Source organism: Mustela erminea, chromosome 8, assembly GCF_009829155.1.
Source record: "Mustela erminea isolate mMusErm1 chromosome 8, mMusErm1.Pri, whole genome shotgun sequence".
Lineage (NCBI taxonomy): Eukaryota > Metazoa > Chordata > Mammalia > Carnivora > Mustelidae > Mustela > Mustela erminea.
In genome coordinates this window covers 41,388,977-41,533,155 of record NC_045621.1, presented here as the reverse complement: position 1 = coordinate 41,533,155, position 144,179 = coordinate 41,388,977, and the positions used below count along the sequence as shown (strand labels likewise).

Sequence of the window (144,179 nt, the reverse complement as noted above, 5' to 3'; positions counted from 1 at the left end):
AGCTGCTGGCGGTGTGGCTTCTCAGAGTCTGTTTCCTGTGAAGGGGGCCCCTTCTGCAGAGTCCTCTGTTGGTCCAAGCCCGAGCGGGAGCTTCATGCACCTGTGGGAGCAACTTGTTCTGGGATTTGCCTTGGGAGCCTGAGGCATGTTTACCGAATTTCCTGTCGAATAAATCTGCATCCTCTGAGGACCCAGTTAGACTTTAAAGAGAGACTTGATTTCTGAAGGCTTTCTCTTTAGCAAATAATCTGGAGCTCCCCCAGGAAGGTTTAAACAATAAATACATGTTAGATTGATATCCACTTCTAGCCTAAGAGCTTGCTACGGCCTGGGCATTGATGCAGCCACACCCCACACCATCTCTTTCATGTTTCTTTGGGATTTCGTTTGGGTGATGCCCGTGTGATGGGGAGACTGGGCACATTTAATTCTATAACGATATGAGATGGCCTGAAGCACTGGTGCTTACTGCCTGTGCCTTTCCTCCCTCTGCCTCTGAGGGGAGGGGTAAGAGCACAGGTAAGGAGAAGAAGGGGAGGAACTCTGCAAGAGAAAAGCCTGGTTTTCCATCATCCGGCTTCTTTGCTACCGAAAGGCCGTCCAAATTCACCTTGGTCTTCCAGCAAAGGAAAGTGGTGGAAATCCAAAGATGAGTGACTGGCCGTGGGAAGACTGACACGGACCTGGTCTAGGCTGCCGAGAGTGACAGGGATAGACTTAGTCTGTCCTGCAGACTGCAGATGCTGTCCAGCGTGAGCTGGGAGGTGGTAAGCAGATGGTGTCAGCCTCCCCAGTGCCCAGGAAAAGCTGTGTTCTCTTCTTCCTGGACATCAGCTAGATTGGACCTCCCAGATGCTTACGGTAGCAGGAGCCATGTACCTGAGAGGGGACTGATGGAACTCAGCAGAAATGCCCAACTCCACTTCTACTCCCAAGACTGGCCATAAAATGTCCCCTGCAGGATCAGCTCACTCTCTCTTTCTCTGAGGACCCATCCTCTGAGGACTCTGTAAGCCATGTGTTGTAAAAGGCAGCAACTCTACAGAAGAGCAAGCTAGGTCTCTGAGGAACACGTCAGGTAGATTTCCCTCATGTCATGGCCACTACTCCCAAAGAGTGAGCTGAAAGTAAACTTTGCTGCTGTGTTAGCCAAGAAGGTTCCAATGTTGTTCCAGACACCAGCAGGCTTCCCAGGCTGACAGCGCTGGCTGGGCTGTCTCTGAAGTCAAAAGACTGGACAAGCAGGACGGGGGTGAGACCCTTCCCTCACCTGGATTTGCATTTCCTCTTGGCCATGATTGTGGGTCATGGTAGTGTAGCTGCAGGCCCGTGGCAAGGAGAATGTCAACAAGGCTCTCGGATGTTATTTCAGATTATTTTCCTCCACATGCCTCCTTGTTCTTTTTTTTTTTTTTAAAGATTTTATTTATTTATTTGATAGAAAGAGATCACAAGTAGATGGAGAGGCAGGTAGAAAGAGAGAGAGAGAGAGAGAGATGGAAGCAGGCTCCCCGCTGAGCAGAGAGCCCGATGCAGGACTCGATCCCAGGACCCTGAGATCATGACCCGAGCTGAAGGCAGCGGCTTAACCCACTGAGCCAGCCAGGCGCCCTGCCTCCTTGTTCTTAAGAAAATTATATTCCTAGCTAAATGTCAAAGCAATCCATGCTCAATGTAGAATATGTGGGCCATCCATGGAATCATAAAGATGAAAATAAAGTTCATCCATGACTTCCTTATTCAGAGATAATAGCTGGCCCCAGTTTGAGTATTTTTTTCAGTTGTGTTGTGTATGTGTTAGATAATATATGTACATTTACATGTAACATCTCATTATATTCTGGTGTAAGCATTTTCTCCCATCATGAAAACACATGAAAGGATAATTTCACTGGGTGAATAACATTCCCTTAAAGGCTATTATTCCTTTTTTTTTTTTAATTGAAGCCCATTTTATTTATTTAAGCCTTCTTTCATTGCTGGGTATCTGGGTTGCTTATAATCCTCGTAAAAGCTAACTGTGCCACACATCTTTGTACATTTAATTTTTTAAATTTATTTTCAGTGTTCCAGAGTTCATTGTTTATGCACCACACCAATGTTCCATGTAATACGTGCCCTTCGTAATACCCACCACCAGGCTCACTCAACCTCCCACCCCTCTTCCCTCCAAAACCCTCAGTTTGTTTCTCAGAGTCCACAGTCTTTCATGGTTCATCTACCCTCCAATTTCCCCCATTCAGACCTGCTCTGTGGTCCCAGGATGTACCTGCAGGCTGGAATCTTAGGGGTGGAATTACCTGGAGGCAGAGTATGATGGTTCTAAGTCTTTTTGAACCTATGACTAAACTATTTTCTGCAAAAATGATGTGATTGACGCTCCTGAGGATGAGGGGAGCTTTTGTCACTCTCTTTAGAACTGATGATACTTTGGTCTAACTTTTTTCCTGTCATCTTGTTGAAGGGATGCCAATAGGAATAGAAACCTCATTCCGAACCACTGGCTCTTAATTTTGATGGGGGTGGTGGTGGTGGTGGTGGTGGTGGTAATAGGTTTGTTTAAGATCCTGGAGAAGCAGATGATCATCAGCTTCCCTGTATCCTCTCTCTCACTTCCCACCAGTGCACAATTCACTAGGGTTTTGAACCGATTAATGGGGGTGGGTAGGAACAGGCATAACCATGAAGACACTGGTGAGGAGTGATGGAAGCCGGCAGTGAGGATGGAGGGAGGGTGACATGTTCAAGTGAAGAGGGGGCAGAATGTCCAGGGCCTGGTGAGCACCTGGACAAGGTGAGGAAAAGGGGTGGATTACACTCTGGGGTTGAAACGTTCAAATTCATACAAGTTCCTTGTCAATGCTGAGCCTTGACCCTCACTGCCTCCTTGGTCCTATCCCCACAATAATTTTCCTTCTTCCTTCTCCCTCTCTCCTTTGGTGTTGATTCAGCATCTGCGAACCAGGCTCTGCATTACATGGTATGAATACAATTCCAGATACAGCCTCTGTCCTCCCCACCCCGTAGGAGATGGAGAAGATAAACAACAAACAAATAAATACTAAATAAAACTTCAACTGGTGGTAAAGTTTAATGAGGAAGGAAATAGGATGCCTGGGTAGAGAGTACCAAAGAATATATTAGCTATCTATTGCTGTGTAACAAATTACCCAAACTCAGCTGCTTTGGACAATAACCATCTGATATGTGAAGTGTGTGAATCAGGACTCTGGGAGCAGCTTAGCTGGGTGGTTCTGTCTAGTCAGGGGCTGTGATGAAGCATTCAGCAAGCTGTCACCCTGGGCTGAGATCCCATCTGAAGGCTCAACCGGGGCTAAGAGTTGATTCCCAGCCCCTGCCTGTGATGGCTGATAGACCTCAGATCTGCATGGCTTGTGGGAATGAGGGCCTTAGTTCTCTGCTAGATGTTGACTGAAGGCCCCCCACCCATAGTTACTCAGCATTTGGTCCTCTCCTCTACAGGGCAGCTCACTACATAGCTGCTGCCTCCCGCCAGGGGAGTGGTTGAGAGAGAGCATGAAAGAGATCAAGTGCATCCAGAATGAAAGCCACACTGTTCTGCTCACCTAATCTGGGATGCCGTGCTATCCCTTCTGCTGTAGTCTCTTCATTAGAAGTGAGCCTGTTATTCCAGTCCTCAGGCAAGGGGAGGAGAATCAAGCTCCATCTTTTGAAGGAAGGAATAGCAAAGAATTTGTGGATGTAAATTTTTTTAAGCTACTACGAGGAGGAATAGTGGGGGTTGGCATTACTTTACATAGGAAGACCCTCTAGGTTTTAAAACACACATTTCAAATATTATTAAGAGCTATATTGCAATAAATTTTTATTGGTCCCAAAACCCTTAGCTAAAAATCTTAAGACCAATTTGTTTCAGATTTCAGAATTTTTACATTTTAAAGAAGTAATGCACTGTGTGTGTCCTATATTACATAAAATCCTGTAGTGGGATCTGGGGGCTACAGCCTATAATTAAGGACATTAATATTTCTGCAGCAAAACCTCTGAATATTCATACCACGTTGGATAAATACAGTCTCTCAATAGCCTCATGCCAGTTAAGGTCAGATTTGTGGACAAATTTATGCTAAACATAGAAAGAACTTCTATTTATCAGAGGTTTTTGGATTTTGCAATTGTGGGTACAAGGTTGTAGACCTATAATGAATCTCCAATAGTTCGCCCATCTAAAATAAAGAGTAGCTACTTACTCTTTAAATTCTTCATTACCAGATACTGTGCAAACTTAGTGAAACGATTTTAAAAAAAAAATCCCAAGACCCCTTGCATATGGTGTACCATGGTGGAAGGGGCTTATTCTCCCCGGGATTGGAACCTTCCAGGTTAGGAGTGGAAAGCGAGAGTGCAGCCTTGCTGAGGTCTTTGTGCAGGAGCCCAAGATCTCTGGCCTTGATTTTGGGCGTTGTAGGGAACATTGAAGAATCTGGACCCCTGAGCTCAGAATAACGTCATCCGATCAAGGGTTTGCGGGAGAACCTCACAAGTGGACTTTGGAGAATGCTCTTTTCATTCTGTGTAAAATGTGCCACTGATGCTGCAGTGATATTTTTCCATCAGGAGGTCAGGGAGCTTAATAATGTTGGCCCCTGGGTCCAAACCAGATGACATTATGGATCTTAAAATGAGGCCATGAATTCATGGCTGAAACTCTAGCGTTGCTGTTTTGATGTCTGGATTTCTAAGGGAAAGAGAAACATCAGGTCTAAAAACCAGAGGGTTCCTGCTAGGATGGGGAGGAACCCTATTTGATTTAAAAAGTAAAACTAGGGGCGCCTGGGTGGCTCAGTGGGTTAAAGCCTCTGCCTTCAGCTCAGGTCATGATCCCAGGGTTCTGGGATCAAGCCCCGCATCGGGCTCTCTGCTTGGTGGGGACCCTGCTTCCTCTTCTCTCTGCCTGCCTCTCTGCCTACTTGTGATCTCTGTCTGTCAAATAAATAAATAAAATCTCTAAAAAGTAAAATTAAATTGAAAAACCCAAATAGTGAGTTGTTATTTTGAGGTTTCTACAGAATAAAAATTAAAGCTTCTGGTGCTTACGGGAAGTACCTGTCCTTCGAGGTTGCTCTGTGTGTATCTTGGGTCTGACCCGGGAGAGGGGTCAAGGGCAAAGCACTCTCAGAGGCGGGGAAGGGCAGGCAGACTGAGGAAAAGGTGAGAGAAGGGGAGTGAAGGAGTGCGAGGTTTGGGGGGAGCTGAAGGGTGGCAGAGAGATCCTTTAAGGATCCCACAAAGGTCATCTCTGAATCCCGCGGAGAGCTGGTGCCTCCGGGACAGCAGGAGGGAGCCAACCCTGAGCTGTGGCCAGCAGGCAGGTGACATTGGGCTCACGACTCTGTGTAGCACTTTGGTGCATATAGACCTATTCAACTCTATCGCGTAGGCTTTGTTACCCCCAAGCTACAGCTGAAGAACTTGAGCATCCAAACAATCGTGTAGCACGCCCGCTGAGGAAGGGGGAAACGGCGCGACTTGCACTGGGGTCTCGGTTGTGATGAAGCTCTGCGTGTATCTAAACACACGGACAAGAGGAACCGGGGGATGGAGAGGCCACGAAACCCCTCCCTCCTTTTCCTTTAGCCTCAGGAACATGTGGGTTTGGGGAGCAGAATTAAGAATTCTGTCCCAGACTTGCTAAGTTGGAGGAGTCTGGTGATATCCGCTGGTGCATTTGGAATGTCGTGTCCCGCTTCAGTTCCTAAGTTGAAACCCTCGCTTTCAAGGAGATGGTGTTAGAAGGTGGCCCCTGCTCTTAAAAAAGGGGCCCCACAGAGGTCCCACACCCTCCATTGTGAGGACACAGGGAGGAGGCACTGGCCACGAACAGGAAGCTGGTTCAAGGTTCAGCACCTTGTCCTGGGACTTCCAGCATCTGGGACTTTGGGGGATAAATGTCTTGTTTCCAAGCCATCCATCTGTGGTATTCTAAGAGGGAAGCCTACAGATGCAGGTTGATTTGGGGGCTTCATCAGCCCTTCGAAGGTGCAGGTGAGTGCTGAGGAGACTCTGCGGCAGGGGCGGGCGGGATCCGAAGACAGAGGCCTGGGCACGCAAGATTTAAAGGCTTTAAAGGCAGAGCAAGAAGACGCTGGTGTGACTGAAGGCAGAAGGAGAAAGTAGGGAAGAACACCGTGTTTAAGGTACAGGAAACCACCTCCTGTGTCCTCAGGAAGTGCGGCCATGGAAGGACTCTCCACTGTTCTGGAAGCCAGGTGTTGTTGTGAGGACCTGTGGAGGAGGGGAGGGGGTCGTAGGGAGTGGACCAACATGGGACAGGGAGGCAGGGGCCCAGGGCTGCATTCAGCTTTGACAGAGTGAGTGTGACCTCAGTTTTCCCCACTGCACAGTGGGGTGCTCTCCGGGGCAGGCGTGAAGACGAGGTGGTGTTTATGGAGCTGAGCCTGAGAGCACAGGTGGGAGAGAGTGGGGCTGGGAGAGGCCCGGGCTCTTAGGGGTTCTGGGAATTCCTCTGGCTTTCTCTGGCCTAACCTGCAGAAGGAGAATCTGCTTTGCGGAGCGGGCACCGCGGCTGGGCCACTGTGCTGAAAAGCCCACCTGTGGGGCACCCCTCTCTCCTTTCTTCTATGGCCTCGGTGGAGTCTGCAGTGCTGGGGCAGGAGTCTCCGTCCAGACCTTCCTGCTCCCCACTGGAGGGTGAGCCAGACTGAGGCCTGCTCTGCTAACTGGGCAGCCTTCCTTCTGTGTTCCCTTGGGGACACCTGACTGTGCCAGCATTTAGACTTCAGGCTAAAGCGGGTGTTTGACTGGCACCCTGACCTGAGAGGCTGGCAGTGGGCAGATCTGGGAAGCGGTGCCAAAGCTTCTGGGTGGCCCTTGAGCCTCACGTGGGCTGGTCATGAACAGGCTGGGCAGAAGGAGCCCAAGAGGAATACTTGGCCAGCCGTGAGAATAACAAGGCTGTTTCCTCTTGGGCCACTGTGTTCGAGTTTGGCCCCATCAGGGGGGAGCACCACGGAGAGCAGGCGAACAGCACTCCTGAAGGACCACAGCAACACACCCAAGAAACTCTGGAGCCGGGAGGAGCCAGTGCCCAAAGTGGGAGTCCTGTCCATACCTTGAGGGTTCATGGTGAGCCTCCCTCTGGCCCGGGGGCCTGCAAGAGGAGGTTTACTTAAAGATGGAAGGTGACGGGGTAGTGTTCTTGATTACTACAGTGAATACATGACACAGCAGTGTAAGGAGGTGACTCTGCCTCCCCAGATGTCACCAGCCACTGTGACACCCCATCCCCCAGCTAAGCTCCTGTTCTCTCCATGGTCGTGGGAGCCTCCAACTCTTCTGCTTGTAAAATGCTCTTCTTCCTCTTTCTTTCAACAGGTAAAGTGCTTCTTTTGGGGGTCAGGGGAAATGAAAACTTCCTGCATCTTGATGTTCTACCTCTTGATGTTTTTGAAATACCTGGCCTTTTGCCATTTTTGCTTTTAGCCTACAGGTTGTGCAAAGAAAGGTGCCCAAATGTTACAAGACTCTGATGGTCCCAGAGATGGTTTTGGGTGCAAGGTCATAAGTAGAATCTGGGGGCGCCTGGGTGGGTCAGTGGGTTAAGCCGCTGCCTTCTGCTCAGGTCATGATCTCAGGGTCCTGGGATAGAGTCCCGCATCGGGCTCTCTGCTCAGCAGGGAGCCTGCTTCCTCCTCTCTCTCTCTGCCTACTTGTGATCTCTGTCTGTCAAATAAATAAATAAAATCTAAAAAAAAAAAAAAAAAAGTAGACTCTGTTTCTCCCAACCAGACTAATCTTTAGTGCTTCCCCGCCCCGCCCTGGGCTCCATATTTGCCCATTTTGCCTTTGTGCGCCTGCCTCCCCTACCCCATATTCCTTTCTCTGGGACTTTCATCAGATGCTGATGTTGTAGCCATGCATTATTGTTCGGGAACACCCAGCCACCCCCAAGTTCACTCTTTTGGTTGAAAGTTGTGCTCCTAAAACAAGGGCACTTGAAAAAAAATTTCTATGTGCAAAATGATGCTTATCTATGTAACTACATTTATATCTCTGAAAATGTCCAAGCAAAGTAACTATACAGCTAAGAAAAGGGTAAGTTCCCCAGCTGAGTATGGCACAGCCATCGTAGGACAGCACTGGGGGAGCTGCTGAGGACAGGGCAGAACGCCAGAGCCTACAGGACCCACTCTCAAGTCTGCAAGCCCCATCCTCGAGTCTGCGCTGTTCCGTGTTGTTCGTGTTCAACAAGACCATGGTTCGCTGAGGAGGTGCTCGGCGTTTTCACGTGCCCTCCTAGGAACACTCCCAGCAAACGTGAGCCGAACATCACTGCTTTGTAGATGCTGCGTTGGTGCTGGAGGTCAGTGCTGGGGTCTGTCTGGCAGAGATTCGGGCTGTAGACACAGGGTCTGTTCTGACCCGAGATTCCATGACCACTCAAGACTCGTGCACGAAGTCCGTTTGTTCTCTCACCCGCCTCAGAGCGGGATTCCCTCAGTTCTTCCTGGACCCCTCTGCTCTTGTCCCAGTCTGGGTGGCAAAGCAGCTCTCTGTCCCATGAAACCATGCGATGTGTCTGGAGAGGTGGCCCAAGTTCACGGACAAAGATTTCCCTTCTTTCTTTCATTATTTTAAAAACATTTAAATAGGTAGTGCATAAACAGCATACACAACTCAGAAGATTCCAAAGCGGCCCCCTGACCCTAGTCCCAGGCCCTCTTCATCCTTGGTCCCTTCTCCCCGTGGTGATCACAGGGGATTGACTGATTTTGTCTCCCCTTCCACAGATCTCCATGCACGTGAGATCTGTCCTGCGCTGAGTATCTTTGCCTCTCGCCCTTTTGTACGCCCACAGCCGTGCATACTTTTCGACCAGCCCCCCCTGCTCTGATACGAACGCTTCCTCTCCGAGCTCATTCCCCATCAGAGCGTATTAGTCCACTTTCTTCTCATTTAAAGGCCCGCATAAATTCCTTCTTGTGTGCCCTGATATTTGAATTTTGCTTCTGTAAGGATATTTAGGTCGTTTTAAAATTTTTGTCACACAATTAACACTACAGTGAATGAGCACGGACGTGCACTGTTGCAGCACGTGGGTGTCTGTGTGGGATAAATGCCTGGAAATGAAGCTGTCCAAGGGCCTGAGAGTTTTAACCACTGACGGATCTTTCCCAATTGCTTCATGACGAGGCTGACCTCGTTTAACTCTCCACAGTGGCGTTCGAGTCAGGCTCCAAATTGTCCACATTCTAGTTCAAGTTTGTGCTCGTGGGCTGGAAGGAACGTAGCTGACCCCAGTGGTGGAACCTGGGGCAACTCACTTGCCCTTCATGGAGCTTGGTTTGTGTCGCCATGGAGAGGTCATACCACCGGTCCAAGTAGCGCCACAGCTTTGACAGAGACGTATAAGGCACTGGATGCCATGCCTCATCAGCTCCAGAGCATTTGGCATAGAACCTTAGCAACCATGGGGCTTCCGGGGGCATCTGCTCAAGGCCTGCTCAAGGTCATGACCCTGTGGGGTCATGAAGACCTTGAGCACCCTCAGAAGCAGCTATAAGGGGAGAAAATAGGTGGCCTTATATTTGAAAGGAGGTGTAGACATCATCGGTCACTCTGCCATGCCCCTTAGCAGCGTGGGCTTGAAACTGGCCAACAAAGGGCCAAGCTGGCAGGCATGTTTCCCCAGACACCCAGACACGTGGGGGCAGGGGGCGGGGTTGTTCATGCATCTAGCACATTTTTGGGAAATTGTTTTGCTGCCAGAAGACCCCAGCAGGAGCTGGGGACCATACGTTTCAAAATTTCATATTAGCCTTTTGGGGAAAAGGGTGAGTTGAAATCTAATTAAAATGTGATCTATAGAATGAAATTATTGTGGAGTGAGCTTTCTGCTTGGTTTCTTGCTGATTCCATCTTCGTGTTACCAAAAATTGCTTCTAAATGGCGTCATTTAAAAGAGTCACTGAAGGACTTCCAGAAGTCAGTATTTTTATATCCTAATTTTTTAATCCTAAAATGATACATAATTATAATGAAAGCTTCGATCCATGTAGAAGCCTGTTCTGTGTGAAATCCCTCAGTTGCTGGTTCACATCTCCAGCCTCGGGGACAGTTGGATTTTCCCCTTTGGGAGACTATTTTCTGTGCTGATTAAAAACTCTGTGTGTACACGTGTATTTTATGACACACAAAGAACCATTTTACAGACGGGAAACCCTCCTAACACACCGTTCTGTAGCTCGTTCTTTTTTCGAGAGAAGAAAAAGCTTGTTCTTTTTCGGTTTTTAATAGAGGCTGATAATGTTGGAAGAAAGGATGTGGCGTTTGCGCTCTCCAACCTACTGATCCTGCACGTACAGAGAGAGCTGCTCAAGTGTCCGTGGCATGTTCACAGCGTGGGGCATCCCAGCCATCCCCAGGAGAAGCGACCGAGCGACCAGAGGAATTGGGTCCTGGAGAACAGAGGGGCTCAGGGGGCATGATAGCCGTATTCAGATATCAGAAGGGTTGTAGTGGGAACAACCAGGGATCCATTCTGGTGGTCTCTAGAGGGTAAGACTGTAGGCAGGGCAGGAGAGTAGGGGAGAGGCTTCCAGAAGCAGAAACCAGCAAATCCTGAGCAGCATCCTCAGAGAGCTGGCTTTGAGGTAAACCATCTGAGTTCTACTCTTGACTCTTCTACCTAGCAGCTGAATAAAGTCTCTGGGCATGGTTTCCTCATCTGTAAAATGGAGCAGTGAGTCCTATTCTGTGCTGTTTCTGTGAAGACAGAATGAGATATTCTATGTAAAGCTCTCAAAATAGGGCCTGGAGCCCAGGGAGCCCATTATAAACACAGTGAACATGATGATACTTTTGGTGAGTGATCAGTGCACCCGGATGTCTCTGGACACGGTGACCACAGTACCTTTGCTTAACTGGGTAAGCCCGTGCCTATCCAGTGTGGCTTTAGAAAACCTGGCTTTTATCAGGTTTTGTTCTTCATGCTGGTTCTTACTTGTCCCTTCTGCTGCTCTCTTGGCAGATCATCATTCGTTGGACAGGCTGGCTTCCTTCAGGCTGGGTGGATTTATCCTGTCCTGCCCCCACCCCCAAACGTGAGCCCAGGCTTTCCTTAATCTCCCCCAGCACTGTGGGGAGCACACCCACCATAATATTTCATAATGTTCCCTCCATGTGGGGGAAAGCTTTGAGTTCCTGGACCTCCCACCCCCCAGCACTTGATGGTTGCCTGTCCGATGGTCATTGTTGCACCTATTTAGACTCGGGAAACCATCAGGAGAGCTCTGGGGGTTCACACCCTTTAAACTCTGGGACTTGCCTTCAAGTGCTGCCCTTTGCCCAGATCTTTTCTTCTTTGTCCTCCAGCCCAGGCAATGGTGTGCTGGTAGATCATCGTTCAAAAACATTAAAAAAAAAAAAAAGCTATGATTTATAGCATGTGCCAATTTCTGTGGTATAAATACTCCCACCATGGTCTATTTCGAGCTATCAAAAGTTTAACAACTAGCTCACACAATTCTTGCATATTTGGCGATCTGCTCAGGGGATACACTACTGAGCAAAGCCTGTGCCGTGTATCTCAAACTAAGTTGGTTCTGGGTGTGATATGGGGGTATCGGTAATGGGAAAATAACTAGCAATGAGCTCATTTAGCATGGCACAGGGTCTCTGCAGAAGTTCCTCTTGGTTTGGGTTTCAGAACTTGATTTTGGCCTGGCATTGGGATTTCTTTAATCCCCATTACTGTCCTTATGCATGCTGACCCCTCTTTTCCTATAGCTTAAGAATCCTCCTTTGAATGAAACTGAGGGCTCTAGCTTGGGCTTGTGTGATATGGCACCAGGGCCAGATTTCTAGAACAATCCATGCTATTTTGTTTTAAATAAATTAGGAGCTTTTTTTAAAAAAAAAATTTACAGAGAGAGCTTGAATGGCAGGAGAGGGAGATGGAGACAAGCAGACTTCCCACTGAGCAGAGAGCTCGACACAGGGCTTGATCTCACAACCTTGAGATCATGAACTGAAACCAAGAGTTGGACAGTTAACCGACTGAGCCACCTGGGTGCCCCAATCTGTGCTATTTTTATTTGCTGGTTATAAAAGAGAGAATCAGACCCCAGATGTTCATAAGATGTTCATAGGTATTTGGGATCTTCACGCAGGCTTCTTTTAAAAGTCCTGTCCATGCCCTAGTATCTTCAACCAATTCTTCCAAGAGTCCACATTAGCCATATTTCTGGGTGAATCAAACTTTCTTCTCTCCTGGTATTTTCAGCCTCCAGCAGAATAAACAGCAACCGCAGGAAACAGATATATCGGCAGCTTTGTGACCAAATAACATTCCCTTCCCTGTCAGTTGGGGAGAGCACTGCCAGCCTCCACAGCCCCCAGAAGGACACCAGATGCAAGGGAGTTTCCTTTCCTTGGCTGGTCTTTCAAGTAAAGTGGAGAATTCTTGGAGCGTGAGTCATCTGTCTTGACTCCAGACAAAATCCCGTGGCCAGGACCTCCTGGGGGAGCGGGAAGTGAGAACAAGACAGAGCATCTATGGTTCTGTGGGGTAGGAGAAGGGCCCCAGTCACTCCCACCTCCATGCCTCTGCCCACTGGTTTTCACAGGGACGCTATAGTCTTCAAAGTGAGGCTTATGGAGATGGGGCCACAGAAGCAGGAATGGAGAACCCACTGATAGATAGATAGATAGATAGATAGATAGAGCGAGCTTGCCCTGTCACCTTCACAGAGCCACTGGGCCAATCCAGAGGCCCCAGACAACACAATCTCCAAAAGGAAATGAAGAAATTCCTGCCCCGTTTCCCTGAATGCAAGTATTCGCTATTAGGTTAAAAAAAGGGTCCACATCAAAGATAAATCTTTATTCTGCATTGTAAGTAAATGATTACTCTTTGTGGTCATGAGACAGTAGCTGGGCTATTTTGATTTACAGCAAATATGTGATTTAAGATGTGAGTATGTATATTATCAAAGGAAGCTTTGCTTTGCCAAGGGATTCTTTACAGATAATTGCATAGTGTCTTTGAGTGTTTGATTCAACTATTTGGATGGCCAAAAATCTGCCATGTCAAAACCCCTGTCAACTGAGATCAAGCAGGAATAAAGGGAAAGGACTCCTGACTTGTTACCCTACCTGGGCTTGGATGACTTTGGGTTTGGGTGGTCTTCTGCCCTGGATGGATTTGGGTTTGGATGACCTTCCACCATGGATGGCATTGGGCTTGGGAGGCCTTCTACCCTAGATGGCCTTGGGTTTGGATGGCGTTCTGCTCTGGATGGCCTTGGGCTTCGGTGGCCTTTGTCCTGGATGCCCTTGGGTTTCGGTGGCCTTTGTCTTGGATGGCCTTGGGCTTGAATGACCTTCTGCTCTGGATGGCATTGCCAAGTTGAGTTCTCAGACCCCAGAGCCCAAGGGCATCTGTGCAGGCTTCTTTGTCACTGCAGTTTGGAAATGGTTCAGTGGCTTTCTTTACTGCAGACTCTTGGGCTCTAGTATGTGAACATTTGCTTCAAGGATCCCAGAGTGGGTCATGTTTCATGACCTTAGTGGATGGCAAATCTCTATGGACCCATATATACTCCTACTGAGCTGTCTGAGGAGAGGATTAGGCAAGAGCTCATGCACCAACCAGGCTTTCCAAACAGCTAGAGTTTCAGGCAGGAAATGTGTTTCTGCAAAGTATGCTCTTACTGAAATGGTGGGTAGCTCTCACCCATCTGCACAAGGCTTCCAAAGACGCTCTTGGTAGAGCCTGAAGACCTGGGAGGGCTGTGCTTATCCCAATGGCCCCACTTCTCACCCAGGCTCCTGCACACCCAGGGAGCTGGTCTGGACTTGGAGGGAACCTGGCACTCAGAGGACAGTGTCACTTTCAATGCCACATTATCCACCGCTACGACCCTTCCCTGAAGCAGACACCATGTCAACTTCCTCAGAAACCTGATGTGGTGTTAATCTGGAATCTGCCAAGCAAATAATGGCAGAATTTATGTTTTGCTATAAAAATAAACACTCTGTTACCTCAGAGGCTCCAGTGTGAATGTCCGGTGGTACACAGCAGGGAGACTGGGCCAACGATCAGTGAGCAGGTGTCTTGACCTAATCAGTTTATGAGAAGCAGGCTTTGCTGTTCTTCCCCATAAATATCCCCCATGGCCCACAGTCCTGGCCATCCTGGCTCTTGTGCTTCTGTGGGCCCTTCTTACAGGAGGCTGTGGAGCATGGCAAGAAATCTGATGGCCAACTGTGCTGTGTTTGTTTTAAAACAATCACCTAGGTTAGGATTGTTGAACATAAAATAAGCTTCACAAATTCATACATTGATCTTTCCTTTAGCAGTCTGCAAAGTCATCTTCAGAAGGTTATTTTGATGACCATAATCCCAGAACGAATTAAAACACGCTTCACCCAGGAGCCTCCAGAGTCAAAGGCTACCTGCACTTGTAATCCAAATGGGTTCTCAGAAGCAAGCATGAAATCAAATACTGGAAAATGTTATTTTAATGATGATTTTTTGCTCTCCAGGTCTCAGACTCCGGATGCATGTTGTTTACGGGCAGAATTCTCAATCTTTCTACCATCAATCTTCAGGTGAGTGTGTGTGTCTGTGAGTGTGTCTGTGTGTGTTCATCAAAGACAGCACAAAGCACGGCTTCTTTAGGGGATATAGCTTAAGGGCTTACATTTAATTATTTGGCTTGAAATTGACTTAAATACAAGTTCCTCTGTTGAATATGAGGGATGTTATACACTGTGCATTTCTGATTCAATATTGCAATCAAAAGACAAATCTTTTTTATGAAGATTTCCCTAAGAATCAGTGTAACCACCACATCACTGGGAAGGAAGCATCCCATCTCCCATCTGCTGACGTCCCGGAATATGGAAAGCACCGTGAGCAAGGATCATAGCAGGAAGGGGGGACCACTGCAGGCTGGGTCCTGACCCTTCTGTTCTTCGGCCTTGACTTCTCTGAGTGGTAGTTCCTGGTCTGTAAAACACAGATGGCTTGTACCTTACCTCGTGGTCTGAGGATTCCGTGACTTGCTCACTCAGGGAATGGCTGGGGACCAGGCACTGTCCTTAGCTCAGGGAAATAGGGCAGGTCAAGTGCCAGCACAGTGCCAGGGGGCGGGGGGTGAGGCTTTGAGAACATTCAATAGATACTGGCCTGCAGCCTTCCCCTGCTGCATCTCGGTTTCTTTTGCTGATATGACAGTGTTATAAGGAGGGGGCGAGGCTGCAGTTGCAGTCCAGGGAATGGCTACCATGAAAAGTTCCAGGTAAGGAACAGGTGTGTGGTTTCTGCCCTGAGGATCCTCATCTCGTGCCCTCCTGAGCACCAGGCTGGCGCTGGCGTCTCAGAGGCCACACGCACGCACTGGCCTCATAGCACCACGCACCATGCGGCTTCCTTCCTTCCTGGGGCTCGCTCTGTGGCCTGACCTCTACAAGAACCTCAGACACCCAATAGAGGTACAAGTCCCTGGATCTGCGCTGGCCAGGGCAGGCAGTGGCACCCCTCCCCATCTGCCCCCAGGCAAGAAAAGTCTGAGGTCAGAACTGATGGCTGTGGAGTCCTCTTGGATTTCCACAGTCCTTAATGAGTTTGGGAAAATACAAAGGTGGGCCTGTAAACATTTTAGGAGAGAGGCAGGGAGAGTTTAAACTATGGTACTAGGAATGTGGGAGGTGGGAGGCTGACCAGGGGTGGAGGGACCAGGAAGAGAGACGCAGAGGTCCAGAGACACCTGCCAGAGGTCAGGGCCTACTAGGACAGAACAGCCATAAACAAGACCCTGCAGAAGGGTCTAAGATGAAATTTCTAGGTCAGGGAGGCCTGACATGGAATGTGAGGCTATTGACCACTTTGTGGTGGGCACTTAAGCCTAGCATGCGGTGTTGCAGACTGGGCCAGAAGACTGGCAGAGGCTGGGGGCCTGATGGCCTCACTGTGGGGCAGCTGGGGGACAGGTGCAGGTGTGGGCTGGTTCAGCTGAAGCTGTGACATGCCTCCTTCCCCACATGTGCAAGAGAAGGACTACCCTGCAGGAGGAACATCTCTTGGTCCAAGAGGAAATACACCAGTTGGGGTGCTTTCCTTCTCTGGGCTCACAGATAATTTTGAATTTGATTGCAACAGGACAAGCTGCACACATAGAAAGAGTCCTCACATCGCCTTTTATAACATTACATTCTGTAATCAGAAGCTCGCGGTGTCTCACAGTATTGGGGTGGCTGACTGGATGTCCATGCTTAGTAGTCACGGTCTATTACACAGTCATTAAAACCAGTGGGCGTGAAGACCGTGGGCACCATGGGACATGTTCACGGCATAACATTAATGAAAAGCAGGGCCTAGAATCTTCCAAGCGGTCTGATGATGACTCAAAGCATTCAGCAGGGTTTTACTGAGCACCTACCTGTGCCCAGCAGGAGTGGGCTCCGGATCCTAACAGAGAAGCACTTGTTTGCTTTCAGAATGGGGTCCATTGGGAGTGACGGAGCAAACGGACACACAGTGAGAAACAATGGAACATTCTAAGTAGTCCAAAAGATAAATTTGCAATAACTTAAGTAAGTTCCATGGACTACGTGAGCAGGACATGATAGACAGAGAACAACAGAGAAGGGCAGGTTGAGGACGAAACAGGCTGGTCACCAGCTGGAAAGAATGCACGGAAGCTGCAGTGGCTGAGCCGGGGCTCAGGCTGGGGGCTGAGCACCTGCCTCCTGGGTTCAAACGCTGAATTCTCCACTTACCTGCTGTGGAACTCTGGGCAAATCTCTTAACCTCTTTGTGTCTCAGTTTCCTCATTTATAAACCAGCGATGCCAGCAGCACCTGCTCCTCGCGAGCTGTGAGGTCTGAACAGATTCATGTGTGTAGTCACGGTTAGCTATTGTCACTATCGTGTTGGTATTTTTTCTAGTCTTCATATTTTTGATAACATTAATATTGCATGGATGATGATAATATCTAAATGATGAATAAAGTAACTTTCGATGTGTTAGTCTGGGGCCTCCAAGAAGCAGATGCCAAGACTGTACGTGTGTGTTGTCTCTACACTCTACCCACGCATGCCCAGAGCGCAGCCACTGCCTTGGGGAGTCTGGTTACACTTAGCAAAGTCCACAAGTTGGTCAGTGGCAGACTGGGGACTCAAATCTGTGTTTGGCTGATTTAAATGATAATGACCTTAGTATTGGCTTTCATGACCTTGGGTCCAGAACCAAGTCTTTGATTTCTTAACCAAAAACGTGAGGAATCTCAGCCACATGCCAGCCTCGAACACGGCTCCCTACCTCCTGGCTTCATCCTATCCCCCATGGTGTCACCTGCTTCCTGTCCCAGGAAACAGACTCGAGACTGTGCTGGACCATGTCTTTGCGCATGTTCTTCTTTTGGCGTGACAGGCCTTGCCCAGACATATCTTAGGGGGGAATCTAATTAATTTCATCATGTTTGATATAAAGTACTGATACTGGCAAAGATATTCATAAACTCGTAATGTGTCACTACAATGAGGTGCATCAGAGACAACCTCGTTAACTAGTGTCATCAATCCAGAAAATACTTAGCATTTGTTAATAGACTAGATATTCCGAATGCCCCCAAATATTTCTTACAACTCATATTTGATAGGCCTCTTACAGAAACGGCCCCACATTTGACCACATTTCTGAAATTTTACATGATGTCACCAATAAAGATTCATGAAGCAGAAAGTTTCCTAAACGATCACCCTGAAAAAGCTAATGCTGTTCAACTACGCTCTGACAAAGACTAACTTACCTTTTTTTTAACTTTCTGATATAAAGTTGTTGACAAATTTGAAAGGCAATGAGAGTATACAGCCAAAAATATCTGGAGAAAGGTAAAAAGCATGTCAGGTTAATTAATAAAATAGTGTTATTCTGGATGGTGCGAAGCCTGTTGGTTAGCCAACAATTATAGTTTATTGTAATTTCTTTTCATGCAAAATAAATACTCCCTTTTGTATTGTAATTGCATATTCCTTTCATGAGAGGGCTTATATGTTGTATAAATAACCACCTGCCCCACATGACCTGGAGTCTCCCTTGTAGGAAGCCAGTGGCGAGGTACAAGAGGAAACTGCACCCTCCTTCCAAATCTTGCTCCCTCTGCTTCTCCAGTGACTCAGCTGAGAGCTGGCCCAGCCCTGCCCTGTGTAAAGGCCCTCACAGAAGCAGCTCCTCTGCGTTCTGCTCACAGCCTTGCCCTCTGGTTCTTGGGGTTCTTCAGCAGAGATCTTCAGCAGAGATCTGGCTGCTCCTCCCTCTGGGTTGACCTTTTCACGTCCAGGGGCCCAAGCACAAAATCTACCCCCAGAAGGATTCCTATTTCTCACACAAACCAACTCACGCCCATAGAGCCCGGGGTGGGGGATGGGAGTGGGGGCGGAGTTCCCCGCCGCACGTGGGTAGCTATACCTGACCCAACCAACCACATTGTGCCATCCACGCAATGACGGGGTGCTCATCAGAACTGGATGGCACTGGTGGTGTTCCCCAAACACCACCATTCAGACCAGAACTGCCCCAGAGCCTCCAGCGTCTTCCCACCTCCCAGAGGAATAAGCCCAAATCCTTAGCCTGATGTGCAAGGTCCTTCGCTATCTGTTTTCTTCCTGCTTTTGACTTTGACTCTCTCTTCCTTCAACTGACCCCTCTGCTGTCAACATTATTATTATTATTATTATTATTATTATTATTATTCAGCCAAATGGTTTTAGGCATTGTTCCTAATCAGTGTCATGAAAATTCTCTTGTCTGGTCACTTTACTCCCAACTGATCTCGGGCTTGACGCCTTGTCCAGAGAGACCTGCAGGGTTGTGCCTCCCACCCAAGGGTATGGAACAGGATGTCTGCTCCCTTCTTTTGGATGCTTTTAATCTTTCGTTATTCTCGTGACTAATTTGATGATGAATTCCAAGACTGTTGTGCTTAAATAACGTCCATAGCTTTTAAGAAAATCTATTTTATATCTTTAAGATTTTATTTATCTGAGAGACTGTGTGTGTGTGTGTGTGTGTGTGTGTGTGTGTGCACAAGTTGGGGGAGGAGCACAGGGAGAGGGAGAAGCAGGCTCCCCGATGAGCAGAGGGAGTCTGATGTGGGGCTCCATACCAGGACCCTGGGATCCTGACCTGAGCCGAAGGCAGATGCTTAACTGACTGAGCCACTCAGGCACCGCAAGAAAATCCATTTTATATCAAAGAGGAGAGAGTTTTCATGGATTGGTGAGGGTATCCACTTTTGCTAGCCATTAAATGAGAAGATTTACTAATCTGGCTTTTCAAACATCCATTGCAAACCTTTAGTATTTATTTCCAGTTCCTCACTAATGCATCTATGTATCTTCACATTGCCTTTGTTGAAGCAAGGAACTATGTATCTTAATCTACTGAAAACTCTTGGAAGAGGAAGTACAAAATAGAAGAGAATCTTCAGGTATATGATTTTCTTCTCTGTGTACTTGTACCAAATTGGATAGCTCTGCCCAGCATGGTTTCCACGGGTAAATCAGTCATTACCAATTAACCTTGTTATATATGGGAAGGGGAAAAACTACACACAAGCAATCACCACACTGGTACCATCTCAAGAGCCTTGGACATGAGCCACGATTGTTGACTTTCTCTCTGAAGGAGACGACCACTAGAGGTTTTGTTCATCCAGAGGAATAAACTGGCTAGTGTCTACACTACAAGAGTGTGAATTCAGAACCCTGTAGGGGAAGCCAGATGTTCTAACGCTCCTTCAGGGAATGGATGAGGGATGACCTGTGTGGACAAGTCTGGCCTGTGACTTGCTGAGTTGGGAATGAGACAGGATGTCAACGATGGCAAGCATACAGAGAGCAGGAAGGAAGAACAGTGAAGGAGTCAGGAAAGACACCAGGAGAAATGCTGAACAAGATAGTGAGATGTTGGCCTCAGTTTGCTTCGTTTGTGCCGACTCTCTGTGGTTGCAATGGAAATGACCAGAAGAGCAGCTCAGATGGCCTCAAGCAAACAGAACAAAACCAACCAAGTTCCATCGCCCCCACTTCCATGTCATCCTGTGAGGTCTGGGAGGATCAGGCTTTAGACCACTGGATCCAGTACTGAAACATCTCATCTGGACTCAAGGTCTACCTGCTTCCACCACCTTCGCTCTCATCACCCCATCTCAAGTTGGGCATGTATCAACTTCCATGCAGGATTCTGGTTGGTTCTGTAGAGTCCTGGGCCCCCTGGAGAGAAGGGGATAATGAATAATGATAGGCCAGACCAGGGTCACATGACGATCCTTGAAGGCAGGAGTGGGTGACGTTCCAAACAATACCAGAGCCAAGTAGAATGGAAGAGACACTGTTCCCCCCGGGGAAGGGATGCGGGGAGGTAACCTGTGTGCTCTACTTTACTGATACAAAGTATAGGTGAATGTAGCTTCTGTAGAACCAGCGCTGGCCGTTGGAACACCCTGAAGAACCCCAAGTTTGGGGCAGGGGGTGGGTGATATGTTTCAACACTGCTGGTGTGGTTCCAGTAAGAGAGGTATACTTCTGAGGAACTATCCAAGGACCCTACCTTATCTCTTGAGTATATAGCAGGTGAAAATGTGGATGTTTGTGCTATTGATCGTGGTGTGTTCTTATGACCGCAAAACAAATTTTGCTCAATAGACTAGATTAAATTTGGGGTCTTACATTTTTAAAAAGTGAAAATTGTTAAGCTTACATAATTGGTCAGCTGATAAAAGTGTTCTTGGGACAGTATCAACAAAGGAATGGAGATCATTAATGAGACACACAGTCTGCTCGTCCAGGGTCTGACTTTGGTACCTTCTGGGGACCTGGGATCAGTGAGGTAAAGAGGCACTTGGGGCACAATATTTAAGGAGGCACCCACTCTCATGTCCTTTCAAGTGTACGATCCACTCCTGAGAGTGATGCTTCCTTAAGTGTTTCCAACCAGAGTGACTCTCTCTTAAGGAGGCACTCACGCTCGGGTGCTGTCGCGGCACTGGCACTACGGAGAGTCAATGCCTCCTTAAATGTTGTGTCTTGAGCACCTGTCTGGCCCTGGGCTAGCCTGAGCCTGGGCAGGGCAGAGAGGCATACAGTGGGAACAGTGGATTCAGGGAGGCTCTTAGGCAATGCCAGTGTTTAAGTTGGATTGCTCAAGATTCTTGAACAGTCTAGAAAGGGAATCCAATTCAAATATTCAGGAACTTCAAGGCAAACATCACAGACCAAACCTCATCACCAGAGCAGAGAATGGGGTCCAATAACCAAGTTGGAATGGAAGTTGATGAGCAGGTAAATCTAGAAGCCAGAGGAGAGGCAAGAAACATCAAACCCCAGACAAGTGGATCAAAACATAGGCTGTCTTGAGGGTGGAGGTCTAGACCATCCTCACAATCATACATTGTATTTGGCATACAGTTCACCATGAGAATACAGAGTCATTTTTTTGGTAACAGTGTTACTGAGATATAATTCTTATAGCATATGATTCACTCATTTAAAGTGTACAGCTTAACATGTTTGTATATACACAGAGCTGTACAACCATCACCAAAACTTTAGGACATTTTTATCACTTCAGAAAGAAACCCCATGCTCTTTAGCTATTGCTCCCAGCCCTCTCCTTCCCTCCCTGCCCTAGGTAACCTCTAGCAAAATTAATTTTAAATGTTTGCATTATCGATCATTTGTCTTCAGTGTTTCATGATTACGAGCAATGCTCCATGGGTCACATTTCCCCTATAACCACGGTTACCTTCAGGGAAGCCTGTAAATGGATGCATCTGGGTCCTGCTGAGCACCTGCTGGCATGGGTGCACAGAGGAGAGCCTGGAGCAGACTTCTACTATAGGAAGGGAGTGTGTCCTAGAGTGATGTGAGATGTTTCCAGACCAGGGAGGAGGTATAATACCAGGGGGGAGGGGTTGAGGCAGTCAGATGAGAAGGACAAAAACACAAGAAAAGAGTCACATGGAGAGTCTTTAGTGGCCAAAGAATATTTTCAAGCCTGTGTGCCCCATTGTCAAATTAAGTTGATTATGTGGCCATGACATTGACGCTTTTCCACATAGTGCCCCCCAACCCCTGGCCCAACCATGCCAGTCTTCTGTAATTGCCATGGCACTCACTTATGGATGGTTGGAAAGGCACGTGTGTCTGTATGTGTGTCCACATGTGTGTGTCAGTGAGGAAAACACTGAGTTTCCTTTCAGAGTGGACATGGTGTCAGTGAGGACGGCGTGCACAGAGGCAAAGACCTGAGGGCTGAGGTGACTATGAGTACACGGGTGTCCTTCAAATCCAGTCTTGGCAGTGCTGTTGGGAACCAAGGGCTTCAATCCATGGTAATCAGATGTCCGTCAGCAGTCCTATCCCCTATGACCACTGCATCATGAATCTTTATGAATAAGTCACTTGCTTTAAAAGATGTTATTTCCAAAGAAGCATTTCCCAGGAGCGAGATCACTAATCCAAGTGAATTAAGACTTTCGGGACTTGTGAAATGTGAATGGTTTCCCCAAAGGGTTGTAGCACAGTGCAGGGACACCTGCCATCAATACACGTGCCTGTCTGGGCACATAGGCCCCAGACACTGCCAACGTACTGGCCCCAAGTCCCTCATGGCTGTTGTCTTCACGGATGGTCCAGTGACTGACACCAGGGCAGCCTTCGTTTCTAAGCCAGGGGATCTCCTCTTTAAGGATCTGCTATCTCACACAGGTTCTTCTCCCAAAAGAGCAAGGAGCAGAATTAAGATGACAAATTTGGATTTTGGGAGTTCTCACAGCTATACTTCTCAGAAACAATGAAACCCAGGAAAGAAATGTTTGGAAAGTGGGAAATACTTTGGGTGAGATTTTATTTTGAGGGTTGAAATAAAATGGCACTAAAATCAGAGGGCATCAGGGTTGATAGTGTACCTAAAAATGGCTTTCACCGTAGGAAATTTTATATAGTTTTAGAAGAAAGGAAAGAAATATTTCCACATATTTCAGCTTAACATCATTAACTAAGGAAATGAAGAATATCAAAGACATCTCTACACTTGACTTTATACTGTATCTTATGCTTCATAAGATTTTGAGATGGTAACTTTGTGATGGAACTTAATCACATACCACAGCTTATTTTATTTTATTTGCAAGAAAGTTCTTTGGAATGTAACAAATGCCTAAAGAATTACACTGTTCATAGAACTGTGCCAGGGACAGAAGAGATGTTCAAGAAATAATTAGTGAACGAGTAAATGAACGGATGATAGATATAACCCAACACCCAAACTATAATCACGTCTCAAGTCAAGGATGTGCTTTTAATTAGGTAGATTTGGTACTGATTTTTTTGGCTCTTAATGGAGATTTCTGAGGGTACATATTGTCTCTTTTCCTCAGTTAGAATTCTTCACTTTTTCTATAGCCCCATTCGATGGTCTTGACTTAAATAATGCCAGCAACAAACCTTGTCAAAGAGGTGAACGGACATCACCAATGCTTACATGTCTGCAATGAGACTTCCTTATTAATAAAGCCTATGTATAAATGCCAGGCAAACACATCTACTTTACTTTGTACTGTGTTATGACATGATCTTATGGTCATGTGCTGGGGCATAGATTCCTTTAGTAAATCCCCGTGTAGGTATCATGGATGTATTATAATTTCCATGCACAGACTAATGTCAATTACATAAGCGTTAAAGTCTTCAATTACCACACTAAATTATTTCTTCCTCTTTCAGGCAGATTTTTCTCATCTGGAGTTAATGTGGGTTTGCTCTCACATAAGCATCTGTGGAATGAGTCTGGACTTTGCTAAGCAGCGGTGGTTTGCAGGGGAGGAAAGGAAGAATAATGGCTAGTCGTTAGTTGTGGTGTGGGTGTTTGGCTGGGAAAAACCAGTGGGCTGAGCAACCATACCACCTCTGATTTGCAGGCATGGGCTGTGACCCCTCCAGTCTGGCCAAGAGGGAGTCACATGCATTCTGTGACTTCTTTGTTTACTCTCAGAGATTAACTATGAGTTGAAATGACTTCTTGGCCAAAATCTAGACTTAATTAAAAGTGGTTAATTCTAATTTTAGAACAGAGCTTGGAGCTTTCTGCTGGTCACTGCTCCAAAGTGGGGGAAGCTCAAGAGAAAAGAAGGGGAAGTTGCAAGATCAGCTCTTTCTGGCCACATCTGGGCATCCCGCCCGGAGATGGAGGCAGCAGCACCTGCTCTCGCTCAGGTTGGGAAGTCTGTGTAGTAGGGATAATACGAAAACTTGAGGTCATCCTCAGGCAAGAGGGAGAAGGGGAGAAGGCAAAACATTCCAAGTCTCCATATTTGAAACCAGATTTTAGTTGAAGTAATCATGATCTTGTAGGAAAATCTGGCCCTGGAAAGCCAGTCTTGGCTCCACGTTTATTTTAATGCAGTTTGGACTCAGATAATATTAAGCATCATTGAGTCTGTTGAATTTCATATGGTGGACAAAGCGTGCTAGAATAAAATGACTCCTAGGCCACTCAGTCTATCCATGAGTCAAGAAATCTTTGTTGAACGCCTTCCTGACAAGCAGGGCACTGAGCCCTGATGCAGTAGCCTGAAAACTTTGGGACCCACCAACCTGCACCATAGCCTCACACGACACCATCAACACAGTCACCATTAACACCACCAGCATCCTGTCCAGCTGCGTCCCCACCCCAGTGACATCCCTACCCAACACCATCACCAACACCATTCTCCTCTGGAGCTTCAGGCTTTGTTCATTTACTAACTTGATATTTGCACTCCAACTCCATGGGGTTAGATGGTATTGTCCCACTTGGCCTGATGGAGTTGGAGTCTCAGCATGCAGTCGTTACTGTAGGAGCCATGAGCTAGTGAGCGGAGGAGCTCTATGGATTTGGATTTTCCACTCCTTCCACGCTCAGGGTGCTGTGGGTGTGAGGGGAGACCGCATCAGAGCCACAATGAGAGCAAATGACCTCAGTGCCAGTGTGTGATGTTCATATCAGCGCTTGTGTGTTTTGAAACATGTGTCTATTTATTGCATTATTACATTTGTTACATCTCTGAAACCTATTTTGAACCTCTAATAATGCTTACAGAATAACAAGGACATATGAATAGGGTCAAATTTAAAAAACTGTTCAGTGACTATCTCAGTCCCTCCAAAAATGTTCAGTAAATGCAGTATCTGATAGCAGATTTCCAAATTAATCATTAACATGTGCTTGGAGACACAAGTTATTCCAGGGCTGTTGGCCAATGTGGGATCAGTTTCCTCTTGGGCACGGCACATCTAAAAAGCCCAACTGGAAAATGTCTGTATTCAAAATGGTCAAAGGGCTATTGGAAATGGATTTTTCTTTTCTTTTCTTTTTTTCTTTCTTTTTTTCTTTTAACAGCGGTTTCTATGTGGGTGTTCTCGTAACTGATTGAGTCACTGATTGACCGCCTCTTACATGTCAGGAGCCAGTTGGGGCTGTGGGTACAAGATGAATGACACTGAGGTCCTGCCTGTGATTCCATCCCCTCCAGGGAGAGAACCAGACACCCAAGGAGCATGTCGAGTCCCACGGCAGTCCCGTGAGAGCTGCATCTCAGACCTCCATGGAGACAGAGGAGAGGTACCTGGACCATAAACAGAGGACTGTTGGGAACTTTCCTAGTTAGCTCAGGCAACCATAACAAAACAGCATGGACTGGGCAGCTTAACCAACAGACATCTCTTTCTCAGAGTTCTGGAGCCTGGAAATCTGGGGTCAAGGTGCTGGCTAAATCCTTTCCTGGTGAGAGTTTGCTTCCTGGCTTATAGATGACCACCTTCTCCATGTGTGTTCCCAATGCTCTTCTTCAGTGTGTGCTCAAGGAGTGGGGAGGGCAGGGAAGAGAAGGAGGGAGAGGCCAAAGGCCCCACCTCCAAACACCATCACATGAGGGGTGAAGGGTCCAACAGAGACATTTTGGGAGGCCAGGAGCACTCAGCCCATAAGAGAACTACAGGAGGTTCAGCCTCTTTAGAGTAGAAAACATCTGTTTGCCTTGGATTTTCCTGGCCTTTGTGCTAAATGTCCCACATCCTGAGAACCTCCTTAGTCCCTAGAACACTGGCACAGATGGTTACCCTCGGTGGCACGGTTGAAAGGCTAGGCAATGGCCAAATTTTGGAGAGTTTTGGAAGTCCAGAGAAGGCATTTTGGAATTTACCCTGTGGGGAACTGGGATCTGCAGAAAGGTTGCAGGCAGAAATCCTGTGCTGTGTAGGGATGGGAAGAGTGACAGGATGCACTGGAGGTGACAGGAAGATCTCCTAGTAAGTATGGAGGGGGCAGAGGAGGGGATGGGGATGGTCACGTCAAGGGGACCTGGTGGTCAGAGGTGAGACCCTAGGGCAGGATGGCGCTGGGGTGCGGAGAACAGGTGTGCAGAGGGTTGATTAGACTGTGATCCTTGGAGTTTGGATCTGCTGTATTGAAGATACCTGTGTGACTCTCACACATTTGAGAGCCCAGCAGCCAACTGCCACTTTGACAGGCCTGCCTGGTTCTACTGCTCCTTTAGATCTGACCTGCCAGGAGCTGGAAAGATGGAGAACCGAGGCCAAAGAGCTGACAGCGTCTCCTGAGAGCCCATGGCAAGGTAGGTGTCGTGTGTGGGTGCAGCAGAAACAAAGAGTTTTCAACTGGCCCAAAAACTCAGATCAGAAAAAGTAGATATTAACATAACACTAACAGCTAATTCTTTAAGGCAACATTTTTCTAAGAGACTTTCTTCAGCTCCCAACTCCTGGAATGCATTTCCTTTCGTGAAGCTCAGATGTGTTGTGTGGGCAGGAGTTGGACAGGTTCTGGAAGGCATCAGGAGGAAAGGTTCAGCCCTAGTATGGCTGGGGAAAGCTCCTGGATGCATGGTCTCTGCACTCAGGGTGTGCGGGAATGACCTCACGGCCAGGAGCGCAGTCAGGTGTAAAGCTCTGTCCAGCCTTGTTGGGTCCACCCTCCATCCTGAGCCAAGCATGGGTCGCTGCTCAGCCACAATGGCAGAAATTCCAGGAGCGCTGCACGGGGTACCATGTGTATCACTTACCAGGAATGGAAGCAGGTAGATTTGCAACTGCGGAATTGAGGGGGAGAAGCAGATGGGAAGCCCCCAAATGTCACTTGAGAATAGATTCTGGGCAGGCAAAGATGACAGTGTCTGGGCTTCAGGGGGCAGATTTAAACGTTCCAGTCCCCTGTCTCTGTTGTCTTTTTGAAACCTGTCAACTGGTGGACTGCGCAGGACCTCGACCAACCAGGCAGTTGGGGCTCGAGGGGCTGTTCTGACTCTCGCCTGCCCCCAAACCTCTTGGCCACCACTCTTTCTCCACCAGTGACGCACAATTCACAGGTTGGGGCTGCAAAGGACATTTTTCTAATTCAAAGTAGCTTAGGTTTAAGTGGAGAGTGTTGGAACTTTCATGCAGCATCCGACATGCCCACCCTGGGCTTCAGGGAGTCTGCTGGGACATTCTGTTTCTCTTTGCTCATGTCAGCCTGAGTAACTCACCCCGGAGACGGGGTTTTCTCACCTGGTGGGGAAGGCCCAGGCCATCATCCCCTAGGTGACTCTGAGTTACGGAAAAGATGTGAACAAGAAGTAGAAATGATCAATCAGCTTGTTCAGGAGCGGGGTGACTGGATTGGGAAGGGGAGATGTTGTAGTCTCGGCTTTGATGTGCTGGCGGCTGAGCAGGACAGGGTAGCCTGGGAGGTGGATGAGATTGAAAGGACTCTGTTTGCCACTTGCTTGAGGTTTGGAGAGGGAAAGGGGGCTGTCAACGTGGACTCTCAAGTGAGCTGACGTGACCCATAACTGTAACATCTTCTAAGGGCAAGACTGCTGGGTTTGGGTCTCCCAGCCTGGTGAAGACCAGGGTGTAGAGCTGCTTGCTTATCGTCTCAACAGGGGTAACTCAGGCACATCTCACACCAACACATCTGCTGCTGCTAGCTCGGTCTGTCACTGCCCTCCCACACTTCAGACCTGCTCCTGCTTTATTTTTCTTGCTTCTCGATGAAAGGTCCCTGCATTCCTTGACTTTGTTAACTGCCTCTCAGCTACACACTTCCTTTTCTTCTCAAATGTATCTTTTTCCTCCTGCCCCAGGGCCTTTGCATGTAATGTTCTGTCTACTCGGGATGTTCTGGCCCTCACAACCACTTATTATGTCCAACTCCTGCTCAAAGGGACAGTCCCCGATGATGCGTGGGTCTCTCTGAAAGACCGCAACCAGGAGGGTACAAATAATTCAATTTCCTCATCACTGTTGCTGGCACGTTGTATGCATTTCTTGAAACAATGATTTAATGTTGGAATCAGCTGGAAAATTAAAAAAATTCTGATGCCTGTGTGCTTCCCCCAGAATTTTTGATTCAGTTGGTCTGAGGATGTGGTCTAGACATTCTTCCTTTCTTCTTCTCCTCCTCCTCCTTCTTCTTCTTCTTTTCGTTTGTTTTTGGTAAATCTCCCCAGTGGATTCTAACACACACCAAAGTTCAAGATTATAAAAACTCATATCCTTGGACCTACCTTGGATTTACAGAATCATCTTTGTGGGTGGGGTCCTGGGAATTTGCACTTTGAGACAACACCCAGGAAATTCTCATAAAACCTCAAATTTGAGGTGTGTATTGCAGGGAACTGTACCAGTGTGCTTGTGGAAGAGACCTTGGTGGATGGTGTGTGGGGAGAAGATGGGGGGCCGTTCGCCGGAGTCCCTAAGACCTGTACAGCAAGCATCTTGTACTTTGGCTACACATTACCACACTCAAGGCTGTTAAAATATTCAGGTATTTGGACCTCACCACCCTCCCCTCTACCCCTGAGACAGTCTTAATTGATCTTTGATCGCTGGTGGGGCCCCGATCTCTGCATTGTTTAAGAACTCTCCCTCTGATTCCCGTATAGCAGGGGCTTTGTTGGGTGGGCAGGAGACACCAAGCAGAAGAGTCTGGATTGGGTTGGGCTGCAGGCTGGGGGCTGGGCTCCCGGTGGGCTTGGCTTCTAAAAAGAGGCAGGATAAGCCAAGCTTTGGAGATCGTGGCTGAACCACCAGGTTCTAGGTCAGGGGAACATATTCATTTCTTAGAACTACTTGCCCACTTGCCACAAACTCTGGTTTAAAAGCAGAAATTTGTTTTCTCACTTTTCTGGAGCCAGAAATCCAAAGTCAAGGTGTGGCCGGGGTTGGTTCCTTCTGGAGGATCTAGGGGAGAGAACCGGCTCCAGACTTCTCTCGCTGCTTCTGAGGGCAGCTGCCAGTCCTTGGCGCTCCTTGGCTTGTGGACACATGGCTCGAACCTCTGCTCCTGTCTCCCAGGCCCTTCTTCTGAGCGACCTTGACTCTATGCCTCCAGTCTTGATTTCCTTTCTCCTATCAGCACACCTGATAGGAGATGGGCCTCATAAGTGAAGGCCCAGCCACCATCCAGTTTGGGCTCATCTTGAGATCCTTAACTTAATTACAACTACAAAAAGACACTATTTCCAAGTAAGGTCACATTCTCAGCTACTGGGAGCTCGACTTGGATGTGTCTTATTGGGGGACACAGTGCAATCTGATAGAGAGGGTAATGGACCTTGGAGTTCTCTACAAACGGCCATCTGTTGGATGAGAAATCCCCTGACCGGGGAAGCTCGCTCAGTGGTGCCTGCATGGGACTAGGTGCCTCCTCCTGCTTTAGAAACAGGGCCCATGAATGGGGCTGCCTAGGTGGCTCAGTCTGTTGAGCGTCTGCCTTTGGCTCAGGTCACGATCTCCGAGTCCTGGGATTGAGTTCCTCACTGGGCTCTCTGCTCATGGAGAGCCCAATTTTCCCTCTCCTTTCTGCTTGTGCTCTCTCTCTCCAATAAATACATAAAATCCTAAAGAAAAGAAAATGAAAAGAAAAGAAATGAAGGCTCATGAAGTCACACCGTGTGATGAGAGTTAATGACCATGGGGGAGAGATTGGACTTTCAGCTTTGAAATAAAAAACTTCAAGATTTTACACACACACACACACACACACACACACACTCATCTACACACACACACCCTGTCTGTTTAATGAAGGTGCGAGGTGGCTGACTACGTGGGTGGCTGACTACGTGGGTGGCTGGAATCCGGCCAGTTTCCCCACCCCCATGACTCAGTCCTGGGAGAAAATGCTCAGAGGGAGGTCGTTCTTGCTGCCTGTCTCACACTTGAGCTTTATTATTCTTATCATCATCTTTATGAATCTGGTTAGCATATCATACGAAAAACGCTGCACTCACACGAGTGACTTTGAACATCTATGAAAATCTGTACATTTTCAAGCTTTAAAGGAGGCTTAAAATACTTTGTGGACCGAAAGGGAGAGAGGGGAGGCACAGCTTGAGTGGGCGTGGCTCTACTCTACTTGGGGCGTGGCTGGCATTTTTATTTACAGTAAATTCTAGGAAGGCATTCCCTGGCCAAGCAAAACGCTGGATCTGGGCGTCCCAGGGTCAGAAACCATCCTGTAGCTCTCCTCTTCTGCTCTGTGACTCGTGAGGAGGCTGTGATGGGTCTGCAGAACCTTTGCCCACCCAGAATTGCTCTGACAATATTAGCACAGGAAATGGCCTGAATTTCAGGTGCTCTAAAAGAAAAATCCAGGGCGACACCCCCGCCCCCTCCACCCGAGAGCATTATGGTTTTGTTTAAACACCAAAACATGTTTCCCCCAATTTTGTTCAATGGGCTGAGGACCATCAATTTAGATAAAGTTAAAGGTTTTACAACCATTTCGTCAGAGGCTTTGGGCAGAGATGTGGACAGAGCTGCTCCATGAAGCAGCCACTGTCCTGAGCCCAGAGAATCCAGGGAATGATGTGGTCGTGTCATAAGATGCGCTAAAAATTTTAATTAATTAATTAATTAATTAATTAATTAATTTTTTAAAGATTTTATTTATTTATTTGACAGACAGAGATCACAAGTAGGCAGAGACACAGGCAGAGAGGAGACAGAGAGGAGGAAGCAGGCCCCCTGCCGAGCAGGGAGCCCAATGCGGGGCTCGATCCCAGGACCCTGTGATCATGACCTGAGCCGAAGGCAGAGGATTAACCCACTGAGGCACCCAGGCGCCCCCCCCCTTTTTTTTTTTTTTTTTAAGATTTTATTTATTTATTTTGCAGAGAGAGATAGCAAGAGAGGGAATACAAGCTGGAAGAGTGGGAGAAGGAGAAGCAGGCTTCCCTCTGGGCAGGAAGCCCGATGCAGGGCTCGATCCCAGAACCCTGGGATCATGACCTGAGCTGAAGGCAGACGCTTAAAGACTGAGCGACCCAGGCGTCCCTAAAAAAAGTTTTTAAAATGCAAGGATATGCAAAAGAGCTTTCCCTTCCAAACTTACTTTCCTGTGCACTTGTAGATAATGTGAATTTGATATATATGTTAAAAGTAAGGTTTTTTCCCCTTATTTTGAAAGTCATCTGCGTTGGTTGTGGGGCATATCAGCAGATCAGAAGATCAAAGAAATATAAGGAAGAAAATACAATCTGTAGAAATCTCGTCACCCGGGTCATAATGCCTGTTTCCCTGAGGAGCTGATTTCCAGGCCCTCCCTCGTAGGCCTGCTGCTCTGAGTTCCTGTGGGTGGATTTATCAGCTCCCACCGGGCTCCTCCGCTGACTCTTATCTTCGGCTCCCAGACCTTGCTCCCTTTTCTGCACCATCACGGTTGGTCATGCTGAGCACGGTGTCAGCCTGGAGCCCTTTCCTGCCAATTCCCACTGGACCAGACCTGTTTTCTTTGTGCGGTAGACAATTCTCATCCTAAGTTGTCAATTTCGATTTCTAAATGTAAATGTCATCAAAGGAATTTTATCTGGGATCGCTGACTACAGGGATGGTTGAAAGGGTGGATGTGGGATGTGGGCCAGGTGACATCACAGCTGGACAGCAGCCTCAGGAATTCGGGGCGGACCCTGGTCCTGGCGTCCACGCCTCGCCATGGCCAGCCCAGCCCCATGGGCCCCTTTCAGGCCATAAGCATGCCAATTACTCCCTGATTTCTGCAGAATGTATTTCGACTCCTGACGCACCTCAACAAAGCCCAGAGACTGCAGGAAACAAAAACAAAACCAAAGCCCGCCCACCGGCAGCCTGCTCCTCCGGCCTCGCCCCCCGACCCCGTAACCATATTGGCTGAATCACATCCGGAATGGAGGCGAAATCAAATCTGTTCTTTGGTTCTGCTGTTTGGGTAGAGACTTTCTCAAGGGGACAGGAAAGAAGTCTCTTACCCTCAGGGAATTCAAGGGAATGTTTCTTGGCAAATGAGTTTTTCAGATCAGCAGTTGGTTGAAAAGGAAATCGTTTAGTGGTCTGAAGGGAGATAATGGCTCCAGGGAGTCCTGCTTCTACGTAGCCCATAAGAAAACCTCTTCCATGGTAAGAAACCCAGAGGTCGGGATGTTGGGGATAGAGTGTGGGGGCACAGACTTTGAGGTCCCGTCTCTGGGGGCCCCTGTGCATGCCTCTCCTGGGCTCTGGGTTGGAGCCCCATCTGTCCCCGGGGTCTCTGGACAGCGGCAGGAGTGGCTCCAGCAGACCGTCCTTCGCCGTCATGCAGAGCTGTAGAAAATCCCCTGCTCTCTCTGGGTCTGCCTTGCCCCCCAATTGCAATAAAGTCCTCATAACACAGAACCCACTGTTTCAACCATTCTAGAGTGTCTAGTTCAGCAGCATTTAGATTATTCACAGTGTTGTCAACTGTCACCTCTATTTAGTCTTTAGTTCCAGAACATTTTTGTCACCCCAAATGGCAACTTCCCGCTTCCCTCCAGGCTCTGGCAACCACTGATCTGCTTTTCGTCTCTACGGGTTTGCTCTCATATAAATGGAGCCATATGGCAGGTGGGCTTCTGTGGCTGGCTCCTTTCATTCAGCGTCATGTTTTCAAGGTTCCTTCACGTTAGAGCATGTATCATTTCTTCTTATGGCCAGATAATATGCCATTGCATGGATAGGACAGATTTGTGTCCCTGGTTGTCTCTTTTAAAGAGCAAGGAAGGTCTTTCCCAAATCCTCCATCTCATTGACCAGACCTGCATCCGAGGCTAGGATCAAATCCAAAGATAGGCAGGGTGATGAGACTCTGGGTTCTCTTCCCCTTCATGTCTGGAGGAGGGCCCCTTCCCTGGGCTCTCTGAATAAACGGGAACTCTGCCGATGAGCATGGGGGTGGGGAAGGCTGTGGAGAGGCCGTCCACACTGCCTACCATGGCGTCCACCTCCTAAACTGTGACTTATTTCCCAGATTTACAGCCAGGCAAATGAAACAGGCAGTTAAATGGAAATCTGATGAGGTCCAATAAGACAGATATTTACCAAATGGGATATCATGTCTCCTCTTTGTGGACAAAATTTATAAGAGAGCGTTTTCTAAAACTAGGCTCTTGTCTAGGGTTAAGGTACAAAGGGATCACACGGAGGAAGAGAAACATGTGACAAGGTCACTTTGAAGAGAACTGCTGTATTTTATGAGTGTCTTCTACCTTCATGGCACCTGCCATCCTCTTGCTTTAAGTGGGGAGCTCACTCACAGTGATGGAAGCACATCCAAACCCTGTTCTGTGCAGCTGGAAGGATCTGATTCTTGGGGGTTTGGGCCAAGAAAGCCCAGGGAGTATGTGGCAGTAAGAGAGGCCGGCTGGGACTGATGGCAGGATAAGGGGGGAAGACATCATGTGTGACAGGGGTGGGCCATCCTGAAGAGAGAACTGTGTGAGTCACCCTGGTCCTATCTGAGAGGACACTCAGAAGGGTGCCAGCAGTGTGGTGAATGCCAGATGCCAGGGGCTGAGAGAAGAATGGACATAGAGGACTGTCCACAAGCCAGATGCGTCCACCTGGGTCATGGCCACTGCAGGAGGGAGAAGCCCACAGAGTCTGCTGCAGGTGTGGATGGATCCAGCAAAGGCAGAGTCACCCTCAATGCTTGAGGAATTCTGCATAGGGTAAGTCTTTTCTTGGCACACTTTACATTTTAGACATTCTTCTTTTTAAAGATTTACTCATTTATTTGAGAGACGGAAAGAGAGAGAAAGAAAGCACAAGCAGGGGAAGGGGCAGCAGGAGAAGCAGGGTCTCCCTCAGCCCAGAGCCTGACGCGGGGCTCAAACCCAGGACCCTGAGATCATCCTGAGATGAAGGCAGATGCTTCACTGACTGAGCCACTCAGCTGTCCTTTTGTTTTAAACATTCTAACCTGCAGAAGGTACTGTGATTTGTGGGTGACCCTGACTGGTCAACCCCCCCTTTAAATACTAATATTTCACTCATGTGTCTTTAGACCAAGTGTCTAATGGGATTTTTTTCTCCTCTCAGTGTCTCAATGTCCAACCAAATCTGGTGCATAAGTAGACGAGTTTGAGAGACATTTCGGAAGTGACTAAAGTGGTCCTCTCATTGTTACCAGTGAGGGCTGTTAACAGTGAGGAGGCAAAGGCCCAGAGAGCATGTGTGGCTGCCTCTTGTTCATGCAGCTCAGCAGTTCCTGGGCTCATGCAGGAACTGAGGCCTTCTGCTTCCCAACTGAGCACTCTCTTACTTCCCAAAATAACTGTGTAAGGGAAGTAAATATAATTAGCCTGTTGAGTAAAAATTATACCAACATGCATAATTGTGATCTTCTACTTGGGATATATATATATATAAAAAAAATCCGATGTGTTTTGTTATGGGGCGAGAGAACAGCAATCAGCCCATCCTCTTCTCTCGAAGATCAACTTATTTCTGCCATCTATTTCTCTAGGACATTGTCACATCCCTAGCAATGTGCCTGGCATATTGAAGGCATTACAAGGAATGCCTATTCTAAGACTGGATGAAGAATGACATGTTTAAAGTCATTTTCTTTAGCCTGTGAGGTTATTTGGTGTCTACAAAAGGATTCCATCATCAGAAATTTGGTTTTAAAGTTAATTTGTATTTTGTAACATCATCTTATCTTCCTACAAGAATATACTAAACTTGCGTATTCCTGAGTATTTTTATACCTAGCTATCTCGACATTTCAAAGGTTCAGATATAAGTGGAGGCTGACTCATCTTTGTAGTTAAATGACGCAGCGATACAAGGAGGAGGCTGAGTGCTGGCTGGGGCATGGCAGGCCAGTGAGCTGGTCTTAGACCCATGCTGGCTACTCACCTTCTCCTGGAGTCTAGGCCTGAGATATTGTTAGAGTGTGTGTGTGTGTGTGTGTGTGTGTGTGTGTGTGTTTGCGCATGTGCATGCAGGTTGTGCATGTGTGTAAATATGGGGTTATAAATATTATGGTTAATTTGGTTAATGTAGTGGGCAGAATAATGACCCCCAAAGATTTCATGTCCTAATTGCTGACCTATGAATGTGTTCCATTATATGGCAAAGGGAGATTTTGGGAACTGATGGAAATAGGGTTGCTAATTAGCTGACCTTAAAACAGGGAGATTTTCTTGGCTTAGCCCAATGGGCCCCAAAGTAACCACAGGGAGCCTTGAAAGTGGGAGGAGACAGGAAATGAGTCAGCATCTGAGAAGGTGTGACCATAGCAGCCGGACAGAGTGATGGGCACGAGGAGGACTTTACCACTACTGGCTGACCTTCAAGATGAAGCGGCTGCATGCCCGGGTACCAGGCAGCCTCAAGGGCACAGTTTCTTCCCCAGAGCGTCTACATGGAAAGCAGCCCTGAAGACACCTTGCTTTTAGCCCAGCAGGAGAGTATAGGACCACTAAGCTACAGAACCATACTATATTAAGTACATTTGTATGGGCTTAAGCCACTGCTTTTGTAGTGATTAGTTCCAGCAGCCATAGAAAATTAACAAATCAATTTAGCTGAGGCAGAGACACACATTTGAAGCTTACAAACTTAGGTGCTTGATTTGTGAAAGCCAAACAGCTCAAGCTGACTGTGTGCATTGAAGATGACAAGGCATGTCCAGAGGCTGGAAATCTCTGGAACAGAGCTGTATTTCATGCACTCCTGACCTGTAATCTTTGTTTTGGCTCTAGAGACGATAAGCCAGCCAGAATCCTCTTGTTAGGTTCATCAGAGCTTTCTCATCAATTAAAGAAAGTCAGAAGGAGTGTGAGTTAGAAATCTGAGACCCGTATCAATCATGACGTTGGTCTAAGTGGCATATTTCACTGCCGTGGACATTTGTAAAGATCAGGCTGTTGGCGTCTGATGGCTGTTGGAAGTGTAAATGATATTCTCCTTGCTTTAAGTGCAGCGTGGCGGTGAGTCCCTAATGGGGTGGGAGGTAGGGCAGCTCCGAAGCGCTTCCCTAATTTCATTCCCCGTCGCTCGCAATTGCAGCGAAAGGAGAGGAATCCGTCAAGGCCAGTTCCAGGGGGGATTCCCCAAGCAGCTGGCTTCCAAAGTCTGATGCAACTTTGATTGTTGAAGTTTGTACTCTGTGCAACACACACCAGAAATGATCTATTCTTCATTCAAGTTTTAAAAACTTCAATGCTTTTCCATTTTAGCTAAGGTTTTTATAACAAAGTATTCTTGATTTCCTGTTTTAATTCAATTACATGTTTTAAACATGCTTAGTTAGCTTTGAACTTTGAGTGGAGCTTGCCCGGAGAATATTCTGGGAGGCCAGTTTCTCACCCCAGGCTCTATGCATATGGACAGGGAAGCCACCTGTCAGCAAAAGGTTTTGCCCTCAGCAGATGGGGGTGGATTTTGTCAGCCTGCTCTTTTGGTTGCTTAGGAACTTGGAGCATTCAGTCAAATAAACACAGCTTCTCTCCTGGCCTTGCATTCATCATTCCTGATGCTGGGACCTGGGTGGGGAAGGCTGCTTCTAAGTCATGAAACTGTCCAAACAGGCTTTCTTACAAGTCACGAGATTCCAATAGAAAAGCAAATAAATTGTGTAATGACACACATATGTTCTCCCCTTAACATGAATCCCCATGACGAAATTTGATTCTCCCCCAGGCTGTGCTAATTTAAGAGATCTCACTGGGGATACTGGCAAGTGGTACTTGTTCCCTAGACACACAGAATTTCAGAAAAACCCAGTGGCTTTCCTGAGTCGAGTCAGGCTGTGACTGTAGCAGACCAGGTACTTCTCTTTAGGACCCGAGTGAAGGAGAGATGGCTGGATGCTATGGTGGGGTTCGGGCAGGGGTGTGTGCTCAGTTTTCTGGGTCACGTTCAGTGTTGGTGCCCATGGTGCTAGGCACTGTCCCATAGACGGAGGCAAGCCTGTCTCCTAGCTCAGAGTTTCCTGCAAGCAAGGACTCAGCGGGTGAGCAGGTGTGCAAGGCAGCAATGAGCACCACTGTAGATGAGACGTCTATAGGAGGGGATGGTCAGGAGGAAGCTGGGTGGCCATTTCCTGCATGGGACAGACCGGTGGTGGTAGGTGGGCATGTGTGAGGGCTGGGAGGGATCGGCTGTCTGCTCTGGCGCGTCAGATGTCCACATAATGGACATTTCAGAGCACCTGTCCTTGGTTCGTCAAAGGACAGGCAGGTGCCTTTTGTTGGCAGGTGCCATGTCTGCCCCTGGCACCCATCAAGGCATGCACAGATGTGACCAGATGCCTCTCGAACAGCTTCCTATCCTGCCTGGCTTGCCTTTCTCGACCAACTATCCCAGTGCCCATGTGATCATTCTAAAACGTGAGTCTAAATGTGTTCTCCGCACCATATGACCCTCTATGGCCTCATATAACCTCGGGGTAAGACTCAAACCCTGGGACCTTCTTGGCCTGGCCTGGCCTGTCTGCTCCGCCCTCCCTGCTTATCCAATGACTCCTCCATGCTCCAGCAAGTGCACAGGAATCACCGTAGAGACAATTCCAATAATGCCTGTGACAGCGATCGTTCATCTTCCTGAATGTTCCTCTGCTCTCAGCTCTGGACTAGGGCTTTTTTATGCATTAGCTCATTCAAGGCTTACTTCAGCTCTCTGAGGCCATTAGCATCAAGACCCCTGCTTTCCGGAGGAAGTGGGCATTTAGAGAAATTGAGTCACTTTCTCAGAGTCTCGCTGCCCCCAAGAGGCCACCAGAACTTGGTCCTAGGTCCATGTGGGGAGACCAGATTCTGTGCTTTTCACATCCTGATGCCTGTGGTTCTTAGAGCAGCAGCCTCAGCCCCACCTGGGTGTTTGTTAAGAATGTAAATTCTTGGGCTCCAACCCAGACCTCCTGGGTTGGAACCAGAAACTCTGGGGTAGAGTTCAGAGACTTGAGTGTTTTTAGGTCTTCCAAGAGACTCCAAGGGGAAAACTCCCACTGTCCTACACCGCAGTTATGCCCACATGCCATGCCACTGTGCTGGTGTGAGCTCTGGGCCTTTGCACATGCAAAGTCAAAAATCATCCTTCAGGACTTACCTCCTGAGCCCTGGAAGTCGTCTCTGACACCCTGACCCTTGAGGGCATCCCTTTCCATGCTACCAGAGGATGCTGTGTGTAACTTCCTAATAGGACACAGCACACTGTATCCTGGGGGCTGTTTTAGAAGTTCCCATAAGATCCTACCTTCCCGGAGGACAGGAATTCATTGTCCTTTTACTTCTTGAATATACACCACGGATATACATTTTTGAGCCATGACTATCAATATTAACATCAATTATTTATTGCTACAATGGTGCTCAGTAATAAACACTGAGAACACCTCAGTGGCATAGAACAATAAGCACTGAGTTTTTCTGAGTGTCTATAGGTCAGTGGGGCCATTCTGCTGACCTATACTGGGCTTACCTCAGAGGCTCTGCTGAACTTGGTTGGGCTCTTTCCACATCTGGAGCTCAGCGGGGATAGCCGGGATGATTTGGCTTTGCCACATGAGACCCCTCATCTCCCTCCAGTAGACTAGCCCGGACTTGTTACCATCACGATGGCATGGTTTTGAGAAAGAGAGACAGAATCCCACAGGCTCCTGTGAACAGTGCCACCCTTGACACAGCCTGTTAGCTGAAGCTGGCTGCAAATCCAGCCCAGATTCAAGGGCAGGTGAATAGACTCTGCTTCTTGATGGGAGGAGGGGCTGGCAAACCACCTTGCAGAGGACGTGGATACAGGGACCACAGCTTGTCATCTACAGTAAGTGTTCAAAATATGTAGGTTTGATTTTTGTTTTTGAATGAATGAATTTTCTCAATGTGCAGGGGAGATGATTATTAAGTGTTCTGAGGATGCTTTAAAAAATCAATTTCAGTTCTGATGCCATTAAATTGAAAATCCTTGCATATAGAAATATTTATAAATCTATCTTACTTAAGCGATTTTCAGCAAAGTAGAATTCCAGTAAACAATAGCAGAGGGATTGGAAAAGTCATTTGGAGTTTGTTGTATTCAAAACTGCTCTTTGCAAATGTCAGAACAATTTCAGAACTGGCTGTCTTGGAGATGGGGCTTGGGAATGGTGTTTGCAATATCTGGAAGAGGAGCAAGTGGATCTAACACTGGGGCATGGGCAGAGAGGGAGGGACCTGGAATTACTGGTCTTCTGAGCTCTTGGGAGGAGGGTCTGCTTGGCATCTGAGGATGTGTGGTAGTTGTTTCTTCATGTGGGGGCTTTGGCTAGGTAAGCAGCACAAATGCTAGTTCTGTGGGACTAATGGTGAACCCATTACTGCTAGGAGCTGTTAACCTCTGCTGGGTGGGGCAGCTGAATGGAGAGAACTTCATAAAAGTAGCGACTCATGGGAGTGGTACAGTGAGAATCATCCAGAACTAAAGCAGGGGGTTGTGTCCTAAACTCTTCTTATTGTCACTACACATGGGGCTTGCTTTGGTCACATAACTGCTCCAGTCTCCTCCACCAAACAACCTTATTCACATGAAGTCTGAGCCATGTAATTGTCTGCATTTCTTTCTTGCTCTAAGAGCAATAATTCATGCATTTGAATAAAGAGTAAATTAACAGCAGCCTCTTCCCTCCCAACAAAAACAAATAAAAAATCTTTCACATTGGAAAGCAACAAAACAAAGCGGATTTATAATTCTGGGTTGAGAAGAGCAATCTTAGTGTGACACCAAGGCTAAAATGACATGACTACATCAAACATAAAAGACCAAACCAAACTAAAATAAAACCATAACATTACAAAACTTCTGAATGGTAAGAGATGTTAAAAATTTAGAAGACCAATAAAACCTAAACAAAATATTTGAATCCTACCTGACAGGAAAAGTCAGTAAGAAAAGTAACAATCCAAAGAAAAATAGGTCAAGTCTGTAAAGAGGAAATTCACAGAAGAAAAAAAATGCAAATGGACAATAAACTTATGAAAAAAAAAGTCCAGTGTTTCTGATAACCAAATAAATGGTACATCTTAAAAAATGACCACTTTTTCCCTATACGGGGTGGAGGAAATAGGTTAGAGCTCCTTGGCATTTACACAAAAATGGGGACCCCCCAACGTGGTCCACAGTCAGCTCCCTGTGTACTTGTCTTAGTGTTCTTGGACACCGATTGCATATACTCAGTGGTGTGGCCAATGAGAAGACGGTTTTCGATTCCATCTATCAGGTGCCACAGTCAGACACATCTATGTCCAGTCACCCTCGGGCAGGCAGCCTCAAAGGTAATTAGTTTGGCTTCCCCTCTATCTGCCCTTTGCTTCCCACACTTCCTGCCATGTTGACAGCCCTGTTCCATGTGCCTCATCATTCTTGGCAGCAAAATCTACTTCCTGTCAATCTCAATTCCTGGTCTCTCTCAATTTCCAGGAGTCCCGGCTCCTTCTTCTGTCTTTATTACTTTAATTAGGCTTCAGTGACTGTGAGGCATGGTTAGCATGAGCAGGAGCACACAGGATGTGCCACTGAGCAGAGGGGAACTGCAGGATCGGGTGGGTTGGGAGACCCCCGGAGGACTTAGCCATAAGGTGGGATTCTGAGGACAAGACTGGAATGCCATGAGGAAGATGACAAATGGAGTGTTGACTGCCAGTGAGTGACAGAATAAATCCCATCTCTCATTCTGTCTGCCCTCTCTTGTGTCCCTCCAACTCAAAACAGGAACACCTTTGGTGACTGGAGCTTTTAGGAAGAGAGAAGGCCAGAGAGGGAACAATGATGTGTGTGAAGATACTACAGGCCCAACAGCCAAGGGTGTGAGGCCAGGGCTGCACTGGAAGGGCCATGCCTCTTCATTTGACTGGTCAGGTACAGATTAAGCACAACATGGGCAGTGCCCTCTGAAGAAGGTGAGAGTCCAGCCATAGTATGTCCCAAGTCTTGCTTGCCAGCTCTAGACTAGGAGCCATGCCCAGAGCAAGTCTAGCTGCTGGTAGGTTCTCCATTAAGTGTTTGTTGAATAAATGTATGGGTGGTTGCCACTGAGAATTCATAGCAGGAGTTGGCACAGATGCTGTTGGCGATGGTCCTCTCTATTATCCTTTAGCTCCTATAGTTCTGTGCAACCAGTAGACTTCCAACAGCTACCATCTGCTTCTCCTTGCCCACTCCGCCCACATGCTGGATGGGCTGGAAGTGCCGGGAAATGCCCACCGCACTCAAGCCCTGACTGAGGGAAGCTGGTGGAGAAATAACCAGGTACTTCCCCTCTGCATGGGACATGAAATAACTCCTGGTCATGATCCCAGCTGGCTTCCAGAGTTCCCAGAACATTAAGCCACAGTAGAAACTTATTTGACAACAAACCCCTTCCTGACTTTCTGCCCATCTCTCTCACTGCCCCCTTCCATACCTGTGTTTCCAGTTTCCCCCCAACATACTCCTTACACTAGAATGTATGTCACTAATTCTAGTTCTGGGGGAACCCGTCTATGATGTGTAGAGCCCATAGCCATTCTAGAGCCTGAAAGCCCTTCTTCAAGATAGCACAGTTGGGCAGTGAAGTCCAGGAGCTGGAGTTTCACAGACTGGAAGGCAAATCCCCTCTGACACTGGCTTATTTTCCCCACTAAGGGCCTCCCTAGGGATTGTCCTCACTTGCTGTTAACCAGACAATGCCACTTAGTGCAGGGACCACACAGAGAAAGAGCTTAATGAATGGGGGTGCTTCTATTTAGGTCCTCACTAGCAATAATTTAGAGTGGCAGAATATGCCATCCCTAGTGACATGAGAACAGGAAACTTGTTCATCTTATTACTTATTGTATTTCTTTAAAAAAAAAAAGATTTTATTTCTTTATTTTAGAGAGAAAGAGAGAGAACAATCACAGGGGTAGGGGCAAAGGAAGAGGGGAAGTGGACTCCCCTTCTTCTCCCAGTGTGGAGTCTGATGCAGGGCTTGATCCCCTGACTAGAGAGATCATGACCTGAGCCAAAGCCAAGAGTCAGACACCCAACCTACTGAGCCACCCAGCAGCCCCGAATCACACTGTTCTCTAAATAGTGTTTTCATATTCTGTATTTTGCTGTGTGTTCTAATGCTTTCCTGTCTGTAAGTTCTGCGTCATCAGTGTTCCCTAAAAACCATGATTTTCAGTGGCTCCTATCCATTCTTTGACCAGCTTTCATGCTGCAGAATGAATTCTGCAATGTGCGAAGCACTTCTATCAATTTTGTTAAAATTATATTTCTAGGCTTGTGGATACTTTAGCTCTGTCCCCTCATGAAGGTGTCAGCTTACAAGGAATATCACACACACATAGCGATAAGTCTTGGGAAGACAGAATTCTTAAATGGAGTTTGCTTGAGCTCTGGGCACCAGAGTCTGAACTAGCTGTTCTTGAGATCCTCCAAGGCTAGGAGACTATGTGTCAATGCCAGGTGGGTGTCCTTCACTGAGGCTGCCCACAATGACAACATTTTGTTGATGACAGGAGTTAAGAACCACAGATGGGTTTGGGTTTCGGTAACGTAACTAAGTACGATCATGAACAACAGCAAGGCCGACCCCATTTCTTCCTCACAAGAGGTGGTGACAGACCACCATAGCAAAGGGGATTGTCTCGGTGCTGTCTTCTCCTCTTTTCTGCTGATCCTCCTCCCTGCGCTTCTCATTGTTCCTGTCCCATACAGATTGTTCCTGTCCCATACAGATTGTACTAAGAACCCAGATCTTTTATTTCAAAGGCCTCCTTACAGTTAGTGGGGAGTAATTTTTGGCCTCAGCTCTCATGCAAAGAGCTCAAAGTTCATTTTAAGCAGAAACCGGTAGATTGCTTCCAGTCTGCTCTGCAAAGTGCTGGCTGCCTGCTTGACTGGTTTGCACCGAAGTAACTCTGTTTCGTCTGAGTCATCTTTGAGAGTGTGTCCATATGACAGTCAGTGAGTGCTCCTGGGCTGGGGCAGTGGAGGGCTTCATGTAATCTGTTCATTCCCTTTGGAAAGATGAGAGGAGTTTCTTGATTTGTGGTCCCAACTGAAAATGGATCCTTTGTGGAAATGGGCCATGGAGCATCCCAGGTGTTACCAGCTAACACTGCCCACGACCTGCAGCCTGGAGCTTGTGAAGGTGCCCCAGCACCCAGCCTGTCCTGTGTATGGAAAGGAACCAATACATTTTTCTTGAATGAATGTTTGATGTCCAAACATTTCACATCCAGGATTGTGTACGTCACCTTTATCTTGTCTCAAAACCTTCATTCAGTGCAACAGAGTAAGAACATCTCTCAAACCATTTCTCCATACTCAATAAATATTTAATGAACCTCTAATGTGTTCCAGGCTCTGTAAGGTGGTGGGAGTCCCTCCTTGTTCTCGGTTTTTCCATCTACCAAATGGGAAGAACAATATCAGCCTTTCGGGGCAGGGAGACTGTGTCCACTATGGTGCCTGGCTCACGGTAAGAGTCTTGCTGTGGGCCGTCTTAAATACTGGTCTGACTTGTGTGCACTATTTGATTCTGTGACCACACAGCGGTCCTTAGTGGTCCCCAATCCTGGTCATCCTCTACCCTGCCTTCAACCATGCATGTAATGCCACCCATCTGCCTGGCTGCTGGTTCTCCAGGGAATCTGGACTCTGATCTCATCTCTTCCATACTGAGAGGTCTATAGAAATTTGAAGAAATGGACCAACTTTCTCATGGGAGGAACTAGTGAGGACCAGCTCTGTCCATTACCTCCATTGGATTCATCCCCGCTGTATGGCAGGTGGAACACTGGGCAGCCAGGCCCTGCCTGCTTGTCAGAACTCCATTCACATTCAAGGCATCAGGTCACTAAGAGGTCCAGATTTGGGCCCACTGGGTGCAGGGACTGGCCAGTAGGTCCCAAACATTTACTGACTCATTCCACAAAGATTTACTGGGCACCCTCCATGTGGTTCTAAGCCTTGAGGATATAGGAGAATGGAGGAGACAAAAGCCTTGCCCTAATGGAGCTTGAAGGTGGAGACAGGCAATCATGAATACAACTGGTACATTCCAGAGATTCTTGTATGGGAGTGAGGGGGAAAAGAATAGAGCAAGGAAGGGGGATGGGAAATGTTGATGGGTGTGGAAGGGGAGGGATGATAGATGGTTAAGGAGAGCCAGAGAAAATCCGGGTGGACCAGAACGACATGCACAGTCGAGGATCCTGCGTGGGTGAGCACCCATGCTTGGGAGTGTGGGCTGCAGCAGATGGCCTTTGCGGTCACAGGCTCCCAGCTAGCCCAGACACTGAACCTTGCTGCTTCAGGCCCATGATTGTATGGTGCTTGGCGCTCTTGGGCATGTCATCCAGCTGTATTGTTGGTCCCTGTTGGTCCAAGGGGACCATCCTTGCTTATTGGGAGGCTGTGGCAAGGAAGCCCCTATCCAGAAGGCAGAGGTTGAGTTTTCGTAATTGAAGCCTGTTGTCCCAATGCTGCTGCTGAGGAGAAGACTGGGGCAGATCATGAAAGTCCAAATCTGTTCAAAGATGGACCTTCCAGGATGGACCATCTTATGCACCAACAAGTGGGAAGATTCAAAGGCATCGTCCAAACCTCATCTGGTCCCCTTTGTGCTCTGATAATGCCCTCACACGGTCTGGTTGAGACAAAGGGTGTCCCATTCTTGGCTCTAAGATCTGGCCTTGTAGAGACCGGTGTGGGTGTCCCTGGGCTGGTGCAGCCTCCCCATCCCAATGGCCATGGAGAAGCAGCTGGAGAGCAATGTGGGACACCTCAGATTTCCGGAGACATTGAGGTCAGCTCTCATGCCTGGTGGAAGGCCACTTGGGAGAGGCAATACATATGGGAGAGTCTTGGGAGAGGCAATGCATTATGGGAGAGTCCATAATGGCTCTCCTAGTCAGTTGCTTTTTTTGTGAAAATGTCTTTCCAACCTGCAGTTGGCGTTTGTGTTAGCGAAGACGAAGTTTAGGTGTCTATAACAGAGAAGACCTAAATCAAAAAGGCAGGGAAAAAGAGAAGTGTGTTACTCTGTCACAAAAAGCAGTTCAGAAACAGACAGTACAGCCTGAGTCTGGGGGCTCCCTAGGGCTTTGGGAGACACATACTCCTTCCAGTGCAGTGCTCTGAACCATCCTGGTGGCTCAGTTCTCTCCTTGGAGGGATGGCCAGGATCCGGAGGGAACCCATGCAATAGAAGGGACAGAATTCTGGGCAGCATGCCCTTGTGTGCACTGATTTGACTTTCCCTGAATCTCCCTTCAGAAGGCACCTGCCTTTGTCAACTGGAGAGAGAGAAAGCTTACCCTTTTCCAAGGCGGGGAGCTGGGGGCATGCTAAGGCAGCAAGGTGACTTTAGAGCCTGGTGCTCAGCTCCATTGCTTGCTTCCTGCTCACAGGGACCTGACCGGCTAAGTCATCCTGGGAACCTGCCCCTGCTGTGACATTGGGTCTTTGGTTGTCCTTTGAGGGCTGGCTCTCATTTTTAGCCAGAGCTCATGATCACTGGTGGAGCTTTGCCAGCGGTGACCCCTCTGGACTTCCAGGCTCTGTTCTTCGGGTCTGCTGCATGGGCTGGAGGCTCCTCTTCCATCCTGTCTGGTCTGCAAACACTTTTTGTCAAGTTAATAGTGGTTTCTGATGAGGAGAACGCACTAGATGTTGGGAGTCAACATGGAGCTGGGAAAAGCGGGCCAGAGCAGGGGATGAGAATTCTCTCTGACCTTGAGCACAGCCCCAAGCCTCCAAAAATTCTGCGCTGCCTTTTTCTTTCTCTGCTCTAGCGAGGCGCACAGGCCATCTGGTGGGCTGCTCCTTCCCCGACTCATGAGCTTTGGGAGAAGAGGACATTTCCTTTTCTTGTTTTTTTGTTTTGTTTTTTATTTTGTTTTTTTTTTAAAGTTGTTTTTTTTTTTTTTTTTTTTTATTGGACAGACAGAGATCACAAGTAGGCAGAGAGGCAGGTAGAGAGAGAGGAGGAAGCAGGCTCCCAAGGGATCCTGATGCTGGGCTCGATCCTAGGACCCCCGGACCATGACCTGAGCCGAAGGCAGAGGCTCTAACCCACTGAGCTACCAAGGAACCCCTTTTCTTGTTTTTATCTCAAGAGCCTAGCCCAGGGCCTGCGCAGTAAAGGTGCTCCCTATAGATTGCTGGATGGGGTTAAATGGCGTCGTATCCCCCAGGCCTCCCAAGTACAGTGTATGTACTTTTTTGTATGTCGTAGTTGGTCAATAAATGCTTTTCCTATTAAACTGATCGTCTGGACTCTTGTTGAAGTATCAGAGCCCAGTTGCTCCTTATCCACGTATCTCTGGTTAGGTTCCCCGAGAGCCTGAGAGAGAGAGAGATGTGCCTGCAGGAGGGGGACAGGGGAGCACACTTAGGGAGCGCTGGGAGTGGGCCTAGGTGGAAGGACAGCAGTAGCAGCTGAGGCCTCTGCTAACCCTATAGCAAACTCTGTGGCCGGGAGGGAACAGGCTGAGCCCTGAACTTGGCATCCACCATTCACTGGAGGCAGCTCCTTGTCCCTGAGGGCACTTGACATTGAGGGTCTCAGCGAGGGAGAGGGCATTGTATGGGGTGACTGGGGATCATCTAGGACGTCTGCAGCGAGGCGGCTGGAGAGGAAGGGGCGGGGAATGAGTCATACCCTCTTGCATGTCTGGTTAGTGCCGTTTCTGTTGTGGGTGCTGTCTGGTGGGCGTTAGCAAAGATCCGTGCCCTTCTCGTCCACTGCTGTGGGCCCATCCACCTACTTCTGTCCCAGCTGTCCTGTCTCTAGCCTTTCCGAGAGTCCCCAGCCTTGAAGTCTTGCACCCTCTGAGGTGGTCAGCCTCTGGCCACGGCCCAGGAGTCCACCAGATGATGATGCCGGAAGACCTTGCTACCCTTGTCTTCCATCTTTAGAAATGAATCTCTTGCATCCCTGGTTCCAAAGCCAATCATCTGAACAATTCATCCCTCCAGGTGTTCTTTTAAAAAAAGGGATTTGTGGCCAAAAAGATTTAGGAGATGATGAACACTCCAGTTTCTTCTTGGAGATAAAATTCTCATTACCGTGTTCATGATTCTGAGACGTCCTAACAGAGACATGTGAAATCCATCCGTTTCATAGCTTCTCTTCATAGAACTCTCTTTTTCTCTCTCTCAAGAAACCGATACACATTAAAAACCACTATTTTAATTAACCCCTAAACTCCAGATTTTAAAAATACACTTTATCTCCGGACAGGTTACCATATTCCACCTCGGATTTTTGCATGGATAAACTTACCCAGTATTTTCTTTAAGGACCAAGCCAGCTGAGAGAAATAAAAATTCTGGTTCGTGTACGAGGAGTAGGGGGGCCTTCGGTCAGAAGAGGAGAGCGAGCTGAGATAAATTTTATGCTGCTCGCCATGTTTTTCCCCTGGCCCTCGGCCCGTCCGTCACTCTTTGTTTATTAAAAGCTGGCTCTGCAGACGTTGACGCAGCAGTGGCAAGACGTCGAAAGGCTTCTCTGAGCCTGAGATTAGAGGCAGAATTTATGGCCGTGCGGGAAATTGCAGCCTGCAAAGCGGCGCAGTGAATTACAGTCGGGGCTGTTAATCGGGAGGATGTCTGTCCGGGATCACCGTGGAGACTGGCCGGAGGCTGCAGCCGGCTTGTCCTGTGCAAAACCTGGGAGCCCGAGCGACAGTTAGAATAGAGGCTCCTCCATCAAGTGTCAACGGGGGCCCAGGGCAGCAAATGTTCTGCTTACAAAGCCAGATCCTAGACCTCTTTCTGGCTTTTGCTTTGCGCTGATGAGCTGGTCTCTCCTGTAGAGTCTGACTCTTGGAATCACCACTGAAATTGCTTGCTGAACACAAGCTTTTCACATCGGTTATTATTTCTCTCTCTCTCTCTTTTTTTTTTTTTTTCTGAGAGAGAACATTCTAGACCCGAGGTTATGCTGGATGTATTTCATTAGTTTTGTTAATAGGAAAAGAAAATCTGTGTCTGCAGAAATAGGCAATGTTTCCAAATAGGGACTATAGCCAGGTCGCAGTTTTGTCTTTAAAGGGAGGGTGTATGTACCCTGGAAAGCATGGTGGGGAACAGAATCCTATGTCTTAGAAATGCACGTTTGAGACACGGATTGGACTTCCCATCCACATAGAGCAGAACTGTGCAAATAGTAAAGACAATGTATAAACAGCAAATGCCGAGTCACAAAGGCTCAAGGGTACATCCCAAATTGCATTTAATACTTAGATATATAGAGACATAATATGTAATAATATACAAAGAGATTTAGAGAGATGATATGTACTATATATTAAGATTTGTTTGATAGGTCTATGTAATACGTCGATGCAGATATAGATACAGGTAGATTTAGATAATCTATAAGCTTTGGTCAACAACACAACAACTTTTAAATAAATGTTTACTCTTTACAGTAAAACCTCAGGCTGTCGTTGCCATGGGGAAGGGGAGCTGTACGTGTTTGATGAAGAAACACACAGGAAATAACAGGGGCCTTTGTGCTGTTCAGGAGCATAGCACCTAATCTGGAAATTCTCTTCCTACTAAAATGCGTGCACACACACACGTACACCACCCACCCCACAAAGACACAAAGACGCAATGGACCTCCCATCTACTTCTGTCCCACACAGAGTTATGGGGGGCTTGCAAGAGCAGAGAGCTAGCCCCTCAGACTTGGCCTTTCCTCTTCCATTGAACACCCTGGGAGAAGAGTGAATTTCATTATTTTCCTGTACTGCACAGATCCATGCAGAGGCCTTTAGCAGGTAAAGAGTCCAAAGTTGGAGACGTACACGTGATGGCAGCTGAACTTAGATTGTGAACTAGCCGCTGAAAGAGAGAGAGCAAGACCAGGAGGGGGCTGTGATTTGTATTAAATTCTTGCTGCAAAGATGCCCAGAGAGCTATGGGTCATGTGAGGGAGCGTATCAGGACTTCAGAAGAGCTAGGGGAGGGACTAGGAGGAGGGTCCGCTTGACAGAAGCCTGGCAGGGGGGTTTCTTTGGTCAAGAGCTTGTCGTTGGTTGGGGACATCATCTCACTTAGACAAGACCTGTGGTATACGCCCTTCCGAACACACCAATCCTTCCTGCATTTTGTAAAGAGAGCTCCTCCAGGGGCTTAATTAATGATAATATCTATCTTTCATAGTGATATTTATCTTCTGTTGGGCCTTTACCAAGGGCCGCTGGGCTGAGCACAGAGTATCCTAGTGAATTCCCAAAACCCGGCACCCTTATTCCTGGTCTAGCTGAGAAACAAACACGGGACTGAGAGGAGTGATAAGCCCGCAGAGCTGGGATTTGAACTGGGAACAGAGATACGGGAGGATATCCTGATGGCAGTGCGGTGGAGAATCGTGTTCCCAGGACGGGTAGACCCAGGAATGAATATCCTGGAATGGAGCCTACACCAGTCTCCCTAGCTGGGTTTCCACGCATCACACCAAGTATGGTGTTCCACTTAACGTCTCATAGTGGTTGGTGACTGCGTTTTTAGAATTGCGCTGCTTCCAAAATATCAAGCAGGACAGTCAAGTGTGATGGTCCTGCGCTCTGGGGTCCAGCCAGACCAGACCCACTGTTCTGCCATGGCGAGTTCTTAGTAAAGTAATTTCCCAGCCGATATACAATGCTGGTCTCTGGCATGTTGCTGCAAGGGTTCTAACACACAACCCATTTACATGGCTCTGTTAATCCTACAGCAGGAACATTTGCATGCATAAATCCTCTAGACCGGCTCTGGAAGATTGGGGTTAGAGATCCCTGTGTGCCCAGCATATTCTTAGTCTCAAGGGCCCTATCTGCCTGTGCTTTCCCCGACATCGTGCCTGGCTCTATTTTTTTTGAAACTCTAGAGTAGATGAAGTGTCCTTGGCTCACTAGCCTGTTAGACCAGTGATGACCAGATTAGGCCTGGAACGTGCTTCTCCCGGGAAGTCATTCACCCGTGCATTTACACTTATGCCTCCCTGTTTTCCAATTCATTGTCAGCAAACTTGTCAAAATCTGATCACCTCAAAGGGAGGTGAAAATACCAAGCATTCCGGGAAGGGAATAAAAACATGAAATAAAACACACAAAATAAAACACACAAAAGCTAGTTGTGTGCACCAGTGACGCCAGGCTGCGTGCTTCCCGAGCCCCCCGCCCCCGGGGCCGGTCTTCCCTGCGTCATCCCTGCTGTTTGCCTGGATGTGTTCCCCAGGAGTCAGGTCTAGCACAGGCCTGTCGGGTGGTTTGTGCGGAGTGTTGCACAAAGCATCCAGCAAGCAGGACTGAATTATGAACAGAGGAAAGAAGTAGAACATGGACAGGGGTGGGGAGCAAGCCCACCGAGGGTCTGAAAGACAAATGGATACACACCCAGAAACGGGGAGATACCAGGAGAGGCACTGACATCCCACAGGGGTAATGATCTGCCTGGAGAGAATTTATCTAGAAAACTCTTCTCTGGGCTCTCGTATAATTCTGGGTTAAGTTACAACCACCATTCACACATGGAAACAGATGACATCAATGAGAAAAGCCTTCGGTTTGGATGGCGCTGTCCAGTTTGCACAGGGTTTCATAGGGATGATTATATCTGAGCTTCTCAAAAATGGTGATTCCCTTTTCAGGATGGGAAGCCAAGCGGAGGAGGGCTGAACCAGGAGTCCAAAGCCACCACCCCTTTAGCGGGTCTGTCGGGGGCAGCTGGGGCCAGAACACAGCCTCATATTGTTCTCACTTCCTGGGAAAATCGGGGCATCCCCAGGGTCTGCCTCCCCACCCTGACTTGCATGAGAATTGCAAGGCAGCATTTTTATTGAAAAGCTCTAATACCCTTTCTGGGAAGACCACTTTAAAGGGCTTGGTAAAAGCAAAATGGATGGGGGCGATTATATCTCTTTCTCTGTCCCAGACACCTGCTGGGTGGGTGTTGAGTCTGGGCTCAGTGCCTGGTGTCTGAGCGGCTTTTAGCCAGAGGGTGGAGGCTGGGAGCCCTTTCCAGGGGGCAGAGAGCACAGCTCAGCACCTTAGGGCAGCTTTGCTCCTGCTTCCTCTCAGTGGGCCAGGATTCCCCTGCAGGCAGAAAATGCACAACAAAGGGACCTGGGAGAGAGGCCTTGCCTTGTTGGTTTCACTGCTCCGGAAAAGCAACCCTGCTTTCCTCCTGTCCAGACCGTGACTACTGAAAGGGATTCTGTCCTGGGTCATTTCATTTGCATTTCGGGTTTATAAAAACTCCTCTCTTCCGTCTCTAGCATTTCCTCTTGTTTCTCCTGCAACGTCTTACTGGAGCAATTGACCCTGATGTTCATTTTCTTCTCTTTCTTTACCCTTTCCTCCTGTTCTTTCTGGGTTGTAATCTAGCCACTAGTTACTATGTTACAAAGTTACCCTGTAATGTGTGCATGAGGTAGAAAGTGCAAGTGTCCAGAAGCCTGTTTGTGAAAAGCAGGGGACATCTAAGTCTTGCGGAGGCAGTGGTTTATAAGACTCAAGGCCCCCCGCTGGGAAAAAGAACACAATGACTGGCCTGGGTGAATTTTATGAAAACATGTTTCTGGGTGTCTGCGTGAGCACACTGCTCGGACCCCCACCCCTAGCCGGCATCCCTGAGCCTGAGTCTTCACAGGGTCCCCCTGATGGGCAGAAGCCCCTTCCTGCCCCATGCCCCCTCATGACACCCCTCGTCCCCCTGTGACCTCTTCCCAGCACATTCATCCCGAAAAAGTCCGTGTGTGCACTAGGCGAATAGCAGTATCAGTTTGGACCAACTTTCAGCATTTTTAGGAGCTTATGATACGCAGCACACCCCTGCCCTCCTGCACTCCTGCACTCCTGCAATCTGCCTGTTTGCAGACTGGGCATCAGAGCCAGGACGCCGGTCTGGACCCCGTTATCCTCTGTGGGCTTGGAGGTGGGAGAGGAGGACCAGACATTTATTGGGGACGAACTGCTGTGAAGGGATGGGGAAGGGGATTTTTCAAGGGAAGCCCCAGACCATGTCCAATGCAGACCCTACAAAGTCCCTGACAGTCCCTGGTCCCAGTGTGACCGGTCCCTTAGGGCAGCCCCGTGTGGATGGAATCCAGCAAGCCCTTCTTCTCCGCTGTGCTTGGTCCCTGGCTGGGAGACCGGGATCATGGCACAAGCTATGACATCCTTATCCAGGGCTTGCGGGTAACAATGAGGTCTGAAGGCCCCAGGCAGCTAATGACCTTCTGTGGCTCCCCAGTTTCCTTATCTTTACGAACGTTTTCTCCTGTCTTGTGGAAAGATTAAATAATAATGATTGTAATGAGCTGAATCATGTCCCTGCCCTCCCCGCTCAGGCTCCCAGAGGCTTGATGTGATTGTATTTGGGGACAGAATCTCTAAAGAGGTAATTCGAATGAAGTGAGGTCATTGGAGTGGACCCCCATTCAATACGACTCATGTCCTCATCAGAAGAGACCAGGGGCGCCTGGGTGGCTCAGTGGGTTAAGCCTTTGCCTTCGGCTCAGGTCATGATCTCGGGGTCCTGGGATCAAGCCCCGCATCAGGCTCTCTGCTCAGCAGGGAGCCTGCTTCCTCCTCTCTCTCTGCCTGCCCCTCTGCCTGCTTGTGATCTCTGTCAAATAAATAAATAAAAATTCTTAAAAAAAAAAAAATAAAGAAGAGGAGACCAGGGCAAAGACACACCGAGGGAGGGTCTTGTGACCACGTGAGGTGGGCTCTATACACGGCCAACAGAGAGGCTCCAGAAGGAAGCAGCAATGCGGACACCTCGGTCTCAGGCCTCCAGCCTCCAGCACTGAGGGGAAACAAATGTCTACTATTTCAGCTGCTTGGTGTTGGGTATTTTGTTACGGCAGGGTCCCCAAACTAATGCAAGTGTGGATTTCACTAAGCTGTGCTTTTTGCAAAGATAGTCCTCCTCCCCGAACCAAGTGCCACCCCATTCTACAAGCTTATCAGGAACCACTGCCCCCATTGTTGTTCCTGTCCTGGGGAGTTAGGAGGGGGAGGTGTGAGGAGCTGTGAGCCCTAGACATGGACATGGTGGTTTTCTTCTTGTGTAAAGCAGAGGGAATAAGCCCATCCAATGAGGTTTTCTGCAGAGTGTTCTGATCTGTTACTAGTCACGCTATTCGTACCCTATTGTCAGGGTCATTGTCAATCATGACAATAGCAAGCATTTGGGTAGCACACTGTGGTGTCTGAGCTACTTTCTCATCTGTTATCTGCTCCTTACGCCACTCCCAAGGAGGTAGATAGTGTTGTGACCTGCCGTGGGTCCACCTCTCTGAGTTCAAGGACACAGGGCTGCCCAGAGGTCACTGGTGAGGAGGTTGGACGAGGGTCTTCTGACTTGGCCCTTTGCTGTGCCCTCACCCACACTAACAACTCCATGGACCCGACATCTGACCACGGCCTAACAAGGGCCCAGCCATTGAGGTGTTGGTGTGGCCAAGGCCTGGACTGCACAGGTCGGTCTGAAAGGGGGAAAGATAACAAGGGGAAAAAGGTGGCCTGCGTGGGGACAGGGTGTGGAGGGGCAACATGGGGTCTGTTCTGTCCCCCAGCTCAGTTTCACAGACCACACCTCAGCCCTGAGGGATAAAATAGCAGGTGCTGCTTCTCGGAGGCAGGAGAGAGCAGCTGAGGGGCAGGAGGAGACCAGGACCCTAGGACACTGTCCCAGGAGTCCTAGCAGAGAGGGGGGTTGGGGTGGTGGTGCTGAGACCTCAGGAGGGGCTGGGTGTCCTGAACCTGGGAGCTGACCAGCGTCAATGTTCTCACCTGGACCAGTCCGGTGCTAGAGCCTACAGGACGACGAGTGGGGTGGCCAGCAACAGCCCCAACACAGTAAACCCCCAGGGGCTGCGGGAACTAAGTGGGAAGTTTGGGGGACTTGGATCCTGCATTAGAAGAGGGGGAGCCTGTCAGCCTCGTTTTGCTGTCAGCCTGATTGCATTTCCGCTGCCTGACTGCTGGGGCCTTGGGATCAGGTTATGTTGTCAGCCAGATGCTCCGTGCTCCCAACGGGCAAGACAGGCTGTCAGAATAAGGGTCCTTGTAGCTGTCTTATTAACTGAGAGCATCTGAAAGTCACATACAAACCCTTTCCGCGGGGAATCTTGGGGAAGAGGTCGAGCCGCTCGCACTCCTGAGGGGCGTGGCCAGGCTTCTCAGGGAGTCGTGGCCCCCCTACAAGAGAGGAGAAGGAAATCCTCTCCCTCCTTCCCGGACCTCGTTCCAAATTGGGATCCTCTGTAGCCCAGCTCCTGTGGGATTACAGCAACCCCAGGATTATGCTCTTTTGTAGTTCATACTTTTTGCTCTGTTACGGGATATCATTTGAATAGACAGAGGATCAGAAGGAGAGAAGCTTCAAAGGAAGCAGAGGCCCAGGTCCCTCAGGGGCGATCACGTGCACAGTGTAATTAGCATTGTGAGATTCCGGTGGGGACTTCCTTCCTGTTAGAGTCCAGCTTCTGTCCTGCTCCTTCATCCTGCCTTCTTCCCCAGGCCTCTTCTCTGTCACCTGAAGGCCAGGGCGGGATACAATTTTAAGCTTTACCTCGAGTTCATTGAAACCCAGACCCGGGAGGGATGAGGAAATACACACGGGAAGATACACTGAGAACTGATAGAAAGGTGACTAAAAGGATTTATTTTTGTAAACTATGCAAGAAAATGTGCTGGATTTCCTTCTTCCTGCCCCCTTCCAGCCTGTCTGTGCTTCCCAGTCCTTCCCTCCATGCCCCTCTCCTTGGCTGCCCTCATCCCTGCACTGACATTCCCTCAGCTGCTCGTGCACCTCCCTGCTGCATATATACCCCCATATCTTCGCATGCACCCCCTCCTACACGCATACCCCCCCACTTTTGCACATGTACCCCATGCAGGCATACAGAGTTCCATGCCTTCATGCACACCCCCATGCCTTCACGTGCACCCACACACCTACAGTGCACCCCCAAGCCTTCAGTTGCACCCCGTGTCTGTACACACACCCCATGTCTGTACACACATCCCCATGTCTGCAGGGATGTCTTGGGAACTTTCTCCTGCTGATTGTTGGCCAGGTCCTAGGGCTCCTCAGCTAGTCAGTCCCTGGGAGGCAGCTTTACATCTTGATATAGTACTTATCACAGGCCTTGGGAAAGCTTACACATATTAACTCAACCCTTCATGGCCCTGTTAGTAAACTCATTTTACAGATGAGGAAATTGAGGCAGAGGGGTTCTATACCTTGCCAAAGATTACAGAGTTCAAACCCAGTTCAAACCCAAACAGTCCTGAGCTCAGAGCGCTTTGGTATGAATGAAACGAGTTGAAGTATAGACTGGCTTTTTGGACTAGGCCCAACAGGAGAAGGTGAGTCTCCTGGGAGCCCTGTGCTGTCCTTTCACTGATAGATGCTCTGTTGGGTTCTCAGAGAAATTCAATGAGACCTTGGAAAATTTGCTCTTTGAAGTGTATGTTGGGAGAGCTGGTTGATGGTGAGTGAGCAACTTGGCAACCTCATCAATGACCTCTCACCGACTAGTGTCTGCAACTGTTGTGAAGGTGTCCCAGGCTTGTGCACAGAGCTCAGAGTGTGTGAGGATCCTCATGGGAAGAACCGCAGTCTTATGGCTGGTCCAGAGCCTACCCAGTTCAAGAGTCCTGCCGACTGGAATGGGCCTTATCCATTCCCAAGAACAATTGTTGGGGGGCTTAAAAACCCAGCCAACGATTGTCTTCTATGTGTTAAGTTCTCCCAGACAGCTTCATCTCACTGTCTGCCTAGTGTGTGGTCTCTCATACTTCCCTTCCCTGGTTCTTTGGCTCCCTTCCACTGGGCTTCTCAACAGAATGTGCCCAGATTCCTTACCTCTTTCTTCTCAAAATGCTCTCCCCACTTGGCTGCTGTAATACTACACCTCTCGGTACATTGCTACATAGTACAAGATGTGTTTGCTGTGGAGATGGGGTGCTGAAACTGGAAGAGGATTTATGAGGCAGTGTGACCGAAGGGCACACTTCTGGTAGTTTTAAGCTGCATCAGTTAGGATTCTTGGTTAGAAGCAAACGAGATGAACTCTGGACATTTTAAACAACAAAAAAAAAGAATAATTCTTAGAAGGCTATAGAAGCTTATGGAACCAATGGAAGTCCAGAGGCCCAGGTGTGGGAAAGCAGGAGGAAACCAAAAAACATTGGAGGGTTCAGAACTGAGTAAGAGGAATAAAAGGAGACATAAGGAAAAATGAAAGTTAGAGAGTAATAGGTATGACAAAGTAGGACCAAAGAATAATTTTTTTTTTTTTTAAGAATGGGTAAAGCATGAACACATTTATTGTCAGAGAAAAAGAAATTGGCATGAAAAAGAAGGATTTCTCTGGACATAAAGTAATCAAGCTAGAAATAATAACAGAAAGATTCTGGGAAAACCTCAAGTATTTACAAATCAAGCCAAAAGCATCTAAATAATCATGAGTCAAAAAGGAAATCACAAGGTGTATTAGGAAATATTTTGAAATGAATGCAAATGAAGACACAAAATTTCAAGATTTATAGGATTCAGCTAAAGCAGTGCTTAGGGGGAAAATTAATAGCATTAAATTCTCGTATTAGAAGAAAGTTCTTAAATGAATAATCTATGCTTCCACTTAAAGAAATGTAAGAAATTGTAAAATAAGGTAAATTAACTCCCCAAATAACAGAAGACTAATAAAGACATAAGCAGAACTGGTAGAATTGAGAACAAAAAATTTAGAGAAAGACCAATGAAACCAATTCAGGGTTCTTTACAAGAGACAAGCTACAGAACTGGTATGTTTGTGTGTACATATGTGGGGGTGGGGAGGGGTCTGTGACTAAGTGATTAAGGAATATATAACGTAATATATTTTTTAAAGATTTTATTTATTTATTTGACAGACAGAAATCACAAGTAGGCAGAGAGAGAGGAGGAAGCAGGCTCCCCGCTTAGCAGAGAGCCCTATGCGGGGCTCGATCCCAGGACCCTGGGATCATGACCTGAGCCAAAGGCAGAGGCTTTAACCCTCTAACTTAGTATTTTTTGTGTGTGAAATAATAGGTGGGGTGGTCCATGGAGTAGAGCTGATGAAGAAAGTGGTGACATTTTGGTGTATTTTCTGGAAAAACTGGAGGAATAAGTATATTAGTTTCCTACTACTTCTATAACAAATTATAATAAACTTAGTGGGTTTAACAAGACAAATTTACTCTTATAATTTCTGGAGATGAGAAGTTTAAAACAGATCTTACTGGGCTAAAATCAAGGTGTCAGTGAGGCTCTGTTCCCTTTGGATGCTCTAGGGAAGAATCTGTATTCTAGATTTTCCAGCTTCTAGGGGCCACCCACAGACCTTGGCTCAGTGCTCCATGCCCCCTGCCCCACCTTCTAAGCCAGGAGTATAGAATCTTCTAATTTTTCTGTCTCTCCGATCCTTGCTTCCATCATCACATCTCTTTCTCTAACTCTGACCCTCTGACCTCCTTCTCATTAGAACCCTTATGATTATAATAATCCAGGATAATCTCCCCATCTCTGGTGCCTTAACATCCTCACAACTGCAAAGTCCCTTTTGCCATGTTAGGGAGTATATTCCTCATTTTAGGAATTAGGACTGGACAGTTTTGTGGGCTATCACTTTGCCCACCACAATACATAAGCAAGAACAAACAAAAGAATTGAGAAGAACACCCAGGTCCAGCCTCCCTGGAGACCATGAACAGCTTGTGGCCCAAATCTCCAATTTAGGACATTTAGGAAATGAGATAAAGGTATTAAGTTGGGGGGGACTGTGGCTTTAGAATAGGATATGACATTTTACTGGGAGTATGGCAGAAGGACAAGATACAGGGAATAGTAGTTTTAATAAAATGGTAATACCCCTGCTCAACAGTGGGATCCAGACAGCGTAAGCAGGGAAGGGAGAATGCTTACAGAGGGAGAGGAAATCAATGTCAAATTGTGGTAAAATGCACAATCCATGGCTTCAGGTATGAGAGACTCTATGATACATGGATATTAAGGACTCAAGAGAAGCATTCCTAATATGGAGGACTTCCTCTACTTCTATTCCAATAAAGAGCAAAAAAGCAGAATTTTCTGATATCCTACCTTTCTCCTAAAGGAATGCATTTAATCTACTCTTTGTACTCTTCAGAAGTCTCAGAATGAAGAGGGAGCCTGTCTTCTTCTTCTTTTTTTTTTTTTTTAAGATTTTATTCATTTATTTGGCAGACAGAGATCACAAGCAGGCAGAGAGGCAGGCAGAGAGAGAGAGAGAGAGGAGGAAGCAGGCTCCCTGCTGAGCAAAGAGCCCGATGTGGGGCTCGATCCCAGAACCCCAGGATCACGACCTGAGCTGAAGGCAGAGGCCCCAACCCACTGAGCCACCCAGGTGCCTCGGGAGCCTGTCTTCTAATGCAGTGATTTATCACAGCCAATCCTTGCACCTATTGCTTCTGACGATCAGATATGATCTTAGCACTCCAGTTTCTTAACAGAGACACTATTCGCCAGTGATCAAACAGACCCCTTTTGTTCTGCGTGTTATGAATACTAACTTTATCTAAAACGGATCTGTTTATTAATAGGCTACAGGATATTATTTAGAACCACAGAGGAGGACTCGGTGACTTTTAGCCGTGTGGGCAGAGTTACATGTTTAAGGAGCACGTGGTGCAGAGGGAAGAAAGCAGGATACTGGAATGCGCTTGGGGGGACATCAGAGAACGGTTCTTTGAAATTGATTTTACAAGTAAGGATTTCTTTTTTTTATTACTGTCTTCTTTCTTCTCCATTTTACATGTTGCAGAGTGGAGCTTGAGCTAGGATCCTGGCAATGCCATCTGATTGCTGGTGAACTTGGGTGGTTCTCGGCCTGGGTTTCCTTATCTATAAGACATAAATAGCAGAAGTCCCTACCTTAGTGTGTTAGTAAGAGGACAATTCAGATAATACTTGTAAGTCCCCTATAACAGTATCTGACACAAATGCATTTTTTAAAATAAAATAAAAACTCATCTTACAATGAGATGCACTGAAAAAAAAATTCATAAATACGACAGAAAATGCTTTGCATTGGTTCAGAACCAAGAGTAAATATACTTTTCCACTTTATGTAGATGAGAATTGATCCCTGGTCTTTATTAGAGTGTAATGTTCTTCACAGTTTTCTTGGTCTTGTCAGTGATAGTGAATTTATTTCCTCTCTATTTGCCTTGGATTTCAGAGTTGACCAATTTAAATAATCACCTCCTACTTTGCTAAAAATGGAAACTCCCTAACCTGAAAGCAAATAGCAAAGTTAATTAGGTTATTTAAATCTTCTAAGACTTGCAATCTAGATATTGTCAGGTCAAGATGAGGCATTTGGATTGGAGCAGGGCTGGCTGGTTGATGGGATGTCATAAGGACATGGCAGCCGCAACACTCTGACACCGTAAGTGATCCCTCAGAGATGGAGGAGGTCACCGAGTCAAACATCCATGACTGTCTAGCAACTACTGAATTGTGCACCAAGAGTGGTTGTGATGGGTCACCAGAAATTTCTCTAGAGACCAGAAAGTCCTCAGTCACAGCTCTCCTAACAGGCCTTGCCAAGCAGTCAAGGCCAATGTGTCAGCTTGCTAGAACCATGCGGACAGCAGTAGAATGGCCCCAGGTGTTTTTGAAGACGGCAGGGTTCAGGGGTCTTCCCCTCCATTATTTTTACGTTACTTGAATAAGCTATTCAACCTCTCTGCATCTCCATTCTTAATACCTGACACCCACCTGGAAGGTTTGCTGTGAAATGTCCTCGAGGGAGTACATCTTGCTTCACCAAGCATGCTTAGTATATAGTGGGCAGTCGGGGAATGTTCCCTTTCGTTCTTGTCCCCTTCCATTTCTGCCCCCAGCTTCCTGTCTTTGAAGCAGGAATAAGCCTAGTTGCTCCCCCAAGAATTCAGAAGCCATTGTATAAGAGTGAGAAGGCTGAGCTGTTTCTTTTCTAAAAGGTCATTATCTATAAGAAATTAGTCCCTGATAATGAGAGCCATCTCTTTCTCCTCTTGTCATGTGCGAGGGGCAGGAGATCTGGAAGGATGCCTGGCGGCCATCACTGTGGGTTGGTGGAGTCTCAGGATCCAACTATGGATGGCACCGTCAGGCTTTCTTACAAGGTCAGGGTAGCTACTTCCTCAAGAAAGACGAGGTACATTTCCATAACTCCAGGCATATTTGCAAATTTCCAGGAACTACAAGTCACTGTGCTTCCTCTCCCCTCAAGGGCCCTGAAGGACTATCCGTTCTCCCAGCTGAGTCCGTTGCACTGTCAGAGTGTGTGTGCATGGAGGTCCCAGCATCGGGTGACATCTGCTCTTGTCCTTTCTCCCCATGACCTTGCTTCTTTCTAGTTCCTGCTCAGTATTCCTGTTCTCTTGCTCACTTACTGGGCATCAGAAACCAGTTCTGGGTGCTTCTAGAGGGCATTTGTACACGTTCAAAGGAAGAGAGTCACTTGTTATGCTTAGAAAGCTTCAGTGGCAGGCATGAGGGGCTTTACCGGGTTTACTTCATGGCAGTTGTTTTGCCCTATTGGTGTCCCATTTAGTGGTGAAAACCAAAAGTGGAGGAAGATCCATTTAAGTAACTTCTGAGAAGCTCCTAGGTTCTTCTCTCCAGCCCCACTGTTCTGGGAATTCCAGTCCAGGTGCAGATCCAGCTGCCAGCTCCACTGAGGTCACATGTGCATCTGGAACTGAATTGGCCAGAACCAACCACTCAGTTTTAACTGCACGCCCCACCCTAATTTGCTTCTTCTCTTCCAGCTCCCCTTTGCTCAAGCCAAATTTAAGAGTTTTGCTGGATTCAAGACCTGCCTTCACCCCTCTTTCCATAAGCAACCGCTAGTTCTGAAATACACCCCCTATCGAAGCCCCTTGCCTCTCGCTGACTGCAAGAGCCCTGCAGGTTTTGTCCCCATCACCGCCTTCCCCCCTTCCTCTCCCACCCTGGCCTTTTGTCTGTTCTTCAGACACATCAAGCACCTCCCCTTCCTAGAAAGCTCTCTCTCCTGATTGGTCAGTGACTGGCTCCTTCTTGTGGTTCAAACCTCAGCTTAAATGTCAGTTCTGCAGGGGGCCACTGGGGCTATCAGATCAAAATCAGACGTCTCATTTCTCTCTATTACACTGCTTTGTTGCAATTCTCTGATTAGCCCTTATCTGACTCTGGCATTTTAAAAAATGTGTTTAGGGATACCTGGGTGGTTCAGTCGGTTAAGCACCTGCCTTCAGGTCAGGTCAAGATCCCAGGGTCCTGAGATCGACCCCTGCATTGGGCACCTTGTGCTCAGCCAGGAGCCTGCTTCTCGCTCTGACTGTTGCTCCCCCTGCTAGCGCGTTCTCTCTCTTTCTCTGACTAATAAAATGAAATCCAAAAAAAAAAAAAATGCGTTTATAAGCTTTGTTTCTGTCTTCCACCTCAGCCCTCCCTTTTGTTCTCTGCCTCAGGGGAAGAGGACCTTGTCTGTCTGGTTCATTATTAAATCCCCAGCAGTTAGATGAATGCTTGGCACATAGTTGGCACTCTGTAAACACTGGTTAAATGAATGAATAATTAGTGAGATCAGTCTATGCTCTCCCTTAACCATGTTTTTGGCTAATTCAGGATACCAGTAGGGACTCAGTTCTGGCAAGATCTTATAGGGAGGGTTTTCAACCTCAGTACAATGGACATTTGGGGCTGGATGATTCTTTGCTCTAGGGGTAGTCCTGTGCATTGTAGGGTACTTACCAGCATCTCTGAGCATTCCCCACTTGATGCCAGGAGCAAACTCCCCCACCTCAGGTTGTGACAACACAAAATGTCTCCAGACACTGCCACATGTCCCCGGGGAGGAGCAAAATCTCCCTTCTCTTTGGTGAGAACCATCGCCACTGGAGGGCCGTCTGCAGCTCCTCATAGTTAAAGACACGCATCTCAAAGTCAGGTCCCTAGACTAGCAGATGACCCTTTTGAGAAGTTGCTCTACCAGGAAGGCCGAGCTAGGCTGTGGGGCAGGCAGTCCCAACCCTGACCCCAGCCCCACCACTCACCTGTCAGTGAAGGGGCTTGGCTTCAAAGGCATGGGCTTCTTTATCTGGGAAAGGGGTTGACAGGCGAGGAGTGGACGCAAGCATGGAATAGGTGCGGGGGGTCCCACGGGGTAGAAGCTAGATTAGCGGCAGCCCTTCCACGGGGGAAACCCCTGCTGTCCTCAAATGGTTGCTCCCTTTACAAAGGTGTTTCCTGTGATGCAGACGTGCAGGCTGGGCAGAGAAAAGAGACTCGGGGGTCCCCCAGTGAGGCCCCCCGTGCACATCCGGCTGACACACTGGGTCTAATTCCCTGCCCCTTGGACTCACTCCTTCTCCAGTATCCACAAAGGCTGACTGTGCTCTGAGCAGCTGCAGCTGGTCAGGGCCTCGGGGAGGCTGTGGGAAGGGTCGTGGTCCCTGTCAGCCGGCAGCTGTGGGAAGTGGCCAAGCATCTCTCTCTTTCTCTCTTTCTAATCAGTGTTCGGGTCCCCAGCCAGCAGCTCAGCTCTTTGTAGAGAGTTGCATCTAAAGTCCTCTGTGAGGCCTAAAATACTTCTATCTAGCAAAGGGCCTTTGGGAAACGTCCGCCCTGATTGGAGGGTAGCTGCATGGATGGACAGGGCTCTCGGGAGACTCTCAAGTGGGAGAAAGAAAAGAGCCTGTTCAATCTTCTCTTAGCTTAAAAAAAATAAATAAATAAAGTCATGGCCTACCTAATTAATTAACTGAATTCTAAGGAGATGAGCAGAATTATTGTTAATTAATTTTAAATGAATGTAAATGTATTATGCCTAAAGTATTTGTGGTTCCTGCATTCCGTGGGGCCTGTGATTGGGGGGGGGCATGTGGGTGGAGGGGGGACATCCAGAGCAGAGGGCGGCCGGGCCTGGGGCTGGGGCAGTATCCATGCGTAGGGCTCTCCTCGGCCAAGTCTCCTGGGCGGGAGCGACGACTCAAGGATTCCATCAGAACTGATGTGTCAATAGGTTCAGGGTCTTAAGGGTGAGGATGTGGTGCCGTGAAAGCAGGCAGGGTAGAAGAATCAGTGGGGGTGACACTGAAGGGACTCAGTTCTGCCTGGGCTGTTCACAGACCCTCTCGTCTCTGCTCCCACATGTCTCTGCCTAGCGTCACCTGTTCTCACTGCAGAAGCGTCTTCTCCTTAAGGTAGGAAGACAGTGAGACCCCACCTCTTAGACCCTCCAGCCGGGCAACCCCAGGGGACAGGAATTGCTGTGGATGGTGTATGTACATCAACCTGGGACCCGGCGCTGGGGCTGGTCTCGTGATTGTTTCTGTGGTCCAAGGGCTGTGCCCTTCCTGCCACCCAGGGAGCTGGGTTCATTATGGGAAAAAACAGGGGAGAGTCGAAACGTGTCTGCAGCTCCATGTGGTGGCTCCCACGGCCCTGCGTGACTGCACGCCAACACACGGCTCGGCCTTCCACAACACAGTTCACTCAGAGGAAAGCGGGTTCAGCCAAGCTTTTGAATTGGTTTTGTGCAAACCTGAGAAAACGAGAGTAGTTGACTGAAAGTATGTGGAGATTTATGTTGTATTGACTCAGAATGAACACCTCTTAGAGACCCAGGAATGAGAGGCAGGAATGTGACCCCTCCGATGTCTCCCAGGGAAGATGCTCCAGGGAACCATGTCCCTGGCTTGTTCGGCTTCCCCTGTGATTCTCCGCTGCTGTTCCAGTGAGTGCCTTGAGGTAGGAAGAGGATGGCTCCAGTGTCTGACCTGGGTGACGTTTGCTCTAATATTGACTTTTCTATTGTCACTAAAAGGCTTTAAAAATGAGTGTACTGTCTCTTATGGTTTGAATCATCCCACCCGGAGTCCAAGATATGTCCAAGTCCTAATTCCTGTCCCTTGGAATGGGACCCGATTTGGAAGTAGGGTCACTGCACGTATAATTACTTAAGATGAGGTCATGCGGGAGGAGGATGGGCCCTTAATCCAAGTGTGTTAAACACACACACACACACACACACGTGTGAAGACTAACACACAAAGAAGACGGCCATGTGAAGCAGGAGCAGGAATTGGGATGAGGTTGCCATAAGCAAAGAATGCCCGGGGCCACCAGCAGGGAAGAAGCAAGGAAGGATCCTTCCCTGGAAACCTCAGAGAGAGTGAGAACCTGCTGACACCCTGATTTGGACTCCTGGCTTACCCATCCAGTCCCATAGCCCCATCCAAAGACTTGTTCCTGCTGGAGGAAGAAAGGAGGTGGTCAGGGTAGGGGCAGAAAAATACTTCCTTCTTCTCTTCTGGGTTCTCTGTATGGTCTAATAATCAAATGGATAGAAGACAGATTAGCAGGTGTCTGGGTGCTCAGTGGGTTAATCCTCTGCCTTCGGCTCAGGGCACGATCTCAGGGTCCTGGGATAGAGCCTCTCATCAGGCTCTCTGCGCAGCAGGGAGCCACTTCCTCCCCCTTTTCTCTGCCTGCCTCTCTGCCTACTTGTGATCTCTGTCAAATAAATAAATAAAATCCTTAAAAAGAGAGAGAGAGAGAGAGAGAGAGAGAGAGAGAGAGAGAGACAGGTTATCTGGAGAAAAAGGAACAAAAATTTAAGGTATGTTTGCCCTCTGTATTCATGGGAGGCCCCAGGAGAGCTGAGTGACTCCCCAAAGTGGCCCAAACCGTCATTGCCTAAAATACCATCTTTAGCTCAAGACCAAAGAAGATATGAGGGGTGATGGGGGAAAGCCCAATAAACAGGGGTAAGCTGTTGTGCAGATATAAGTCCTGTCTTCCTAGATTTCCTAGAGAGTGAGGCACCCCTTCTTCCTGGTGTAGCCGGGAGACGCACTGACCACTGGAGATTTTCTTATAAATGTTAAGTGTCTCTTACAAAAGGGTAACCTTCTATCCAATTTTCAGAGCTTCACTTATTTCTGCGGTTTCTGGGGAAAAAAAAAAAAAGCTTAAAAATAATTCCCATGCCAAAGAGACTCATTTTGGGGTGGCCAATTCTGTTGCCCTTGATAGGACTCAGGTACACGGCAAGAGGCTACAACAGTAAGTCAGGAGGCATGGATCAAGGGCTGAGTGAAGGCAGTTGGGGGCACAAGCAGAGAGGTGGGGTGTTCAGAGGGCCAGCATGTCAGACGTGGTGGGTGAGCAGGGCTGGTAGAGAAGAAGGAGTCTAGCATGGCTGGCTTGGGTATGTGGTCAATGGCCTTCTGTTACTGAATTGGGGAGACACACAGGAGGAGAAGGAGGAGGGGGGTTGCTGGGAAAGCTGGCAAGCTGCATAAAATTTATGCATTCTGGGAACACCCAGAATGGCTCTATGCTTCAATCTCTCTGAGAATGATTTCTGTCTTTCTGCAGCTGTACTCAAGCTACAGACTACTGACTCCTTCTCTGCTGACCCTGGGAGGCCCTGTGATGCCCTGTGATCATCTGCAGACCTCACAGGAGCAGGAGGTCCAGCACAACTCAAGATGGGCTGTAAAAGTCAGCGTGCAGGGGTTCTATGGCAGGAGAGCAAGAATCTGCTGTGTCCCTGGGACACCACGCAAGGGTAGGGGCAGGAGGCACAGAGCACCCAAGAAGGGGCGGCAGCAGGGGCTGTTCCTCCCAGTTTCACTTACCAGAATCCAAGCCCCAAGCTAAGAACTTCATCCGGATGGATTGGGAATTTACCTGACTCACCTGCCAAACACTGACTTTGTGCCAATTGACATGTTCCACATTAATTAGTCTTAATAACAAGTGTCCTACAGTGCTTGCAAGATAGTATGACTGGAATAGAGAGTATTTCCTTGTTCTGGGTAAGAGGTATTCTCGAATTCATCACTTAGTGAACAAAGGGGGATCCTCATAAGGGTGTCAACAAGGCCCTTGGAGCAGGACCCAGCAGGGAGGTAGCGCAGTTATGCAGTGAATTTTAAGTACATCTGAATCAATCAGACTCACTTAAATGGCTTCTAGCCCACATTTTCTAAAGTTTGTAACATAATCTTATAATCACAATGGTCTTCCTAAGTGCCACAGCCTTGTGGGTCGTTACAGTTGAATTGGGTTTTCCCCAAAGATGTTGAAGTCCTAATTCCCACTTTCGGCAAATAAAACCTTATTTTGAAATAAGGTTTTTGCAGATAATCAAATTAAAATGAGGTCATTTTGGAGGAAGGTGCTAATTCAATATGACTGGTGTCCTTAGTAAGAGGGAAATTTGGACACAGGGACCAGGAGGCATAGAGAGAGACCATGTGGGGGGGGTTGGGGGTGGGAGGAAGGCAGAGTGCTGTCCATCTATAAGCCAAGGAGAGAGGCTGGGGACAGCTCCTTCCTTCCTGGGCCTATGAAGGAACCAACCCTGCCTCTATCTTGATTTCAGACTTGTAGCCTCCAGAACAGCGAGACAGGCGATGCCTATTGTATGTGCCACCCACCTTTTTTGGTCATGCTTTGATACAGCACTCCTGGTGAATGGACACATGAGTTATCTCAAAATTAGAATTCCTAGAATCGATCTTTCCACTCTCTGTGCTAAAAAGCTGTAATGGCTGTTTGACTGAACTATCGGTGATACGTGAGTGAAAGGAAGCATGCATGTGTGCTGGAGTTTGCAGCCAGGGGCAAACTCCACTGCTGAGCAAACACTTCTGCTGAGCAAAGGTAGACAGGATGGTGAGAGATGCAAGGGAAGTTGCATTTTGGTCACAATCCATTGGGGTATGGCCATGCCAATCAGCCGTACTTGCTTCCCACAGCCTGGTGTCCTGGGGGCATCCTTCACAGGGAGCCTGCAAACAGCAATTTCTTACTCTAGCTGAGGACCAGAATCACCAGAGTGCTTGTCCCAGATCCAGAGGGTGGTTTGGAGACATGCACGTGAGCAGATACTCTGCAGGGAGTTGGCTATCCCGTGCAGGAACAGAGGCCGACGTTCCACAGGGAGTAAGGCACAACCTTGCTTCTGTCAGAGAAACAGCAGCTCTGAAGTAGTGAGCTCTGAGGAGGGCCTCCATCTGCTACAGGCTATTTCTGGAATCTTATGACTCTCTGTTAATTCATTTAATCATTAATTTGGTATTTCAGAAAACTGGCATGCTTCCCTTTTTTCTCCAATTATAAAACATTGCTATTCTCTGTGCATTCCTAAATTCTTTGCAGAGACAATTAACATTATTTATTTAACATAAATCTAGATGGCAGTGGAATTGATCAAACCTGTACGCCTGCTGTGTTTCATGAACCTTACTTCAGCGTAAAGTCATGAGAAACATCACGATGCTACCTTGAGAATAGTCATTTAATGAAGGGATGATATTCTCATGTCACATCTCCGTTTTCTCACTTTCTAAATAAAAGCCATGGTAACCAGGCTGTGTTTCTCTGGGCAAGATTACACTGAATTTATTAAGCAATACCCCCAAACTGATGTACATGTTGCAACAAGTGGAGAGCAATGGTTGAAAATTTAATAATGAATATTTTGGAACAAAATAAAGAAAAAGTTGAATCTAGATGGCAAAGTCCAAAATAGGAAAATTGTGTACAAGGTGCAGCATGATGCAGCAGAAGGTGACAGGAGTTAGGAGTAAAAAATTCAGGGCACCTGGGTTGCTCAGTTGGTTAAGCAACTGCCTTCGGCTCAGGACATGATCCTAGAGTCCCAGGATCAAGTCCCACATTGGGCCCTCTGCTCAGCAGGGAGTTGGCTTCTTCCTCTGCCCCTCGCCCCTCTCATGCTCTCTCTCTCTCTCTCAAATAAATAAAATCTTCAAAAAAAAAATTCAGGTTTGCATCCCAATTCCAGCCAAAATGCAAATTTATCTGATAATTATCTTATAGACATGGATGGGACTGGAAGAGATCATGCTGATTGAAATAAGTCAACCAGAGAGAGTCAAGTATCATATGGTTTCACTTACTTGTGGAGCATAAGGAATAACATGGAGGACATTGGGAGGTGGAGAGGAAAAGTGAGTTGGGGGAGACTGGAGGGGGAGACAAACCATGAGAAACTATGGATGCTGAGAAACAAACTTTGGGGTGGTGGGGGTGGGGTGAGCCTGGTGGTGGGTATTATGGAGGGCATATATTGCATGGAGCACTGGGTGTGGCACATAAACAATTAATTCTGGAACACCGAAAAGAAAAATAAAATAAAATAAAATAAAATGGAAAAAATGAGGAGAGTATGGATTAAATGAGAAAGTGATATTGTGTTGCATAATACTAGACTCAGATGTCTATATTAGACTTCATTTTCTTTTATTATTTCTAAGAAGCAGCAGCTCTTACAAGAATAGCACCAAGTTTGGGGACATACTGAGAGTAACCTTTCGTTAGACTTGTGTATTGCTAATCTTCCAGAAATATGATGATAATTGGCTGACACCTGGGCTTTCATTAACCAGTTTTGGTCTGTGGACCACCAGCATGACATGATGTAGGAGCTGGTAGGGGTGCAGAATCACTGGACCAGAACTGTGTTAGACTTCCAGTTGGATTATATGTCCATTAGTGCTGGGAAGTGCTGCCCTTGACTACTGAGGAGGGAAGAGTTTAGGGGGTGTTTTGTTGGCTTACAGAAACAGAAGTGTCCCTGAGAATATAATAAATACATATGTATATATGAGAATGTAATACAGTATAATGTATAACATAACATAACATAACATAACATAACACAACGCATCCTACCATTTCTAATTTGGTGAAATCCTCATCTTTTTAAAAAGCAAATGGATTCTTGAAAGTTGGCAGGATAGTGGCAGTGCAGTTTTAGATCTTCTTAAACCCCACACATAAACAGAATATCTGGATAGTAAAACCAAAGTGGATAGACAGCATTTACAACAAATTTAATTACAAGGTAGTTTTATAATCTCCAAATTTCAACCAGAGGGCACATATTACTAGTAGCTACAAGATCTAGGTATTATCAGAATCTGTGGGGGATGAAGTGTGTCCAGTGGACCTTAGACAAGAAGAATCCACAGAATAAGCCACATATATTCACTGGAAAGCATGGTGGGTCAATTTGAGAAGAGCAGGTTAAATCAGACTATCCCCTCTACCAATGTAATAGTGATAAATGTCTGAGCCATTGGTAGGGCTAGGCTAGTCTTTGTGGACACTTGGAACTGACTACCAGGAGCTCCTCTTCAGATAAGATCACCTATGTAGACTAGAAACTGCTGGAGAAGAACCAAACTGAGCAAGAGAAGGACCCAGGCAAGAAAGAGAAAGATCATTTAGATAAAAATGGGGAGAAAACAAAGTCTGAAAAATCTCAGAAAGGAAACCCCTATTACTATTAACACTCTAGAATAATGATTAAAAAATTGAGGATAAGTAAATTTTCACAAAGGTGAGCAACAGAAAAACATCAAGAATAAATTCCATATAAAGTTACCATAAGATAAAAAAAATTACAAAGCAGAATACCAACCTCATATACTTCTAAGAAGAAACTGAAAATAACAGATCAAAACTTTGACGTGCTTTTTCAAAATGGGCTCAAAGGTATTAAGGAAATGATATAATATATAAATGAGAAGAGCTCAGAAGGAGGTAATATACTTTAAGAGAGCCTGGGTGCTCAGTTGGTTGGACGACTGCCTTCGGCTCAGGTCATGATCCTAGAGTCCCAGGATCGAGTCCCATATTGGGTTCCCAGCTGCATGGGAAGTCTGCTTCTCCCTCTGACCTTCTCCTCGCTCATGTTCTCTCTCACTGTCTCTCTCTCAAATAAATAAATAAAAATCTTTAAAATAAAAAAAAAAAAGAAAGAGCTAGAAATAAGAGAGAACATTGTTTGGTTATGAAGAAAAATAAGAGCAATGAAATGAGCAGCAATGCCTTATGGGAAATGGAAAGTGAAGGGGGGAGATTTTTAGATAAAAAAGAAATGAGATGTTAATTAGACTTATGGTGGAGGTCACTTTTTAATATGTACACATATGGGATGATCGTGTTGTGTACCTGAAACTAATATAGTGTTCTATGTCCATTATATCTCTGAATGAAAAAAGAAAAAGAAATGAAGAAAACAAAAGTGTTAGAGAGAGTGTGGCCCATATTGAAGACAGGCAAAGAGGATCCAAACTACAGGAAACTGGAGTCTACGGAAAAGACGCTACAGCTTAGTCCAACAACGACACCCCTAGAAAAAAGCTTGAAATTTAAAAATACATATTTGAAACTATGTATTCAAAGGATCCGTGGATGCTGAAACTATCAATACAGAACAGCCAACACCAAACATTCTAACATAATTATTAGACTTGAAAGAGAAAGAAAAAAAAGGGAAAAGAAAAAGAAACTCTTTGGACCAACCAGGTGGGAGGATGTGATTTAACAGGGAAAGCAGAGTCTGCATTGTTAGACTTTTCTACCTTATTGCTTTGTGCCCGAAGAAAATGGGAGTGGAGTGTGTAATATGCTCCAGGGGAAAAAAAAAATGGAAAGACAGGATTCTATATCCAATACACTTGCATCAAGTATAAAGGGCCTGATGAGCTGTTATCAGCAGGAAAGACTTGGTGGCTACTGTTCCCATGAGCCCTTCCGAGGAAAGCAACTATGGAATGGTTTTCACATGACCAGAATGCCAGGTCATGGCACTGCTGGTGGAAATGAATCATCCACCTGCTTCAAGGACAAAGGCTAAGTGAAGTTTGAAAGGGAGAGTACACTGTGCAACATCATGAGTTCTGGCCGCTAAGATACAGTACAGCCTTTGGAAAGGGGAGGGATATTTTTTTCATTTCCAGCCATTCTTATTGGTGGTGTTACTGTGTTCTCAGCCATATGGATGAGGAGAGATAAAGCAGGTAATTATAGAGTATTCTGATTGTCATCCCCTGTGTTTTGAGAATGTGGATTCTTGGGGTTGGAAGATGGAATATGAAAGCATCATACAAAAGAAACTAAATAAAACCCCTGAGTCCTGAATTTGAATTTAACATGGCATGGACTCAAAAGGTGTTTCTTGGGGCGCCTCAGGAGGTGTTTCTCTGGGTGTCTCTTGGGGCTCAGTGGGTTGAAGCCTCTGCCTTGGGCTCAGGTCATAATCCCAGGGTCCTGGGATTGAGCCCCGCATTGGGCTCTCTGCTCAGCGGGGAACCTGAGGGGAACCTGCTTCCCTTCCTCTCTCTGCCTGCCTCTCTGCCTACTTGTGATCTCTGTCTGTCAAATAAATAAATAAAATCTTTAAAAAAAAGAAAAGAAAAAGCGGTGTTTCTTATGTGCGTGTGAGTATGCACGTGTACACGCGCTCTCCAGACTGTGAGACATTCTGCAGGTTGAGAGTCCTGAATTTCTCAGTAGATACACTTTAAGGAAGAGAGAGAATGGCAGGGAAGACTGTTGATTAAGAGACTTACCAAGTTTTCAAAAAAGGGTAAAACCTCAACGGTAGTGTCCCAGGATACACATCAGTTCATAAACTGGAAAAAAAATGTAAGAAAGTTTTTGCTACAGAAATGGGGGTACTGGTCACTTTTGGTGGGAGGGAGAGGGTGTGCCGCAGGGATGACAGGCCACCCATGGGGACCTGGGGGGTGACTGCCAAGCTCTATTTTCTGCCCTGGGCACTGGTTACAGGTCTATCACATAGTAAGTAGTTCACGAGCTCACACACTTGCTTAGTGTGGGTGTCTGTCTCTGAGCTATTCTACTGTGAATGGTAAAAGGTGAACACAAACAAATACAACAAACATTCCCTGAATGGTTAATCCTACTAAGAATCTCCCGTGTGTCAATCATCTCAGAGAGGCAGGTGCACTGTATGGGATACTGTCAAAACCAGTGTTTCCATTTTCCCCAAGCCTCTGCTTGTTAGGTGACCTTAGGCTTCTCCAAACATCAGCTTTATCGTGGGCGGAGTGCACGCAACATTACTAATCCATAATTCACGGGCATGCAGAGGCTCAAAGGAGAGAATAAGCGTGCACGTTCTTTGTAAATGAATGAACTGAATGAAACAAATGAAACAAAGGTTCTCATTATTGCTGGGAGAGTCAGGATGGTAAATCCCCACGGCAATTATTTTTCTGGCTGGTGTTGTCCTGGCTGGTATAGCCCCCCTCCCCCAAACCCTCTAATGAGTACCTGATCTATGGGCCAGCTACATTACCCGTCTTGGAAAAGGCCGGCTGAGCAGATATTTCATAATGAGGCTCTGCCTTGTTATAAACTTTGAGGGAGTAAACATTGATGAAAACGTGCATTTCCTGGTCTGCCACAACTCCTATTTGTAAATCATGCCATATTTATCCACTTCCATCTTTGTTTTAGGCCCTGATCAAGTACCTGAGTCCATCAGTGGGAAAAAAAAAATGTTTTTTTTTTTTTTCTCTGTTCTTGGGAACTTACATTTTAGCAAGGCCAGAGAGACAAACAATCTAGTAAGTAAGGAAAGGATATAGAGTATACTTGAAAGTAGTAAGGATTAGGGTAGGCAGGGAAAGTAGTTTAGGGACAAAGAGGATTAGGAGTGTGAAGGTGGGGCCAGAGGCTGCAATTTTGTCTTGAGTGAGCAGGTTGGCCTGATGGAAAAGGTGCCCTTTGAGTCAACACAAGAAGGAGGGGCAGGACTGAGCCAGATGTCTATTCTGGAGAGCCGCGTTGCAGGCCACGGGGACAACCAGTGTCAAGGCCCTGTGGCTGCTCCACACCAGGCTTGTCAGAAGGACAACAGGGAGGCCAGTGAGGCTGGCCTGAAGTGAGTATGGGGGAAACAGAAGGAGTCGAGGCCAAGAAGGGGACCGGATCACACAGGGCTGGCAAGGCTGTTGGAAAGACCCAAGGGCTTAACTTACCGCTGAGGAAAAAGTGGAGCCATGCCGCATGATGAACGGAGCAGGTACATGGCGGGGAGGAAAGGAGGAGGTCCTTTGGTTAAAGGACCCCCTGGATGCTGTAAGGAGAGCCCTGTGGGGGCCAGGGTGGAAGCGGGGAGGCAGTTACGAGGATCGAGATGGGGTTGGCAAGAGAGCAGGGCAGCTTGAGCTGGGATGGTTCTGGCTGAGCTGGGGCAGGGCTGGCAAGGGTTCCCTCTTCAGCAAATAAAGGCATCTGGAGAGGCTGGAGAGGCTGGGGGGTTGCTCCCTGGCAAGCATGTGTGGCCTTCACGCTTACAGGCTATGGGATTCCCTGCTCATCACTCCCAAGCGGGAGTGTGTTTCATCTCCCGATCTGATGGGTGCTGGCATTTGTGCTTGAGTCTGACTCCATGGATGGTCCTCCCACACCTCAGAGCAGCAGAAGCTCCTCTTCTTCGAGCAGCTCTGCCTTTCCCATCAGTGTCTCACTCCTTTTTCTCCTGGATTTTCCAGAAGACTGTGCCGGTCTTCTTTGGAGCCCTTTTGTTTGGTTAGTTTGCCGATTCCAGACTCGAGGCACACGCGCGTGTGCACATCGGTGATAAAGTCCTGTGTTATCTTGCCCCTCTAATTGTTACAAGCCCCAGCAAGATTGTTAGCTAATTAAAGAAGATCTTAATTACAGCCATGGACATTATAATTACACAGTAATCCTTCCTCAGCCCTAAACTCTTCCAATGTGAAAGACTAATACTTGTGGATTTACTTCAGATTTTTACATCCAGGTAAATCCTGAGCTAGTTTTGAAATAGCTAAAGTGGTCATGATGAGACCTTGGGCTCCTACCAGACCTCTGTGTTTGCTTGTCATTCCTCACATCACTTTCTCCCTGCTCACCGAGTCCCAAAGGAGTTCATCATTACTCTTCTCTCTGAGATGCATGGTAACATTCGGTGCTTATGCTTCGCCCTTCCCTTTCATTGCCTGCCAACTCAGTAATGTAATATTTTAAAAAATTATACATTTACTCAAGTTTGGATAAAGATGAAGTATGATTTCTAAACTCATGACTCAAATGAGTGGGTGGCGAAGGTGCTCCAAGCTGTCAGGATTCGAGTTTAGTTAAACGAAAACCTTGTCATTAAACATTAATTCAACTTAAAAAAAAAAAAAAAGGTTTGAGATTCATGAGCTACAGAGTTCCAAAGATGAGAAAGGTATAGGGAGAAGAGGGTGTCTCCCTTCTGACCTGCCCTCAGCACCCCTGGCTTCTCTGCCCAGAGGCACCTGCCAGCGTCACAATCTACAATGATTCCCCCGGGTATGAGGCACGCCATGCGCAGTGCTCGTGCGTAAGGGGAAAGCCCTCCGTCTGTCTGCCCAAGGTGAACGTGGCAATGTTGCTGGACATTTATTTGATGCCAAATGAAGGCATAATTCATAAAATAAAGAGGAAAAAAACCCCAGGAACTCACTAAGCCAGTTTCATGAGGCGTGCGACAAAGTTGCATCAATATTTATTTTATTCAGATCCCTGTTTTTTAAAGTTTTTCCTACCCATAGTTTAAGACACAGTAGACCAGGCTGAATGCAAACCTCAGTACCTTAGACATCTTTTCTCTCCCAAATGGTCTGGGAAATGTATCTTCACATTGATAATGAAAACAGGCTTATCCTGTTGCAGTGTTTGAACCCCACAGCTAATCTTCTGAATTCACTAATATTAACCCTTCCTTCTACACGAGGGAGCCGACTGAGCGTCGTGGGACCTGAACTTGGAACCCGAGGTCTTTGCCCTCTACCACAGCAGGTGGTCTAGGAGGTGGAGGGGATTTCCCTTCTGATGGAGAATTTTAGGACTATAACTGGGTTTTGGGAGGTCACAGGGCACAAACTTACTTTCCTTTAAAGCAAGAAGGCTCATTTCGACCCAGACTGATGGCTGAGGGAAGAGTAGCCATTTCAGGCATGGGGGCATTTTGCAAAGCGAGAGGCCTTGGTGGTTTTGTTCTGGAGGACCGTTTCCATTGCAAGTTTTCCCACTGTCTTCTGTTACTTATTTCTGGATTAACCTGGTCACAATCGGTCTTAGATGTTTGGAAAGTCCAGATGAGTGCCCAGCTCTCCAGTGAGCATGTTTATTGGCCCTGGGAAGTCTGTTCCTCGTGGTAAGAGAATGGAGGTAGACGAGAACGCCCCAAGGGGCTGTACTGGGCAGAAGCTGCAGACTTAACAGCTCAGCATCCTGCACACCTTGGGGCTTTTCCTGCACATGAGGCACGCTTCTATCTGCAAAGTTCAGGGAATTAAAATGAAGACATCAGCTTGGTGCACTTACAGCATCAAACCCTCCCCAGCGCATCTCCTGTCCCAACAGGGTCCTTCATGGATGGGGATCCAACCCAGAATCACACACTGCATCGTGTGGCTATGCCTTCTCGGTTTCCTTCATCCCTGTTCCTCCTCTTTCTCTGACCTTGACATTCTTGAAGAGTCCAAGCCTCTCATTTGTTTAGTGTCTCCCAATGTATGTTTGCCTTACATTCCCTCGTGGTTTGATTTGGGTCATACCGTTCTGACAGAAGTGTCCACAAAGGGACACTGTGTCTTCCCCGCACATCACATCAGGAGGCTCAGTGGATGGTGGTGTCAGTGTTGGGATGTTGGCTCTTGTACCACTGGGTTGAGATGATGGTTGTCAGGTTTCTCCACTGTATTTTTAAGTAAAATGTAGGACAGATTTCTTGATTAATAAGTAAGTCTTAAACATCCCTTAGGCAGATACTTTGAGACTGTGTAAATATTTTATTCCTTATCAGACTCTACCCCCCTCCAGATTTAACATTTGTTGATTTTTGCCTGAATCGATTATTATTATTTGATTGCCAAACAGCAGTTTTCCAATCCCATGATCTTTGGAATTTGTTACTTGGCATTCTACCATGAGGGAGAGCCTCTCTTTCTTTTTTACTGATTAATCAATTACTAATTAATATATATAATAGATTCATATTTTAGTCAAAGAGTTGTAATCCATTACTATCATTTTTAAAATTTTTTATTTACCTGAGAGAGAGAGAGATACAGAGAGTAACATGCACAAAAGCAGGAGGAGGGGCAGAGGGAGAGGGAGAAGGAGGCCCTGAGCTGAGCTGGGAGCCCAGCACAGGGCTCTATTCCAGTACCCTGGGCTCATGACCCGAGCCGAAGGCAGAGGCTTAACCAACTGAGCCACCCAGGGGTCCCTTTTACTCTCATTTTTTTTTTCTTTTGATGCTCAAATTGTCCCAGATTTGGCCAATGGGAGCCCCTTCAAAGCAACCCTGTGATCTTTCAATATGACCCCATCATTCCTTGAATACCTCCATGTTTTTTGGCACAATGACTTATCTTGCATTTCCCCTGCCGCCATCCTGGAGTCAGCTGTTCTTAGTGGATGGTCAGTAAGTTACAGGAAGAGGCATGTTAAAATCTCCCTCTATGATAGTGAGTATTTTTGTTTCTTTCTGTAGCTTAGTCCATTTTTTTCTATTTGTAAGGTCTGTTAATAGGAACATCTGCCTGGTACATTGTCTTACTTGTGGCTTTATATAGTAACCTTGTTTCCACTAATATTTTTTTGCCTTAAGTTTTAGTTATCTGTTATCAAATAAATATTCTTGTTTATTTTTTCTTTAATATTTCCTGATACATATTTTTCAATCTTTTACTTGCAATCTCTTTGTAAGCAGATATAGCGTGTGTCTTATAAAAAAAAGATAGTTGGATTAAAAAAGAAAATCCAATTTGATCTAAAAATACAATTTGATATATGTTTTAAAACTGACATATCCAGTCCCTTTAAAAAATTGTAGAAATTGATTTCTACAATTGGGGTATAAACCTGGATTTATTTCTAACATCTTCATTTTTACTTTTTATTTATTCTGATTTTTCTGTTTTTCCTCATTTCTTGCTTGCTTTGAATTTACCGTTAAGTGCTTGTTCCAGTTCATTGCTTCCCCTATGCTTATTTCCACTCTCTTTGTGTTTATTCTAGATATTAATTTTAACATGAATATCTACTCTCTAAAAATCTTGACCACTATAAGGGCACTAGAATAGTTTAACTCTAAGTATTCCGCTCCCCAATGACATATTATGCATTTTAGCTCTATCATTTTAAAAACATTTAATCCCCCAAGAAATTATTATTATTCATTCATTGTAGTCAGTTTTGTTTAGATTTGTCTGTATCTGTCAGTGTCTTTGCGCGTCTCTCTTCTTCATCTCACACCATCAATGTGCAATTACTTGCCTTTTGCCTGAAGTACATCCATTCTATTTTCCTCTAGTGAAGTTCTTTTGGTAGTAAACTTTCTCAGTTTTTCATTATCTGAAAATGACCTTATTTTGTCCTCATTCCTAAAAGCCATTTTTTTTCCTCCCACAGGATATAAAATTTTATTGGACTGTTATTTTCTCTCAGTATATTGAAGATATCATTCTACTGCCTTCCAGCTTTCTTAAAAAGTATTATTGCTGTTGAGAAATCATCTGTGTCCCCAGTTTGTCATCCTTTTGAAGGCAGTTGGCTTTTATTTCTTTGTCTGTGGTGTACTGAAAATGGCACTATTTGCTAGGTATGGATTTCTTTTTATCCAACCTGGCTTGGAATTCATTCAGCTATTATCTTTTCAATATTGTAAATATCTCTTATTTTTTCCCTATGGAACTGTGATTACCTGCATGTCAGTCTTTTTACTGCATCTTCCATGTTTCCTGACTTTTCTGATTCTTAGTATCTCCACACTAGAGATTTCTTCCAGTCCATCTTTTAGCCTGCTAATTCTCTCTTCACCTGTGTCTAATTGAATTTTTAATTTAAATTGTTGTACTTTTATTTACATAGGTTAATATTGTTTTCTAAATCTCTTTGTTCATATTTATAGTCTCTTACACCTAATTCAGATCTTTAATTTTCTTCTATTACCTTGAATTTATTAAACTACTGATTCCATCCACTATGTCAGGTGATTCAAGTGATGAAGTCCTTGCAGGTCCGACTCAGCTGGTTGAGGATTCTGCTTTCTTAGGGTCATGTTGCCTTGCTTCCTTTTGTATTTTGTGATTTTGGGGGGTAAGCTGTATTTGTTTTTAGGAGTTCTTTGAGATGTGGTTGATGGTGTGTGCACCAGAACAAACTTTTATTTGCTTCTGCAAATGTTTAATGGGATCAAGTCACCCTAACCTTGATTGTCAGGTTAAGACCTTTCACACCATGCAGGGTGTGTGACTTCAGACTTCAAACTATGTGAGGACTGGTTATTGCCGCAGATTTTCAGAGTAGAGGTTTTCCCTTCTTTACCCAGCACCAGTCTGGGAGACCTTTGGCGGGGGCAGTGACCTTTGGCGGAGGCAGCTTTATTGCTAGTCTCCCCATATACTTACTGGTCCCACTTTATATGGAGATTCCTATTCATTTCTTCACCTTAAGTAGTCCTGGGTTGTTTTTTGTTTTGTTTTGTTTTGTTTTTCCTTCTGTTCACCACATCCTCTGAGCCCACGGGAAGCAAGGTTCTAGTTTACCTTGATTTAACCAATGCCTTCCAAGCAAATGTTGGTTTTCATTTTCTGTTGTATTAGTTTTACAGGGTTGCTGTAACAAACTGCACAAATGCAATGGTTTAAAACAGTGAAAATTTATTCTCTCAAATTTCTGGAGGATAGAGGTTTGAAATCAAGTTGTTGGCAGGGCCATTCTCCCTCCGAGGAGCCTAGGAGAGAATATCTCCTTGCCTCTCCCCAGCTTCTGGAAGTTGCTGACAATCTTTGGTGTTCCCTGGTTGTGAAAACAGAACTCCCCTTTCCACTTTCCTCTTCACACAGTCATCCTCCCTCTGTGTCTTTGTCTTTCTGTGTCCAAATGTACCTTTTCTTATAAGAACACCTGCCCACTTTAATCCAGTATGACCACATCTTAATTTATGTCTGCAAAGAACTTGCAAATATGTTTGCATTCACAGATTCTGTGTGGGCATGAAATTTGGGAGGACACTCTTCAACCCAGTTTATCTGTCTGATACTTTTGCGGACCTATCAGTGCATTTTAAAAGATATTTAAATTACTTTATTCAGGACGTTTTGCTCCCTCCTTATGATTGGATTGATGATGGTGCCAATTCACCAGCCTCCTACTATTGTGGATGAAGTCAGGTGATAAACTCTTACAGTAGCTTAACATCCTTTCTCAAGAAAAAGCAGTCTTTGGGAGATCATTTTGGCCCCCATGATGGGGAGAGCTTCCTAACTGATGAGTCCATTAACAGGTGCTGTCCCAGCCCTTCTCTAGATGCCCTGTTTTCTGCCACCATGCACACCCTGTGAGCATCCTTTTTCACAGATCTTGTTGGTGACACTCACATATAAGTTCTCCAAGAACATGCAATGAGCAGTGCAGAAATGCCAAGAGGGAATGAGAAGAGTGAGGAAATTCAAGAGTAAAGGTGAGAGAGAAAGTGTAAAGCATAATGGCCAAGCAACAAGATAACAACCCTAACCACAGAGTTCACAATTACTAAGGATTTACCATGTGCCAGGCTGTAGTCTAGTAAACAGAGACAGAACAAAAAGCAAGTACCCAATCATTGAAAAGTGTTAAGCATCCCTGGAATAAACTGGAAATAGGGCACAGTTAATTCAGGTCTTCTTATGCAATGCTTTATGTGGTGAAGCATGCAAAGAACAGTCCTGTTTAGGCCCAGATCTACTGTGGCTGAAAGCTTTGGGAAACAAGAGGTCTTCTCTCTAACTTGAGTCCAACAATGAGAAGTTGCTCAAACTGAGTTGTCTCTAGAAAGACTGGAATCAAATAGCAATTATTGTAGACCCGTTATGTAGGAATGAGTCATTTATGTTATTTTCTACATTAAAAGATGAGGCCTCCCTAGAAAAATTATTTTAAAAAATAGAAAAGAGAACAAGAGCTACATAACATTAGAAACATTTTGCCAACATAAAAGACAGAAAAAAGATATTTCTGAGCCTATTTTGAACATGACTTTGTTACTACATTGAATCATCTCTTGTCTTAGTAAATGACTAATGCAATCTAGTTATGACTAATGGGAAAACTGTAGATGTAAGATATTTCAAAGAGCTAAAATGCTATGTTATATACAGTGGGAAACAAACATCTAATTTAGAATATGAACAGGTATAAAACTTTTAATTACCAAAAGTCAGTTTATGTTTATTCCACACAGCTCCTATATTTTTTAACTATTCCTCAATCAACCAGATCCACCTTCCCTGGGCCATTGTGCTCTCCTGGTTAAGGACTTGTAATAGTATTAAATGGATCAGAGGTTGTTGTTGATCCTGGCATCATTAATCCTCCTTCAAGTGTCTTCTATCAGGAGAACATGGAGATCGCAGCCAATGATCAGGGAAACTGATCCCATCCCAAGATCTGTGGCCTTTACCAACTCAGAACAATTGGTTGAATGGTTATTAATGGTGCAGTGAATAAAACTGCAGTGAAAGCGATCAAAACCATTTCATCACTGAGGATTTATATGGATACTTTTGGGTTTACATAGTGGTGGTGATGACAGTGGTGGTGCTGCTGCTGATGAATGGATGGATAGAGGTGGTAATGATGGTGGTGATGGTGATGATGGTGTTGGGTGATGGTAATGGTGGTGATGAATGGATGGATGGAGGTGGTAATGATGGTGGTGATGGTGATGATGGTGTTGGGTGATGGTAATGGTGGTGATGAATGGATGGATGGAGGTGGTAATGATGGTGGTGATGGTGATGATGGTGGTGGTGGTGGTGGTGGTGATGGTGGCAGTGGTGATGAGAGCAGTGGTATATGTGCATGACACAAGAAAGCAGCAGTCCCATGTGGAGTACAAGGGGGAGAACAAAGGGTTCCATCCTGAGTTCTCTTCTACATTTCTGGAAAAGATGAAGGAAATTGTAGGAGGGTTGTTTGTAATTTCAGCGTACTTTAATAGCTCTTTGCTGAAACCAGGCATAACCTCTGCTCATGACTTGGACAAAAAAGATGGGTGTTAAAAGAGTTACATTGATCTCGGATCTTGGAAAGGACATTTTGATGTGTCTATCTTCCCTTCAGATGATAGAATTTTTTATATCAAATCTTCATCTGGAAAAATCCACTTGGGTGAAGAAGATTTTGACAACTCAGTAGTAATCATCTCATTGCCAAGTTGAAGTGTTAGGAAGACAGGCTGTCTGTCTATTACCTCCACACTCTCACTGCAAACACCTATCATGGATAAGATTGAGTCCCTTCTGAAGAGCCAGATTCTACCTACACATCCTCAGCTTGCAGAATTGAGCACTCTTTTATTCACTGTCGCTGTTGGTTAGGTCCTTCAAAATGTCAGGCTTGGTAAGCCTCAGATCCATGACATTACTCTGGCAGGCACTTTCTTCATATATCCAAGAATAAGAAATCTATGCAGGACTTCTCAGTGGCAAGATAAGGCTGCCACTTAGGTAAAGTTGTCTAGATCACTCTTTTTTTTTTTTTTTTAGGACAGATCCGAAAATGTTTAGGATGTCTTTTTGCTTGAAACCTGACCCTTGGAGTGGAAGTCTTTGCTAAAATCATAACTGTCCTGACCTGATGTGCAGATTTTCACTGCTTGTCAGGTAACCAACAGTGTCCACTCTCTCAGGTTTATGAAAGGGAGAGAGAAATGATCACTGACAGCCTGCTTGATGGTTCATAGCACTCCTCACATTGATGGATACTATGACAATGAAGGCAACGGCAAGCCCAGTGTGTCTGCAGAGTCGAGTATAGGCAAAGAGAACTAACTCATGGAAGGTGAAAGATGTTGTCTCAGAAAGGAAGATATTGAGTTCTTGGTGCAGGAAGCTAAGGGGCACAGACCAAAGATGAAAAACATAGAGACAAGTGTCTTCCAACAATTCCCTCAAATCCTGTGCTTCCAATGAGAAGCCACAGTGGAAGATGAAAAACTTAATACACATGCAAGGAAATCATTAACTGGCCGAACAAGGGTCAGTCTACTGAGAATAGGAGTTTCCAAAAGGAAAAATCTGGAGAGCATCTTGCCAACCCAACATCACAAGTCTGTCCGGATGAGATTTCAAGGGGGATGCCCTGGGGCTTCTGAGGTGCCAGGCTCCTTATGATGGTTCTGGATTCATGATCAGAGTGAATAAAAGCATATTCTACCCAGCTAGTCAAACATATGAAGAATGTAATTTTTTGATAATTCTATATAGCATCAGGATTTTAGTTATTGTATGAATTCCAGGGCTTCTGATATTTGGATGTTCATTCAGGAAAAGAAATGAAAGCTTTTCTACAGTCAGGTCTGTAAAAGAGTGGGAAATGCAATTTATGCTCTCAAGAATAAATATCTATTTAAAAACAACACCTTAGAAAAAGAAGAAAATCTGTCCTTCCCCGTGTCCTGATTATGGACATTAAAAAAATTTAGAGTCTATCAAATTTAAAATGCTCCAGGTTATTAACCTAAAGTAGACTTGTAACCCTAGGCATTAAGGCAAAAGTGTGGTTACACAATTCTCATTGCTAGATACCACTTTTTCAGAAGACTGACATTTTGGTGGGTTTTAAATTCAGAGAAAAATTTATCTTGTGGATCTCCCTGAAAGGAACATTAAGCAAGTTAATGACTAACGTCTTTAAAAGTTTTACAGAAAATTAAGCAATGTTTTTCATGGAAATGTTTCTTAAAGGAATCTGAGAGAAAATCTGAGGAAACACACCCAAAGATGACCAGGTGCCTTTAATTCAAGTCAACAAATATTCCTTGAGAAGCTGCTAGATGCTGGGCACTGTGCCAGCTACCAAGACATAGCACCAAGTAATATATATGCTTCATTTTTGTAAAAACTTCAAATTCATATTATAATGTCTCAGAATTTATAGAAAAGGAACAAAACAAATCAGTGGTAACAAAAGTCTATTCACGGAGAGAAAATAAGTTAGACTAGAGTAGAAAATTCTGTAGAATGTTTATTTCCCTGTTCTTATTGATTTAAACTTTTGTTGATTTTAAATCTCTTCTTTACTTTTATGAAATTATAAATTTTTTTATCTAGGGGAAATTCATGATGGTTTCCATTGTGACTCTGTATTATGTTAAATAATTTTTTATCAAAGTAATATGTATACCTAAATGTGTACATAGTTTAAGAGGTACTGTGAGGCTGATGATGAAAGTGAAGTCTACTGTCCCTCTCTTCCTCACCCCCATGTCCCCTTCAGAAAGGTGATCAATTTCAGCAATTTTAGATGTCTTATTTTTCCCTGACCTTCCATATTTCTAAACAACAAGGATATACTGCTATTGCTTTTGATTAGTATCTAATGACTTTCCTCCAAAAAAAACGAGGCCAACTTGGCTTTCTTACACCACCCTCCTCTCCACTTCTCTCACCACATCCTTTCAACATGTAGTTGAAACAACATGGACAATTTCTCAGACCAGCATTCTCCATTTGTATCACCTTGATTATATTTTGGTAATATTTACATGATTCACAGTTGAAGCATATATCCTATGATATCATTTCTTTTCTTATGTAATTACCCCCCACCCCCCCGGAGTTAACAACAGCTTTGGTTTTTCTAGTTTCCTTGTTTGTCTTCAAACTCTGTCAGAACTCTGTATGGAGAAACATACTGATAACCTCTCAGGTCCATGTTGTTCCTGGTAGATTCTCTTCCCTCCATTTGTCATGCTTCTTATATGCAGTGTTTATTTCCCACCCTCCCTTGCTACACTGTTGATGTTCTGGACCTCTGTCTACCATCATCTTGGGAATACTTTCTTCTCTCTCCTACGATGGACTCTTGCTTTCTAGACCCTTCTCGTGTTTTGTGGATTGCACCTCTGTTTTGACAGAACACATCCTGAAGTGGTTTTCTAACAAAGAATCCTAGGAAATGAACCATGTTTGGACACCTGAAAATTTCTTTATTCTCTCCCCAAACCTGACTGACTTGGTATGAAATAGGTTCCCCTTAGAGGTTCTTTCTTTTCAATTCTAGAGCTACTCTTTTGAAACTGCATGCTGTTCATGGCCTGTTCTTTTGAAACTCCTTGTTCAAGGCCTGTATTTTCTCTCTGAACATTTTAGGAGCTTCTTTATTCCTGGACTCTAAATTTCCCAGTGGTGGGCTTTGGCATGGATCTATTTTTATCATTTGTGCTGAGAACTTGCAAAAAAAAAAAAAAAAAAAAAGCCTTCAATCTGGAAACTCAGATCTATTAGTCCTTGGAAAACTTATATTGATTTAAAAAAATAGTAGTTTTCTTTTCTTAACTTTCTTTCTTTCTTTTTTTTTTTTTAATCCCATACACAACAGTTGGACTACATAGGCTATTGTACCTCTTAGACTGAATCTCTAGTTTTCTTGTTTATTTTCTATTTCCTCTGTCTTTGTTGTTATCAACTCTCCAGGAGATTGTTTCAATTTTATTGCAACTGGTGAATTGACCATCTGGTGAAAAAGGAAGAGGAGCTATGGTGGGTTTGATCATTTAGAGGAATGGCGCCACCCTCTCCTGATATGGAGGCAACTCCAGGAGGAGCAGCTGGGAGGGTGAGTCCTCACCTCAGTTTGGGACATGTCAAGTAGGATATCCTGGCAGACATGAAGGTGGTCATGCAGAGAGGATGGCCAGGTAGGTGAGTCTAAGTTTTCAAGGAAGCTTAAGATAACTGTAAACTGCATATACTTAGAAAAATGGTATTGTAGAACACACTGTTTTACAACCTCCTTTTTTTTTTTTTTAACTTAACAGTATATTGTGAACTTATTTCTCCTCATTATTGGTTCTTTGAATTCAGTTGGGAATTTTTTGTTGTCGCCTGGGGAAATCTTGTATGTTTATGTGACGGACAGTTCCTCCTCTCCCCATTTCTAACCAGGGACTGTTTAATGCCATTTCTCTGTGGGTTTGGGGGCTTGGGTGACCAGAAAGCAGAGTATCTTGGCCTCCCAATCTGAGCTTTGATCAGGACAGGGCTTAGTTGGAGTGGGGAGGGGACAGTGTGGCTGTGCCAAATCTTCCGAATCAGTCCCCATATGCGGTGATCTCTGCAAGGTGGCTCAGCTGAGAGTGAGCAGGCGGGAGAGACAAAGTTGTTTTCAGAAAATGAACCAGAGAAGAACAGATGCCCCGTTTTGCTGTTGCCATCACTGTGTCTTCTCTGCATAACAGATTCCCGAAAGATATTTAAAATGTTTTAGGAATCATGTTTCATCAACATCTCTTGACGGTAGGTGGGTGGTAAGGAGGCGGCAAGGCAGCTTGTTCTGCGAAATGCTTTATTTCAAGTGAAGAGTGAAATCTGGACCCCAAGGGGAGGGTGTTGTCTAGACCAGGAGTTGTTCAAGTGGGTTCACGGCGAAGAAAAACACCAAAATGAGGGTCGCCATGATTCATTCATTCACTCAGCAAGCATCCACTGGGGTGTTCTCCATGCTGGCCTCTGTTTCAAGGGCTGTGAGAACAACACTGAGGAAGGTGGCAATTTGAGATTAAAAGATGTTCTGAAGGAAAAGAAACAGGTTATATTAGTAATGTTGATAGAGAAAAGAATCAAAGCCAAAAATATCAGGAACATACACAGGAACTGTGATGTATGAAAGGTACAGATCAGAGAAATAGTATTTGATGACCAAACAGGGAAGTAGAATATTTTCTCAAAATTTAATTTAGCTTTTTAAATAGGCAATAAACTTGTGGTTTAAATATCCAAATGATACAAAAAATTATGGTCTGAAGAGTCTTGTTGCCGATCCCGCAGAAACACCCATTTCTCTCTCACTTTGTGGGCACTTTGATTAATTTCCTACTTATTTTTCTAGTGTTTCTTTATGAACATTTAAGGATATGTGCATATATAGTATTACTTTCCCTCTTTCTTACATAAATGATGGCAGACTTCATATAACTGGCTTGTTACTTTTCTAAGCTGTGTAACAAATTACTGTGAACTTAGTGGCTTAACACAACACATTATCTCAGCATCTGTGGGTCAGGAACAAGGGTGTTGCTTAGCCAGTTCTCTGCACAGGGTGTCCAAGGTGGCAATCAGCATGTTGGCTGGGCTGTACTCTCATCACAGGCTCAACTAGAGAAAGATTTCCTTCCAACCTCCCTCAAGTCATTGGCTGACTTCCTCTTCTTGCTGCTCTGAATCATGGCACTTTGCTTCTCCAAATCCAGTAGAAGAATCTCTATTCACAGAAAGGGCCTCTCATAACTTCATTTAACTAGGTTAAGCTCTCCCAGAAAAAGCTCCCCTTTGATTAACTCAGAACCAATTGATTTGGATCTCAATTATACTTGTAAAACTCTTACCTTTTGCCATATTCTACTGGCTAAGAAGCAAGTCAGACTCTGTGCACTGAGGGGACTAGATTATATAAGAGTGTGGCTCATGAGAGATTACCTTAAGGCATATCTCCTGTACTAGGAGTTGGCAAGGTATGATCCCCAGACCAAATCCAGCCCGCTACCTGTATTTTTGTAAATAAAGTTTTATTGGAACACAGCCACACTCATTAGTCTACATATGGTCCATGACTGCTTTCTTGCTGATATGGCTGAGTTGAGTGATTATGACCAAGAGTACCTGTGGTCTACAAGCTTAAAATATTTACTGGCTGCCCTTTACAGAAAAACACTATGCCTCCTTCTGCACCATACTTTCCTCCTTACCCTTAAAAGCTGGTATATTTTTCTGAGTCAGTGTACACTGATCTTCACCCTTTCTTTATAGCCTTGTTGTCCCAGTGTTCCACTTGTATAGACATGTCACAGTTTACGTGTCCCGTCCATGACTGTGGTACACAGCATCTTCTGGCCTTTTGCTAGACACGATCTTGGAAGTCAGAAACTCAGAAATTCTGACTTAATCAAGTCAAATATATTCATTTCTCTTTTTATGATGCTTTCACTAAAGCTCTTTTTGGTATTAAAAGATTTATTTTTTTCTGACTAAAAAATGTAACATAAAATCATGCAAAGTTCAAAACATTAGAATAAAAATTGTGGGGCATTTATGGGAAGATACTTACCCCCAGTACCTTTTTCTCAGTCTCTGAATTCATCTCTCAACTGCCTTTCCCAAACTCAGCGGAGGCAGAGGCCACTAGGTGTAAGGCAGTCCTAAAGGCTGTGGAGGGCTGGAGGCTGAACCTCTCTAGGCAGAGCCCTGGGTTGAGGCTTGGGCTCAACAATGCCAGCTCATAGAGGCTCCTAGACCCCTTGGGAAGGGTGGAACCAACCAGTATGCTCCACCCTCAAGGACCCCTGGTCTCTCTGGCCCTGAGGGGCCTCAGGAAGCTGATCAGGTGAGCCCAGCGGCCCACCTCTGAGACTGAATTGGGCTGGGAGCTATTGCCCAGCTGCAGGCAGGAACCTGAGCACCCCATGTTGCACTGTAGGCTCACAGGAGCAGAGTGTACTGTTCCTCCAACCCCCAGGGGCAACCACCACTAAGGTGTCCCAGTAGCAAGCTAGGACTTGAGGATGAAGAGAGCTACAAATAAACAAGGAAGACAAACAAGGAATGCATGGATCCCAGAAGGCTGGGAGAGGAAGGAAAGAGCCATCAGCCAGCCAGAAAAAGTCCTGCTACAGAAGACAGATGGCAGCTTGACTAAAAACCAGGAAGAACACTTAAGAGATTCAATTATAGCTTGGACCAGAACTGAAGAATTATTTTTGAGTTAAAAAAAATTAAGTACCCATCTTCAAAGCAATGATGTCCTCCATTTAGACACAAATGAGTGGTTTGGAAGGTGAAGTGGAAGGCGTATCTCAAAACCCACAGAAACATGTAGAGATAAAAATGATAAGGGAAAGTAAAATAAGAACCTTGTATGCTTGACCCTTGACAGTTGATAAACAAATGATAGAATAACCTTGGAGGAGACCTATTGTCTGTGCAAATGCTGGAAAAAAACTCCCCACATTATAGAGGGCTGGTGTTCATACATGGAAACGGTCAGCAGAGTCCCAGGGAGGACTCATGGAAAGACATGATCACACACCTAGGCTGACAATATTGCTACCCTCCGGGGGTGAACAGAAAATCCCAGAAGCTTCTCAAAGGGACATGAAAGAAAATGGAACTGCTGCCAGATTTTTCACTTAAACCACTGGCAGGACAATGTCTATGAAGTCTTTCAGCATTGCCACAGTTAGGTCCTGGGCCTGCCTGGGCTCCCTCAGGCATGTGAGATTGGCTGCAGGTCACCCAAGGTATTCTGCGTCTGGGGGCTGACCAGCTAGCATCCGGGTTTCTTTGGTTCTTCTTGCTGCTCAAGGTCATGAAGATACTCCTACATTCTCTTAGTTTGTCTTCTAGAAATTTTTTAAACCTTTCACATGTATATCTATAATCCAACTAGACTTTGTTTTTGTCCAAGATGTAAATAGGAAGAAAGATCCATTTTTTAAAAATATAGATACTTAACTAGTCCTTTATTGAAAAGATCATCCTTTTTCCATCGCTTTGAAATGTAAACTTTCTCACAAATAAAAAGGCTTAGTGTAGTCTGTTTTTGAATTCCTTATTCTATTCTACTCATCTCTAGTCTTTGTGTCTTATTTTCCATAACATTATAATAAGGCTTAATATCTGGTAACTTAAATGCCAACTTTTTTTTTTTTTTAAAGTAGGGTCCATGTGGAGCCCAATGCAGGGCTTGAACTCTTGAACTCATGACCCTGAGATCAAGACCTGGGCTGAGATCAAGACTTGGACCCTTAACCTATTGAACCACCCAGGCACCCGATCAACTTTGTTCTTTAGATTGTCTTTGCTGCTCTTGGGCCTTTGCATGGCATAAAAATTATAGAAATATTTTTTTCAGTTTTCACAGAAAAAAAACTTTCTGGGATTTTTAATCAGAGTTATACTGAATGGATAGGTACATTTGGAAAGAATGTGCATCTCTCAATGTTGAGTCTTGCAATCCATGAAGATGATATATTTTTCACTTACTTTTATCTGTACTTTTTCTCAACTGTGTTCTGTGATTTTCTATGTAGAGGGCTTGTGGTCTCTTAATTTATTCATTAGGTATGTAATGTTTTTGATGCTTTCACAAACGGATTTATTATTCTGTCCAATATTTTACACCTTTTGTAATTGTTCCATAATTCTTGGATATTCTGTTCCATCTTTTTCATTCCTTCCTTTTTCTCTCTTCATTTCAGTTCTGGAAGTTTCCATTGACGTATCGTCTGGCTTACTGATTCCTTTCTTGGTCATGTCTAGTCTAGGGATGAGCCCATCGAAAACATTCTTCATTGTGTTTTTGATTTCTAGCATTTTCTTTGGATTCTATTATTAGAGTTGCCATCTCTCTGCTCTCGTTACCTATCTGCTCCTGCGTGTTGTTCTCTGTTTCCATGAAAACTCTTAGCATTTTAATCATAGTTATTTTAAGTTCCGATCTGATAATTCCATAATCTCTGCCCTATCAGAGATTGGTTCTGACGCACGCTTTGTCTCTTCCAACTGTATGTTTTGCTCTTTAGCACACCTTGTAATTTTTTTTGTTGGAAGCCTAACATTAGGCGTTAGGCAAGAGAAATAGAGGCCTTCAGTGTGGGGTTTCTGTTTATCTGGCTGGGTGACAGGCCATGTGTACAGTTTGCCACAGCTATGATGTCAGAGGCTAGACTTGTTTCTAGTGTCCTCATTTGTGTCTCCCTCTTGTCTTTGGGTTTTCCTAGAGACTCCTCAAATGGCATCTAAGGTTGGCAGTACCTTCAGTTTTAACCACCCCACCCCACCCCCCGCTTCTCACCCAGGAGCCCTGTAGATGTGGAGTGCAGTGGGGGAAGAGGGAGTATCCTGTGGTCCTGAGACCAGGTCTCAGTTTTTTAGTTGAGCATGAGTTGGACATTTATTTACCCTCTTCCAGGCCAGTGAGGTCCTGGTAATATCCAAGTTAGGCTCTGCTGAAACACTGTTCCTTAAGGGCAGCAGTTGAGGTGAACAGAATGCTCTGGGCGTACTTCAAAATGGAGATTTGTCCCTCTTCTTGCTGGGAGCAGGAGGGTTTCTTCCCAGGGAGAGCCTGGTACTTTTTGGAGGTAAGACTTGGAATAGGAAGGGGACCCCCTAAAACTGCCCCCACCAGTGCCGGAGTTTTGAACTCTCAAACTTGTCCCTGCTGAGCCGCCAGCGAGTCATCCATGACAGTTTAAATCAGTCCTACTGGTAATGGCTTTGCCGCCCACCATGTGTCTGCCCCCTGTGTCTCTGCTTTTCAAGGCAGCAGGTGGTCCTGTGACCTCGATTCTCTGCTGGATGTAAGAACTGTTGACTTCCAGTTTCTTCAGCTCTTTTTTCTTTTTGTGAGGATGAGAGTGAAGACTTCCAGGCTCTTTGTAATTTGGGCCAGAAACTGGAGGCTCTCTAGGCAAAAGGATAGGTGTGTGCGGCATGCACATTTCATCTGTGTTTGAATGGTCGACCTACCTTGGATTACCAGAATAAACTTGGCTCTGTCATGGTGTGTTATCCTATTTTTATATGGTAGAATTTGATCTGCTAATATTTCATTTAGGATTTTTGGTCTGTGAGCCTAGGGGAAATGGGCTGATAATTTTTCTTCCTTGTAATGTCCTTGCCAGATTTCCATATCAAACATATGGGTAATTTATGCTTTCTCCAGTTTTCTGGTATTTTGAGGGTGTATGATATTTTAGTTTTTCGAATAAAAAATGTATGTTTTATTGACTTGTCCATTGAATATATTTGTGTTTTAAATCATTACTTCTGATTTTAACCATTCCCCTGCTACACATTTTGAGCTTAATTTGTTGTTCTTACTTCTTGAAATAGATATTTAGAACACTTATTTTTTTAGTATATACATCTGGTGCTTCAGATGTCCCTGTAAGTATACCATAATATAGATCCCATAAATTTTGACATCATATTTTTATTGTAATTTACTTCAAACTATTTTCTAATTTCATTGAGGTTTCTTCGTGACATACAGGACATTTAGACATGAATGAATTGATTTCCAAATATTGGGGATTTCTTAGTCCTTTTTTTTTTTTTTTAAGATTTATTTATTTATTTATTTGACAGAGATCAGAAGTAGGCAGAGAGGCAGGCAGAGGGGAGGAAGCAGGCTCCCTGCCGAGCAGAGAGCCTGATGCAGGGAATCTATCCCAGGACCCTGAGATCATGACCTGAGCTGAAGGCAGAGGCTTTAAGCCCACTGAGCCACCCAGGCGCCCCTCCTAGTCCTTTTTTTTAAGAGAATTGGTTTCTGACTTAATTCAACTGTGGTCAGAGAACATGCTCTGAATAATTCCAAAACTGAAATTCATCAAAGCATGCCCATAGCCTAACATAGGGTCGATTTTGCTAAGTGTTTTAGATGGATGAATCTCAAAATATTTGGTCTCCAGACCCTTTTACATTCTTAAAAATTACTGAAGTCCCCAAAGAGCTTTTGTGAATATGGGTTATATATATATATTGATATTTACCATTCTAAAACCTGTGAAGCCTTCACATCTATTCATAATTTATTTAAAATGTATTTTTATAAAAAATTTCTCTCTCTTCAAAACCCAAAATATTCAGTGACAAAACTGACATTGTTTCCCATTTTTTCCCAAACCTCTTTGATGTCTGCTTTAATGAAAGACAGCTAGACTCTTCTACTGGCTCCTGCATTCAATCTGTGTCAATATGTTATTGTGATTAATGTGTGTGAAGAAAACTGATCTCCACACAAATACGCAATTGGAAAAGAGAGACATGCTGTACTTAGCCTTTTCAGACCATTGTGGTTATTGAATTCTTCACTAAAGCTCAGCAAATAGTAGTCCTGGGTTTCTGGGCAAGTCTTAACGCCTCCAAACAGATATTTGTTTACATTGACCTTGTTCTTCTCTGGGGGTGGGTTGGTGTACTCGGAGCTGCTTCTCCCTCTGCATTTTGGTTTTTCACATTTCCCTCCACCGATCTTCCCCACCTCCGCCCACCCCTTCCCTGCACTGGTTGCATTTCTCAGACCGCTTCCTTTATTTGCCTGCACTTCTCACTTTGCACTTGTGTAGGATACAAGGTCTTTGGAGCAGAGAAGGAGTCCTATTTGTCTTTATATTCTGACCCTGGACAAAATTTTAGCACATAGTAAACCTTCAACCAATGTCTCATGAGTGATGAAATACTTGAATAAACACAGTCGCTCATACAAATTGGCCATGTGGAACCTGTTTTGGGAATGGGTCTATTGTGCTTCAAGAAGAGGAAGGACGGGGCGCCTGGGTGGTTCAGTGGGTTAAAGCCTCTGCCTTCAGCTCAGGTCATGATCCCAGGGTCCTGGGATCGAGCCCCGCATCAGGCTCTCTGCTCAGCAGGGAGCCTGCTTCCCTTCCTCTCTCTCTGCCTGCCTCTCTGCCTACTTGTGATCTCTGTCTGTCAAATAAATAAATAAATTCTTTAAAAAAAAAAAAGAGGAAGGACGTGAACTACGGTTCATTGAGCACTTACTATGTATCAGAACATTTTCAAGACATCTTGCCTACAGGGATTTAATTGGATAAATGGAGAGGCTGGAGGCCATGTGGGGCTGGTGAAGAAGATGGCCAGGAGGCCTTGAAGTGATTAGCAGCACAGTGTTGGATCAAACTCAGCAACAGAGGGGCCACTGGATGGCTAAGTTCATTAAGTATCTGACTCTAGATCTCAGCTCAGGTCTTAATCTCAGGGTCCTGAGTTCAGGCCCCAGATGAGGTATGGAGCCTACTTTTAAAAAAAGCAACTCAGGGTACCTGGACATCTCAGTGGGTTAATCATCTGCCTTTGGCTCAGGTCATGATCCCAGGTCCTGGGATCTAGCCTCACGTTGGGCTCCCTACTCAGCAGGGGGCCTGCTTCTCCTTCTGTCCCTCCCCCTGCTCCTGCTCTCTCTCTCTCAAATAAATAAATAAAATCTTAAAATAAAAACAAAACCAAAAAAAAAACTAACTCAGCAATGGAGTCCCATCATAGCTTTTTAACCTACAGCCCACTCTTCTCCTCTAGGAAAACAGAGTTGTTTTTTATTTTGTTTTGTTTTGTTTTCTAGCTGCAAACTGTGAGCACATGAAGGAAAAGAGGATTGACATGTGTCTACCCACCATAATAAAGCACTTAGACCAGTCATTTGAATCTCATTACAACTACTGAATTCACCTCCTAGGGCTGCCAGAGCAAAGTACCACAACCCAGGTTGCTTAAACAGCTACTTGCTTGTCTTACAGATCTGGAAGCCAGAAGTTCAAGATCAGGGTATCAGCCAGGCTGGTTGCTCCAGAGAGTGTGAGGACAGCCTGTTCTTCCCAGCTCTTCCAGTGGTTTGCTGGAAATCTTTGGCATTCTTCACTGTAGAGAAGCATCGTCCCAGTTTCTGGTTCCTCTTCATATGGTGTGATCCCTGTGCGTTGTCTATCTTCAATGTTCACTTTCTTTTTTTTTATTTTTAAGTTTTTTTTTTAAGTTATTTATTCATGAGAGACAGAGAGACACAGAGAGAGAGAGAGAGAGAGAGAGAAGCAGATCATGACCTGAGTTGAAGGCAGATACTCAACCAACTGAGCCACCCAGGTGCCCCAATATTCCCCTTCCTATAAGAATACTAATCCTATTGCATTAGGAGTCTACCCAGTGTGACCTCCTTTTAAGTTAACTAATTCCACCTGCCATAACCCTTGTTCCAAATAAATTCACATTCTGAGGTACTGGGCGTTAGAACTTCAATATTTGAATTTTGTGGAAGAGGATATCACAATTCAGCCATTAACACCTATCAGGTACTCCATCTCCCATCCTTGCCTGTGTGTGCATGTGCGTGTATGTAAATTTTATTCATTTCCCTCTCATGTACAGCGGGGGACACTGGAAATCTGAGAAGAAAAATCCTCAACAGGGTCCCTGCCCTCAGAATGCTTGCATTTTATCCGGGGAAAGTAGACAATAAACCACTAACCAGATGAAAGATGATTTCATCTAGAAATTCATGTGTCCTAAAAAGAATAGAATAAGCTAATTGGAGTGGGTCTGGAGTGGGTGGTATTGTACTAATTTAGAGGGGTTGTTCTGCAGAGACAAGGAGATGAGGAAGTGAGGATCCAAGGGAAGAGTACTCCAGCAGGAGGCACTGCCCAGTCAAAGGCCCTGTGGTAGGACTGGCTCCACCTCTATAAGGCGGCGGCTGTGGTCAGATTTTGTAGGGTCCTAGGAGCCATGGCAGACTTTTGCATTTTATTGTATTTGCCCTGGAGTGGGCAGCCCCTGGAGGGTTTTAAGCAGGGCGTGCTGTGGTTTGTGATCAGGAATATTTTCTGAAGTGTCCTTGAGTGTCTTCTTACATAACAGAGACAGAAGCCAGCACACAGAAAGGTTGGAGGGCTTCTTTTAGGTCATAAGCTTTAGGGGCAGGCTTTGACTAAAATAGGCATCTCTAAATCCTCCCACTGTCAACCAGAAGGCAGAGATCTGCCTTCCTCCCCTCCTGGGGTTCTGGGAGGGAACTGAGTAATATATTCAAAGTCCTGAGTGCTTTCTATACACAGAGAACTAAGGCTGTATTATCCACATTCATTTCCCATCTAAAGCTTTCTGCCTGGAGGACAATGAATCTCCAACATAGACTTTCCTTCCCCACCCAGAATTGGCTTCCCGCAGATAAATGGGTCACACGTAGAAAACGGGTAGAAAAGCTCTTCCGAGTCATCAGATGCTGGTGCCTCAGAGTCTGCGGCTGCCACATCAGCAATCTGGAATCTTTGTGACGTGTGACTTTGAAAACATGTACCTTTTGTCCTGAACCACCGTTTAGCCTTCTCAACCTGCATCATGGGGTGACATGAAGACTCGCTAGCTTAGGGCTTACATGCACAGATGAAGAGACCTTACTGCGTGGGCTGGCTGTTGCTTTGTGCCTCGCTAAAGACATGGGCACCTGTCCTGGACATAGTTCTCGTGAGGGCATGGACACCAAAGCGGGGGCTCTGGCTAGTGTAAAGAGAAAACGTTCAAGTCCTGGAACCAAGCACACTGAGACCTGACAACATGCTTCTGTAGGAGGGAGAGTGTGTTCCCGTTGTCCTGTCCGTACCCCTAGCGTTTGCTGGGTACACCTGCCTCAGGTGTGGAAGAAGTCCAAAGTTCCTGATGACCCTCACCACCCCCAACTGAAAGAGAATAGGAGCCACACAGATAATTTTAAATGTTCTAATAGTCACATTAAAAAAAAAAAAAAAAACAAAGAAATGCAAAATTGATTTCAGTAATGTATTTAACCTATTATAATGAAAAGACCATTTCAATATATGATCAATGGAAACCATTATTAATGAGATAGTTTACATTCCTTTTCAACCATGTCTTTGGAATAAAGTGTGTATTTTACACTCACAGCATGCCCCACACCCATTTCGAGGGTCAAGAACCACACGTGGCTGGTGGTTTCTGGACGGCCAGTGAGCGAGCGAACTGTTTTGGTTCCTGTTGCCCTTTGAGTCTGAGCGCCCAAAAGAAAGGCTGAGTAGGAACTCGCGGGCATGATGTTGCTGTGTTCTCAGAAGATCGTCCTCCTCCTCGGGAGGTCCTCTCTTCCTACCACTCCAGTCTTGGGGCTCTGGTGAGGACTGCCAGCTAGGGTACCCACACAGCTGGTCTTGGGGATTGGTCCAGAGATGGGCGTGTAACCTCAGCTGCCCAGGGAGACTCCTTTCCTGCGGTTTTAAAAAACAGCAACTGGGGAGAAGCCTTTGTCTCGGCTGGTCAGGAGGTGGGAAGGCCACAAGTCTTCTGTAGGATAGAGTGCTCAGGCAGGGGTCTGGTTGATCTCTGTGGCCAGCCAACCAGAGAGAATGAGGCAGGCTCAGAGAGGAAACGGTGTGTGTGTGTGTGTGTGTGTGTGTGTGTGTGTGTGAGAGAGAGAGAGAGAGAGAAAGACAGAGAGACAGAGAGACAGAGAGACAGAGAGAGACATGGAAAGACAGAGACAGAAGAAAGGACAGAGCGGGGAAGAGAGAGAGAGAGACAAGAGGGGGACAAAGAGAGGGAGAGACACAGAGACTAGTGAGGGAGAGACGGAGACAGAAGTAGAGGGATGGAGAAACAGAGAGAGAGGGAGAGACACCGGGAAAGAGAGAGAGATGAGAGAGAGAGAGAGACAGAAAGAGAGACAGAGAGAGAGAATCACCTCAATGCAGGGTAGCAATTACTGGCCTCACTCTGTCCTTTGCATGGGTTTATGAGCTATTCATTCTCCTTTTCCACTTAAGTTATTTACAGTTGGTTTCTGTCCCTTGCAAATCTATACTTATTTTTTCAAAGTTCGACAAGATTAGACGGCTTGTGTGTCTGTTTGTCAGAGTTCTGCATAGTGAGGAGCACAACGCTCTCTCCAAAATCCCTAGCCTTCTGTCTAGAGCCGTGGGGCTCTGAGAAATAAACATAATTTTCACAGTGCATTGAAAACACAGTGTTAGTGGTGCCTGGTATTCAATTATCGTCTGCATTAAGAGAAAACGAACCTACTTAAAAATGACAAATGCATCTCGGGATTTGTCCACTCCATACCCTGTTTTCGGTGAGATGGAAGGTTCCTTATTACATCCCCAGCCCTTTCCTGAGCTGCGGCTGTCTTTTTAGCCAAATGGTAAGTGGTTTTGTGGAGTGTTTCTTTGCTTAATCAAGCCCTCTCTAAACTCAATGGTTTTGTGCTTGAGAGGATTTTGGCTTCTAACTTTTATTAAAAAGAAATAAACATGTCACTTTAAGTATAATGGTCGGAAGAGTAAGAACAAACCCCATTGTTTGCACCCTTCCTCTTGGATCCTTTTAACTCAGTCTTTTTTACAAGAGCTTCAAGTCAGCCTCCTGTTGATGTGATATTTTTGCTATAGAATTTCTCTTACCAGGAGGCAGTAAATTTTAAGTCAATACTCTTTTATACCCATCTAAGCAAGCTTAGCTACATAAACCTCCATTTTCCTTGTGCTATTGTATTCAAGGATCCAGAAAATCATATACGCAGGCCTCGGAAGATTGTGACCCAGTCTGCTCTCTGGAACTTCCAAATCCTATTTCACTGTTCAATTCTTCTTGCCTTGGATCATTTGAGAGCCTGGTTTCACCCCGAAGCCTGCTGCTTACATCACTTTATGAACTCAAGTGTTCAATAACCCAGTTTGCTTGGCAGGGGATCTGTGGGGAGGGCACCAGGCAGAATAAAACCAAGGGTATCAGCAACACACAAAAAAAATCAAAGCAGTGGTTTTTAGTGAGAATCTTCAGTGACATTTTAAAATCCCTGTGCCCGAGTCTATTTCTTCTTTGGTCCAGGATGAGCGTGCTCTCATGTTGGTCATATCATGACCATGAATACAGAGACTCCAGGTTTCCTGCTCCTGTCCCACAGTCACTGGATGGTGATGGGACATGGCCTTGTAGAACCTCCCAGAACGGTGGCAGATGCCAGCGCTCTCCTTGTAACTGCTGCTGACACAGTCTGAGATCACTGATTCTGATGCCACATCCCAGGGCCTCGGCTGCCCTGGAAGGGTAGAGGGAGCCTTAGCAGTACCCTCAGGCTCTCTGCTTTGGAGCTTTCCCATCCAACCCTGTCGGTGCTCAGCACAGATATCCCAAACACTGGGACTCAGTCTGCACAGGGAACCACCCTGTTTTCCCAATTCTATGATATTAAGTCAGTGCTTGGAAAAGCAGATGCTCCCAGAATCTCTCCCCCCAGGAAGATCCCAATTGAGGAGGGTCTTTCGAAGAACTTGGTAAGAGTCTTTGTCCGTCTATCCCAGGTTCATTCAGTGGCATCTGTTCATACCCTAGAAATGATCCCCAAACTGTCCTGTCATTGATGATGTAAGAAGCTGCTTCTGCCTCTGCACAGAGCTCTCTTTCCCATGGTGGGCACTGGGGGCTGGTGCTCAGACTGGGATCCTCAGGGAACTTGGAATCACGGAATCCCATGGAAGCACCTCAGCTTGCTTCAGCACAGATGCTGCACCACGAGTCCCTCCCCAGAGCTGGGCTCTCATCTCCTCTGCCTCTTCTTTCAGGTGAGAGGGCTTTCACATCGTTCACAGGAAGTCACATTCATGTTTGGACTTTTCAGATCACCAGGAACATCCCACTCAAGTGATTTTTCCTGTAATTTCTATCCTCTGCTCCCATTTTGCCCTCCAGAATCATAACAAATTAAAAGCATCTTGGAGATGACCATCTCATCCGCAGGCTGTCTGTTTTTAGCCCAGACATCCCAAATTTCTTCCATCAGTCCTCACTGACTGTTTCCACTCCCACTTGTCTCTGGGTAAATTATAGACAAGCCCAGGTTGCAAGTGCATCAGGCTCTTGTGAATACCCTGTGGGACTTGAGTGCTAAGTGTGGTCTGTCCTGCATGGAGTGGGACAAGGTCATCTGTCACCTTTTGCGTGGCTAACGCATCTGCCACGGGGTTAGTTTTGCATCATAGGAGCTTCTTGGAGCTTCTCTGCCAGGTCCATGGAGGAACCCAGTTGGCCTCTCAAGCCTTGCCTCCAAGTGTCCCTGTGGTTTCTGCACACTGGCTCTGAATTTGTTAGCACAGGATCCCCCCACCTCACCTGGCACTTCCCTCTACCACTGCTTCCTATCCTTTGTGCAGGAGAAGGCATGGAGCACAGCATCTTTTTCTGGATCTGTACAACCTTCTGTTGGGGTGCCTGGCTACCTGGGTGATGGAACTTCTGTTTAGAAAATGCCTGACCATTCTCACTGAACTGGGCTCCAGTCCTCCTTCTGGTTTTCTCTCTCACTTTCTCCTTTGCTGTTATAGTCCCTCATGGCAAACCCCAAACACTTACTCCCTTTTAATTTGCACAGCAGCTAGGCTTTTTTTTTTGGCTTTGTCCACTGCCCCCCCAAATGGGCTCTGGGCCCGTTTTCACACACCAGAGACTCATCATTGCCCTCTGTTGCACAATGGGGTGTCTCTTCCACATGAATACAATGGGGTATCCCTTTCGAGAGTTGCCCCCTCCCTTCCTCACCAATGTCTTCAAGAAGAGGTGGTAGATGTAGTTCCACCACTGTGTGCCTTATGTGCTTGATTCAGAGCCTCTAAGAGCCAGAAAGGCTGCATTTACCAGGATAGGTTTTGTTTCAAACCACAAGCGTTTCCTTCTATTGACATTGATAATGTAATCGACATGGGAGGTCCTGGAGGCATTTCGTCTTCTCCAAGGAAGTCTCTGGAACATTTTCAGGAGACTCATTGGTGAGAGAGGGACATTTGGCTCTTGTTGCTTCATAGGAACGATCATTTTTCGGGGAGCTTCTTTGCCATTTTTGCCCATGACCAGGAATGAAGTCCAAAGGACTTAATATTTACAGTTTTTGTTGAGGCTCCAGGAACGCTGTCTTGGGAGAATTAAATTCTCAATTGCTTAAGGACCGCTGTCATTTGAAATCATTCTTTTGGACTCTAGGGCTCAATCTTGGATTCTCCAGATTCCTTTAAAACAGCTTTTATTTGTGGTCTCCTCCATCTTCACTAGTGGATCCAACCAGTATTTTTGAGCACCTGCTATGAAGCAGGAAGTTGGAAATGTACCAGAACACAGCAGGGAATGGAACAGGGAGTCTTTGAGTTTATAACATCATGAGTTTATAACATGGTGGGGAATACAGACACCAGAGCAAGTTATTACAACTGTAATGAGAGTTACAGCATGGAAATTTCAAACTACAATGTTGGTTGTTCCATCTTAAGGAACATGATATATCCTCTCTCTGCAAGTAAATTTTCAAGTGTTCATCTAGGACTTCAATACGTCTCATGATTGTTATTTCTGGGTATTTCACATTTATTATTAGGATTGTGTATGGAATTTTCCTCATGTTACATTTTCAGCCAGGTTATTATTGGTGTAAAACAAAGCTATTGATTTTTATAGATTTATTCTGTAAACTGGATACTTTATTAAACTCTTTTATTATGTTTTAAAATTTGGTAATAGCTTTTCCACCGAAAGCAATTTTTGCTGACCTCTGGATGATGTTCTTTCCAGAACTGCCTTCCAATCATGTTAAGAGTAAAAAAAAAAAAAAAAATGTGTATTAAAAAACACTTCGAAGATAATCCTGTCTAGCTCCTTGGAGCAAACTCACTTCTTAGAGGACATTTTTTCTTGTTCATCAGAATCATGTCCTTCTCTTGACCCTTCGACCTTTTGAACATCCGGCCATCTCCCTCCTATCACACAGGGAGATCATTGTTTGCCCAAGACAGGTAGCTGCTTAAAGAGATCACGTGCATATGTGTTTACATCTTCAGTCTCTGGTAAAACGGACACTGGAGATTGGCAGGGTTTGATGAACATGGAGGTTAGCCTCATGGCACTTATCTGACCATGATTCATACCCCTTTTATGTGCGCAGCAGCCATGCTCCATCTTCTCCCTAACTCTCCATCTCTCTTCTGCTTCTCTGTACTTCCCCATTCATTGCCACCGGACTCGGGAGGTAGTTCTCTGTTTGTGGCCTCTGTTAAAATGTAAGCCTCATGGTGAGGGAGTCTGTCCGTTCACTTCTGTGTTCCCAGTGATTCAACCACACGTGCCCCTTTCTGGGCTGTGAGTGAACATGTGTGAGACGAATGAATTCAACTGCCCTGAGGACCAGCTCTGAGCCAGTTACGCAGGGGGTCCTAGGTGGAGATAGACTGGTGAGCAATCAGGGTTTTTCCTCTCAAGATGTGGAGTTAATGCTGCAAGTTCAGGGCCAGGAGGTGTGGTTTGGGGTGGGAGTTGGGGGGAGGATTTTATTTCCTTGTGGGGGTGGGGCATCCCTGCCTCTGCCTTAGGGATGGGTAGGAGCCAACATGGAGCCTGCTAGGGTGAGGATCCCAGGGCTCTTCCTGTGCTCAGTATGTCTGTCCCCAAATTATGTCCCTCATAGGATAAACATTGACTTCTAAATAAGTCTAAAAGAGTTCTTTCAATAAATTAAGATTTCCGAGATACTGGAAGGCATTGTGTCATAGTGTGGCATCCTGTTTCCTTTCTTCTTAGTGGCACACAAGATAATGGTTCAACATATAACTTTTTAGTATCTTAGATTGGATGAAATACATAACGCATCACCATAAAATAAATTCACAGATTTTATTGATCTCTTCCCTGGTTTTTTCTTCACATACCTCTCTACCCCATTCTAGAATATTTATCTAAGAAATAAGAGATCCATCCTAGGTCAAGTTCCAAAAATGTGGATGTCCTCATTTCACATCGCCTATTTTCATATCTAGGCTTATTTATTTGTCCTGATAGAAAATGCAGGGTTTGGGGATCAGAGACAGATGTCTATTTATTGGCCTGGCCCTCTTCATGCCAGGTGCCCAAGCTGCACCTCCCGCGGGGCAGTGTGGTGTGGTCCAGCTGTGCTGTATACGGACAGGGTCAGCGCCGCACACCAGGGACATGGGTGTTCAGAGTCTTGGAGATCATAGGAGCTGCTGGCAGAGCTGCTTCTCCTCCAACCCAGAAAGAAAGAAAGCTTCTGCTCTGGGATGTGAACCGGTGCTCTCTGCAGAGACAACAAGATCTCTTGGCTCCAGTATCCTTTCGGTTGTAAATACCTGTTGGCAGGGGAGAGAGAGGCCCCTTTGTCTTTAGCTTCCAATGTCTCCTTCCAATGTCACCCAGGCTGCCACCTCTCTGACCCCACAGAGACAGGAAAATAGTGGTCGTTTGCCAGCAATCCTACTATCTTCACTTCCACCAGTTTCCAAATAAAGGTCCTGCAGAGTGGAGGAAGGGGAACAGTTAAACTCGACCGCATGTTTGAGGCAGTAGGAGGAAGAAAGTCAAGGTCACCAAAGGTGACATAATGGGCTGGAGCTCTTTATTTGTTCAGAGAATTTTATTGCCACGCTGCCTGGGAGTAGGAATGAACACCTTGAAGGGACTGAGTCTAGACTAAACTATGGAGCCAGAATCAGGTGTGGAATATCTTGGACGCACCAGGAGGAGGAGGAGGAGGGAAGGCAGAAGTATAAAAAGAAACAAGATGGCAACAAGATGGCAACAAGATGGCAAGAGTCTCTGTACCAGGTATGTGAATGCTCCTCAGACAAAGAAAATCTTCAGCACAGATTGACCGAAGATCACAGAACAGGTGGTATTATTGGATTTCCTGTGGGAAACTGCTGAAGAGGCCAGGTTCTGTGTCCGCTATCCGTGAGTGTCCTAATGCCAGCCCATGAGGCCACAGGAGCCCAGAGAGAGGGAAACGTGGGCTGTGGGCACACTGAGACCTTGTGGTGGGGGCTCCAGAAGCCGCTAGCTATGGATCTAGGGTTTGGGTAAAGTGTAGCCAAATCTCCCAGAAGTAGAGGGCCCAGGCAATGTGTGGTTTGCATTTAATAAGTCAATTTTTTATAGAATTGTAAAAAAAAAGGGGGGGAGGGGCTGATTTGTTTCTTGCATTGGGGCACAATTTTTCTGGGTCCTATTTGTCAACAGACAGGGACAGCGAGTCAAGGTTACGGATGGGTTAGAGCCACTGGTCTTTTCCGTCTTCATGGACGCAGGTGATACCTCTGCATCCAGCCATCCTCCATGCTGATTCTAGTCCTAAGGCCAGGCAAGGGTCTCCAATCAAAAAAACAACTCAAGGCCTATTTTCTCTTAATAATGTCTCAGGAATGCTTCCTCTGTGGCTGAACTGCATATGCGTCTGATTCGCCTTTATTGATTCCCTCGTTCAGTCCCCCAGGAGGCATGAGGCATAAATGACCCATGTCCCAGTCCCCAGTGAGCTCACACCTGGAGAAGGAACGTACCATACTATAATACCACAGATCCACGTGAGATGCCAGTCCTCCCGGGCTGATGCGGGAGCTTCATCACAGAGGCACATGCAAAGCACAGGAGCACGTTAGAGAGCACAGTCTCTTCTGCCTGGATCTCGGCAAGGCTCCCATGGAAGTGCTGTAGGTAGACCTGGAAGAGCGGGCTGCACGATGTCTGTCAGAAGAAAAGGTGCAGGTTAGCGTTTCAGACCGGAGGAAAGCGTGAGGCAGGCCAGCAGTGCAAGAGCAAGGCGAGAGTTCACCTCAGGGTGGGAGACGGAGGGAACATGAGTGGCCATGTCGGAAAACAAGACTGCCCTCACTCTGATTTCTGCAGGATTTTATTATAAAGATTCAAAGAGTGATCTTAGGGCACCTGGGTAGCACAGTTGGTGAGGCATCTGCCTTTGGCTCAGGGGTCCTGGGATCGAGCCCCATGTCGGGCTCCATGTTCAGCAGGGACTCTGCTTCTCCCTCTCCCTCTGCTGCCCCCCACCCTGCTGCTCATGCTTGTTCTCGCTTGTTCTCTCTCGCAAATAAATAAATCAAATCCCCAAAAAGGAGATTAATAGCAGTGGTCTTTAGGCTTAGGACCAAGGAGTGCATAGCCCCACTGTTGACAAAGTGGCCCAGTGTGCGTGGTGGGGGCAGGGACCAAACCTCCTTTCCTCCATGGCACCTCCTGCATCTGGCACAGGGCAGGACACAGACTCAGTGTTCAATGAATATTTATTGAAGGAAAACAAGTGACTCCTCTAGTAATCTGATTTCACGTATTCAGTATTTCTAATATGTATGCTAGCCAAAGCAGCACCCTGGTACTATTTATGTTCTTGACTATGATGTAAGGATTCATTAGTGAGTCCCCTGGTGCATATGAGGTAGGTTTTCTGACTCTGGAGGTCACGGAATTTACACGTATCAGTGAATAGGCAGATGTGAGAAGAATCAATGAAATGTGCTGAGCACAACTTGAACATTGTCTAGTTACTGGATGGTTTTGTCGTTTGCATTTGTTTTATAGGGACAAAGACATTTCCTGAAAGCTTACCTAAAAGCTGGCATGTGAAATTTCTTACAGTTGAATGCATCCTTGAACTGAATTTGAGAATCAGTACATAATGGGTCCGTGGTCAGCTGTGTGCTGTTGCAATGCTGAGCATTCCCCCAGGCGCCCTGAAGGGCTGCTCTCGGGACCGTTGATGACCAGTGTTATTAGAGGCTATCTCCTTTAATGGCAGTTTCATAGGATCTATGCGCACCTCTCAATAGCGAAATCTCTGGGGAGAAGGAGGAGGAGCTGAGGGGTGAATCTGCTGGGGGTATTTCTAAGAGATACATCTGCATATATATATATATATATATATGTGATATATATAAAATCATATGTATGTACATATCATGGATAAGTGTAATAGACAGCCACCCACCTGCTGTGATTCCAGGAGACTATCTCCTACCCTCCCCTCAAAAAACAATTATATTCACTTTGCTTGGCAATTCTTTCCTGTGCTTAAACATTTTATTCTATAACCAAAGTTATGGTTTAAACTGTAAATGCCGAGGTGCCTGGGTGACTCAGTAGGTTAAAGCCTCTGCTTTCTGCTGAGGTCATGGTCCTGGGGTCCTGGGATCGAGCCCTGCATTGGGCTCTCTGCTCAGTGGGGAGCCTGCTTCCTTCTCTCTGCCTGCCTCTCTGCCTACTTGTGATCTCTGTCTGTCAAATAAATAAAATCTTAAAAAATAAATAAATAAATAAATAAAATGTAAATGCCTTCTGACCCAGTCATTTTACCCCAAGGCAAATGACAACAGTTGATATAGAAAGACATTCCTCGTGAGATAGTTTAAAATAGAAAAACATGCTAAGTATCTACATACCCACTAAGGAGAAAGAAATCATGGTGTATCAACACACTGTAATATAAGCAGCGATTTTAAGATGTTCTGAATAATTGAACGTGTAGGAATATTCATAACATCATCGCATATGACATAAAGCAGAAAATAACATGACATTGTGCTTATGGAGAGATTGAAAATGATGTTAATGTGTGCAAACATGCAGAGCTTGCTTGTTTTTTTTTTTTTTTTTAAGATTTTATTTATTTACTTGACAGAAAGAGAGAACACATGAGCAGGACAGAGGGAGAGGGGGAGGCAGGCTCCCTGCTGAGCTGGGAGCCAGATGTGGGGCTTGATCCCAGGATCCTGAGATCATGATCCAAGCTGAGGGAGACGCTTAGCCAACTGAGCCACCCAGGTGTCCCAAGTTTGCTTTTAAATTCACATCAAGATTGACTGTGAGACCAGTGGTGTCCTGGCCCCCAACTCCTTTGTGTCTGCTTCCCTGAGTAATTGGCAAGGCTTGTGAGTGGGGAATTTGGGGAAAGGGAAGACCAAGCTAAAATATTTGATGTTACTTTCCCAAAGACAGATGACAAAGTGCAAAAGAAATTCGGAAAAGAGGTACTTTTTTCCGTCCTCAAGGACTATGGCTTGAGGTCCTTGGTTGAGTGCAGCCTCAGGAGAACATGTTTCCATGTGGCCCTTGGAGGGTTTGGGGTATTTTAGGGACTCTCTGATGAGAGTAGTAGTGTCCTCCAAGGTGGCAGTGGCCACAGTGCTGAGGAAGGTCCTCAATGCCCTTGATATCACAAGACAGCCAGATTGAAAGAGCAAGGTTCTTCTCACATGCAAGAACCCAAAGTTAATTGGGGGTAGAATGGGAGAATGTGAGGCTAATGAGCCTCTAGTGACTGATTGTGTCCCCTCAAATCCATATGCAGAAGCCCTCATCCCCCATGTGAGGAGGCTTGGAGCTGGGGCCTTTATGAGGTACTTCAGTAGAGGTTGTGAGGATGGGGTCCCCATGGTGAGATTCGTGGTCCTAAAAGAAGAGACACGAAATCCTCCTCTTTCTATGAGGGCACTTACTAAGGAAAGGCCATGTAGGACACAGCCAGGAAGAGGGCTCCTGCCAAGAACCCCACCATGCTGGTCCCTTACCTCTGACTTGCCAGCCTCCCTAGTCTTGGTCTGTCACAGTAGCCGGAGTAAACTAAGGCATGAACCTGGAGGAGTCTTCTTACCTCCTGAGTGCTCACATAGAAGAGGCACCCGGATATTCGACACACCTTCTTAGAAAAATGGCTAAAAAAGAAATGCATCAATGTGTAAAGAATGATTATTTCTTCAGTGTGAGGCTACTGATCCTTCTTATTCTCTGCCTTATACTTTTTAATATTTTGTATGTTTTTGAAATAAGCACGTGTTCCTTTCATAATTGAGGTCTACATGAGTTCCTACCTGCAGGAGCTGTTGCCTGGTAGAGGTGTCCTTCTTGAAAGCCTGGAGATCCGTGTAGACAGAGGGGCCAGGCAGGAATTCTGCATATAGGACTCAGCAGGTGCCCAACAAATGCTTGTCAGATTGAATTAAAGTGAAGCTACAGAAGCTGAGGCCAGAGAGAATAAAAGCAAACGGCTGCTTCATAATTTGAGGAAGAATTGACTCACCTTCTTGCCCTCCAACAGTTTTCCTATGGCTGCTGTAACAAATTACACAAATTGAGTAGCTGAAAACAACACAGATTTACTCTTCTACTTCTGGAGGTGGGAAATTTAGAGTAGGTTGGCAGGGCTGTGTTCTTTCTGGAGGCTCTAGAGAAGAATTTATTTCCTTATCTTCCAGCTTGCAGGGCCACCTGCTTTCCTTGGCTCATGGACCCTTGCTCCATGGTCAAGGCCAGTGGTGGAGCATCTTCTTCAAATCTCCCTCCTTTTTGTCTCTCCCCTCTGTCACCTCTGCTTCTGTCCTCAGATTGCTTTCTCTGACTCTCTTGCCCCCCTCTTATAAGGACCCCTGTGATGGCATTGGGATGATCTCCCAACCGAAGGATCATCTCCCCATCTCAATATCCTTAATCTGATCACATCTGCAGAGTCTGTTGCCATGGGAGGTAACCTGGACACAAGGTTCTGGGGATTAGGAGTTGACATCCTGCCTACCATCCTCCCCTCATGTTGACCATAGGATGCTGCTACCCAGTTGGAAAAAATAACATGGTTATAGACAAAAATGTTTGTAGATGGGCTTGTCTTATCAACTGCAGAAACAGGCAATGATGACCATTCAAATATGTCCACAGTCTTGGAAAGAGATGTACTGGAGAGGTGGAGGAAACCGACCCATGATGAACACAATAAACAAGGTAATTAATTCCACTAGAAGACTCAATTTTTTGAGAGCCTTTGTTAGGAGAAGGAAAAAAAAAGTCCTGAGAGGAAAAATAACTAGTTCTCACTTGGGAACTTCTTTTTCTTTTTTTTTTTTTTTGTGATTTTGTTTATCTTAAATCAGAGCCAACAAAATGGGGACCTTGAGAGAATCCTAAACAATTTCTTATAAATAGAGCCTAGGAAGACAGTGGAAACGGGCTGTTTGCTGGTGTGTCCAGCCATACACCCCTCAAATTTTACATAGATTTCTGCGCAAACATGGATATTCACATGCAAATGGATTCATTCAACAGATGACTGCTTTTATGTGCCAAGAATTGTTTTAGGTTTGGTGGGGTACACAAGTGAGGGAGAGAGTCCTACCCCGTTTCCTGTGGCATGTGCACTCCAGCTGGGTGGACAGGCAGTAAACATTAAACTATGTTTAATTACCACTCGACTAATTAGCACTTCTGGATATTAAATTCCTGAAGGGGAGGGTAAGAAGGAAGGTGAGCAGTAGTGGGAATAATGCTAATTTACCAGGAACCATGTTCCTTGCAGTCGTTGCTAGAGATAATGACACAGATGAGAGGTAGGGACTGAGTGCTCCATCCCAGGCACACTTCTGTCTTGTTCACAGCGTCCCCCCAACCAGGGTGCTGAGACCTCAGGGGCATCATCTACTCCAGCCCCACCTTGTGATCCCCGAGGAGACAGGGCTGGGGACATTTGATGACTGTCTCATGAGTTCCCAGTATCTCTACATTCTCCTCTCCCATCTCAACCTTGATTTTTCCCACTGAAACCTAACTGTGGCCAAAGCAATATGAGAAGACATAGAAAACCTTTTTCTTTTCCTCTACAGAAACTAGATTCCCAGTGACATATTCTCTCAAAAGGAAGTTCAATCCTTGATTGTGAAGAAGAGTTATGTGATGATACTTGTGAAGCCTGTGCCTACAGCTTATATCAAAGTAGTAAAGACAACATACGTCACAGGGGGAAAGAGGCCACAACGTTCTAAGCATTAGTCCATATTTCAAAGAATTCCTACTTTCAGTGCTCATTGGATTCAAACAGGAAAAACTATCTGAGTTATTCAAAGTCCTAAAGGAACACCTAGGAATGATTGATGTAAACACTCCTCATCAGGGTTTCTAGCTTCAGTTCTCTGCTCTTATCAAACCAAACTCCTGGGTGCATTCCTGCACACTTTAAAGGTTGTGACGTTTGGTTTTAAAATCTCCAAAGTTCTTGGACTAAAATACTGATGAACTCAAGACATTTCAGTTTTTCCTTGTGACAGCATGGAGGGGGTAGTCTGTGTGTTTTCTAGAAGCTTGTTCTCAGCAGAAGGGTTTGGGCCCCTAACCAACCCTTGAGGTTCCAGCTGAAATGGCATTGGTGTCAACAGGGCGCAGGGTGGTTCTTGGCCCTGGATGCACTTTCAAAGCACCTGCAAGTGAGTGCTTTAAAAGCACAGCTGGCCCAACCCCCACAAACTGATCCTGCTTCTCCTGGAAACACAGGCATCTGCAGCTTCTGCAAACTCCTGCAGGGTTTTGCCTGCCTGGGGAGGCTGGGGGACCACCCAAGGAGAAGAAGCAACTTTTCAGGTAGATGACTGACTGACGGTCCTTTGTAAAATCAAAACAAGCTGGCACTGGAGAATCTCAGTGCAGGGCGGAAGGAAAAAAAACTGGTGTATCAATAAGGAAGTTAAATAAATAAATAAACAAGTAAATACATACATAAATAAAAATTCTGATGCCATATTCTTGTGGATTGAATTTGCTTGAGGGACAGGCTCACCAAATTTGCCAAGAAGACGCTACTGCTGGTTTCCTTGAGATTTGAGGAACTTATTGTTTGTTATTTGTGTCCTTAGGAGGTTTGCCCTGCCTTCTGGGTCTTTTTGCAGAAATACGCATGAGACTCTGTATCATCAGTCCCAAGGTAAAGCTGAGTCTTTCCCCTGCTCTCCAGCCCTCTCCCTCCCTCGGCCAAGAGGAGGTCTGCTGGTCGTTCAGCGGTGAGAGGAGGAGGCTTTCCCAGGTTGGCTTGCAGGGCGGGTGGGTAGAGAGTAGGAGGCAGGTGCCCTGAACGTCCAGGGAGCCTGCCCTGCATGTCCCTCTGTCCCTGCCCCACTGCCCCTTGCCCCTTGCTCTCCCTTCCTCCCTTTGTGGGGGGTAACTCCCTCCTCGGAGGCAGGGTGCCACCCACATGCAGTCCTCAGGGGAGACCAACCACCCACCCACTCCCAGGATCCCGAACAAAGGGCAGCTTCACTCCCCGAGGAGCGAGGAGCGTCTAGGCCAGATCTTCTGATAATAAACATTTCCCCTCTTCACACACACACACACACACACACACACACACACACCCACTCCCATTTCTGTGTCATCACTTGTGCCGCTGGCCATTCTCTCTCTCCCAGCCTTGTCCGGCTTCATCCACTCACCCATTCATCAAGTGCTTATCGAGACACATGCTGGGCGCTAGGCCTGTTCGCCCGCGGCATGTCCTAGCTCAGAGCTCAGGTCACGGACTTCCCCATGATCCCATGAACAAAGGCCAAACTGTGATGGGAGGAGGACTTCAAAGAGAAGTGTGGATCTTCTGGGGACTTCCACAGGGAAGGGGGCTAATGGCGGGGGTGGGGGCGGCTTCCTCCAGGAGAGCCCCGAGGGGTGGGCATTTCTCACAGTGGGGGCCTGGCCACTGTGATTGAGATGGATGGAGTACTGGGGTGTGTGTGTGTGTGTGTGTGTGTGAGAAAGGGAGTGTGAGACAGAGCAGGTGTGTGCGTGCATGGGGGTGTGCAATTATGCAAGTGGTAGGAGCTCACGTGAGTGCGGATCTGTGAGATCTGTGTGTGGGTGTGAGAGTATGCACGGGCAAGAGTGTGTATTTGTGGGTGCACAAGAGTATGTTTGAGGCTGTCTGAACATGTGTGTGCATGTGAACACACGTGTGTGAGTGTTTGAGGGTATGGGTGTGCACGTGTGAGTGTGCAACTGGATCCTATTGTAAGTGTGCCCTGAAAATGTGTGTGAGTGGGTGTGCATGCACATGTGTGGTTGTGGGGAGTGTGGGTGCATGTGTGTGTGCACATGTGAGAATGTGTTTGAGAGGGTGTGGGTGTGTGCAGGTATGGGTGTGTGAGAGCACTGCGAGGGCACATGTGGGTGTGAGGGAGAGTGGACACATGTGAGTGTGCACACAAAGAAATCTGAGTGTTTGTGGGTGTGGGGTGGGTGTGAGTGAGTGTGTGAGAGCGCTGTGAGTGTGCATCTGGATGTGCTGGCTGGCTGGGGGCAGGAGCAGCAGCAGGTGGCCAGGAAGTGGGGCCGGGTGGAAGCTAGGCTTGGGTGCAGGTGGTGGGAGGTCTCTGGTGGGGGATCTGTCTACCCGGGTCTTAGCAGAGTCTCCCTTTCTCACACCTTCACTTCCTGCCATAAGGGTCAAAGTGCAGACAGAAGGAACATGGTCCTTGGCATCGTCTGACCCCAGTCCTGATCCTGTCCCTTTGGGCTATGTGAACCTCATTCTCTGGCTTCAGTTTCTTGAGCCAAGAAGTGAGTTCCTGGTAGGCTCATGTGGGTGAACTGCAAGTGCTGGCCGGTGTCCCCTTCTCTGGCTGTACTTGCCGCCATGTCCCTGCGGGGCCCCACTGAGTCTCGCAGAGGCATTTCTGGCCACGCAGGGCACCTGCTCTGTGCTCCTCACTTTGGCCCTTGAGCTTGGCTCTACCTACTGGAGCATGTGACTTGAAGTCTCTTCACCTGCACGTGACCGTAATTTCCCTTCTCCTTCCCCACCTCTGTGGCCACACCTCATTTTGACCTCCTGCATTCCCTTCCCCACGTCCATGTCCATCCAGGACCCTGCTCCTCACCTGCCCCAGCCTGGCCCCAGCACACCCACGGCTCCCTAAAGTTGAGGCCCCCATGGGTCCTGACCCGAAGACCCCCCACCTGCTCCCGGTCCCAGGGATCTCTGCCTGGCCCCCTGCCCCGCTGACCGTGGGTCAAGTTTGGCCACACAGCAGCCCTGGAGGGAGATTAGAGGGAATGAGGAGAAGGGGTGATGCCACCAACCTTTCAGCCCCCCAGACCCCTGCTCAGCACCCCCAAACCCTGCTCTCAACCAATGACTTTACTTACTTATTGGACAAAAAGAGAGAAAGCGGGGAGAGAGCACAAGCACGGGGAGCCGCAGAAGCAGAGGGGGAAGCAGGTTCTCCACGGAGCTGGGAGCCTGATGGGAGACTCGATCCCAGGACCCTGGGATCACGACCTGAACCGAAGGCAGAAGCTTCACCAACAGAGCCATCCAGGCGTTCCTCCTTAAAGAATTCTTAACTGAGTGGCAGCAAGTCACTCCCACTGGTGTCCCGTGACAGTGAGCAGTAGCAGAATCTCGTGGAGACAACCAGAGCAGGGCCTGGGGCCTGGGAGGGCATCAAGCGGCTGTTTCTGACCCAGGGTTATAGCAGGTGGCGTCGCTGGGTAATTACTTTTCATGACTTAAAGAAATCCGAGGTGTGAACCAGGCCAGCAAGCCAAAGGGAGATTCTTTGGGAGTGGAAGGCAAGGCTGAATGCAGAGTGAGGCAGACCGCTCTGGGGGCAGCTGAGGGACGCCACCAGAGACCTGAGGTCATGGCCAGCTGCTGCAGCATGTCCTCTAGGGTTCCCATGGGGCCTGCTGACTGGGCAGGGCCAGTGGCACAAAAGGCACTGGGGGACTGGCCAGGGGGCCACGTTGTGGGCAAAGCACGTGGCTATGGTGGCTATGGTGTCATGGTCCTCGTGTCTGTGTGTCAGTGGTCTTGCATTCTGGATTACATGTCGCCCTCCCATGGGCCTTGTGGTCTGTCCACAGCATGTGTCTGACCTCATCGCCTCCGTGTTCACCCTCACCGTGTCCCACCCGCCCCGGCCTGTGCTCCTTCTCTCCCAGGTGCTTTTTGCTTTGCTTTCGCTTTCCATTTTCCTCTTCCAGAGTGCTCTTCCCCAGGCGCACCTTTACCCACCACCCTCCACCCTCCCAGGTTTCTGCTGACCTTCCATGGTGTCTGCGAGGCCTTATCTCTGGTGACGGAGACACTAGGAGCCGCCCAGCCCGCACCACCCGCTACCCCCTCTCGCCCGGCCTACTTTCCCTCACGGCCTTTACCATCGCTTGGTAGCTTCTCTAGTGATTTGTGGGTCCTCTTTCCCAGTGGAATGTCAGCTCCCAGAGGGCAAGGACTTGGGTTATTCCCCGCGGCTCTGTCCGCAAGGCCTGGAATGCTGTCAACAAATCTGTGCTGCTAGCAGACGTAGAAAAACACAGATGAGCAAGATGATTTACGGCACCCCTTTTCGTAACGGAAAGAAGCTAGGAACCGCCAAGTCCATGACCAGGTGACAAGCTCAATCAACGGTGTATCCAGGTCATGCAGCAGTATGGGCTGTAGGAGAGAAGGTGTCTCCTGGCCGTGAGGGGCTAGTGTCGCCAGCAGATTTGAAAGAGGAAGAGAATTGCATGCACCGTACGCACCCGTATATCCATGAAAAGGCACCATAAGGGTGCACACACGTGCGTGCAGAAACAACGGAAGTGTTAAATCTCAAAGCTAAAGGAGAGAGGGCGCCTCTAAGGGAAGGGGAGGGAAGGGACAGGGTGGAGGAACCAAGTGACAAGTAGAGAAGCTAAAATTCTCCGACTAGGCCCTATCTTGTCGTTGGACTTTTGAACCATGGAAACATTCTACATAATTGTAAAAAATAATGATAATCATAATCGCAGGTAAAACTATTCCTAGTGTGCCTGGGTGGCTCAGTCAGTCGAGCGCCTGCTTTTGGCTCAGGTCATCATCCTGGGGTCGCAGCATAGAGCCCCACATCCGGCTCCCCGCTCAGAGGGGAGCTTGCTTCTCCCTCTGCCCTCCCCCCCACCCCGCTCATGATCTCTTTCTCACACACTCTCTCTCTCTCAAATGAATACATAAAATCTTTTTAAAAAAACCATTCGTAGAAGTAGAAAGGAAAATGAAAATAATTCTGTAATTTATGTATTTGCTTTCATAGGTACACAAAGAGAAAATATTCCAAGTGATTGTGACAGTAATTTGGTTATATGTCCCTACTATGATATGTTGTCAGGACAGAAAGAACCGCTAAAGATATTAAACAGTTCCCGGAATTACATTTCTGGTGACGGTAGGACCATTCTTATTCTGGGGCTGCGGTGTGCATAAGGGAAATGAGGAATGGTACGTGGTACTGAAAACCAGAAGTGCCAAGGATGGGAAAAAAGGAAAGATACAGGCGGGTTAACATGCTGGACTAAAACGTTTGTATCCTGAATCTGGATTGGAAGTTGGTAGTGTGAATCAAAATGTGGCTTTATATTTTAAAATTTTCTGAGCTTTATGAAAAGACCTGGCAATGACTACACTAGCATTAACTAGTACTCATGGAACCCTGATTGGGGTCTCTAAATACCGTTCCCCACTGAAAGGAGCCAGGGCTCCTTGGAGAGCATGGGTATGGATTCTGGTTCAAGGTCAATGCAGAGTGAGTCTGGAACTTGTCATAATGCCAAGTCGGGAAGCATCTGAGATTACCAAGGTCACATCAGAAGAACTGAGGAATAGAAGAGGCAACGCCTTGGCTGCAGGGATGGGAAGAAAGTCCACGGTTGCCTGGGGCCCCAGGTTTGGGGGAGAGGGACTGACTGCAAGGGGACATGAGGTCAAGAATTTGCTAGTTTTCTTCTCGGAGAATTCTAGGACCCACTATGGGAAGGGGAGGGTCCTGGGGAACCAGGATCACAGACTAAGGGTGACATGTTTGGACAGCTTTGGGATAGTGGAGCAGGTGACTGCCTGTGGGCTTCCTAGAACAGCCAGCTGGGGCAGAGCCCCACACAGGAAGGAAAGATGGAAAACTGCCCCGAATCAGCTGCCCCCCTCCCAGATGATCCCTTTCTTTCTTCAGCTCCTGACCCATATTTTGGATTATCTACTTGTACTGTCCCCGATGTCTCATAAGCTTTTGGCTTTTCCAAATCCCAGGCTAATTCTTGACCTCTTTCCCCTGTTCCCTAAACATTGAAATTGCTCTAGCCTTTTCCATCTTCCAGGAAAGAGTTACCACCTTCCTCTGGGTGGTTTAGTGTAGGACATGGAGTCAATCTTGACATTTTTTTCTTCAGCTCCCAACCCCCCTCCCATCAATGAGGGCTGTCAGTTCCACCTTTGGAGTTAAGTCCCAAATTGTCCTTTTTCTGCTGGTCTGCCAGCACTGCCCACACCTCTTTTGGACCACGACACTGGCTTTCAAACTTGTCCTTCTCAGATCCGCTCTTCACACATCATCCCGAATGCCGTATAAAACCAACCAGATGCCATCCCTCCAGAGTCAAAGAACGTCATTCACTTTTCTTTTGATTTCTTTAAAAAATCCAACCTTTTCTTCATGCCTAGTCTTTCTGTACACGGAATGTTCCCAACTAGTGCCACAGCCCTACACCAACACAGACCTCATCCCCAACTCCCCAAATCCCTAAGGATCCAGCATGAAAGTCAGGTCTTCCTGATGCCTTCCCTTCCTCTTCATCCCAGGATAATTTAGGGCTCCCTGTTATCCTTGGATACTAGTCTATACTGACTCACCTAGTGTCCCATCTGCTTGTAACTGTACATGTACTTATGGGTTATTTGTCACCCTATAAGACTGTAAGGTCCCAGGGGCCAGGGGTCAGTTTTGTTATCCACTGCTCTATCCCTCATCGAAGATTACATTAAATATTTGTAAAGCTAATAAATGAATGAATAAATGAATGAATGGATCTTCACACCACTGACATCTTACCAACCCACTCGTTCAATGCCTTTAAAAGCCTCCAGCTTCCTGTAAGCCTCCAACTTGCATCCGGAGCCCAAGCTGCTTCTGTAAGCACTCCATATCACACACTCCCACCCCACACCCTCTTGTTTCTCATCAGCCAACCCACAATTTCCTTGGCCTCTGCAGCTCCATTTTTCCTATTAAAACCTTTATCACTCTTGAAAGGTCAACTCCAACTCTGCCTGGTGTGCTGACGTCCTTCCTGCCTCTGGAAGTCTTGAACGTTTGCTTGTGACACCCTCCCTGGCTCCGGCTTCTTTCTGCCTTACTGTAAATCAGGTGCTTTCATATCTTCCTTTTCCACCACACTGAGAGAAGAAAAATGCCTTAGTTGTGCTTTTCTTTGTTGCTTTGATAGTCTTCTAAGTTTGTGGCTCATAGACGTTGCTCTAGATGTGTTTGTCAAATCAAGGAAAGCATTATTTAATGAAAACATCGTCCTCTGCAGTTACAAGATTCCATCTTTCTTCAGTATAAGGCTTCTAAGCAAAGGAAGGCATTGAGAACCTTGCCATAGGCTGATTCCCCTGGGGGGGTTCTATTAATCACTTAGTGGTGGGGACCCGGTGACAAGAGCTATGGAGGAAAAGCAATGAGCCAAGAGAAGCAAAACCCTGCTGCAGGCACATGGTGGCCTTTGCCCGCAGTGTGGTCTTCCAGTTGCCTTTGCAGATGGACAGAGGCACCTTGTCAACACTGAGGAGTTAGACCATTTCCATTTCTTTTACATTATACTTTAGGACCCTAAAGATAAGTATGCCAGCTATTCATCTCATCATGATTTGGTTACAGAAACATAATCGGAATTGTTTAAGAGACAGAGGCTGTTTCTATTTTGGTACCGGCAGAGGAAATTCAGCCTTTGTCCGTTTTTACAGTTTGATTTATGGGAGGTTAAAAATTCATAACGTAGGAGCTAACCCCGAGCAAATATTGTTCTTTGCATGAGCCAATTTAAACGTTCTCTCCTGTCGGATTTCCTGTTCAAAAGGTTGAGAAGGGTGAAGTTGAACTGTGGTTAAGCTGTTGGATGGGCTGAGAGTCGGGTGGTCTCTGCTGGGGTCCGGGGGCTCGCGGGGGCTCAGTCCCGGTTGCAAAGAGAAGGGATGGGAGCCACCCTGCTTTCAAGAGCACTTTCCACATCGTATGCCTTCTGTTTGTTATCATACTTACTCCTCTAGTGACACCAGGACAAGACACAGGCTTGCTTCTCTTTCCTTTCCAGAAACAGGAACCAAGGCAGTTCATGCGTAACCCACCCTGGCTTGCCCTGCACATGAATGGACAAACCACTTGGCAGGATCATCACGCTGTGTGCTGGGATCTGGGCTGCAGACAGGATGAGGGAGGTGTCACCGCTCATTAATGACTGGCCGTCCTGCTGTCCAGAAGCCGAGATGCAGAGAACTAAGGTCCGTGTTTCCTACTAACGCAAAGAGTCCTCATGGAGCTGGGTCTTTGCTTTCTTCCTGACACAAGTGCACTAGAGCCCTGAGCTTTTTGGCTTATGGACGCATGAAAGCATCTGACCTTGACGGGATGGTTGGGCATCTTGCTGTGGCCAGAGGCAGGTCTGCCCCCTTCCCTGTGCACACGTAGCTCATGGTGCTTTACATTTCCTCCCAGCCACCTGGGCTTTCGCTGGTTCTGGGCCCAGCCCTGGCTCACAGAACCCTCTGGGCATCTGGAGGCAGCATCAGCACCTGAAGACTCCCTGGTCAGTGCTGTGACCCCTTTGTTCAGCCTTTTCCCACATGGCTTCCCTCTCACATTCTGCCTACAGGGTGTTCGATGACACAGCACACCTGCTCCAGGGTCCTCCGAGTGTGGGTACAAGCCCTAGAGACCAAATATTACCATACCCTATCAAAACCCGTCCTAACTCTGGACTGCAGAAGCCATGAGATAAAGAAGCGATGACCAGGAGAACTACCCATTCAAATAGACATGGAGACCACCATGGAGGTAGCTGGGGAGGGGCTGGAGAGTGACAGAAAGACAGGTGTAAGGCTCTCCATGGCTGTGCCAGGCTGACTCGGGGGTGGTGTGGGTCAGGTCTCCCCCTGGTGCTTCCACAGCCTCAGAATCTGAGAGCTGTCTCCAGCTTCCTCATGCCCCATGATAAACGATGATGCAGATTTTACAGTTCATGTAGTGCTGCCTATGCCTGAGGAGTTCTCATTCATTTTTTTAATTTTAAAAATAAAAGCATTCCCCTGCTTTGAAAATGAAGGCTCACCTTGGAGTCTGGGGTGACTATGTGCATATTTCACAGGGATTGGGTTCGATTCGGGAGCAACAGTGGGGGCGCTACTCCCAGTCTATTGTCTGCATGAGAACAGGAAGGTAGGTCCTGGAGAAGATGGGGAAGACTTGACTCTCATTCCTGCTCTTTGCTTGAATCCAACATTAGTCAGAAAACAGAGCAGACATCCCCACACTACCTGAAAACTGTTTTGTGAGGCCATCCGTGATGTTCCCATTCCTGTCCACTTTTATTATTTTATTAGAAGTTTTATTATTCAACTTCTAATCTTGAATGTGTCTGGAAGCAGAAGAATAAAGATGATATAGCTCATGGTCTCACTGGCTGTGCCTGAAGCCCTGGGGACAGGGGCAAATTCTGGGAGAAGTTGTAATTGATGCAAATGTCTCTGGATGAAACAAGGGTTTAATCCACAGAGAGAAAGAATGCACCATTTACCAGGCAAAATGAAAGAAAGCAGACCAACAATACACATATTGAGATTTTTTGGGTTTTTTTTTTGTTTTTGTTTTTTAAGGAAAAATAAAATTTCTCTCTATATTTATTTGAATTATTTTTATCTTTTTAAAGATGTATTTATTTATTTTAGAGAGGGAAGGGACAGAGGCAGAAGGAGAGAGACAGAGAATCCCAATTAGACTTCATGCTGAGCCCAACGCAGGGCTCGATTTCACAACCCTGGGGTCATGACCTGAGCCAAAACCAAGATGCTCAACCAACTGAGCCACCCAGGCGCCCATCTCTCTATATTTAGGTGAAGGAGGACATGGGGGAAGATTATTTAAAAAGAGACAAAAATTAGTCTGGCATCAGACATTTTCTCTGTAACACTCCAAGTCCAAAGGCAATGCTCCAAAATTTGTACACTTGTAAGAGGCCAAAAAACTAAGAGCAGAGACTTTTGTACCCAGTCAAGTTCTTACAGTACAAGGTCATCCTCAGTTGTACGGTGGAATCCAAAACCTCCACTCAGGTTCTCTTCCTGAAATAACCTGTTAGCGCTATATTCCAGCCAACAGAAAAACAATCAGTATCGAAAAAAAAATTTTTTTTAAAGTGCTTTCTTCACTCTGTTAGTTCATAAGCATTTAATGAATACCTACAGAGTGCGAAGCACTGTGCTAATAAGTAAAATGCTAGATGAAAGGAGGTCCACATCCCTGGGAAGCCCACAGCCCAGAGAGACAGTGAAATGAACAGGCAAGCACCTACTATCTGGACAGGGGGTCTGTCAGGACAGGTAGCATGACAGTGTGGTGAGGCTTTTATCATTTATCATTTTATCATTGTGGAAAGATCTTTTATCATTTAAAATAAGGGGCTGGGCAAAGAGGCAAGTGTAGGCTTCTGTGGAAACCCTAAGTGGGAGGCCTGGTCCAGGTTTGGGTAGTCAAGGGCTGGCTTCTTGGAGAATGTCTAGTCTGAAACCAGAGGGATAAGGAGGATTAAAGCTAAAGAATAGGTGTAAGAAGGAAGTGTGCTTCCCAGGGAAGAACAAACCCAAGAGCATGGGCCTAGAGAGGACGCGTGGTCCTGAAGAACAAAACCAAGTTCAGGGTGGCCCCCAAATTATCATTGAACGTGGCAGCTACACAGCACCGTGTTCAATGGTCCACGAGCTCCGGGCAGCGGCCTGCAGGTCCCAGCCAAGGTCCTATCCCAGTTCTTGGCTCAGTGCCCTGTTCACTGTAGGTCCTCAACAGTTATTTGTTGAACGAAAAAAATGAGTTATGTTCAGATGGCCCCCAAAGAGAAAAACCCATATGTAATGTAAATTACTAAAAACAGCAATGATAATGTATCAATCTAGGAGTATAATGTAAAATTAATTTAACAAAGACTAGGAAGTAATTGAGGGCCCAGGAAAGGATATAGTACAATAAATTTTGTTTTGTGTAAGAAGGAGCCATAGTCATGGCTTTGATCTTGACTTAAATGATTAAAAGATTATGTTTAAATAGATACTTGAAAAAATTAAAAGAATCCACTGGTGTAGGTTTTGTTGTTGTTGTTGTTGTTGTTTTTTCTTTTTTTTAAAGCAGCGCACATAACACAAAATGAAAAAAGGAAGCTACAGTAAAGCGTAAACCAGAAAGAAAGCAGAACAAAGCCGGGTGAGAGACGTGCACCAACCATTGGGGTAATGATAATAAATGTCAGAATTTAAATTCCATTATATCAAAGCTAAGTTGAATGACAGGAGGCAAAAATTGAACTACATAATACAAGAGACAGACATGAAGGAGAGCTCTTTTATCATTTAAAATAAGGGGCTAGGCAAAGATGGAGAAGAGGCTCATACATGCAGAGAGGGAGGGTGATAATGTCAATATCAAGAAAATACAGACATTGATCAAGAAGCCTTATAGTTGTAATAAGAGTCATGTTTTGCTGTGAGAGGTCACAATACTGAAAATGGTCGTTAGCCTTCATGCACTGATAAATGTAGTATTGGCATTTCTAAATTTATACTTTAGAAGTCAAGATCAAAAATATAATTGTTAGGGAGAATTATCAATCCCAGCACCCTGTGACAGATCAAAAGCCCAGGAAGGGAGATAAGGCTTTGCAGTTGTATTTGTTGCCTGTGGCTGCGGTAACAAATTTCTACCCACCTCACTGTTAAAAAGAACACACCTTCAAGCTTTGACAGTTCTGGAGTTCAAAATCAGTAACTGGTTTTACTGGGCTGAAACCAAGGTGTTGGCAGAGCCCACTCCCTCTGGAGGCTGCAGGAAACCCTGTTTCCCTACTTCCTCCTGCTCTGGGGCTACATTCCTTGACTGGTGACCCCTTTCTTCTTCTTCAAAGCCTGCAAGGCAGCTTCCTTGAGTCCTCTCCTTGTCTTCTTCCATATTGGATCTCTCTCTCTCCACCTTCTTATAAGGATACTTGTGACTGCAATGAAAGCATATCTGGATAATCTAGGACCCTCATGCCATCTCGAGATTATTAATCGCATCTGCAAAATTTCTTTTGTTGTATTAAGTAATGTTCTCAGTTTTCAGGGATTAGGATTTGGGAGCATTACTCACTCAACCAACTGCAATGATAATGGTAAGACTTGACAAAGGTCATGCTCACCCTGATGGGACTACTTATTTTCAGGTGTCCATGGAGCAATTACAAAAGTGATATAAATTTGACTTTATAATTACCCTCAAAGAAAAATTATTTGCTGTCACAATCTTCTAAAATTCAAAATTTATAGTAAACATTTAGAAAGTATAACCCAATTACTTGGACATTATAAATAAAATAAAATGAGTCCCAAATAATGAGTAAGGCACCAAATATTATTTCAGATGGTTTAGGCAATCATAAAACTGAGGACACTACTAAGACTGTTAGACAGAGCTGGAGAGGCTGATTCTTCTTTTTTTTAATTATTTATTTGACAGAGAGAGAGATCACAAGTAGGCAGAGGCAGGCAGAGAGAGAGAGAGGCAGAAGCAGGCTCCCCGCCGAGCAGAAAGCCCTATGCGGGGCTCCATCCCAGGACCCCAAGATCATGACCTGAGCCGAAGGCAGAGGCTTAACCCACTGAGCCTCCCAGGTGCCCCTGGAGATGCTGATTCTTACCCCTAAATTCTTTCATTATCTAGTGGAAAATAAAAGAAATATATAAATAATCATTCAAGGCAGGCAATTAATTAGAAAGAACATGGAATATATAAAAGCAGAAATTAATCAGCTGGAAAAGAGGTAGAATTGGTAAGTAAAATGAGAAGTGATTTATTTGCAGAGATAATAAACACGTCTGCCAAGTGTAATCAAAGAATAAATGGAGAAACAATGGCAAAGCAAAATGAGAAATGAGAACTCCCATTACCACCATTATATTGCTGTCTTATTTTGAAGGCTCCAAACACAGGACAGAAATAAAGAATATGTACTTGATATGAAGATGAAATTATTATTATTGCCAGCCGATATGAATATACATAAACACCTCATCATCATCAATCAAAACAACACGAGCATTGTCAGTAGATTCAGTGGGTGAAAATGAAAGTAATAAATAAATGTCAAGTCTTTGTATCTTCTATACGCACTTAGAAAACATCATAATTATTAACACAAATATTTTTATTACACTTACCAAGAAATGTGCAATAACAATTGGTTACCAAATGTGTCCTGGATGATAAGACTATTTTGTATGACAGAATTTCCCAGTTTACATGATTTGAGTTATTGCAAACAAAATCTCTATAATACTTTTTGAGAGACTTGTCAAAATAATATCAAAGTTCATTTGGAAGAATGAAGTGATGACCTTGAATTTTAAATATTTTGAAAAGGAAGTATTAAGAGGGGACATGGCTTTTCCAAATATTAAAAATACTCTAAAGTGATGTTAATTGTGAGTCCATTTAGCCCTATTATTAGAGAAAGAGTTTGAATATACCATCATCCCCATCACCATCATCAACACCATTGCCACCATCACTACCACCATTACCACCACCACCATCACCATCACCATCATTATTATCACCATGACCACCACCACCAGTATCATCATCACCACCACCACCACCACCACCATAACCATTACCATCATTACTATCATCACCACCACCATCACCATCACCACTATCATCACCTCCACCACCATCACCACCATCATCACCATCATTACTATCACCACCACCACCACTATCATCACTGCCACCATCACAATTATTACTATCAACACCATCACCACCATCACCATCATCACCATCACCACCACCATCACCATCACATCACCACCACCACCATCACTACCATCACCACCACCACTATCACTACTATCATCACCACCACCACCACCATCATCATTACCACCACCATTAGTACCATCATCACTATCACTACCATCACTACCAGCATTACTACCATCATCACCATCACCACCACTACCATCTCCATCATTACCATCTCCATCACCACCATATATGTCTGATGCCATGAACTACATTTCCCAGAATCCCTTTCCTTGTAGTTTTGTCTGAGTTTGTCCATGAGAAGAACTTATGCAAAATGGAAAGTAGAAATGATTATAGACAGTTATGAACCTAGGCCTTAAGAGACATTGTTCATCTCCATTTACCTTCCTGAGTTTCTGGCATCATAATAAAGAGAATTTGCACCAACTGGCCCTGGGTCTCAGAAAGAAGATAAGAAACACCAAAATCTGAAGAGCTCTGTGGCTGATTCACAAACTGAACAAGAATGATGTTAATACTTGTATGCCACTGAGATTTTGTCATTGTTCATCATATAGCACTTACACAATACTGGTTTACTAATACAGGTACACAGACTTTGTCTCGCCTTTTTTGCTTATTTTCCATTATTCTCATTGTTTTCTTCCCTTACTTAAAAAGAAATTGTATTGGGGTGCCTGGGTGGCTCAGTGGGTTGAAACCTCTGCCTTCGGCTGGGGTCATGGTCTCAGGGTCCTGGGATCGATCCCCGCATCGGGCTTTCTGCTCGTCAGTGAGCCTGCTTTCCCCTCTCTCTCTCTCTCTGCCTGCCTCTCTGCCTGCTTGTGATCTCTGTCTGTCAAGTAAGTAAATAAAATCTTTAAAAAAATTGTATTTCATTAAATGTGTAGTAGTGAGATATCTCAAACCCTTTCTGGAAAAAGATGAAGTATAAATAAGAATACCAATGAAATATTTCAGGGAATGCTACTTTATCCTTTCAGATTTCCATGAGTGGTTCCAATCTGTTTTAGAATGGCCTTATGTGAGTTTTCAATATAGTTTGGATGGTAGCCATTAAGGAGAAGTCTAGGATAAAGAAGTCAAATGAGAATAATGTCAAATCATTTCATCCTTGGAGAGCAGGAGAATTTGGGGGCAGGAAGCCAGGTGGAATATTACAAGCAGGTGATGTATCATAAAGCCATGCAAATGAGTTAATGACTGAGTTGGAAGTAATCACTGGAGCATGGATTTGTCCTATTCCCCCTTTTTTTTTCTTGAAGGATCCCACGGTTATGTAATTTTTATAGCAAGGATTTTCTTCTGCTTTTATTCTCTGGTTCCTTTTATTATTTTAGAATTCATTTCATTTAAAAATTCTGGAAGAAGGAATCTCAAAGTCCTAGCAGCATTATGTTATAAATTTTTGCAATTATCTGTAATTTTTTTAAGTAAAAGAGTTTACTTGCTTTAGAATGCTTTTTATTATTGTCCTTCATTCTCCAAATTTAACTTGTTACAGCTTTCAGTAAACAGGATTGGGACACCGCTAATGTTCAGTGATCTGAGAACATAGCATCAATTGATAACAATAAATGAAGAAAATCAATCACCGGCAATATAAAACCCTGGGGAAATCAGCTGAAGTGGAAAACTATATATTTTGTGCAGAGGCTTAAAAGAAGGGAAAATTATGGCTTTATTGGATCTTCCCTCCATTCTGAAAGCACACAGCAGGTCTGCGTAATTTACTTTTTGAGGCTATTCTGAGCATACACTGAGATGTAGTGAGTGCTTACTGTGAAATGGGTCATTAATTCTCCTCCTATTTTGCTGCATTGAAGCAGATGATGATTATTAACCTAGCAACATGGGGAAACTACGAAGCGAACGTAGCCTTTGGAATGGGAAGGCACCACTGATTGTGTGTGGACAATCCAATTTTTCTTCCCCTTTTATAAAGCTGACTTTGTTCCCTTCATGTGGTTAAGTCCTGCACTTGGTGCAGTCCAGTGTAAGGGTGTTAGTGTACTATGTATAATGTGTTAGGACCACGGATGTGTATGGTAATAGTAGAGTGTAAGTGAACAATGTGTACACTGTGTTATGAAAAAAAGATCATTCCAAGTTCCCTTTTTCATAATATTTGGAATATATGCAACTATATATGAGAAAAAATAGATTTTTATGTATTATCTTTCATTCTCCAAATTTAACTTCTTATAGCTTCATTTGCCTAAGTCCCATGCCATATATATATAAATAATAATTTTAATTTAATATTTATAAATATTTAGTATTTATAAAATATAATTTAATATTATGTATCATATATATGTTTTTCTTGGAGGACAGGCTGGGTTTGAGAAGCTAGAGTGAGGAAGGAGCAGATGAGGAGGGCGAAGGAATGGCACGTATATGGAGAGTTAGATGGGGGTCTCTGAGACAAAGCTGAATTGAGACTAAAACAGAAAGCACATTAGACACAGCCTCCCTGTTGGTCTGTAGGAGCCTTAGGAGAAGCATTTATGCCTATGAGCCAACCCAAACAGCCGAGTTACCAGGGAGACAGCTGAGGCTGAGCTATGGGGTCATGGCATCTGCGGTCCCTGAGCTGCAGTTCTGCAGAGCAAGGCAGGCCTATGTGGCCTGTCTGGTATTCTAGGCTGTGTCCACTGGCAGGTGTATCTGCACAGAGGGACCAGATGAGGGAGAGGAGAGGCCCTATGTCAGTCTTATTGAGGTGTAAATCCAATTTGCTGCCTATATATATGGTAAGGAGCAGAGGGGATGGGACCCATCAGCCAGGGGTTTAGGAGCAATGCAGCAGGGCAGAGACCACTGGCATTGCATCAGAGGCCTGGGCTGGCTAGAACAGAACAGCTTTCCTGATTATCTCTGTATCCTGGTGAACTTGACAAGTGCATGGATGCATCATGATGAGTGGAGCCCTTGGATTCTTTGACCATCCGGGAAAGGAGGTAGGATTCCTAGAAAAGAAATGAAGGAGAGAATGAAGAGGGAGAAGGAGGAGGAGGAGGAGGAGGAGGAGGGGAAGAGGGAGAAGGAAGAGGGGGAGGGGGAGGGGGTGCGGAGGAGAAAGGAGGGGGAGGAGGAGGAAGGGGAAGAAGATGTCCTTACAGGATAGGAGGAGGCTTGAACCATTTGAATTTAAGAGCAAAGATTTGACCTAATGCTTAAGCCAGGCTGAGAAAATGAGTTGTGTCTGTTACAGAGACCTTACACTAAGTACAGCAGAGGCTTCCGGCTCCTCATACATTTATAAAGCTGGGAAGTTCTGGGAATGTACCTTCACCCATGCAAATAGCTAGCAGTGTATAACAGAAGAACAGAATGTATTTCATGCCCTCATAGGTACAGAACAGAAGTCCCATCTGGGGCAAGGTGAATGGGAAAGGCCATCAGGGATGCGAACGAGCACGTCCACGCGTGTAACTGAAGGAAGAGGCTGCATTCATTGGATCTCGTCGCATAATGAATTACCACACACTTAGCAGCGTCAAACCTATAGTCTATCCTCCTTATCAGCAGATTCTGTATCGGCTACAATTAACCTGCAACCTCAAAAAATCAGTACTCACAAGGCTTTCACAGTCATTTGCAAATACGGGTAGAGCGGCAAAGTACGTCACCCAGTGTGCACATTTCCAGTGGCAGTGGAACAAGGCAATGCTCTGTCTTCTGGTTTCAGCACTCACACTGCAAACAAGAGTCCTCTTGTAGTCTGTTTCGTGCTGTGCTTTTGCATTTTTTGATTTTTATCGGTAATTTTGCTGTTTAAAGTGGCCCCCAAGCATTGTGCTAATAATGTGTTTTCTGGTGCTGCCAAGCTCAAGGCTGTGATGTGCCTCCTGGAGGTCATCTGTGTGCTAGACGAGCTTCGTTCAGACATGCGTTGTAGCACTGTTGGCTGTGAGTTCAATGCTAAAGAATCCACAGTACATTAAATAAGGTGTCTTTAAACAGAAACACACGTAAAACAAGGTTATGTATTGATCAATTGATGAAAATGCTGTCATCACAAAGGATAAGAGACTCAATCATAGGGAACAAACTGAGGGTTGCTGAGGGGATGGGGGGATGGGGCAGCTGGGGGATGGGCATTAAGGAGGGCACGTGATGTGAAAAGCACTGGGTGTTATATGCAACTGATGAATCTGCTTTTGAGACTAATAATACATTATATGTTAATTAATTAAATTTAAATTTAAAAAAGAAATCTCACATCTAGAAAAAAATAAAATTTAAATTTAAATTAAAAAGAAAAGAAAAGAAAAGGAAAGAAAAGAAAATGCCATCACAAGAGGCTGGCAGGACCCTAACTCTCTACTTCCCCTGGGAGCAACGGCATGAATTCACTTTTCACACCAACATTGTAGAACGTAACGACTGTGAAAAGCGAGAATCGACTGTACATTTATTACACTTATTATCTCACAGTTTCTGTAAGTCAGGAGTCTGGGGGGCTGCTTAACAGCATCCTCTGCTTAAGGGCTCAAAGGCAGATGTCGGCCAAACCATGTTCCTCTGAGAGGCCTGGGTCTTCTCCAAGCATGGGTGATGGTCGGCAGAGTTCAGTCCGTGGTGGCTGTGGGACTGAGGTCCTGTTTTCTAGCTGGCTGCTGGCTGCACTGTTCTCAGCATCAAGAGGCCACCAACACATCTTTGTCGTGTGGCCCACCCACAGCATGGAGCTTGCTTCTTCAGGCCAGCAGGAGAATCTTTCACTCTAGTTGCCTATGAGGGAGTTTTATACAGCATAACGTCACGGGAGTGACTATCTCATACATAATCCACTCCAGGAAGAGACAGCCCATCCCCTCTGAGCTGTTCTGTTGGTTAGAAACAGCTCATAGGTACCAATTACACTCAAGAAGAAAGGATTGCGTGGGGCATGGCTCAGTGGGGGTCCATGAGGGTGTGTTTCCTGTAGAGGTATACCAAAAGCTTCTAAACGATTCCATCCAGATTTGGGGACCATGACTAGATGTCACTGTTACTTGGATAAAACTAACAATTATGAAATTAATTTGGAAGATCTGTACATTGATGTGGAAGGCATGTGTGTTGGGACACCTAGGTCTTATTCAGCTGTGTCACTGACACCAAGAGGGCAAAAAACTGGGCCTCCATTTTGTCAACTGTATATAGGGGACCACAGGGTTAGAAATCCATGGGTAAGTGAACTGTAGGCACTTTTTAAAAATTGAAATTGGGGAGCACCTGGGTGGCTCAGTGGATTAAAGCCTCTGCCTTTGGCTCAGGTCACAATCCCAGGGTTCTGGGATTGAGCCCCACATCAGATTCTCTCTGTTCAGCGGGGAGCCTGCTTCCTCCTCTCTCTCTCTCTCTGCCTGCCTCTCTGCGTACTTGTGATCTCTGTCAAATAAATAAAATTTAAAAAATAATTGAAATCGTGAACTCAGGGGATGACAGTTTTCTACAAATCCTTCAGATTGGGGCAAGACCCCAGGGAGGCTCTGCTCTATCCTATTCCACTTGGTTAAGAATTCTTCAAAGGCCCCTGTTTCATGGTGAATTTTCAGTGGAATGGAGATGAAAAGGCCCAGAAGTACAGAACTATAGCTAAGTCTCTGTCGGTCCACACTGAGCCCACAATCTGCACGTTGCTTACCTCCAGGCCCACAAGTGAGAAGCTCAGAAAGCTCTGTCTTGCTTCCAGATCCTGAGATTCAAGAACTGGGTTGCAGGGAGGGCACCGTGCGCCCAGGTTGTTTGGATATGGGTTTACATGTCATTACGGGTAGTTCCAAGGACACCATCCATGTAGAGCTCCCGAGGCAGCCTCAAAGTCACACAGACTTCCTCCTGGGTCTAGCAATAAAGAGGGAACTGGGCTTGCAGTGTCTCCCTAGCGCCTTAGTGTGTGTGTGGCCTAATTAAGCTCCATTTAGGAGGAATACACATCAATACGGCTCTTTCTCCTTAAGAATTTCTTTCAGACTGCAGTTCTTTTATTTAAGAACTGCTTTGTTTCTCTTGTATTTGGAGTCCAAAAGCCATTAGGCATCAGAGCTCCTGCTCCTTCAATGGGCATTCAGAGGCAGACTGCAGATGGCCAGACAAGGGTGGCCCTTGTGCTCTGGGCCGGATCTGCCCCGGGGCCTTACTCTGATGGAGCATCTTTCACTAACATTTGCTTTTTCAAAGCCATCTTTCCTTAACAAAAGCTTCTTTCTCTATAGATGACTTCTAATAACCTTTTTTTATCCTTGTAAGGACATTTGGTTCTAACCCTTTCCAGAAACCCATTCCTAACTTCTAAATCGGGTGAGAGGCAATAGCTTCTCAGCAGAGACACCGCATGTTACACAGTGTCACAGCCCTGCTGGATCAAACCAGGTCTTTTTGCTCAGATTCAATGCTGTTTCTCTGTAAAACAAAGAGGCTGAGTAGGATGATCTCCAGGGCCCTTTTTTTTTCTCCTCTAAAATGATGTTCTGGGGAACATAAATAAAATAAAATAAAGTAAAATAAAATAAAATAAAATAAAAATGCTGTTGTGGGGTCTGAGACTGGAGATAAACCATGTGATACCTGGATTCCAGCACCGCAAGATGCCAGGTGTGTTTGCTCAATATTCAGATTCCTGGGTCCCAGAGAGACCTACTGGTTGAGGATTGTGGGGTAGTGGGGGAGTGGAGTCTGAGAATGTGTATTTATAGCAAGCTTTCCAGGTGTTTCCAATGTGCAGTCAGATTCAGGAACAACTGGGTGGCATTTGTTTAGGAAGCAAGCTACAGCAGCATGTTTCTGCTTGCAAGAATAAGCAATGCGTTCAGAACAGCGGGAGGGAAGCCTGCTTATTCTGCTCACTGAATAGTCTCTGACTTTTCTTTCTGGCACAGGTGCATCAGTCTTTGGCCCCGGAAGAAAACACAGCAAATAACTATGGGAAACAATGAGCTCCCACTTGAGCAACTGGCCTCCCCTCCCGCCAGCTTTTATCAGGCTTCACCCTCAGGGATGAGCAGATACACGGGCAGAAGTTGTCCACCACCTGACTGATGAAAACTGCAAAATGTAGACCAACTTATACACTCATGTTGCCTTTTTGCATTTTGACAATTCCGTCTTCTCTTGTCAATCCGCCTGAAGGAGACTGAAGTTGCTGTTATTTTGTCCTTTTTTTTTTTTTTTTTTTTTTTTGAGGACTGGAAGGTAGACTTCCTCTTCATTTACCTAGTTTTCACCTACGAAGATGCAAATCAAGAAGCTATCAGGAGAGTACTTGGGGGTCACTTAACCCTGTTTTGAGGACTGACGTGTCTCAGGGATCATCCTACTAAGGAGAGCTAAAGGAAGTTGCTCTCTGTTGCAGAGATCTGAAGGCATTTCCCACTGAGAGAGCACTGATATTTTACCCACTTCAATTAATAAAAGAAGCTTCTGCTTCTGGTACTCCTTCCTATGGAGGAGAAGTAAATAGTAAATGGTTAGCCTGCAGCCCACCCCCATAATGAGATGGTGTGTGGTCAGTGCAGGGACGTTTCAGAAAGCAGGTGATCCTTCCTCATCTTAGGTCATCCAGGTGTAGGAGCCTCACCTCTAGGAGGGCTCAAGTGTTCATGAGCACACATTGAGTTCTCGCGATGGGTTCATAGAGAGACCTCAGCATGCTGGGGTGTCATTCTCAGATTGTCAGCTGCCTGGGGGACAACTGGGTGGCAGTTGCTCTGCATCATCTGCAATGTGCTGTGGAGAAGAACTCTGCTTTGTCTGGTGCGCCATGTTTGATTTGCTTCCTAGCAGTGTCTGTCTGTCTGTTTTGTTTTGTTGTCCCCATGAGTATTGCTGAGAATGGTGATGAGTGAACAGAAAACAATCAAGTCATCTGGATTCGATAAACTCAATGACATGGAGAGCTTCTGGGAAGCTTCTCAGAAAGGGTTTTATGTCTCAGAAAATGAGCTTGAAATGCATTTTTTTCTCTCTTAAATGAAATCTTCAACTCTGCCTCTCTTTTTATGACAAAATCTTTGAGTTGAAAGAGAAGGTACCCTCCCAGCTTCAGAACAGGACATTCCTGGGATGATTCCTTGCCCTAATGCCTGGAAAGAAGTGGACAGAAGGTTGGGATCAGTGGTGGGCTACTCTGGGTTCTGGGTGAAGCATTCTTGTCCAGGGTAATGATCAGGGCTGATATTTGTGCCGAAGAAGGTGAGATTATGAGATAACATTGGGCTAGGGGACCCAGAAGTACCCTAATTCTACCTCAGCCCATCTCCCCTCCCTGGGAAGTCTCTGTTGGAGCCCTATGCTCAGAGGACAATCTCAGGGGTCAGAGTATCACTAGCTGGAGCTCTGACCCCATGCACTAAGCTCCAGCATATTCTTTGGAGCTGAGAAAGTTTGAATCACATGGTGACCCAACCTTGGCCCTGAAAGATTAGGCCAGAGAAACCACTTCATCCTGAGAATGAGATGTAGTTGGCCCTGGATGTTTCTCCCAGGCCACCCTGAGGTCAAGGACGCTCACACATGAAGGAGAAGACAAAGGCAGCTCAGAAAATCCACAGAGAGGTGGTGTGGGAATCCAGCCAAGCTACTAACAGGAAAATCCTCCAGAAAGGAGCTCTATATCCTTCGTGTGACATTTTGCTTCTTGACTTTAGGGCCATGATCTGGGTGGAAATTTTCATTTATTTTACCTACCTCTCTGTGTGAACTGGGGAAGGGGGAATGGGGAAAGAAATGGGGAAGGAGAGAGCCTTGAGTCAAAAGTCCCTCTACAGGGGTGCCTGGGTTAATCCTCTGCCTTCAACTCAGGTCACGATCTCAGGGTCCTGGGATGGAGCCCCACATCAGGCTGTCTGCTCAGCAGAGAGCCTGCTTTCCCCTCTCTCTGTGCTGCTTCTCTGCCTAATTGTGATCTCTCTCTCTCTGTAAAAAAAAAAAAAAAAAAAAAAAAAAAAAAAGTCCCTCTACACTTGCTTTCTCTCTGAGAGGCCAAGGGACTTATTGCTAGTTTTTAGGGTCTATCAGGCATGTTGCTTTTCCTGTAACCCTGGGATGGGAACATGACCAGTGTTTCAGGGGACACCTGCCCAGCCTTTGTGGGGTACCCTCTCCAGTTCTAACCAATATATCTCACATCCATAAAAGATTAGTGAATGTCTTTTATAATTCCACCAAAAGTGTTCAAGTTGGCCAGGACACACCTTCAGAGAAGGTTGCCTAGCAGACATCTATACAAAGTGGAGAAAAACCCCTTTGCTCACAACTCTGAGTCCCAGGATCTGCAGAGATCCTCCAGAGATACCGCTGTGGAGAATCACAAGTTAGATCATACAATTCTGCGAAGGAAAAGTGACACAGATCCACTAGACATTCCTCAGAATGCCCAAATTTTGGAACAAAGACAACTCTAAATGCTGGCAAGAATGTGAGGCAACAAGAACTCTCATTTTTTGCTAGTGGAAATGCAAAATGATACAGCCTCTTTAGAAGACATACAAAGGGTTTCTTACAAACTGAACGTATTCTTATCATATGATCCATCAATTATAGATATTGACCTGAAAGAGTTGAAAACTTACATCCACACCAGAACCTGCACTGGTTGTTTATGGCTACTCTATTCATCACTGTGGAAACTTGGAAGCCACCATGATGTCCTTCAATGGGTGGATGGATAAATGAACTCTGGTGCCTCCAGACAATAGAACATTATTCAGTACTCAAAACAAATAAGCTCTTAAGTTATGAAAAGACATGGAAGAAACGCAAATACATATCAGTAAGTGAAAGAAGTCAATCTGAAAAGGTGATGTACTTTTTGATTCCAACTATATGAGATTTTGGAAAAAAGACAAAACTATGGAGATAGTAAAAAGATGAGTGATTGCCAGCAGAGGGACAAATGAGTGAAGCACGGAGGATTTTTAGGGCAGTAAAATAATATTCTGTATATTATGATAGATACATGTCAGTCCACATTTGTCCAAACCCACAGAACGTACAACACCAAGAGTGAAACTTAAAGTATACTAGGGACTTTGGATGATGATGGTGTGTCAATGTAGGTTCATCTTTGGTAAAAAGTGTACCATTCCAATGAGTGATATTGATAATGGGGGAGGCTTTGCTTGTGTGGTACAGGGAAATATGGGAAATTCCTGTACTCTCTTCTCAATTTTTATGTGAACCTGAAACTTCCTTAAAAAAAGTCTTTAAAAAAGACACAATTTTGCTATTACATGAAATTTACTATTTCCCCATTATCCCTCATACAAAGTCATCAAATAGATAGAAATGCATTTTGCCCCATAGCCTCTTTTTTTTTTTTTTTTTTTCTTGTACTTCACTGGAACTGGCATGTTCCCTTGAGAGCCTCAAGGGCAGCATTACTCCAACACTGGTCTTTCCTGCTCTGCACGTCTTCAGAGACCCAGAGGGTCACAGGATATACAAGGAAAACAGCCATGCAGGTTCCACATCCACAAATTCAGCCCAAGGCACCAAGTATCCATTTTAGTTCTTCTCAGGATACGTCTAAATAGCAAGCAGGAGGATGGCTGTCTCCTTGTGAATCTGTTTCAGCCCTTGTGAACATCCACTGGACTCTCTTTCAGGATGTCTTAACCTTTAGCCAAAGGCCAGCAAACTTGTTCTGTTAAGGGGCAGATAGTAAATACTTTAGGCTTTACTGGCTGTTAAGTGATCACAACTATTCAACTCTGGTAGTAGTGTGAGAACAGGGAGTGTGGCTATGTTTCAATAAAACTTTATGAGCAGAAACAGACAGCCAGCTTTTGTCTGGGAGCTATCCTTTGCCAATCCCTGCTGTAGCAAGGAAGGGATGAGCCCAGCGTCTGGGATGCCCCCTCCCCCACCATCTGGTCTGCCCAGACCATACCCCTTCTCCTTGTGGCAGCTCTCCCCTCTATATGAGCTCTTCACATTTGGCCTCAACTTTTTGGTCCAGGCATAGACCTAACCCAAGCCTGACTACTAGGGTTTCTCTCTAGGAGTGGTTTGAAACAGACATGGGAAATGCCAATTACTCTTTGGTGTTAGAAGCCATGAGATTTGAATTATCAGGCCGTGTTGGTGTCCTTACTTTCCACCATGTGGAGGAAGCATTTCTGTGCTGACCAGAAGGGATGCTGATGCTCGGAGCACAGTAGAGGCATGAGAAGGAGAGTAGGGTCCTGTGGACAGTCAATTACCTGGTTGCAATTATTCCTGAAGCCCATCTTTACTTTGTTATATAAGACAACTCAATTTCCTTCTCATAAATCCTCCTTCTTGCTCCAACTACTAAGACCTAAATTTCTGTTGGTTTTAACCAAAAAAATCTTCATGGATTCTCCAGGTCATATCTTGGAGGCCACAATTATTCCCAATAATTAAGACCAATGCTTCTTCTAAGCTCCTGGGTACATGTCTGGTACTCAATCTTGCTTCCTTACAAATACCTAGGTCCTAAAAAAGTCAACTGGGTGCCGTCTGTGTTGATGACAAAAACACAGTTCTCACTTCAGAGATGAATCTGCACGCAGTGACCGGCCAATTCCAGATGGTCAGCATGGCAGCCACGGCTTTTTCTGTTCCCAGCCGAAACACTCACTAATGATGATCTCCCTGGCTCCAGAGAGTCAGCTGACTTGAGGAGATCAAGCATTCTGTGGGATTTAAAACATTTAGAACAAACTCCTGGGGCAGCCTCGTCCCAGACAGGCAGGTTCTGCGTCACCCACCAGTTTCCCGGATGGGGACACCACAGAGAGATTTGTCAAAGGTCAGGCTTCCCTCTGAAACCTGAAGCAGGAAGATTCAGCCAGCACTGGCTTGTTGGAGTGGAGTTTCCCCAGTTCTGTCACAAATCTGCCCCTCACTGTAGGCCTTCACTGTCTCGCTACTGCCCTGCCCTGGGCCAAGGGAAACATGAGAGGGGAATAGTGGGGCTTCTTGGGCCCCTGTTAGGATTTGGGTTTGTCATCTCTCACACAGGACACTCCTCTGAGAACCTCCAGGTCTTCACACACTCAACCACTGTCTGAGTTTGGAAGCTCAAAGTCCCAGGAGAGCGGATCCTCACTCATTGCTGGACATCTCATATTTTAGGACTCTGCCCGGTGGCAGGCCACACACGTCAGATGACCATGGCCAGCCCACGCTGTGTGGGCTGAAAAGCTGTCTGGTCTCCCAAGTCTTCAGCCCTGGAGTTTTGATAAAAATGATGTCACTGGCCTTCCACAGAGCCGCTTTGTTTGTGGGGAGGGCCCCAGGGTGGAGACCAGATTAACAGCCTTCCCACATGTCTTTATGACAGTGAGTTTGCTTATCAGTGCTCTGAGAGGGAGGGCCTCTTTGACTGGCGCCTAACCTTCCAGAGAACCATCAGGAGTGTCAGTCTCTGCTAAGTTTTCACAGGTGTCCCAGAACCTATGGTTTCGTAGGTCCCCAGACCAGAGTGAGAAGGCTGCTTGCTCCGGAAGGCCAGGCTGACGTGAGCTGGCTGACTTACAGCTGGGATGGCCTGGGTGTATTGATTACTGACAAAGGCTTTATGTCAACCAGTGCTTCGAGTATGGGAGCACCGGAGCCTTCATTTAAAGGGGAGCATGTAAGAAACCTCAGTGCTTTCCATGCAGTGAGAGGCCTGGCACTGAGCAGGTGTGGGTGCTGGGCCCTTACCTCCTGGGAGCTCCTTTCTCAAAACTAGGTCTGCAGGGGCTTGGCAGGGTAGAGTCTGAACTCCTTTAATGTCCATTAAACTACAGAGGATAGGTTAAAACGCACCTGCTTAGGCAACAAATGCTCAAATCAAATGGTTTCACATTCAGAAAGAGACTGTGCCATCATAGCCAGAGACAACTGGAAGCAGTCCTTAATTTGGAAGGCTCCTGACTGGAATGAAGTATGAGTTAGGAGGGCATCCCTGCTCCCCACTCCTGCCTCTCCTTGCCATCCCTCCACAAGATCTGTCCTACCCCTGGACTGGAACAGAAAGGGGATGTGGGCATCGGCCTATGGCCCAAGCGTCTTGTTGCATATCCTCCCTTCTTAGAAGGTGCTTGCCTTGCAGCTTGTGACCACATGTGAGGGAATCGGTCCCTGCAGAAAACAAGTACAAGGGGTCCAGATGGACCCCCTACTTTGATTCTAAGTATGTTATTGATGAGGATGATCATGCCATCAGCAATGACATCTATCGAGGGCCTCCTGTGAACCAGCCACAGTGCTCAGGAAACCTGCTACATTTCGTGTATGTGGTCTTCTCTGAGGGATTTCTCTCTGGGCTTCCGGTCAGCTAAGCCCTGAGAGAGGCAAGCACCTCATTTCCAGAAAGCAGCTCCTTCTAGAGCATCAGATACTGGACCTGAGCCTTGCTCTTCTGTGTTTCAACGCTTGCTTTGAGGTTCACTTGGAGACCCCAGAGCCTCTGGGACTGAGGTTCACTACAGCCATCTTCCAGGGTCTGGAGCCCAGTCCAGTGACATCCCTGTTGATCGACCACCTGGCCCTGAGCCTGTCCTCTGAGGCTCTCTCCCACACGGCCCTCCCTCTATGGCAGCATGGGTTCCTTAGGGTGTTTGCTTTGCATCCACTGAGTTTTCATTTCTACCTTCCTAGGGACTAATCCTTCCTGCTGCTAATAACAGAACAATAATGAAATTTACTTAGGGATTATCACTTACTACGGTGTGATTTGATCTCAGGCAGGAAGACGAAGGATCTCACAAACCACTTCTCCCCATTAAACAGAGGAAGACCCTGAGGCTTCCCTGGTTTTGGTGGCTGAGGTCCCCTGGCTCCCAAGTGGCTGAGCTGGGCTTTGAACCCAGCTCTGCTGCTCCAGACTTGGCGTGCTTCTCCACGGAGACCTGCTGTAGTCATCAAATCAAACAAGACCATATATCTGATCTCTTGCTCTCTCTCTTTTTTAAGGATTTTTGGAGTCACATACTTCAGTGAATTGTCTTAATGACAAAGCTGGGTATACTGGGCCACAAAAGTCCCCTCTCTCAGTGAGGGCTCCTGTTTATGCAGTCTGCCTGCGGGAGCCTGTGTTCTTCACAAGTCTGGGTTCTCCACAGCACAAGTCAAACACAAGCAAGAAGTGGACAGTCCGGGAAGAGGTTCATACCTCCCTTGTGACTCTGTCTACCAGTTGGACCCACTCTCTGCTCCTACATAAGGAATGAGAAAATACTTCTTCTGGAATCCTCTAAGGTCAGAACCAACAAGACCCGAAGTTCGAAGTCCTCCTGTCAATGGGAGCCATCCATTTAGCAGCTAAGTACAAGTCCTTGGATTCCACTGGGGGGAATTTTGTGCACTGAGTCAGCCAGTGGCTCTTAGTACATTGTGTGATTGCAATTAATAAAAAGATGAACAAGACAAAAATAATTTCCTTCGGGGACTTTATAAGCTTATAACCAAATAAATGGTAAAGAATAGGTGCTTTGACTTTGCAAAACAGCTTCATCGCACAGACCCAAAGGGAAGGATAATAATGACAGTCCGATATAGGTATTGGGAAGCTTCCAGAAGGGGCACAATATATGACCAGCCCCTGCGTCCCTACAGGGAAGAGGTAGCCCAACCATAGGTGTTAGACTACAGTGGGATCCCACTACAGTGGGATGCCCAGCAGTGCCAAAAAGAGCACACACATCCATCTCTCAGAAGCATCCACATCCCAGAGGTGCTGAGGACCCTGCCGTCCCCTGCAAGCAAGCCAGCACATCCCATTGAGAGCCTTAGGTCGCATCCTTGTTCCCTTGTCTGCTTGGCAGATTCCTGACTAGCTCTAATTGCTCAGACTTGGCTGCTGGTGGCCATTGAGATGTTGGCTCTGCTTCTCTTGGATTGGGGAGAAGTAGTGTTCCCAGATTTTCTTGGTACCATGTGTCCCCCAATTTGGGTCCCCCTAGTTCATGCCTAGGAACAGCCCTGGAATGGTGATATTTTTAACCTGTGGAGAGGGCCAAAGTTTAGGTTGCTCTTCCTGTGTATGAACGTGTGGTGCCCTTTTCGGAACAGACAGGCTTATTAGAGATCCACCATTAATGACACCCCAGAAGACCTCCCGAATTAGCTTTTGGGGCTCATGGAAGATAAGGCGCCTGTGTGGAAATAATGAAGGAGGAAGATGGGGAACGGATTTCCACATAGCACCCATGTGTTTCCTTCACTAATTGCCAGTGTTTAACCTTGCTATTATCCTGATATCCCATCAGGGCACAGGTATCAGGGGAAGGCAATCCCTATTCTCACAAACTCAGTTTATAGAAGAGAAGGGAAAAAAAATCTAATAAAAAAAATCAGTCTAGTACTAGTTTGAATTGTAACTTTCTATGGTTGTATTTTCTCCGATTTTGATGTATATTTCCCACAGATTTTTGTGTATTGATGGGATTCTGTGTTCACTGCCTTCTATTTCTTTCTTTATTACAGAGTCTGTAGACACTGGTGGAGCACATTGGAATAGCAAGTGGCTTGGGCTGGAAGTTATCTGCTTCTGCAAACATTTCCTAGAATGATGTTTTACACACACTTAATCCGGATGCTGTTGGCAGCGTCTCTGCTGTTCCAAAAACCAATACGGCCTGACTCATACCCCCAGCTGCATGGTCTGGAGAGATTCACTTCCTGTCTGTTCTTTTCTGTAAATTCCTAATCTTAGTTCCCCAATCATCTGGGGCCAAATACTCCATCTTTTTATTTCAAAGTAACCCATCCACCCACAATGTCTTTGGAACTGGAATTTCTTTGGTGCGAGAGACCTGGTGCCTAGGACTCGCTGGATAGGAAGTGCTGGTCTAAGTCTCTGAAATGGTACCAAGGGGCCAAACCATGGATGGGCTGGATGATGCATCCAAGTCACTGATGTCTTCATTTCCTTGCCTGACAAAGAAGGGTCTTGTTGGTTGTGCACTCTGCTCAGGGGAGAGTTTCAGCATGGTCAGCCCACTGAAAGATGGCTCATCATTCTCCATTTTAGAAGGTACCCACTAGATATATCCTGCCAGCATGCAGGTGTGAGTGCTGGCTCACGGGGAGATATTTCAAGATTGGCTAAAGTTAAGACTAGAATGTGAAAGCTGGAAAGAAATTTAGAGTCAGCATTTTCTTAGTGGTTCTTAAAATATAGCTTTATTTTCTAAAGTTAGTTATTTGAAAGAAAGAGAGTGTGTGTGTGAGCACGGACTCACTTCTCCTCACTTCTCCTGGAGAAGGAGAAGCAGGCTCTTCTCTGAGCAGGGATCCCCATGTGGGACTCCATCCCAGGACCCTGGGATCATGACCTGAGCCAAAAGCAGACACTTAATTGACTGAGCCACGCAGTTGTCCCAAAATCCAGGTTTAAATTCATCTTGACTGAGAGTTTCCTAATTCCACTTCAGGTCTCAACCCAAATTTGATTCAGTTGGTTGGGAGTGGACCCTGGTTACTATGTTGAAAATTTTTTTTTAATTCAAATATAATTAACATGCAGTGTTATATTAATTTGAGGCGTACAGTACAGTGATTCCACAATTCTGTACATTCCTCAGTGCTCATCACAATGAACATACTCTCAATCCCCTTCACCTGTTTCACCCATTCCTCCTCCCACCTCTCCTCTGGTAACCACCAATTTGTTCTCTATAGTTAAGAGTTTGCTTTTGTTTTTGTTTTTGTTTTGTTTTGTTTTTGGTTTTTTTTGTCTCTCTCTTTTTTTTCTTTGCTCCTTTGTTTGATTTCTTAAATTCCACATATGTGTGAAGCCATATAGTATTTGTCTTCCTCTGACTGACTTAATTCATTTAGCATTATACTCTCCAGTTCCATTCATGTTGTTGGAAAAGGCAAAATTTCATTCTTTTTAATGGATAAATAATATTCCATTGTATGTATGTACCACATCTTTTTTATCCATTCATCAGTCGATGGACTCTTGGGCTGCTTTCATATCTTGGCTATTGTAGATAATGCTGTAGCAAACATAGGGGTGCATGTATCTTCTTGAACCAGTATTTTCATTATTTATGAAAGATTTGTTAGGTGGGGCACCTGGGTGGCTCAGTTGGGTAAGTTTCCAACTCTTGATTTCGGCTCAGCTCATGATCTCAGGATTGTGAGATCAAGCCCCACTCCGATCTCGGAATCTGCTTGAGATTCTTTCGATTTTTTCTCTCCCCCAGTACTCTCTTTCCCTCCCTTAAAAAAAAAAAAAAGATAAAATTAAAAAAGAAGAAAAGCTTTGTTAGGTGATTTTGTCATACTGTATGACCTTAGTTCCAAACCATGTAATAGTTAAAAATTTCTCACTCTGCAGATAAAGAAACTGTATGCCTAGGAAATGAAACAGCTTTGCTGAAGTCACACTGACTGATACAGAGAATGGCTGCTTGCAAGAGGCCGCTGAGGTGGGAACAGTCTGTCCAGCTCTCAGTCCCACCTCCTTCAGTGTCCAGCTCACAGCAGGTGCTGGGTAGCCAAGAGGAGCATGGGGATCACACAGCTAATACGTGGCTGAGAGTGGCTGAGTTTCCCGGAGCTGACCAACAGGTCACACCTAGTGGCCAGGTACCTGTTTTCAGAGATCCCTGCCTCAGAACCTAGCTTTGCCTGATACTAGCTGTGTAATCTTGACCGAGGAGCTTAACCATATAGGTTCGTATTCCTGGTTTATAGCAACAGAGCCCTTGAGAGGATGAAATGACACTTAAAATGTTTAGGGCACACCCAGATACATTGTATACACTTAACATCCCCTGTTTTTGTTTTTGTTACAATCCCATGCTCTTCTTGCTAATATATTTTGCCTGAATTTTTTTTTCCATCTTTATGTACTAAGCATTTGAAGACTCTATTGAGATAATATGAAGGCAATGTGAATCCTCTCACCGATGTCTGGAATTTCTTATTATTTAGGACACAGACTGATGCTTTTCAATCCATGAGCCAATTTCTCCTCCTATCTAATTTTAGTTCCCTTCATTACTTCAAAAAATTTCCCCTCAAATTGCCGAAGTGAGAATCAGACCCATTTATTTTTCCATTTTCTGTCTGCAGAATGCATTGCACTTCAATTTTCTCTGCCTTTACGGTTCTGACGATTTTTCCTACCATCTTAATCGCCATCATGCTCTGTCAACATACAGTGAAATGTTTGACAGTTATAAATGCACGTGTATCCAGAGCAGGAAACGCTGACTTTTCACCATTGTGGCTTGTTTGAGAGATTTCTGAAGACTTTTAACTCTCTTGGGAATTAAAATACAGCGTTGTGGAATGGTCCTGTTGGACCCAGTTCAAGATTTGTTGTCTGGATGACAGCAATGGCATGGTCTCGATCCCAGGGGAATTAGGAGCTTCCCTCTCTTTAGCTAAGTCCTCCCTGAATCCTGAGCTTGATCACAGAGGTGATCTGGTTGGCAGATCTGGTTGGTCTGCAGGATCATTAGAGTTTTATTGACCTTGTAGTGCCTTTGATAGCAGGAAAGCAGACTGTCCCTACTGAAAATCTGATTTAGAGGGACGCCTGGTGGCTCAGTCAGTTAAGGGTCTGCCTTTGGCTCCAGTCATGATCTCAGGATCCTGGGATGGGGTCCAGCATTGGGCTCCTTGCTCAGTGGGGAGCCTGCTTCTCCTTCTGCCTGCTGCTCCCCCTGCTTGTGCTCACACACTCTCTCTCTCTCTCTCTCTCTCTCTCTCTCTCTCACACACACACACACACACACAAATAAATAGATAAAATCTTAAAAAAAAAAAAACGAAAGAAAGAAAATCTGATTTAGAGAAAGTGATCCATGTGCATGATTTTCTAAGTGAGCTAAAGCCCATTTATTAAAATAGCTTCTCTGCCTCCTCTCCTATCTGCCCCCTTCTGTTCAGATAACACAACCTAAGTCCTCAAATGAGGGTTTGGCTATGCTGCCTTCTCTCTGATGACTCATGATAAACCACGATATCACACCGTAACACACTTATATTTTCCCTATAGAATTTTAATATTATACATTTTCAAAAGACCAGAATTCTGAAAATAAATTCTTTAGATCCTCCTTTTCTCTGGCTCTCATGGGAATAAATGCTTCTCAGTCACTGTCACAGGACCCACTTTGGAGACCCTGGGTGAATGTGACAATTGTCTGTTCCATTTTCGCTCGGCCTCCTGATAAAGCAGGGATGGCCATTGTCCAAGGTCAGGTGACACTTTCCCACACCTGTCACCCTGCCACCAGATCTTCATGACTGCAATTCCCAAAATCGAGAGCCAAATATCTACATCATGATTAAACAACAGCAGGATGAAACAGATCATTAAAGTGACGGGAGCTTTGGGGCGCCTGGGTGGCTCAGTGGGTTAAGCCACTGCCTTCGGCTCAGGTCATGATCTCAGAGTCCTGGGATCGAGCCCCACATCGGGCTCTCTGCTCAGCAGGGAGCCTGCTTCCTCCTCTCTCTGCCTGCCTCTCTGCCTGCTTGTGATCTCTGTCTGTCAAATAAATAAATGAAATCTTTAAAAAAAAAAAAAATAACTGTTTAAAAAAAAAAAGTGACGGTAGCTTAAAGGGAAATGACAATGAAAACAAGCGGGACTCTGGAGGGAGGAGGTGGAGAGAGAAATGAAACCACACACAAAGGATCAAACTTGTTCATTTCAGAGGTGAGAGGCTCATGGTCAAAGTATCAAAGCCATAAGATTCAGGTAAAATGGAAGAGCCATGAACTAGTCGAGAAACCAAAAACTGCTTCAGACATTTCACTATAAACAAAATAAGACACTAAGACCAGAAGCTTACAGAGCAGACTAGGTGAAATAAACAAATTGAAATAAACAACTTTGTAAAAGGAAAAGACAGAGGTGAAACCATCCATCCTGGCTGTGTTCCTTCCCAGGGCTGAGCTCTGCAACGAATTTGGGATTCCTCCTTGTACCAGGATATCAGCACAATCAGCCACCACAAAACAACCTTACGGACAGAACTATAGAGGTGGCCTGTTTTTCTTTTTCTTTTCTCCTTTTTTAAAGATTTTATTTATTTATTAGAGAGGGAGAACACGAGCAGGGAGGGAGGGTGGAGAGAGAGAGAGAAGCAGACTCCCCGCTGCGCAGGGACCCCCCCCCCACCAATGCAGGACTCTATCCCAGAACCCTGAGATTATGACTTGAGCTGAAGGCAGATGCTTAGCTGACTAAACCACCCAGTACTTCTAGTCCACTTAAAAAAAAAAAATTATAGAGTTGTCAAACTGTGTGTCCATCAGACAGACAATTTCCCCAAATGTTATTTAAAATTTAAAAACCAGGACACCAGGGTGGCATAGATGGCTGAGCCTCTGCCTTCAGTTAGGTCATGATGCTGGGGTCCTGGGATCAAGCCCCACATTGGGCTCCTTGCTCAGCCGGGAACCTGCTTCTCTCTCTGCCTGATGCTCCCCTTGCTTGTGTGCACTCTCTCTGACAAATAGATAAATAAATAACATCTTTAAAAAATAATACTAAAAAAAAAGAAATTAAAAAATCCATCCATAAGGGATAACACAGGAGATGTGCCAAGAAGCACCCAGGACCGTAGTATTAGCCCGTTTGAAAATGAACTTCACAGTGAGAAGGCTGGGCCTCCAGTGGGTGCTAAAGACTTACCCCCTCTCCTTCCACCACTGGTTGGGGCCACTTCCTCTCCTCACCCCTGCACCACTCTCCCGAGCAGTGCCCACCACGATGGGGGAACAATCTCCATGGGCAGAGAGGAGGTGAGGGGTCAGCCCCTCCCCACACAGTTGCCAAAGTAATGTTATTCCATGAGGTTTTTTGTTGTCCTTCTCCTGGCAACAGCCATGAACATGAATGTCTGAAGTTCAACACTGCCTAATGTCTTCACAGTTTGTAGGTTGAGGAACACAGAGAAGCGCACCATGAGCAAACATCTCTCCATGGCCTCTCAGAACTTACTCCCTTGGTATGGTCCGGGCTGCTTCTTCACACAAGCTCAGCCCATTAGTGCACGTGGTTTCTTGACACAGTTTCCCCTTCTTTCTCCCAGTCCTTGTGGAAATGGCTGCTTCTTGTCATTGTCATCTCAGTGCACATGTCCTACTCCCATGAGCATCTCCTCTAAGCATCTTACCTGAGGTGGCATCACCTGTGCCACCGCCACCCCTGTCGAATGTCCTCTGTGGTGTTCCTCGTGTTACCACTGAGGTTTTCCTCACTGGTTTCATCACGATTTCCCGCCTTCTCTGGCCAGAATGCAAGCTCCACAGAGCAGAGACCCCCCAGAGTCCTAGTCTCTAAAACATTGCCTGGCACATGGAGGTTGCCACTGGGTGTTTGCTAATTGAAGGAACCGTTTTTGAACTCTTTGAGGACCGGGGCTCAAAACCAGATGAGATCATGATTTCACGGCAGGCAGGCCGGGGCAAGAAGAGAAGCTTTGTGGGCTGTGAGCACCTGTGTGAGGGAGTGGGGGGCAGCTTCTTCCCACCTTCTGCTCGCTGAGTCCACCATGCTTGCCTGGAGGCTGAGTGCTGGCAGCTGTGGGGGCTCAAACAAGGACACAGGATGACGTATGGGCTCAGCTCCAGCCCAGGGCTGTTGGACTCATGGTGATGGAAAGGCTCCATCCACCAGCATTGGTACAGCGATGCCGTTACTGATTTGGAGAATATTTGCAATCTACTTTCAGGGTGCATTGGGATCATCATGAATGCATTGATATAAGGGCTCTAAAAAAAATCATGGTAGATCCTGGGATTAGGTTATATTCACGTAACTCTCCTTAATTCTCCCTGGCCTGGCTGAGTGATGAAAGACATGTGTTTAGCGTGGTAACCACAAGCACGAGTCACTGCAAGACCTAATTATTTCACAACAACAAAGGGCTCCGGTGGGGAGCTGTGTTGGGGGGAAAAGCAGGGAAGATTTCCTTGTCAATGTGAGTGAAAACAAAAGTC

General features: G+C 45.9%; 3 long non-coding RNA genes across 5 annotated transcripts; 1 reads left to right on the top strand and 2 right to left on the bottom strand.

Annotated features, from left to right (window-relative positions):
• The first annotated feature begins 33,758 nt into the window (after positions 1-33,758).
• LOC116597477 lies at positions 33,759-131,083 on the top strand. Of its 2 annotated transcripts, none has more exons than XR_004288625.1 (3): positions 33,759-34,059; positions 116,500-116,686; positions 129,128-131,083. It is a non-coding gene; the product is annotated as an uncharacterized LOC116597477 (long non-coding RNA). The 2 variants fall into 2 exon arrangements; XR_004288626.1 differs by lacking the exon at positions 129,128-131,083 and adding an exon at positions 117,058-117,572.
• On the bottom strand, positions 58,916-62,848 carry LOC116597476. 2 transcript variants are annotated; one of them, XR_004288623.1, is made up of 3 exons: positions 62,443-62,848; positions 60,137-61,097; positions 58,916-59,257 (listed from the first exon to the last, which is right to left on the bottom strand). It is a non-coding gene; the product is annotated as an uncharacterized LOC116597476 (long non-coding RNA). The 2 variants fall into 2 exon arrangements; XR_004288624.1 differs by lacking the exon at positions 62,443-62,848 and adding an exon at positions 62,141-62,341.
• Positions 103,048-106,508, bottom strand: LOC116597478. The gene is made up of 3 exons (XR_004288627.1): positions 106,461-106,508; positions 106,244-106,304; positions 103,048-103,315 (listed from the first exon to the last, which is right to left on the bottom strand). It is a non-coding gene; the product is annotated as an uncharacterized LOC116597478 (long non-coding RNA).
• Positions 131,084-144,179: the final 13,096 nt, after the last annotated feature.